General features: G+C 53.0%; 2 protein-coding genes, 1 long non-coding RNA gene and 2 pseudogenes across 5 annotated transcripts; 3 read left to right on the forward strand and 2 right to left on the reverse strand.

Annotated features, from left to right (window-relative positions):
• Positions 1–643: 643 nt before the first annotated feature.
• Positions 644–91,844, reverse strand: KCNIP3 (potassium voltage-gated channel interacting protein 3). 3 transcript variants are annotated; one of them, XM_055242347.2, is made up of 9 exons: positions 91,316–91,844; positions 77,950–78,115; positions 12,133–12,257; positions 11,632–11,701; positions 11,341–11,411; positions 4,934–5,041; positions 4,158–4,262; positions 3,381–3,443; positions 644–2,671 (listed from the first exon to the last, which is right to left on the reverse strand). In XM_055242347.2, exons 1-9 carry the CDS (start codon positions 91,328–91,330, stop codon positions 2,624–2,626), a joined length of 771 nt encoding a protein of 256 aa, XP_055098322.1. In that variant the 5' UTR covers positions 91,331–91,844; the 3' UTR covers positions 644–2,623. The 3 variants fall into 3 exon arrangements, with proteins under 3 accessions (XP_055098322.1, XP_055098323.1, XP_055098324.1); XM_055242348.1 differs by lacking the exon at positions 91,316–91,844 and adding an exon at positions 78,234–78,248; XM_055242349.2 differs by lacking the exons at positions 77,950–78,115; positions 91,316–91,844 and adding an exon at positions 41,394–41,500.
• On the forward strand, positions 17,599–18,295 carry LOC129462405 (fatty acid-binding protein, brain-like; annotated as a pseudogene).
• On the forward strand, positions 81,405–82,806 carry LOC129462406 (uncharacterized). Its single transcript, XR_008650843.2, has 2 exons — positions 81,405–81,590; positions 82,110–82,806. It is a non-coding gene; the product is annotated as an uncharacterized lncRNA (long non-coding RNA).
• Positions 91,845–97,223: 5,379 nt separating the features above from the next.
• PROM2 (prominin 2) lies at positions 97,224–114,351 on the reverse strand. Its single transcript, XM_055241362.2, has 24 exons — positions 113,751–114,351; positions 113,070–113,119; positions 112,448–112,650; positions 112,234–112,354; positions 111,924–111,987; positions 111,529–111,618; positions 111,024–111,226; positions 110,588–110,662; positions 109,808–109,871; positions 109,448–109,607; positions 108,580–108,732; positions 107,219–107,342; positions 106,567–106,658; positions 106,364–106,448; positions 103,505–103,651; positions 102,909–102,980; positions 102,048–102,140; positions 101,797–101,850; positions 101,442–101,522; positions 101,191–101,259; positions 100,358–100,447; positions 100,069–100,175; positions 99,652–99,725; positions 97,224–99,433 (listed from the first exon to the last, which is right to left on the reverse strand). The coding sequence occupies exons 1-23, from the start codon at positions 113,992–113,994 to the stop codon at positions 99,662–99,664; spliced, it is 2,505 nt and encodes an 834-aa protein (XP_055097337.1). The 5' UTR covers positions 113,995–114,351; the 3' UTR covers positions 97,224–99,433; positions 99,652–99,661.
• Positions 104,109–104,285, forward strand: LOC129463375 (uncharacterized; annotated as a pseudogene).
• Positions 114,352–140,481: the final 26,130 nt, after the last annotated feature.

The following is a 140,481-nucleotide window of genomic DNA, read 5'->3' on the forward strand; positions in this document are numbered from 1 at the left end:
CTGAGGAGAGCTGGCAGGCAGTCTGTCTCTGGCTGTCTTTGCCATCTCTGTCTTTGGTGTTCTGCAATTCACCGTAACATGTTTAGGTGAGTTCCCTTTTATCTCACTTGCTTAGGACGTGTTTGGATTTCTTCAATCTGAACTGGTGAGTTGGGGAACCCTCCTCCTCCCTTCCCCAAGGCTCTCATTCTTGTCCCTTCCCCGGCATTGTCCTCACAGGGCTTATACTTTTGAAAATAAACACCAGGAGATGTGTTCAGGCAAATATTGCTTTCTTCTGCCCCGTGACCCTCACTTTCCAGCCAAGGGGACATCCAGAATGACTTCCTGGAACTGGGAAAGAAAAATTATCTGGGGGTGAAATACACATGGTGCCTCAAGAAGTCCTCCTGCCCTGTGGGGTCTGTGTGGAGGCTCCAGGGCTGGCGCTTCCCATGAAGGCCCTGAAGGCCCACTGTGTGCATCTTAGCCTCAGTGAGGTCACACTCCGAGCCTGAGAATTTGAGTGGCATTCTCTGCCCCCACAGCTAGCTGTCAAACATTTCCCAGCACAGCACCGGGCAGGATCCACGGCTAATGGCAGCAGGGGTGGGAAATGCTGAGCTGAAGTTCAGAGCTAGGATAAAGCCAACAGGAATTCCTCTCCTTTGTCAAGTTTATTTTATTAAAATATACAGGACTGAATATTAGTGGATGCTGAGAACAGGAACCACCCTCCCAGGCCGTGGCCAAGGGAGACGCTTCTGCCATGCAGACATGCGGCCAGTCTGTGTCCCAGCGTGGGAGGCAGACCCTTCCTGGCTGGGCTGTTCAGCCAGTCTGGCCCCCAGGCCAAGGCCGGCAGGGGTGTGGTGGTGATGCTCTTCTGAGGCCTTGGCCTTAGAAGCAGAGTGACACCAGCTGGGAGGGCTGGGCAGGGGGTGAGGGGAGGGAGGAGATCCCTGAGCCAGGGAAAGCTGATGCCCTTCTGGAGGCAGAGGCCCCCAGTCAGCCTGGAGCCTGGAGCCGGGTGTCCATGCAGCTCCGTCGGGAGGCCAGGCTGTGCGTGAATGCCGAGGGGCCCCCACGGCCTCCGCCATACCGCCTTTCCTCTGAGGGCCCTGCTCACCCTGGGGCTAGCCTCCTGGGGCACTTGGGGACTCCCCGGGCCAGCCCTGAGTGGAGCTGGGCTGGCTGTGATGGAATGTATTATGTGGGAATGTTCCTGGAGGAGCCATGCGGCCTGACACCGGGTTCCTTCTGGGTGAGGCCCTGAGCAGGCGGGAGCAGCATCTCTCTCCTCCTGGGGGTTTCTGCTGACCACCCAGCCACAGCCCCCTCAGCCCTCACCATTCATCCCCAGATGGAGAGGACAGCCAAGCAGAGTCCCCAGGGTTTGTGCTTTTGAATGTTGGTCAGCTGGGCTGGGCTCTGGGACCCCACTGATCTCAGGCACAGAGCAGACCCCCAAGGCCTCTTCCCCAGGGCCACCGTATTGGGGCTACTGGGCCCAAGCCTCAGCCAGCAGGAGGGCCTGGCCTCTGAGAAGCAGTGTGCTGGGCTCCCACCGGGGCTGCGCCTGAGCTGCTAAGGAATGCTTGTGCTTTTTGTGCGAGGCAGAGGGACGGCGACACTGCTTCAGGAGGGGGCTCAGCCAAGTTGCTGGGCCATGGGAGGAGCACTGCAGGAAGAGGAGCGACACGCCCCTTCCCAGGCCCCTCTGAGCTCTGCCCCGGGCTCCCTGGCTTCCAGTCCCTGAACCACGTGCCTCCTCCCGGGACCTAAGAGGACCTTGGAGGGAACAGTCTGTGCTGGAGGGTGTGTACAGCCCTACCCACCGCATTCCCACTGAACCAGGACTGGGGCAAGGAGAGGCTTATCCCACCCTGTGGAGCTGGGAGTGCCCTCAGATTCTCCACCACAACCCAATCCCCAAGCTTGAAATCCCCTGCCTTCCTGCCATGGAGGGAGAATGGGGCCCAGTGGCCCCTCACCACCCATGCTTGCCCCACAGTGGGTGGCCTGGTACCCAACTCTTTCAGGTCAGTGGAGTGGCAGGGGGTCCTCGGACCCCCAGGGAAGCATTTCCAGAAAGCTGCAGGCTCGGCCTCCATCACCCCCTCTCCCCCCTGTCCCCCAGCTGGTCCCTCTGGGGTCCCGAGGTGAGGGGCTTTCTAGAAGCGTAGGTAGTGGGCAGACAGTGGCTGTGGGGAGGAGACCAGGGGAGCCCGGAGCCGACCCACTGTGTGGCAAGAAAGCAGAATGGAGAACGGGACGAGGTGGGCTCACACCGGAGATTGGACCTTCCCCTGCAGGGGCACTCGAGCCCCTTCTTGGTGACATCCAGCGGCTGGTGGCCTGCAGACCTGCTCTGTCAGCCACTCACCCAGAGGCAGCTTTGCCTCGCTGGCCTGGGAGGGGCTGACTGGGGCTCCTGGACTCCTCAGCCCCTCCCTCACCTCTGTCCCTTCTGCCAGCCCAGATGAATGGCTGTGTGTGTGTGTGTGTGTGTGTGTGTGTGTGTAGCAATCTGTTCACTTTTTGCAAATCTATTTTTTAAAAGTTTCTTGGAGGCTACTCCTGGCAGGATGGAGGTTTCTTGGGGGTGGAGGCGGCCGTGGCCATGCACTCCTTCGGACGTATCCTAGATGACATTCTCAAACAGCTGCATGGAGCTCATGATGTTCTCGTCCTGCGTGGAGAGAGGAAGGGAGGCCGGTCAGGTGCTGGGTGGGCTCCAGATCTGACCCCCTTGAGCAGATTCCCGCCAGGGACTCGGAGCCTGTGGCGACTGCCTGTCTGTCTGTCTTATTGGGTCCAGGGGAGCTGGGGGACAGGGAGGTGATGTAGCTGGTCCGAGGTCCCCGGCTGGTGAGGCACAGCCTGTCTTCAACCCCACTCCTGACTGCAAGCCCATCTGGGATGAGCTGATGAAGGGGATCCTGGCTGGCCTCCAGGGGAGGTGGGGGCTGACCAAGACTGCTCTGGGAGTGGGGCAGTAGAGGCGCTGGAGGCCCAGCATCCTGCCCCCTGAGGTGCTCTCTGGAAGGGCCAGCAGCAACACTGCGGAGGCTCTGGTGCCTCCCCACAGTGACCCTCTCCCTCTGGCTGGCCCCATGTCTGCCCCTAACTTGAGGTTCTCCAGGGGCGGGGCTGAGGGAGGGTGTAGGGGTAGTGGGGGGATGCTGTGGGCTGCAGGGGTGGGTGGGGAGGAGGAGACTCAGACAAGAGGGCAGGTGGAGCTTGGGGCTGTCCAGGAGGTGGCAAGGGGCCAAGGATAGCTGCCACATCCTGGGCTGGCAGGGGTGGGACTGGGGTGAGGGAACGAGCGGACGCTGCCAACCACCCACCTCCGTGCAGAGCCTGCAGAGAACTGTGGCCCGGCCTCCCGTGCCGCCTACCTTCTGACAGGTCTCCAGGAACTCTTCAATGGTCACCACCCCATCCTGGTTCCGGTCCATTTTCTGCAACCCAAGCCATGCCCAAGGTGAGTCTGTGCCCCAGCAGAGACAGCCCTGCCCCTGGCCTGAGGACACAGAAGCCACGGGTGGGTGGATGGGCGGGTGGGCTCCCTCCACTCCGACTTGTCCCCTGTGACTACTCTGGATCCAGGCCACATAATCCACCCTTCATAGCCACCTCCCAACCAACTGCTGAGGCTCCAAGCATCTCCCCACTGCTCCCCTAGGCCACTTCCCTGAGACTTCCTGGGCTTGGGTTTCCCAGAATTTGTTCCCATGCTCATCTGAGGCAGCCAGGGCAGAGGGGGCAACTGAGTCACAGGATGGCCCATGTCTAGTGGCCCCAGCAAGCAGGAGGCAAAGCCTGCAGCCCTGCAGCCCCCATGCATACAGGTGAAGGCCCCCAACCCGCTCCTCTCCCAGAGCATCTTCCTGGAGGAGCCACACAGCTCTCAGGAGGCATGGAGCTCCGGCCCAGGGTCAGCTGCCTCAGGATCCCCAGCCCTGGCCCCCAGATGAGGTCCACGGGGCAGAGCAGTGGTGTAGTTCACTTCTCAGGGGTTCTGACAACCAGCCAGATTGGAGGGGCAAGTTTAACCTCCTCATGGGGAGTGGGGAGGCTCAGAGGGGCAAGCCACTTGCCCGAGGTGGCCCCAAAAGCGAGAGCCCCTTCCTCTGCCGGGCTCCCCTCCCTAGGCAGGGCTGGCGCTCACTCACCTGGAAGAACCTCTCCACGTGCTCCGCCGGTGCATCCTCCCGCAGGATGGGGTAGGTGTGGCGGCCCATCATGTCATAGATGGACTTCATGATGGCCAGCATCTCCTGGAGGGGGAGGCTGGCATGAGCCTGCTGCAAGGCTGGGGTGGCTGTGAGGGCCCAAAGGGAGCAGGCGGCATCCAAGGGTGCAGGGCACCTCCAAGGCAGTGAGTGCGAGGGGCCGGACGAGCTGGAGAGAGGAGCCTGTCCACTTCCAGGGCACCCAGAGCGAGCTTCTGACTCTAGGGGAAGCTCATCTCCCAGAGAAGTGGGAGATGGATTGCTATGTGCTTATCTCCAAAATGTGACGCTGTAGAAGAAAAAGTGCTTGGACCAAACAAAACCTGTCTGTGGGCCCATGTGGGAGGGCTCCCCTCTCCACCCATGCCTTAAGGGACCACACTGCCCCCTTCACTTGATGGGGGCCAAGGCCAAGACCTCTGGCTTCTCCACTTAAGTCTCCCCAAGGCCTTTTGTGTAAGACAGTATGACTGAGAACACTTGCTGAGCTGGACCGAGATGTGTGCTACAGGGTACCTGAGCCCACACTCCATACCTGGGTGTCCAGGACCGAGCCCAGGAGAGGACAGCCCGCTGGCTGCTGTCCCCAGGGCCAGTCTCTGGATGGAGAGCGGGAGAAGACAGGTGGGCAGCAGGAGCAGGGAGAGGAAGAGCGGCGGGGGATGGCGCAGCAGGAGGGGAGGAGGGGACAATCCCTACCCCCAGCCCCCCAGTACCTCTTTGGTGATGTAGCCATCCTTGTTAATGTCGTAGAGATTAAAGGCCCACTTGAGCTTCTCGTGGACTGTGCCCCGCAGTAGGATGGAGAGGCCAACCACAAAGTCCTATGGGGAAAAGAGAGTGTGGGGCGTGACAATCCAATCAATGCCCAGGTTCTAGTTCCAGTTGCTGTGTGGCTTCCACTGAAATTCACGCCTCCAACAGGCACAGAGCCTCCCTAAGAGACTGACGGCATCCATTCAGGTCAGCACAGGGTGAGTGTGTGCCCGTGTGTGAGTGCATGCACGGGTGTGCACCTGTGTGTGTGAACTTGTGTGAGGGTGTGCACCTGTGTGAGGGTGTGCATCTGTATGTGTGAACCTGTGTGTGTGTACCTGTGTGAGTGTGTGAACCTGTGAGTGTGTGTACCTGAGTGTGTGAACCAGTGTGTGTGTACCTGTGTGAGTGTGTGTACCTGTGTGAGTGTGTGAACCTGTGTGAGTGCACGTGCATGTGTCTGCATGTGTGGCAGGAGTGGCATGGTAGCTGATACTGATGCCAGATAAAGATATTCAAATATATATGGTGTCCTAGACCCATTTAATGCAGTGCTGCCGCTGGAGATGCCTGGGGGTGCTCTTTTAATAAAGGAGGTGCTCTATGTTTAGTCTGCCAAGCAAAGGTGCTTGAAAACTTCCAGATTAAAAAGCTAGAGGAATGATGCTCAGCTTTTTGTTTGTTGTTTTTAGAGACAGAGTCTCAGACTGTCACCAGGCTGGAATGCTGTGGCGCCATCACGGCTCACTGCAGTCCCAAACTCCCAGGCTCAAGCGATCCTCCACCTCAGCCTCCTGAGTAGCTGGGACCACTCGGAGTAATCCATGCCTGGCTAGTTTATTTTATACTTATAGAGATGGGGTCTTGCTATGCTGTCCAGGCTGGTCTCCAACTCCTGGCCCCAAGTAATTCTCCTACCTTGGCCTTCAAAAATGCTGGGATTACAAGTATAATCCCAGGGCCACCTTGCCCAACCCTGGTGCTCAACTCTTCAGTCACGTGTGTGGCCATCGCCTTTGGCATGGGACACTTTATTACTAATATGACAGAATATGGCTGTTTAAATGGTTTCCATGTGACAACTTCAACTGTTTTGTTACAGCAGTTGGTAGAAAGCAGGTTTTCCCCCTACCTCTTGGAAGGTTTAAAGGTGAAACCGTCCCTGCACCCTGGGGTCCTCCCAGGCTACTCTGAAAGAAAGGGGTGAGAAAAGGGCTGTACCAGCGAAGTGGGATGGAGGACGGTCAGAGTGCAAGGGACAGGGCCATGCACCAAGGCCCTGAGGCCCCTCAAGTGTTAGATTTTCGGGATTGGAGGAAGTCTGTACCATGAGAGAGAGAGAGAGACAGAGAGAGAGAGAGAGAGAGAGAAAGAGAGAGAGAGACAGAGAGAGAGAGAGACAGAGGAAAGCGATCTGGAAGAAGAAAAATTATCCCAGGAGAAAAAAATTTGACAACTATTAGGTTCAGAGATTAGAAATCTTCCATCACTAAAATAAGAATAGGATGTCACAAAAAAGGGGTAAATGGAAAAAAGAAAGAGCTCTCAGAAATTAAAAATAAGAAAGCAAAATGACAGACTTAAAAAGAAAGGTTGGGAGAGCAAATGGAATCTTCCATGAAGTGGAATGAGAAGGCAAACAGCTGGAATATAGGGGAGAAAAGAGGATAATGAGAGGTGCACTCCAGAGGGGCCAGTGCTGGGACACATGCAGTTTGGGAAGAACGGGAGAAAAACGGAGGAAAGTGGGTAGGAGCAATCAGGAAAGACGATTTCCCAGAATGGAAGCAGAGATTTCCAGCCTTCCACCAAGGCTTGGCACAATGCATGAAAACAGCCTGCAGTTTAGCTGCACGCATAGATCATGGTGAAATTTCAGCAAATTGGGTGCAAACAGAGAATCCTATAAACTTTCAGAGAGGAAAGCAACGCCAAACAGAAAAAGCAAAATCGGGTCCCATCACAGGTCAGTGTCAGCAGGGGCACCTGCTCTGCAGCAGCGCCTGAGGCAGGAGGCCCAGGGAACGATGCCACCCCCAATTTTGAAGGAGAAAAATTGTCTCCTTCACCCCTGGGGGTGCTGGTCCCTATGACGGATTAAGCAAGAGTAAGAACAGAATAAAGACACTCCCAGGTGCTCAAAGGCTCCAAAGTTACAGCTCACGTCCTCTTTTATAGGAATCGGCTGGGCGGTGAGCCCCTGAACACACAGAGAGTAAAGCAAGAGAAAGAAAGATCAGGGATCCAGAATCAGAAGGCCCAGCCCAGCAGAGAGGGGAGGAAGCCCCAGAGGGCATCAGGCCCCAGTGAGGATGGAGCCATGGGAGGCTGGGTTGGGGGGCCTCCTCTGGCAGATGCCGGGCAACAGGTTCAGATGACTGGAGAAGGGCCTGGGCTTGAATGAATAATAAGGCCACAGAACACCAGACAAACCAATCATCAGGACCAGTGTTAACCGTAGGCAAAGGAAAGGAAAAGATCATTGCAATGGACAACAAGCCTCAGCGAGGGGTCCAGTTCACAAATCAGAGTAAACCAAGGCCTTATCCAACCTGAAGCCTAGAGTCTGTTGGAAAGCTGGACTCACTGCAGTCCCCAACTCCTGGGCTCAAGCGATCCTCTCTCCCCAGCCTCCTGGGGGATGGGTGGGGGGCTGGGGGGACGGGAAAGTTGTGTGTCTGAGGGAGTCCCAAATTCTCACTCGTGGCAGGGGGTGGAAAAGTGGAAGCAAGCTGCTGGGGGACATGGAAACAAGCACAGGCGACTGGCTACAGCAGACAAGGTGGTGGTCACCTGCTGGTTTTCCAATGTGCACCCTGCGAATGTGTTGGACTCCAGTCATGTGTGTGTATAACTGAAGACAATGACTCTCTCTATATATCTATCTACATCTATATCTATATCTATATCTAATCTATATCTATATCTATATCTAATCTATATCTAATCTATATCTGTATCTATATCTAATCTATATCTATATCTAATCTATATATCTATATCTATCTATATCTATATCTATATCTATATCTATATCTATATCTATATCTATATATAGAGAGAGATTGAGTCCCACTCTGTCACCCAGGCTGGAGTACAGTGGTGCAATCTCGGCTCACTGCAACCTCTGACTCCTGGGTTCAAGCGATTCTCTTGCCTCAGCCTCCCGAGCAGCTGGGATTACAGGCACCTGCCACCATGCCCAGCTAATTTCTTTTGTATTTTTAGCAGAGACGGGGTTTCGCTATGTTGGCCAGGCTTGTCCCAAACTCCTGACCTCAGGTGATCCGCCCGCCTTGGCCTCTCAAAGTGCTGGGATTGCAGGTGTGAGCCACCGAGCCCGGCCAACGAAAATATTTTAAAGAAGAAACACCCAGGTGTGGTGGCTCACACCTGCAATTCCAGCACTTTGGGAGGCTGAGACAGGAGAATTGCTTGAGGCCAGGATTTCAAGACTAGCTTGGGCAACATAGTGAGACCTTGCGTCTACAACAATTAAAATAAAAAAATTAGCCGGGCATGGTGGCATGCGCCTGCAGTCCCAGCTACTTGGGAGGCTGGGGTGGGAGGAACACTTGAGGCCAGGAGGTCAAGGCTGCAATGAGCTATGGTGGTGCCACTGCACTCCAGCCTGTTTAAAAATAAAACAAAAAAATTAAAAATTAAAAAACAAAGGAGAAACACTGTTATATTTCTACTATGTCCAAGTTTAGGAAATAATAATCACTGAAGCTTGGGCATGGTTTACACAGTAGTGAAGATTCCAAGTTATCCCTGAAGCCTTGGGTCAGACAGGCCTTCCTAGTGGGCAGCAAGGGCGTGGAGCACACCGTTCTCCTGTGGACCCCACCGTTCTCCTGTGGACCCTAGGCAGGCACTGCTGTCCTTCACCTTGTCTTCAGCTGACATAGGCCCCTCAGGTGGTCTGTCCGCTGTGGAGAAGCCCTGATGTTCAGCTGCTAGCAGCAGGCTCTGCGGCTGAACAGGTGTAGGAACCCTGTCACATCCACAGCCTCTGCTCTACGGCTGTCCCCATGGCAGGGGCTAGGCAGGGTGAGGGCTCCGGCGATACAGCACACTTCCAGATGAAGGTGCATGAGAGTGCATAGGAGGGTCGCCTGGCAGAGCCCAGAGCAGGTGCTTAGCGAGGGCTAGGAGTCGCATGTGGTTCCTGGGCTTGCAGGCCTGCCCTCACACGGCCCTGGATGCTGCTTGGCCACTGGCACATGGAGCAGTTTACTGTCGGGGGAGGTTAACAGAGAAGCGGCCGCACCTCCAGATGCCCGCCTGGCTGCCACTTCCAAGCTGGGCCTGACTTGATCCTGGGCACTGAAGAGGCCCCAACAGTCTACGGAATCGTTTTGGAAGCTTTGCACGTCCTGGCAAGCCAGATGAGTTGCACGAGAAAGGCCCTGGTGGCCAGAGCATTCAGCAAATCTGTGTGTGGCGCTGCTCACCTGGGGCTCCCTGCTGCTGGCAAATCCCAGAAGGTCCTTGGGGATGGGAGCAGGAGCCACTCTGAGGTGGGGTGTGGGGATGGCATCGCCCGCTCGGCTCTGTTGAGGTCTGTGTGTTTTCCGATTTGGTCTTTTTGGTTATTCTTTTTGGTGAGCGGAGGGAGGGTATTATCTTTTACCATATCAGTAAACTGTAACTAATATGCATCTTGTCTCTAAGAATATACAGAAAAGGACAGGATCACTGCAGACAGTGTCACGCAGGCTTGCCTTGCATTACAGGCGCACGTAGGAGGCTCTGAGGCCTGGCAGTGAGGACGGCCCAGTGTTCTCCAGACTAGATTTGGTGCCTCCGTCCCTGGCAGGATCCTTTGTGACCACTGGGATCCCAGCCTGTGGGGCTCCCAGGATGGAGCCATGGGGGCTTGCGCCCCCCTCCTTCCCAGAGCAGAACACTTTGAAATCGAGAAGTTCCTCAAGGTAAATGTACCTGCGTAAAGCCAGAGGACTTCGTTTCATGTGCAGAGAAGCTGCAGAAGGCCCGGGAAGAAGCCAGGGATGAGTGATCTTCTGAGAAGGTGCCCAGCAGAGGGGCCACAGCACAGCCACTGACAGACCCAGCCCAGAGGGCTGCCGCCTGCTTCCTTAAAGGGCCACAAGGCTGTCCCTCAGGACAGTGAGGGCGATGGCCACAGGAGGTGAGGGGCGACTGTGACCCTCCTGAGCGCTGCCATGTGCAGGGGCTCTGCTGAGCCTCTCAGTCATCTCATTCCTGAACAAGAAAAACCACTCACACCCCGCCTGTCCCTTACACCGTTTCCTAAAGACACTTTACTGCCTGAAGTCTCAGGTGCCTCTTAAAGGGCACCCCAGGAGGGAGGGGCAGGGAAGGGACCTTGAGTCCTCCTGAGGCTCCTCTGTGCTAACCGGGTGTTTTCTGTGTGCTGTGGGGTTGGTATTTCAAATCTGAAAACAAGATTTGAAAACACAGTCTGCTTCTATGTGCAGAGCCCTCAGAGTGTGGCTCAGAGTGGAGGGGTCCTGTGGTCACAGGGCAGGCAGGGAGTGTCCGTGTGCCTGGCGGGCTTGCAGCATAAAAATAACCCGCGCAGCTTATTGACAAGTTATTATTACCCCATGTGGCCGGGGCCTTCCGGCCCCATGTGCTTCTCTGTGCTTTCCTGTTAGCTGCCCTTAGCCTGGAAGCCAAGCTGTCGGGGTATCGATCAAGCCAGCTCTCAGCAAGGTTTTCCTCCCCAAAGCGGTTTCAGCTTTTCGCCTGCAGCTATTTTTAGAGGCTTGGGCTCCGCAGATGGGGCCTCTCTCCAATGATCCTGTGTGGCGGGGCTGGGGAGGAGCCCAGGCCAGGCCCTCACAGCGAAGCTGTCTGGGTCAGGGACAGGCTTCTCCTTCCGCCAGTGGGTAACACCAGGCTTCACTCTCAGTGCCCAGCTGGGATGAGCCCTGGAGGCTGCTCCGGCTGCGATGTTTTCTAGACATTTCTGGCCTATTTTCTGGGTAACGCATAAATTCTGAAAATGGAGGTCTCGCATCCCACCATCAGCGAACCAGGCCTCTGAGTTAAGCCCTGATCCCTTTGAAAATGCAAATTCCCGCTGGGTCACTACCACCCGTGGGTGCCTCGGGGGCTCCCTTGACTGGGCAGAGCTGGATGCAAACTCTCAAATGGAAGAAAAGGCTGAGAACGTGGTGCCAGCCCAGCAAAGTCAAACACCCCAGAGCTCACTGGCCCAGGGCCAGCCACATCCACTCGTTCCCAGGGTGACTCACAAGATCCTTCCCACCCAGGACCATGGCTCTCTCGACAGCCCTGAGAGTGACGCCAGGGCAAGGATTCACCCCTGCAGCCACAGGGGCAGGACATGTGGGAGGAAGCCGCGAGGACCTACCTCAAAGTGGATGGCCCCGTTCCCGTCGGCATCAAAGGCGTTGAAGAGGAAGTGTGCATAGGTGGTGGCATCTGGGGAGGGCAAGGAAGAGGCTGGGGTGTGTCGGGGCTGCCTGGTGGCTCATCCCCCACCCCAGGCAACCCCAGCTGAGGGTGCTAACTGCGTCCTGGCTTGGAGTCCCTGTTTCCCACAGGATAGGGGCAGCACCAAGCCTCCAGGATGCAAAGGGCAGCAGGAGGGTCCCCTCCCTCCACACTGGGACATAGCAGGGCTGCCCTGCCTCGGACTCACCTCCCTGAGGGAAGAACTGCGCGTAAATGAGTTTGAAGGTGTCTTCGTCCACCAGGCCCGTGGGACACTCCTGCAGCAGGAAGGCACCCCCTCAGCCCTCGGCCACCCTCAGCTCCAAGCCCGACTCCGCATGGTGCCTGGCTGGCCTCTCTCCACCCCCTTGGGGGCTGCCTGCTGCCCGTGGCACTGCTGGGGCCCCCTGGCCTGGGTTGTGAAGAGCCTGGGCAGGGGTGGGGTGAGAGGGAGCAGGGGTGAATAGGAAGGGGGTGACTGCTCCCCCATACCCTCCTTCCTCCTCTGTACCAGCAGCAAAGACACGGAGGGAGGAGCGTGGCAGCCTCAGCAATGCCCATTCCGGAGCCTGCCCCCGCCACACAGCTTTCCCATAACACATAAGCCCCTTAAAGGCCCCTGGGATATTTACTGTGGCATGGAGAAGTTTCCAGGTCTCCCTGGGCCAGGGTCTCCAAGGCCTCTCCCGGGGAAATGGGGAACACTCACATTCTTAAAGCCCCTGTAGAGAGACTGCAGCTCCTTCTTGGTGAACTTGGTCTGGGCCTGCAGCTGGTCCAGCCCCTCCGGCTGGTGGCGCACCGTGGACAGCTCCAGCTCACTGTCGCTGCTATCTGGAGTGGGACACAGACCACAGAGGGTAAGGCCTGTAGCCCTGCTCCTCCATCTTGCTCCGGTGTGGCCAGGGCATGGGCCAAAATAGCGGGTGGAGGAACTCTCCTTGCATGACTACCATGGACAGCCACACAGGCTGTGCACTGCACAAACAGAGGGGGTGTGGCTGAGTGGCCCACGCAAGAGCTGTGCCTCTGCTTTCCTGCCGCCCACAGGGCAGGCCTCCCCATCGCAGCCCCTGCAGTGTGCCCCCCTGTCAGCTGCACGGTGGGACAAGGTGGGAGCTGCTCTTGTCCTAAAGAGGCACTGAACAAGGGGATACAGGAGGGGGAAAGACAGCAAGACAGGCATGAGGGACCCTTGAACTTCAAGATCCAATTCCCAGACTACTTCTTCCACGTGGCCCTCCCTGACTTTCCCCAACCCTTGGCCCTCGAGGCCTAAGGCGATGCTGTTCAGCTACAGTTGGCAGAGGGGCGTTATTCACATCTGGTTAGGAGGCTAAACCTCCAGGGCTGTGGGGACAGGGATCAGACCTGTCCTTTAAAAACAATACACAAACTTGGCTGGGCACGGTGGCTCACGCCTGTAATCCCAGCACTTTGGGAGGCTGAGGTGCGCGGATCACGAGGTCAGGAGATCGAGACCATCCTGGCTAACACAGTGAAACCCCGTCTCTACTAAAAATACAAAAAATTAGCCAGGCGTGGTGGCGGGCGCCTGTAGTCCCAGCTACTTGGGAGGCTGAGGCAGGAGAATGGCATGAACCAGGGAGGTGGAGCTTGCAGTGAGCCGAGATCGCGCCACTGCACTCCAGCCTGGGGGACAGAGCAAGACTGCATCTCAAAAAAAAAACAAAAAGAAAAAAACCACCACAAACTTGTTAACTAACCATGGCTACATTTGGGCGGGAGGTGCGATTTCAGGTGATTTTTACTTTTTTATTTATGATTTTAAAAAACATTTTCCTAATTTCTTTTGGTGTGACATGCATCACTTTTACAATGCAAAATAAAGCTAGGGCTGAAACAGCACTGAGTGCCCACACCTTGCTGAGCAGCATCCTCGCATAATTACAGAGCGCCACCTTCCCACAGACCCAGGACGCCTGGGCCCTGCTGCACCGCTGCCCTGTCTCCCCTGGGCCACACAGAATGGTGGTGATCCATAATCACCCGCATGGCTGGTGCTGGCTGCTGCCTCTCCCACCGCACAGCGAACTCTTCAGGGGCAGCTGTCCTGCACAGCTCATCCTGTGCCCGTGGTGCCTGGCATGGTGCTGGGCACTGGTCCTGTGCTGAGCTTGCTCCATACCCAGGCCTCTCCCGAGAGCATGGCGGGAAAGACAGCCTGCACTGCCCACTCTCACTAACCACAAGAGCACCCTGAAAGCTGCTCAGCAATCGGGCTGTTTCTTTGGTCCACACATGCTCCCAATCTCCAAGATAACTATGTCATACCATCCTTCCCCTTAAGTTTCCAGTATCTCCTCTCCCATCCTTACCCTCAGGTTGCTTCCCACTTCACTGAGAAGATACAAGCCACGGAGGAAAATTTCCCAAGCCCTCACCCCACACCTACCCACCTGCCTGCACCTGGCCCAGACGTCTGCACCCCTGCCTGCTCTGTGCCTGAACTGTGCCCGCTCCCAGTGAAGGCAAACCTGCCACTTGTGCAGTGGGTCCCGGCCCCTCTTGCCTACTCAGGCAAGTGGTGCCAGCAAGTCTCCCACTCTTTCCTCATCACCTTTTCCTCTCTTCTGGATCATTCCCATCACCACGTAGACATACTGTAGAATCTCGAATCCTTAGTCATATTAAGTATAGGCAAACCCTGTAAACCAGCATCCCACGCCAGACAAGCATCCCACATAGACTCCTCCTCTGCCCAGGGGCCTGCACAAGGATGCTCACAGCAACAGCATTTTTGGCGGGAGAGTTGGAGGCAACTCAGGGGTTTATGGCAGGCAGGATGGGTAGGCGAAATATGGAGGCTGCACAGTGGGGAGAACTGTGCCGTGGAGCAGATGTACACACAGCAGCATGGATGGATGGATGGATGGTAAGAATCCTTTGATTAAAAGGCAGACTTTTCAGACTGGAAAAGCAAGATCCAATTATATCCTGTTTACAGGAGGGATACTCCTAATACAAAGATAGATTAAGGCCGGGTGCTGTGGCTCACGCCTGTAACCCCAACACTTTGGGAGGCTGAGGTGGGTGAATCACCTGGGGTCAGGCGTTCAAGACCAGCCTGGCCAACATGGTGAAACCCCATCTCTACTAAAAATACAAAAATGAGCCAGGTGTGGTGGCGGGCACCTGTAATCCCAGCTACTCAGGAGGCTGAGGCAGGAGAATCGCTTCAACCCAGGAGGCGAAGGTTGCAGTGAGCCAAGATCGCGCCATTACACTCCAGCCTGGGTGACAGAGTGAGACTCTAACTGAAAAAAAAAAAAAAAAAAAAAAAAGGAAAAAAAAGATTTAAAATAAAAGAACGGAAAAACATTAAGAAAGCTGGATGTTTTATAATGATGCAAGGATTAATTCATCAAGACGCAGAATAATCTAAAATAGACATCACCTAGTAACAGAGCTTTAAAATACCTAAAACAAAAAATTCAGAACTAAAGAGAGAAACAAATAAGTCACAATCATAATTGGAAGATTTTAGCATCCTTTTCCAGTAAATGGTATAACAAGTGACGACATAAAAGGTTTGAAAAACACCATCAACCAATTTGACCTAATTAATATTTATAGAACACTGTATAATTGTAGATACACATTCTTTTCAAGAGCATATCCTGTGGTTACCAATATATATCAGATGCTGCAACACAGACTCTTACCACAATGGTATTAAGTTAAAATTCAGGACAAGATATTTAGAAAATCTCAAGTATTTGGAAATAAACAATACATTTCTAATTAGCTCATAGGTCAGAGAATAAACTGCAAGGTGATCACATTTTGAGATATTTTGCATTGAATGATTAAAAAAACAGAGCATATCAAAATTTGCTGGATGCAGGTAAAGCTGGGCTGACAGGGAAATTTATTGCTTTCAATTCCTTTGTTAGAAAAGAAGATAGGTGTAAAAGCAATGACATAAGCTTCTAGATCTAAGAGTCAGAATCTAAAAAATGCAGAGCAAATTAAATTCAAAGTAAATAGAAGAAAGAACATAATAAAAACAAGAGTAGAAATCAATGACAGGCTGGGTGCAGTGGCTCACGCCTGTAATCCCAGCACTTTGGGAGGCTGAGGCAGGTGGATCACTTGAGGTCAGGAGTTCAAGACCAGCCTGGCCAACATGGCGAAACCCTGTCTCTACTAAAAATACAAAAAGAAAAAAGTTAGCCAGATGTGGTGGTGCACGCCTGTAATCTCAGCTACTCAGGAGGCTGGGGCATGAGAATCGCTTGAGCCCAGGAGGTTGGAGATTGCAGTGAGCTGAGATTGCACCACTGCACTCCAGCTTGTTGACAGAGCAAAACTTCGTCTCAAAAAAAAAAATCAATGACAAATATAAGCATAGCTGCAAACCTTATAATAAAGTCATTAAGAAACTCAAGTGATAGACTGGAAAAACATATCTCCAGTATATGTACCTGACAAAGGACTCATTTCCAGAGTACATAATAAACTTCTACAAATCAACATAAGACTAATAACTCGATTTTTTAAACAGGCAAAAGACAAGGACATGTCACAAAAAAAGATATACAACTGGCCAATAAGCACAGGAAAAGGTACTTGAAAGGACATATGAGAATTCATGCAGTGATGGGAAAACTGGAGTACTGGCTCAGCCAGAGTGGAGATACCTCCCTAAGCAACTGAGGTGTTGGCTGAAACCCCAGAAAAGCTATGCTTTAGGATTGTGAACCACATCCTTGAGTAAGCGCATGCTCTAGACCCAATGACAAAGTCAAAACAAACCTACTCTGACAAAGCCTAAAATAAAGTCTGTGAAGATCATGTGAGTTGGCCAATAATTTAACTACATGCCACACTAAAATTTGTTAGCATTTATATTAAAACAATATAATCCATTACCTACACTATCCCTTCCACAATGTCCAACATACAATAAAAAATAAAAAGACACAAGAAGAAGCAAGAAAATGTGACCAGAATAAAGAGATGAAGGATAAGCAGAATTATTAGACTTTTATTGTTAGAATTATTAGAAAAGAACTTTAAAACAACTATTATCAACACTTTGAAAGAAATAAAGAAAAGAAAGCATAATAGATGAGAATCTTAGTAGAAAAATTAAAAACTATAATAAAAGAACAAAATGGAACTTCTACGCTTGAACAAAACAATACCTAAAATTAAAAGTTCACTTGATGGACTGAGTGCAGTGGTTCACACCTGTAATCCCAGCACTTTCAGATGCTGAGGCAGGTGGATTGATTGAGCCCAGGAGTTCGAGACCAGCCTGGGCAACATAGCGAGACCCTGTCTCTACAAAAAAACTACCCAGGCATGGTTGTGTGCACCTGTAGTCCCAGCTGCTTGGGAAGCTAAGGTGGGAGGAGCACTTGAGCCTGGGAGATTGACGCTGCAGTGAGCCATGGTCATACCACTGCACTTCAGCCTGGGCAGCAGGGCAAGACCCCATCTCAAAAAAAATAAATTGAAAAAATTAAAAAAAAAAAAAAAGAGAGAAAAGACAAACTACCAATATCAGGAAGGAAACAAGGGAAATAAGTACTAACTCTCCAGACATTAAAAGGATAAAAAGGAGATATTATGAACAAGTCTTCACACACAAATTCAACAACTTTTATAAAATGGACCAATTCCTGCAAAATTACAGACTACCCAAATTCATCCCAGGTGAAAAAGATAACCTGAATAGTCCCAACCAATATTCTTCATGAACACAGGTGTGAAATTTCTCAACAAAATATTAGCAAATTGAATCCTTTGATGAATAAAAATAATAATACACCACACCAAGAGGGGTTTTCCAGGAACATGAGGCTGATTCAATATTTAAAAATAAATCAATGTAATCCACCATATTAATAGTCTAAAAAAGAAAAAAAGCACATAATCATATCAATTGATGCAGAAAAAGCATTTGACAAAATTCAACATCCATTCATTAAAAATAACTGGGAATGAAAGGGAAACTTCCCCACATTATTAAAGAGCATCTACACAAAATCTATAGTTAACATCATTCTTAATGGTAAAAAACAGAATGTTTTCCCCCCAAGAAAAAAGGTCAATATACAAAAATCAATCACATTTCTAAAGATAAGTAATGAACAATTAGAAATCAAAATTTAGGCAAAGGTGTCTCCTGAATTTCAGTGGCAGTAAGATCCAAGAGCCTTGCTCTGGTCTCTCTTCTCTGTTTTGGAGCTAAACAGGGAGAGGGAAGGATGGTGGGGGCTTTTTGTGCTACCTGGAAGCTGAGGGACAGTCAGAACTCTGATGACTACATGAAGGGTCATCAAAGGTGCAGGCTTTGCCACTGGGCAGGTGGAAATGTGACCAAACCAACAGTGTTTATCAGTCAGGAAGGAGACAAAGTGGTGATCAGGACTCAAAGCATATTCAATCACACAGAGAAACCACTGCTGATGACAGACACTGTACACTGTTAGAGTACGTCTGTTGTTAGTCTGGATGGAAACAAACGTGTTCACATACAGAAATGGGATGGCAAAGACACAAATTTTGTAAGAGAAATTAAGGATGGCAAAATGGTTATGACTCCCACTTATTTATTTATTTTTTTATTTCCATAGGTTTTTAGGGAACAGGTGGTGTTTGGTTACATGAGTAAGTCCTTTAGTGGTGATTTGTGAGATTGTGGTTCACCCATCACCCCGGCTGTATATGCTGAACCCAATTTATAGCCTTTTATCCCTCACCCCCTCCCACCCTTTCCCCAGAGTCCCCAAAGTCCATTGTGTCATTCTTATGCTGTTGGATCCTCACTTTTGGTGACATAGTTGCTGTTTGCTACTATGAGAAGGCATAGAAAACTACCTGGCTGGGAACTGGAGAAGATCTTCAGTTTTTCTGTTTACTCAAGTCTTAGGGTTATTCTGCTATTACAGTACAGCTGATCACTAATCAGAAGGTTATCCTTAGCATGGAGGTAGAAAATGGTGACTTAAAAACTTGTTACTCCAAGCAGCTAGCCTAGTTTGTCCTGCAACTTTATCATGTTTTATAATTTGTATTAAAATGTTAAGTCATAGGCCGGGCGTGGTGGCTCATGCCTGTAATCCCAGCACTTTGGGAGGCCAAGGCGGGTGGATCACCTGAGGTCAGGAGTTCGAGATCAGCCTGGCCAACATGGCAAAACCCTGACTCTACTAAAAATACAAAAATTAGCCAGGTGTGGTGGCAGGCGCCCGTAATCCCAGCTACTTGGGAGGCTGAGGTAGGAGAATCGCTTGAACCTGGGAGGCGGAGGTTGCAGTGAGCCGAGATCGTGCCATTGCACCCCAGCCTGGGCAACAAGAGTAAGACTCCATCTCAAAAAAAAAAAAAAAAAGTTAGGTCACTTTTTTATATAAAGAAGTGAATGGATTTTGTAATTTCCTTTGGAATGCAAATTAGAATAAAAATCTTACACACAAATAAAAAAACAAAACTTAAAAAACAATACCATTTACAATTGCTCATCTCACAAATGAAATACTTAGGTATATATCTTGCAAAACATCTATATAATCCATATGCCAAAAACTACAAAATGCTGATGAAAGAAATCACGGAGGATTCAAATGACATAACTATGAAGAAACATAACTATGTTCATGGATTGAAAGACTCAGTGCTATAAAGATGCCAGTTATCTCCAAAATGATCTACAGATTTCATACAATTCCTACCAAAATCCCAGCAAGAGTTTTTTTGTACATACAGACAACATACTCTAAAATTTATCTAGAAAGACAGAGGAACTAGAATAGCTAAAATAATTTTGTGAAAGAATAAAGACTTTTTTTAAATTTTTATGTTATTTTACTATTTTTTTTTAAGACAGAGTTTGGCTCTGCCCCCCAGGCTGGAGTGCAGTGGCATGATCTCAGCTCACTGCAACCTCTGCCTACCGAGTTCAAGTGATTCTCATGCCTCAGTCTCCCAAGTAACTGGGACTACAGGCATGCACCACCACACCTGGCTAGTTTTTGTATTTTTAGTAGAGACAGGATTTCACCATGTGGACCAGGCTGGTCTCGAACTCCTGGCCTCAGGAGTTCCTGAGTGATCCGGCCACCTCAGCCTCCAAAAGTGCTGGGATTACAAAGATATTGTTAAACAAAAAGGTAAGCACAGACTGGGAGAAAATATTATCTTTGCAAACTGCATATCTGACAAAGGATATACAGAATATATAAAGAAGTCTCAAAACTCTGCAGTAAGAAATCAAAGAACTCAAATTAGTAAATGTCAAAAAATCTAATCAAACACTTCACTATAGAGGATACAAGGCTGGTAAATAAGCACAAGAAAGAGGATTAGCATCATTTTCCATTAAGGAAATACAAATTGAAACCTCAATGAAATACTGCTATATACCTATGAGAATTGCTTACATAACAAATACTGACAATGTCGGGCGTTTGCGGTGGGGGAATGCAGAGCGACGGGAAGCACTATATGTTGCTGGCAGGAGAGAGAAGTGGTACTGCCACGTTGGAAATCATCTTAGCACTTTCTTATAAAGAGGCTCTTCCCATAAGACCCAGCAATCCCATTTCTGGTTATTTACCCAAATGAAATGAAAGCTACTATATTCAACTTTAGGCAAATGTTTAGAGCAATTTTATTCAAAATTGCCCCAAACTGTATATAACCCAAATGCCCTCCAATTGGTGAGTGGATAAGCTGTGGTACATCACACAAGGAAAGATACTCAGCAACAATACGGAACAAACTCCTGACACACGCAAAACATGAATGAATCGCACATGCAATGACGTGAAAGAGTCCAGACTCCAGAGGCGATCATGTCTGACAACATTCATGGGATAGTCTGGAAAAGATAAAATGACAGAAAATTACAGGGAAAGAGAACAGATCAGTGGCTGCCTGGGGGCTGACTACCAAAGAGGTGACGTCATTGTTCTATATTGCCAGGTGCCCAGTGTGGTGGTGCGCGCCTGTAGTCCTACCACTCAGGAGGCTGAGGGGGAGGACTGCTTGAGCCCTGGAGTCCAAGGCTGCCGTGAGCTAGGATCACACTACTGCACTCCAGCCTGGGCGACAGAGACCTCACCTTCAAAAAGTAAGTAAATAAAAATAAAAATTAAATTAAGTTGTTCTAAATCTTGATTGTGGTAATGGTTACATGACTATGCATGTATCGAGATTCATAGAACTAGACAGACAAAAAGGTAAATTTTACATTAATTTAAATTAGAAAAAATTAGAATGCCTAGCTATGGGGAGGAGGGAAATGGGGGAGTAAAAGAGGAAAAACAAATGAGAGGCTATAAATGGGTCAAGGCTGATGATACCTCATGAACTACAGAGTAGGATTAACTTAATCCTCTTTCCCGAGGGCCAAGAAACAAAATAAGACAGAAACTCCAAACCTGCTGCTATTTCTTCCATTAAAAACAAGAAAACTCCTTGACCGTATTTACCCCTAAGCCTTTTTCTCACCTCCTGTAACTCCCTGCCTTCACTTCCTCTCCTCCTGTTTTCCCTCGAACTTACTCCACTCCAAGAAAGCTGCTCTTACAAGGATCGTGGATGATCTCCATGTGGTCAGTATTGTAATTTCGATTAAAAAATGACATAAGGGGCCAGGTGCGGTGGCTCATGCTTGTAATCCCAGCATTTTGGGAGGCCGAGGCGGGCGGATGACCTGAGGCCAGGAGTTCAAGACCAGCCTGGCCAACATGGCGAAACCCTGTCTCTACTAAAAATACAAAAATTATCTGGGCACAGTGGTGCACGCCTGTAATCCCAGCTACTTGGGAAGCTGAGGCAGGAGAATTGCTTGAACCCTGGAGGCGGAGGTTGCAGTGAGCTGAGATCGTGTCACCGTAATCCAGCCTGGGCAAGAGAGAGAGACGCCGTCTCAAAAAAAAAAAAAAAAAAAAAAAAAAGACATAAGGGCAAGGTGTTAATCCATTCTTGCATTGCTAGAAAGGAATACCTGAGACTAGGTAAATTTTTTTTTTGAGACAGGGTCTCACTCTCTTGTCCAGGCTGGAGTGCAGTGGTGCAATCACAGCTCACTGCAGCCTTCCAGGCTCAGGTGTTCCTCCCACCTCAGCCTCTCAAGTAGCTGAGACTACAGGCACACACCACTATAACCAGCTAATTTTTTGTATTTATAATAGAGACAGGGTTTTGTCATGTTGCCCAGGCTGGTCTCAAACTCCTGGGCTCAAGTGATCCTCAAGACTGCATTATTTATAAAGAAAAGAGGTTTATTTCACTTGTGGTTCTGCAGGATGTACACAAAGCACAGTGCTGGCATCTGCTTCTGTTGAGGGCCTCAGGAAGCTTCCAATCATGGTGGAGGGTGAAGAGGGAGCAAGCAGGTCACGTGGCAATAGTGGAAGCAAGAGACACAAGGGAGGAGGTGCCAGGCTCTTTAATGTATTATATAAATTGTATAAAAGTCAGATTTCACATGAACTCAGGGAGAGAACTCACTCATTACCATGAGCATGGTGCTAGGCCATTCAGGAGGGATCTGCGCCCGTGATCCAATACTTCCCACTTGTCCCCACCTCCAACACTGGGGATTCATTTCAACATGAGATGTGGGGGGGACAAACATCCAAACCATATCAGAAAATGCAACAGTGAGAGTGAACAATGTATGCCTAATGCCACTTTTGAACACAGATGCAAAACCCTAAACCAAATGTTAGCTAAACGAAGCCAATGGCATTTTTTTAAGTACATCATGATCAAGAAGATTTTATCTGGAAGAACATAAAGAGGAAAAATCACATGAAAATCTTAATGCAGAAAGGGCATTTGATAAGCTTTCATGTCTATTTATAATTAAAATAAACGACAACCAAAAAAAACTCTCAGCAAACCAGGAGTCAAAGGGAAGTTCTTTAACGTGATTTGCTTATATTTGCAAATCACATCTTTACAAAAAAAACGACAGAAAATATTGGATTTAATGGCAAAAGCTTAGACACATTCTCTTTAATATTTGGGACAAGTGTGGCCACAGTCCCCACTAATCAAGGTCCTGCCAATGCTCTTAGGAAATTTAGAAAAGAAATAAATAGTGTATGAATTGGGAAGTAAAGGATAAAATTAACAGTATTTAGATGATATGGTCCCTAGAGGGACTAAAAGAATCAACAGACAGGAGAGTTCAGTAAGGTTGCCAGATACAAGATTAATCAATACAAAAATCAATGGCAGTTCTCTACACCAGTAATAACCATCTAGAAAATATAATTAAAAATACCAAAATAAACGCTCACAATAGCAATAAAACTAAAGAGTATCTCTAAGTAGTAATAAAAACTCAAAGGACCTCTACATGGAAAGATATTCTGAATACATGAGGCATTCCATCTTATGGCCACATATTAATGTCATTTCTCCCCAAAGTAATCTGTAAGTAAATTCAATGCAATTCCAATAAAAAATCCAGTTGGATTTTTTTTGGAAAGCTTGATAAACATACGCTGAAATGTATATGGAGAAATAAACAATTCATAAAAACCTAAAAAGAAAGAATAACAAGGGAGGAGTTTCTCTCAGACACTAGTACATGTTGTATAGTCATTGTAATAAAAATTGTGTGGTTGGTACAAGAACAGACAAACGTACCAATAAACAGACCAGAGAGCTAAAAAAAGAGACTGAGGTGTAGGAGGGATTTCATGAAAGCTATGGGAAAAAAGGTCAGAGTGTTTAGTAGATGGTGTTAGGAAAACTGGATCACCATATAAAGAAAACAAATCTAGATTCCTTCCATATCCCACATGCAAATGTAGGTTCCAGGTGCATTAGAGACCCCAGTGTGAACGGTAAATGATAGAGCTATAATAAAATGTAAAAGAGCCTCCTGTTAACCTAAGATTGTGGACAGATTTCTTAAAACCCCAAAAGCTCAAACCACAAGGAAAAAAAAGGATGAATCTGATTACATCAAAATTAAAGATTTCTGTTCAACAAAGGTCAGAGTGAGACACTCAATGGAATAAAGAAGATAGCGTAGAGTGTTCACAAATGATGAAAGAGGAATTTCTAGAGCAGGTATCAGCAGAAAGGGAAACCAGAAAGATGGATACAAACCCAAAAGATGGCTCAATTTCAGCAATAAACAGGAACATGTAAATTAGCATGAGAACACAGTACCTCCTAGATTGCTAAGAAATAATCATAATGAAAAAATAAGTTTTGGCAAATATGTAGATCAATGGTAATTCTGAAACACTCTAGTGCAGGGGTCCTCAACTCCCTGGGCAGAGGACCAGTACTAGTCAGTGGTCTGTTAGGAATTGGGCTGCACAGCAGGAGGTGGGCGGCAGGTGAGCAAGTGAAGCTTCATCTGTATCTACAGCTGGTCCCCACTGCTCACATTCCTGCCTGAGCTTCACCTCCTGTCAGATGAGCAGCAGCATTAAATTCTCATAGGAGCGCAAACCCTACTGTGAACTGTGCATGCAAGGGGTCTAGGTTGCACACGCCCCTTATGGGAATTTAACTAATGCCTGATGCCCACTAACATCCCCTCCCCCAGCATCATCCGTGGAAAAACTGTCTTCCACAAAACCAGTCCCTGTTGCCTAAAAGGCTGGGGACCACAGCTCTAGTGAATGTGGGAACTGGTACAAACACTGTGGAAATCTATTTGCAATTTTCATAGTAATTATGTATTATATAAACTGTATAAAATTAACACTTTGTATAAAATCAACACTGGGCCTAGGGCCCAGGAATCATCTCCTAGTATACATGCTAAATCCAAGTGCCCAGGAGACATGTACAAGAATAGCCATTGGCGCACTCTTTACAATAATGGCTTGAATCAACCAAACGTCCACTCACAACAGAGCAGACAAATATACTGTGGTCTAGGCCAGGCTAGGTGGCTCACACCTGTAATACCAGCACTTTGGGAGGCCGAAGCAGGAGGATCGCTTGAGCCCAGGAGTTTGAGACCAGCCTGAGCAACATGGCGAAACCCTATCTCTATTAAAAATACAAAAATTAGCTGGGTGTGGTGGTATGTGTCTGTGGTCCCAGCTACTCAGGTGGCTGAGGTGGGAGGATTGCTTGAGCTGTGGAGGCAAAAGGCGGCAGTGAGCCAATGGTCACACGACTGCACTCCAGCCTGGGTGACACAGTGAGACACTGTCTCAAAAAATAAATAAATAAAAATGAAAAAATAAAAGATATATATTATGGTGTATGCACCTGATGAAATATTACACAGCAGTGAAAAAATGAGTGAACTATATTAACACACAGCAAGTTACATATTGCTGAATGAAAAACCAGTCCTAGGAAACCAGTAGAAGTCCATTTTTCATAAAATTCAAAGCCAAGAACAACTGAATCCTATATATGTAGGTAAGATAAGAGATAAAATCATAAGAACAAAAATCAAGGAATGACACACACAGATCTGGCTATGGGAACCTACGCGGGGGTTTACTGGTGTTCAGTATGTTATTCTTTATAAATCACATATCAAATATATGTTTATTAGAGGTTAATTGAATTGGTTACAATTTCATTTTCCCAGAGCAAGAGAAAATGAGAGCGCGCGGGGTGAAGTGGATGCGTGAACAGACACCTCTGGTCTGGATTAAACCCTGGATGCTTGGACCAAAAAAAAGCAGACAGCAATCCCAGGAGAAAGGGTCAGAGAATGTGAAAGGGCAACTGACAGAGGGGGAAGCTGGGAAGGCCAGCAGGCACACACACAGAGGTATTCAAAATCATTAGTATGGAAAATGCACGAGAACAATGAGAAAAAAATGTTACTCATTTAACTTTCCAAACCTGAAAGTTACTTGAAGTTTAGCCTTGGTCAAGGATGTGGGCAGCTTCTCCCCTGAGTTCTGGGCTCACTTGCGTCCTTGCCATCTGCATTGGATGTCGGGGAGGTTTCTAAGCGGACATATCCCAAGTGAGCTCCTGAGCTTCCCCCTAAACCTGCTCCACCCACAGCTTTCCCCCTCAGTTGATGCAACTCTATCTTGCCAGAGCTCCGCAGGGGCACACATTCAACCCATGTGCAAATCCTGCCAGCTCTACTTTCCACATAGGTTCTGCCTCTGATCCCTACTCTCACCTCCCCTCCCTCCACCCAGGCCCAAGGCTTCTACTCTGGACCGGGTTAGTCTATTCTTCAAATAGTGCCAGAGGAAGCTGTTGTAAACATATCTCATACGCCTCTGCTCAACAACCTCCCCCAAGCTCTCAGTATAATATTCAAAGTCCTTAGATGGCTGATAAGTGTCCCCAGTCCCCCAGCTCTGACCTCATCTCCCATGTCTCTCTCTTCACTGCCTCCACCTTAGCCATGTGGGTGCCCCTCAAACCTACCAGGCACGCTCTCCCTGTAGGGCCCCCCTATTGCTGGCCTCTGCTCAAATGTCACTTCCTCCTCAGAGGGACACTTCTATTTCTCTCTATCCTCATCTGTTTCTCTCTTCATTTGGCTATCGCTCCCTGGCATATGCAGATTTCTGTTTACTATTGCTATGGATTGAACTGTGTCCCCTCAAATTCATCATTGAAGTCTTAACCCCCAGTGTGACTGTGACTGCATTTGGAGATAGGGTCCTTAGGAGGTAACCAAGGTTACGTGGGGTCACAGGGTTGGGCCCTTATCCCATAAGATTGGTAGCCTTATATGAAGAGTAAGAGAGGTCAGGTGTGGTTGCTCATGCCTGTAATCCCAGCACTTTGGCAGGCCGAGGTGGATGGATCACCTGAGGTCAGGAGTTCGAGACCAGCCTGACCAACATGGAGAAACCCCATCTCTACTAAAAATACAAAATTAGCCGGGCATGGTGGTGCATGCCTGTAATCCCAGCTACTTGGGAGGCTGAGGCAGGAGAATCACTTGAACCCAGGAGGCGGAGCTTGTAGTGAGCTGAGATCACACCACTGCGCTCCAGCCTGGGCGACAGAGCAAGACTCCATCTCAAAAAAAAAAAAAAAAGAAAAAAAAAAAGAGTAAGAGAGACAGCTATGTCTGCCTCCACGTGCATGCAGCAAAAAGCCACATGAAGACAGAGCAAGAAGGCAGCCGTCAGCACACCAGGAAGAGAGCCCTCACCAGAAACTGACCTGCTGGCACCCTCTTCTCAGACTTTCTTTCCAGAGCTGGGAGAAAATACATTTCTGTTGTTTAAGTCCTTCGTCTGTATTATTTCGTTATGGCAGCTGGAGAAGACTAAGACACCTGGTATACTGTTGGGTCTCTCCCTCTACAGGGTGACCGTAGCAGGGATTCAGGTCTCCTTGCTGCCGTACCCAGCCCTGGAACAGTGCCTGTGCATGGGAGGTGCTCTGGAACGCACGCTGGGTAGGATCCTCCCAGCTATGTTTCCTTGGGTGAGTTAACGGAGTACTGGCGTGGGCTTTAATTTTAATGTCTCTAGGCAGAGCCTGCCTCCTGCAGATTGTCCCAGGCCCCAGCATCCCCTGATGTTTACATCTGTTGGGCACAGAGTGGGCAGGAGAATCAGAGAAAAAGAGATAATATTCCAAGACTCAGGTCCAGTGACAGCAGGTGAACTGGGGCATGGAGTCTAAGGTGAGCTGAGGCACATGTGGGCACGAGAGCCATCGAAGGGCCCAAAGCAGAGAAAGGGTTGTCTGACTTCCACTCCAGAATGGTCACTCTGGCCACAGGGTGTCACAGTGACGTGAAGAGAATAGAGTGAAGGGAACTGGTGGGAGGTGTCAGGAATGAAGAAGCCAGAGTTTCTAGCTGCTGACTTGACCAGGGTGGGGCAGGCAGAGTCCAGAATGACTCTGCATTTCTAACCTGGGAAACAGGGTGACTGCTGGTGTCATCCACCAAGACATGGAAGTTAAAATTACCCGGAAATGGAAGATAAGGCAAGAAGACGGCTGCATGGCTTTTCAACGTAACATTAGAGCACTGTCTATAGGAAACCTGGGCTTTTTACTATTGATCAGGGCTCCAGCTCTGTGTGTTTAGATGTTAACTTGTAGAAGACTGCTCAGGGCAAAATTGTAATGCCAACGAACTCAGCCATTTCCCTTTCTACCTCTCCCCCAGTGTGGCTCTCCTCCTCCTTCTCCAGGGGCTAGTCCTGGGCCACCTCCTCCCCATCAAAGTCTCCATTTGCTGTGGTTTGAATGTTTGTCCCCTCCAAAACTCATGTTGAAATTTAGTCACCACTGTGACAGTATTAAGAGGTGGAACCTGTAAGAAGTGTTTAGGCCATGAGGGCCCCACCCTCACGAATGGACTAACAACATTATCACAGTAGCGGCTTTGCCCCCTCTTTCTCTCTCTCTCTCTCTCTCTCTCTCTCTGTCTGTTCTTCACCATGGAATGATGATTCAGTAAGAAGGCCATCCCCAGATGCCGAGCCCTCAGCCTTGGACTTCCCAGCCTCCAGAACTGTGAGCCAATACATATCTGTTCATTATAAATTACCCTGTTTGTGGTATTCTGCACAAAACAGCCTAAGACAGAAAACTGGTACTGAGAGTGGGTGTTGTTATAACAAATACTTAAAAATGTGAAAGTGGCTTTGGAACTGGGTAGTGAGTAGAGGCTGGAAGAGTCTGGATGAGCAGACTAGAAAAAAGCCTGTCACCATGAACAGAATATTAAGGGCTCAGAAGATGAGAAGAGCTGTAGGAAAAGTCTGAAACTTCCTGGAGATTAAAATGGCTGTCATCAGAATGTTGGCAGAAATATGGATGGTGATGAGGTCTCAGAGGGAATTGAGGAATAAGGTATTGGAAACTGGCGGAAAGCCCATCCTTATAGTGACAAGGAACTTGGCTGAATTGTGTCCACACCCAGTGGCTTTATGTTTATGGAAGGCATAATTTTTTTTTTTTTTTTTGAGATGGAGTCTCACACTGTCAACCAGGCTGGAGTATGGAAGGCAGAATTTAAGAGTGATGAACCGGGATACTCAGCAGAAGAAATTTCTAAGCAAAATATTGAAGGTGCTGTGTGGTTTCTTTTAATATCATATAGTAAAATGAAAGAAGAAAGAAATGATTTAAAGACAGAACTTATCATGAAGGCATTTCAGGATATTCCAGGCTGCCCCTCTCATCACAGGCCCAGAGCTCTAGGAGGGGAGAATGGTTTTAGGGGATGGGCCAAGGGCCCCCTCCAAGGACCTGCTGCCCTGGACTGCCTTTGGGACTCTGCTCCTCACATTCCACCACAGTGCTCCTAGGCTGCCCCAGCTGTGGCTCAAGTGGGCCTGGGTATGGCTCAGGCCACGGCTCCAGAGGGCAAGCAGTAAGCCTTGGCAGCATCCATGTGGTACTAATTCTGCAGGCACAGAGTTCAAGAGCAGTGGAGGCGTGGCTGCCTCTGCCTGGATTTCAAAGGCTGGATCAGCCTGAGGGTCCAGGCAGAGACCTGCTGCAGAGGGAGAGCCACTCCAGAGAGTCCTTGCTAGGACAATGCCCTGTGGAGCCACAGGGGCTGGGCTGCCCTTGAGACTGCAGAGCTACCAACCTGACCGGCTAGCAACATCAACCTGGGAGAGCTGCTGTGGCTGTCGAGCCCACCAAAGCCATGGGGGTGGGGCTGCCCAGGGCCCCAGTGTGTCCAGGAGGTGGGATGTGGAGTCAAGGAACATTATTCCCGAGTCTGAAGATTTAATGTTGCTCTTCATGGTTGGTTTTGGACGTACTTGGGACCAGTTACCCCCTTTTTTCTTGCTGGTTTCTCCCTGAATGGAAATGTCTATCCCACAACTGTCTCACCATTGTATTCTGGAAGCATGTAACTTGTTTAATTTCACAGGCTCACAGCTGGAGAGGAATTTGCCTCAGGATGAATCATACCTTGAGTCTCACCCATATCTGATTTAGATGAGACTCTGGGCTTGTGAGTTGCTGCTAGAATGAGCTAAGACCTTTGGGGGCTATCGGGATGGAATGAATATATTTTGTATGTGAGAAGGACATGAATTTTGCGGGGGTGGGCCGGGCAGAATGCTATGGTTTGAATGTTTGTCCCCTCCAAAACTCATGTTGAAATTTAGTTGCCACTTCAACAGTATTAAGAGATGGGATCTTTTTTAAAAAAAAAAATTTGTTTGGTTTTTGAGAGGGTGGTCTGACTGTGTTGCCCAGGCAGGTCTCCAACTCCTAAGCTCAAGTGATCCTCCTACCTCAGCCTTCCACGTAGCTAGGACTACAGGTGCACACCATCATGCTTGGCAAGAGGTGGGACCTTTAAGAAATGTTTAGTTTACGAGGGCTCTGCCCTCATGAATGAACTAATGCCCTTATTGCAGAAGTGGGTTTGTTACCATGAGAGTAGGTTTGCCCCTCTTACTCTCTCTTGCTCCCTGTGCCCTTCAGCCATGTGATGCTTTCCACCATGTTATGACACAGCAAGAAGGCCCTCGCCAGATGCCAGCCCCTCAATCTTATACTTCCCAGCTTCCAGAACTGTAAACCAATACATTTCTGTACAATACAATTACCCACTCTGTGGTATTCTGTTATAGCAGCAGAAAACAGGCTAATACACCGTTGATAGCCAGAGGGGCTGCAATCAAGTTTGAATTCCTCTATCCAACAAGCATTTTGCCAAAGGAGTAAAAGCATGAGGGCTTTTTGATGTTTAAAAGTTGTACAGCAGCCTGACAGACTACAAGCCAGGCTTTCTTCCCAGTGTGTAAAAGTCTCAGTTCAGGTCCTGTCCTATACCCCATGTAGTCCTCTCTGTGCAAAAGCTCAGCAAAGTGGCTCCAAATCTTTAATTCACTAAGCTGAAATGCATCAGGTACTGGGAAAGAGGCAATTTTGGCCACCCCATGGGTGAAGCCTGTGAAACCTCTCTGAGCTGCACCAGTACCTCTGCAAAGCCCCTCACAGGCCTCCTGCAGCTTGCCACATAGGAGAGAAGCAGAAGCAATGGAAGATACTCTAAAAACCTCTCGAGCCTATGTCCCCTGCCAGCTGTCACCCATCCTGTTCCCCTTTGTGGCAAAACTCCGAAGAGGTGCCATGCTCCCCAGCTCCCATCCCTCCTGAACACACTCCATTCAGATGCTCCCCCCACCAGTACTCCCCAAAGTACTGGTCAAGGTCCCCTTGGTGCACTGCAGCACATTCATGTCCCTGTGTGACACTGTGCCCAGCCTGTGCCTGACACACACAGAAGACAGGGGTGGACACAGCTGGCTCAGACAACAGCCAGCCAGTTCCAGCTCCAGCCACAGCAAGGTGAGGCCAGCAAGGCAGGGCACCAGGCTGGGGTGTGACTGGATCTGATATTTCCAAAAATACACATGTGGTCACCAAGGGGAACACTCATGGCCTTCCTGACATAGACACTGCATTTCAATACTAATTTAATTTAATGATGGGAAGCCCCAGAATTCCTGCAGTCCTGGGTCCACTGAGAGCCTTGGTGTGGCCCTGCACTCATGACTTCACATCATACCCTCCTTAGTGACTGTGCACTGGGCAGGAAGGCTGCCTAATCCCCATAAGGCCTGTGGGGACCAGAGAAGAAAGCAGTCCTAACCACCGCCCCAGGGGTCCGGCCTCTAGAGGACCGGAGCTCAGCTCCTCAGAGGCGCAGTTAGCCCTGGAATTGCTCATTGGTGCCTCTGGCTGACAGTCCATGAGGGCTTGGGGAAGAGGGAGGCAGGGCATCCAGCACACCATGAAATGGGGCTCCCTGCCCCTGCCCCGGGCCGGGGATCTCAGCCTTCACTTAGGCTCTGCTGCTCTCCTAAACCATAGGGTCCCACAGAAGGTCCAGGAACTGTCATGGGGTGAAGGGAGGCCTTTGGGGCAAGAATCCCTTTGAATCTGAGCTGAGCTGTCCCTTTTATCCATCAAGGGGCACTGGACTTGTAAGACTTATTGGAAAGTCTGTGGTGAGACTGCTGTGATGCTACCACCTGTGTCTAGGTATGTGACAGTAGAGCCGCTGACCTGGGGAGGGAGGGGCCTTGCCCAGGTTCCCAGCCTAGAGCAACATCAAGCATCCGGCTCCAGCCCACACTGTCTCCTGCAGAGGCCACCCATGCCAGCGAGCCCAGCCCAGCAGTCCCCAGGCCAGCAGCCTCTGGGCTCTTGACCCTACAGGGCACAGGATGAAGAAAGCCCAACACTACCAAATGTGGGCCACGTGCATCTTCCCTTCCCACTAACTCCTAGGGCACAGGTAGTGATATGTAGCTGTGGGGGAATGTTGCCTGGGTCATTTCGGACAAGAAGTAAGGCGAATGTACACTCCGAAAGTGCCTCCTCCTAGGCATCACGCTACCTGACTTCAAACTGTACTACAAGGCTACAGTAACCAAAACAGCATGGTACTGGGACCAAAACAGATATATAGACCAATGGAACAGAACAGAGGCCTCAGAAATAACACCACACATCTACAACCATCTGGTCTTTGACAAACCTGACAAAAACAAGAAATGGGGAAAGGATTCCCTATTTAATAAATGGTGCTGGGAAAACCGGCTAGCCGTATGTAGAAAGGTGAAACTGGATCTCTTCCTTACACCTTATACAAAAATTAATTCAAGATGGATTAAAGACTTAAATGTTAGACCTAAAACCATAAAAACCCTAGAAGAAAACCTAGGCAATACCATTCAGGACATAGGCATGGGCGAGGACTTCATGACTAAAACACCAAAAGCAATAGCAACAAAAGTCAAAATAGACAAATGGGATCGAAGTAAACTAAAGAGCTTCTGCATGACGAAATAAACTACCATCAGAGTGAACAGGCAACCTACAGAATGGGAGAAATTTTTTGCAATCTACCCATCTGACAAAGGGCTGATATCCAGAATCTACAAAGAACTTAAACAAATTTACAAGAAAAAAAACAAACAACCCCATCAAAAAGTGGGCAAAGGATATGAACAGACACTTCTCAAAAGAAGACATTTATGCAGCCAACAGACACATGAAAAAATGCTCATCATCACTGGCCATCAGAGAAATGCAAATCAATACCACAATGAGATACCATCTCATGCCAGTTAGAATGGCAATCATTAAAAAGTCAGGAAACAACAGATGCTGGAGAGGATGTGGAGAAATAGGAACACCTTTACACTGTTGGTAGGAGTGTAAATTAGTTCAACCATTGTGGAAGACAGTGTGGCGATTCCTCAGGGATCTGGAACTAGAATTACCATTTGACCCAGCAATCCCATTACTGGGTATATACCCAAAGGATTATAAATCATGCTGCTATAAAGACACATGCACACGTATGTTTATTGCTGCACTACTCACAATAGCAAAGACTTGGAACCAACCCAAATGTCCATCAATGATAGACTGGATTAAGAAAATGTGGCACATATACACCACGGAATACTATGCAGCCATAAAAAGGACGAGTTCATGTCCTTTGCAAGGACATGGATGAAGCTGGAAACCATCGTTCTCAGCAAACTATCACAAGGACAGAAAACCAAACACCACATGTTCTCACTCACAGGTGGGAATTGAACAATGAGATCACTTGGATACAGGGTGGGGAACATCACATACCAGGGACTGTTGGAGGCTGGGAGGCTGGGGGAGGGATAGCATTAGGAGAAATACCTAATGTAAATGATGAGTTGATGAGTGCAGCAAACCAACATGACACATGTATACCTATTTATCAAACCCGCACGTTGTGCACATGTACCCTAGAGCTTAAAGTATAATAATAATAATAATTTAAAAAGAAAGAAAGCGCCTCCTCCGTGCTGGACACTGCCTTACAAGCTCTGTGCACACTCACACAGGCAGTCTCCACAACAGCTCAGGGCAGTGGGTCCTCTCACTGTGGACTTGGACCAGGGCAGCTGCCTCCACTTTGGGCTCCTGACACCTGTCCTGTAAGAGGCTGGCACACACACGACCATCTCCGGTGGTCCCTAAGGCCCTGCAGTTGTAGATGCATTCAGGGCAGGTGTGCCGGTGTTCAGAAAGGTCCTGGCTCTGCTGGTCCCCGGCCCTCAGTTTCCTCGTCGATGAAACGAGCCTGCTGATGAGGACAAGATTGGGATATGCATAAAGTGCCCCCAAAGACAGAGCACTCTCTCTCTAGAGGTTGGTTCCTATCACTGTCAACAGCATCCCAGATCTGGAAAGCCTGCTCAAGGAGCTGCACGAGACCTGAGGGACTGGCAGTTTACAAAGGGCAGCAGGCCCAGCCAGGGAACAGGGCACCCAGCACACCCACAGCATCACCACTGGCCCCAGCAAAGGTGGGAGAGGGTGTTGGGGGGAAGGAGAGCAAGAGAATCAGCAGGAAGGATCACAATGGCCCCTTGGGCCTGCTCCAAGCCAAGAGGTAGCTGCAGACCCAACAGGCCCCAAGGTGACCTTTGTAAGACCAGGCCCCTGGTGGTCCCCTCGACCCCGCAGTTAGAGACGCTTTCAGGGCAGGTGCGCAGAGGGAATGTACAGAGTGTTTGGGTTCACCTCCCAGAAGGGAGGAGCAAGGGCAGTGGGCCAGACCCTGCACATCCTGGTTCTAGGCATTCTCCTCTTCCCCATCACACCTCACACCTCTGCTGTCCCCAGGCCCACAACCCAGTCTCGCTGCCTCCGCCCCAGCCAGAGGGACCCTCCCTGCAGAGGGCACCGTCCCAGAGCTACTGTAAAGGTAGGGCCAAGACTCCATGTTACCTGTGCTGCCTGGCATAAAATGCGTGTCCAATAAGTGCATGCTATGGTGGCATATAACTTACATTTACTAAACAGCTGCTGCTTGCCAGGCAGTGTTGGGCATACTGTGAGGCCCTAAGTGTAGAGACACACACCCCTGCTGCTCTGAGAGAGCCCACGGCAGGGCGGGACAGGAACACAGAAAATCTGAGGACAGTGTTATCTAACACAACCTGAGGGGGCAGGGAGAGGGCAGGGTCCGGGAGAGTTCCCAGGGGAGACGGTACCTCTGCTCCCCAGCCCTCACTTATAGGTGAGGAAACCACTCAGACAGAAGTGACTTGTCCACGTGAAGTGGCACTCCCAGCCCTCGGCCAGCACTCCTCCAGCGTCCTCCACTTCTGTGCTACTGATATGGGGTCAGATATCTCTCTGTGCTGGGGCCGTCCTGTGCACTGCAGGATGGTGAGCAGCACCCCTGGCCTGTAACCCCCAGATTCCAGTAGCACCTCCCCAGCTGTGACAGGCAAAAATGTCTCTCGACGTTGCCAAATGTCCCTGCGGGGTAAAACTGCCCTTGGTTGAGAGCCGCATGGAAATCTGAGCCAAGCTAAGAGAAGCAGTGGCCAAAGCCGAGACTCATGCCCGGCTTTGTGACCAGATGTGGTCACAAAGCTCCGGGTCGGGGCTGCATCAGTCTCGCAACAGCACCCAGGCTCGCCCGCCTGCATCCACTTCTGTTTGCCCTCCCGTTCTGAATTTCCGAGATCCAAGTTCCTCTTTCAACTTTTCTGAAGTGTTTTTGGCTCAGCACCCCCTCTGGCTAAAGTGGATACTGGGAGGTATTATTATCCCCATTCTACAGATGAGGAAGGTGAAGCTCAAGGAGGTTAAACGTAGAGAAGTCACCTGGTAAGCAGGTGGCCAAACCAGGCTGGAATGGAGGGAAACCCAGTGTGCTAGACCAGGCAGGGCCTGTGGGTCGGGATGCCCGGCTCCAGCCCAATGCTGGCTGCCTCCCACTCTGGCCTCTGAATCCGATCTGATCCCAGAAGGCCCTTCATGGGGGAGCTGAACTGGACCACAGGGCCGCATCCGGTGAGGGCCTGGTGTCAGCTGCTCTTCCTCTGGGATCAGTTCTGTGTGGAGTGCTGGGGGAGGCCCCCACCCAGGTTCTCTGCATGGAAAGCATCTCTTTCTCTTCCCAGGGCCTTGCCTCCTGTACAGTCTTGGCAACTCACTCACTTTGTGCATAGGGCTCAATCCTCCCACTAGGAGACGAATCCAATCCTGCCCAGCTGGGAGGCCCTTACAGCCCCCACCCCAACAGACACTCTCAGTGTTTGCTCACTAACCCATACAGCTAATGGTGGGACTATAGGCATTGGGACAGAGTGCCAGGTTTAGGGGGCAGATGCTTGGGAACCCCCAAATCACTGAAGCAACAACCTGACAGGCTGCACACCCTCTTCAGCCATGGACCGGAGGCCTCCTGCAGGGCGACCAGGCTGTTATCAACTCCACAAGGAAAGCATCTGGCCTTCCTGTCTCCCTCCTGGACATGTCTGGTCGCCAGTTGTGATGACCAGGGGAGGTCTGGCATTGCCAGTGGGTCAGGGCCCTGGCTGGCCCCCTGGCCAGCCCCTAAGTGGCAACAGGATGTCCCTGAACTGGAAGGCAGGGGAGGCAGGGCTCGGGGGAAAGGCAAGGGAGGGAGGTCAAGGGGAAAAGGTAGGGGAGGGAGGGCAGGGGAAGTTTACAGGCCACTGGCAAATGTGGGGACATGGCACTGTGAGACTCCTTCGAGAGCTAGGGAGGGACAGAGGGCTGGAGAGGGAGGGCTGGGGGGAAGGCTGGTCAGGAAGCATGGAGATTCCAGGATGGGCTGCTAAGTCCGGTGCTGGGTCTTGTCCTCAGGTGACCTGGAGCCTGGATATTCAGGGTCCACAACCAGCTTGTCAGCAGCCTCTGACCCCGGGGCCACTCCCTCCCTCCCCTGGCTATTCCTCCTCCCCTGTCCTCCAGGACACAGCTCTCCAGTGTTCCTGACCCTGCTCTTTCTCCCTGACCTGCTAACAAATGCTGGAGGGCCCCAGGGTTGGGCCCTTGAATCTGGTCCCCTTTCTGTCCTACCCACTTCTTGTTTGTTTTGAGTCTTGCTCTGTTGCCCAGGCTGGAGTGCAGTGGCGTGATCTTGGCAAACTGCAATCTGGGTTCAAGTGATTCTCTTGCCTCAGCCTCCCAAGTAGCTGAAATTACAGGCACCCACCACTATGACCAGCTAATTTTTGTATTTTTAGTACAGACGGGGTTTCACCATGTTGGCCAGGCTGGTCTTGAACTCCTGACCTCAAGTGATCTGCCCACCTTGGCCTCCCAAAGTGCTGGGATTTTAGGCCTGATCCACCGCACCTGGCCTGTCCTACCCACTTCTCTGGTGATTCCCCCAGTCTCACAGTGCTATATCCCTACATTTGCCAGTGGCCTGTAAACTTTCTCAGCCAGACTACTCCCATAAATTCCTGACACGTACATCCCAACACCTCCTTCATGGCTCCACTTGGATCTTTTTTTTTTTTTTTTTTTTTGTAGAGACAGGGTCTTGCTATGTTGATGAGGTTGGTCTGGAACTCCTGGCCTCCCGTGACCCTCCCACATCAGCCTCTCAAAGTGCTGGGATTACAGGCATGAGCCAGGGCAGTCCCTGCAGACCTCTGAGCCACAGAGCTATACGATAGTAAATTTGTTTTGGTTTCAGGCATGACATCTGCGGGAATCTGTCACAGCAGTGATAGAAAATTAATACATCCCAAACTTACCAGGTCCAAATGGAGCTGCTGAGCTTCCCACAAACCTGCACCCCACCCCAGGCTTCCCCATCTCAATAGATGGCCGCTGTACCTTCTAGGTGCTCAGGCCAATCTTCCAGACTCCTCCCTTCCTCTCATGCCCCACTGCAAACCAACAGCTCTCCCCGGGAAATGCATCTGGAACTGGTGACTTCCCCCAACCCCAATGCTGTCTCCCTCCTGAATGGCTGCAAATGCCTCTTGTAGGATCTGCTTCCCCTGGTGCCTTGCACCCCAAGTCTGCTCTCAACACAGCAGCCAGCGGGACCCTGCGGAAATGCAAAGCCACTTCACTCCTCTTCTCAGAAACTTCTGATGGCTCCGGGTTTCTCCCACAGTGAAAGCCAATGTCCTTGTGGAGGTCCATCCCTGGCCAGAGCAGTAGTCTTCAGGCTTGAGTATGTCCCCAGCACCTGGAGCTAGGGAAGAGAGAAGCTGCTGGGCCCAAGCCCAGACTTTCTGAGCCCACAGGTTTGGGGTAGGGGCCTGAAGATGCATTTCTACCAAGCTCCTGGGCTGCTGCTGCTGCTGCTGTTGACCCAGAGCACACGTTGAGAGCCCCTGTCCTCAAAGGCCTTGCACCTGAACTCCCAACTCTGGCTTCAGAGTTCGCTCACCCCTGATGACACTGAACACTGCTCAGGAGAAGTGGCTGCAGTGACTCCCCCATGAAGTCACCCAGAGAAAGGGACTGATGGGGGACCCAGCACAGAGAGTCCCCCAAGAAACTCCTAAAAATCCCAGTGCCTGGGATCCACCCAGAGATTTAGAGTTCAATGCCCCAGGGTGGGCACGGTGGGTATTTTTTAAAGTTCCCAGGTGATTACGATGATAATGTACAGCTCAGTGAAGAGCCCACTGGTCCCCCCCCTCCACTGCCACGGCTCCTCACTCACTCGGCTCCACCCACCTACCCTGATGACACCGAGCACACCCCACCTCCAGCTTCTGTACTCTCTGCAGCAGCCCCCACCCCTGCTGCTCCAGGCCCCCTGCTCGGTGCCCATCCAGGCAGTAGCTCTCACAGGACCTGGCCTCAGGCTCACCAGCAGGGGCTGGAGCAGAGGGGATAGGAGAAGGCTCCAGTTCTCCCTCTTAGTCAGCAGGTTCCCTCATGAATTTAACAAATCCTCCCCGAGCTGCTGCCTGGTGCCAGGCACTGTTATAGGCACAGGGTGCTAACATGACCAGGACAAAGTCCCTGCCCTCAGCTGGGGGAGACAGACCACGAACTAATGACCATGAACTAATGATAAAGAAGCTGAGATACCAGTATCTTAAACGGAGTGACAAGGCTGTGCAGAAAAATCAAGTGTGTAAGGGAGTCTCTGCTCCTACAAGGAATGTGCTAGGAGCCCAGAGCCACAGAGGGACGAGGAGGACCTTTATGTCACCAGCACATCAGGAATGCTGCCCGCCGGGGCCCACCAATACCCTCCACCAGCAAGGCTCCACGGAGAGCCACAGGGGCGAGCCTTCGAACACTTTGGGAACACAGATCCCCTTGAGAACCGTATTTCGGCACTCCAGGAAGAAGCACCAAACACGCAATCCTGCCCATAATTTCAGGAGCTTTATGGACCTTCTGGGCTGGGACCCCACTGTGTTAAACATGGAGTGTCAGGCACCATAGCCCTTCAGATGCAGACCCCACCCCCAGCCCAGCCCCACAGGGTCCAGGTCCCAAAGCCAAGATGAGATCCCCCTGATGGCCTTCGGGGCCGTCCCAGCAGCTCCAAGCTCTCACACCCTTGCCGAGGCGAGGCTCCTGGATGGCAGGCAGCTTCTTCATCTCTGATATCCTGTAGGTCACCAGGGAAGGAGGAATCCTAATTAAGCAGACAGGATGAGGACTGCCTTTCTGCCACCCAGAGTCTGTCACACTGAGGCTAGCCTGGCCTCTGGCCAGGCCCATGCCCTGCTGCCCATTGATTTGCCCTGGTGGTCAGGACAGCCATGCTACCACCCCGGGCTCAGCCCCCTTGTCCATGGATCAAGGGGCGAGCCTCCTGCTCCATTACTGCTCAGGAAAAGTGACTGAGGTGACTCTTCCATGAAGTCATCCAGGGAAAGGGACTGATGGGGGACCCAGGGCAGAGAGGAAGGCTTTTTGACTGCTGCATGTATTTCTAGAAGGCTGCATCCCCAGAACCCAGATCCATTAGTTCCTAACAATCCCCAGGGCACCATAACTCTGGTCTATTACAGATGAGAACCACGGAGGCTCAGAGAGGACAAGAGACCACTCTGACTGCACACGCGCAGGCTTGGAGGGGAGCTAGGGCAACAGTCCCCTTCCGGCCTCCAGCGGCGCTGAGGATAGCTCACATCCAGGCTGGTGGGACAGCCTGGGCTCCTCACAGCTCATCTGACAGTTCCTTAGACACTGCCTGGCCAATGGGAGCTTCCAGGCCCTCGGCTGGCTAACACCATTCCCCACCAACAGAACATCTGGAACTCACGACGCCCTCTCTCTGACGGGGGTGGGGGTGTCTGAGTGAGAGAATGGCTGCAACCATGAATCAGTGCTGTTATTGTGAGTATCACTCACATACTCATTGCTAGTATCCCTGATAAGCACAGCTCACAAAGCCTGCACATTTATTATCCATGCAATCTCCACTGACTGGTTCAAGCCTGCCACAGCCCTAGTGAGCAGGAATTCTTATCAGCCCCACTTTACAGATGGTGAACTGAGGCTTGGACTGTTTAAGGGATTTTTACAGCCAGTTTATGAAGGTGACAGGATCTCAGCACAGGCCTGGCTGACTCTGAGGCTCTGAGCTCCCCGAACTGGATCAAGACCCCAGAACTCCAGGGGTATGAGTGGGCACATACACCAGAAAACGGAGACTCATGGGAGCCTGAATGGGGTTTTTGGCAGGTGGAATAAACCATCTGTCGTCTTGTGCATATTGTCCACCTTGCAAAGAAACCTCCTCAGAAATCACAAAGGCAAATTTCACACTGCCCCCGACTGTGGGTGAACCCGCTGTTAGGAAGGTCTGAAGTACTAAGTGAAGTGAGGCTGGCTGTTGCTCCTGGCCACTGGAGGCCCCGAGGATCAGGGAAGAGCAATGGAGAGGTCACGGCTTCCCTGGGCACCAGCCACCCCCCACGCCCACCCCAGCCTCCAGATGGGGAAAGAAAATGGGACAAGGGGACAGGGGATGGCAATCCCTGCAAGAGGCACGGTCCTCTGAGGCATAGCAGCACAGGACGCTCACCCCTCCACACTCTGCCCCAATCCCAGCACCTGTATTTTCCACGAAGTTCCCTGTCACAGATTCCCCCTGCCAGGGCCAGCATCCGGCTGAGTGAAGGCCCAGCCTGGGACACTTTCTCCCCCATCTCCAATCCAAAGCTCCTGGTGGCACCCCTCTGAACCACCTGGAGCAAGCCCTTTCTCTCTGGGCCTCATACACTCACCAAGAGAGAAGGTGTGGCAGAGCCCAGTGGCTTCTGAGGGGCATGTGGCCGTGGACTTTGGGGAAAGAGCCAGCCTTGGACACCAAAGGTAGAATGGAGGGAAGCCTTGTTTCCTGCCCCTTCCCGCCCTCAGCAGCCCTTCGCAGGAACTCGGGGCACATCCCCATGCCCGAGGGGCTGCTGGGCAGCTCCTAGGCAGGGGCAGCCTCGCTCTCTCTCATTCTCAGGCCTCTGGGTCTCAGTACTGAGAGCTGGAGCCCGGCAAGGTCAGCAGAGTGCTGGGGCAGGCAGGATGCCCATGTCCTCGGAGAGGGCAACAGGGACGAGAACAGGACGAGATAGCCCCTTCCCCACGGCCCAGAGGTGCAGGGCCTTTTTGAACAGGGGAAAAGCTACATCCCTGGCTTCAGGGTCCCCTTCAGAACCAGGTGTACCATGGAAGGGCCCCAGGGGGCCGTCAGTGTCTGATCCAAGTGTGGGTCTGTCTCCTCAGTTAATATTTTATTGAGACAGAAATGTGGCGCCTGCGGGTTTGGTTACTGATCCCATGGGCTTGAACCTTGCTTGGGGAGGGGTAACTGGATGCCAGGTGCGGGGGGAAAGGGGACGCCCCATCACACGGCAGAGGCCTCAAATCTCTCCCCACCGCCGGCTGCCAGGTGCCCTGGGCTGAGGGTCCTTCCTGTCATCTGCACCTTGCGCCACCTCCCGCTACAGGGCGACCCAAGCCGGTGTGCTCACCAAGAGCGCTCGGACTGCAGGCCTAGGACGGCAGGGGCTGTCCGCTCAAGGTGTCACCAGGCGCCTCGCTCACACCCAGCCCAAGCGCTGCGGCATCGTCCCCTCTGGGGCTTCCTGGAGCCCAGGCCCTCCACGTCTCCTTAGTCCCAGGCCCAACCCTCCGGAGCCGGGAGGGGGCGGCGGCCCAGGCCGCTCCTCGCCAGACCAGTGCACCCCGGCGTGCGGGTGCTGGTCCCTCCCTCCAGACCACTGGTCTCCCGCGGAGGCGGCGGAGGGGCGAGTGGCCACGCGTTACCTTCCATGGATATGGGCTCCAGGATGCCGAACTGCTTGAGGACGGCGATGAACAGCAGCACCACCACGGCCATGGCGCACAGCTCCATGCCCTGGATGCCCATGGCGAGCCGGACTGCCTGGGGCCCTGGGGCCCGGGCGCACCCCTCGCCCGCGCGCTGCCTCGGAGGCGCCAGGGCCCGTGCAGCCCGCACGGCCTCTCGGGGGCGGCGACGGCTCACATGCCCCCAGCAGGCGGGGCTGCGGGGTTGGCTGGGCCGGGGCCCCGCGGAGGGCGGCGGCGGGGAGCGGGTCTGGCCGGAGGCTGGACGCGGCGGCTGGACGCGGCGGCCGAGCCCGAGCGCAACTTTCCGAGTCAGCCGGCAAACTTCGAGGCGCGGCGGCGCGAAACGCAGCGCGGACGGCCAGCGCGGGCCAGCGGCGCCTCCATGCCCGGCGCGGGCGCCGCGCCTCTGTCGCCCCCTCTCCAGCCCCGCGGGCGCGGGGTCGCGGGGGCGCGGCGGCGGCGGCGGCGGCGGCGGCGGGGGTCCCGGGCACTCCCGGCCGCCCCAGCCTCCATGCCGCTCCCCGCGCGCTCATTGGCCTAGGCGCGGCGGCCACTCCGGGAGGCGTCCCTGCGGCCCCCCCGCGCCAGCCCGGGAAAGGCGGAGGGAGCCGGCCCCGCCCCGCCCGGCACGGGCCAGCCCGGGACGGAGTCTGGCGCGTCGCCACCGCTGCTCCGCCAGCCCCCGGAGGCCGCGCGGTCGGCGGTTTCTCCCACGCGCAGGATGGGGGCCGAGGGGCTGGAGAGGGGCCGGGAGCCCGAGAGGAGGGGGCGGTGGCTGCGCTCTCCCGGGGAGGCGCTGAGCCGGGCCCGCCCCGCCCCTCTGGCCTGCGCGGAGTCGGCAGCTGGGGATCCGGGAAGCCCTCACTCCCGGGCGCATTTCCCGCAACCCGGGTCCTCCGCCAGAGATTAAACTGGGCCCGGGCTGGCCCCCTTTGAAAATGCAGAAGTTGGTTTCCAAAGTTCTCCCGTTCCGGAAACCCGCGTGCGCTCGGGGCTTTAGGGGAAGTGTGGGCTTTGGCCCTGGCGTCTGCGGAACGGAGCTTGGTCGCTGACTTTGCTGCGTGACCTTGGTGGAGTCACGGACTCGCAGCCGACGCCGCCGCCTGCTCCGCAGAGAGAGGGAGACGCCCGCCTTCGGGCGGCGGGGAAGAGCTAAGCGGATGCGGAGTGCCACGCATGGGCAGGGCAAGGGCATGCTTATTCGTTTGTGGGTGGCTTTCTTCCTGCCGGGGGCTGGTAAAGGAGGGGAAGCCGCTAAAAGAAAGGAGAAAATAGGAGAGGACCAGGCGTGGCCGGGCGGAGCCCGGGGTCCTCGGAGCCGCGAGGCCGGAGACCTGAGCCGGGAGCTTGGCCCTCTACTGCCCTCCAGCGGGCGCGGCGCACTGCGGGCATCCCCGCCGGACGGACTCAGCGCGGGCAGCGCGGCTACGGCCCGCACCTCATCCTTCCCGCTGTGTTAGCCAAGGGAGAAATCCAGCTCCGCTCCACGCCTATCAGCGCGAGTCCTGTTTGGACTCACGGCCTGAGCAATTGCAGCTTCCATCTAGGGAGCCTCTGCCACTCACTCGGCCATTCATTCAGCTGATGTTGAGCATAACACAGTGCTTGGTCCCAGGCACAGAGCTCGCTGCCTGGGTGGGGTGGGAGCCGCAGCGCGTGGCTGCGAGGGCCCCCTGGAGCGCGCCTATGTGTGCCAAGCCTTTGAGCTTACGTGTGATTCTTAAAGGGCTCCCCCAGTGGGCATTCCTCTTCCTCCATTTTACGGGGGAGGAAACCTAGGCTAGAGGGCTAATTGCGTGAGGGGCACAGGGACAGCCAGGCCTGCGGAGTCCGGAGCGGGGACTTTCCCGTGACACCAGCCTGTTTCTGGTGGGAACTGAGCGGGAGAGGGGCTGCGCAGTGCAGCCTCACTGTATCACATGCCTAGTTAAATGTCTGAGCCGTTGGCGATAAAGAACTATAAATGCATAGCTTTTAATTCTAGTTAATTGGGATGTGGTGATTCTCCACTGACCAAAGGCAAAAGTTCTAAGCATAGAGGCTAACAATCCCCAGAGAAAACAGCTCTGTTGGAGCAGAGCTTTTAAGGTTAAAGAGCCTCCTGCAATGTAATTTACACACTTAAGTGCTGAGCAAGATCCAGCCTGTGCCCAGGTAGTGCCGGCTCAGCCTCCATTAGTGACCTGTGAAAGCCTAGTGGTACATAACCCCTCTAAGCCTCAGTTTCCTCATCCATAAAATGGGAACAATAATCCAGCCTCTCCAGGGGCTTGAAAGGATGGAATGAGATGCAGGCTGGCACGTGGCGGGGGCTCCAATGGCCCCTGCAATGCACCCTCAGAGCTGCATGTGCCCAGCTTCACAGGGTGACACGTGTCAGATTAGATAGAGAACTGAGCATGCAAATGAGGCCATCTTGGGGGTCCTGAGGCTGGCCTCCAAGCCTCTTCTCTGCCTCTGTTTCCCTGGGTGCTCCTGAGCATCTTCCCAGTTCCCAGTGAGAGCTCCGATGACTGCCCATAAACCCTGAGCTATAAACAAGACATTGATCCTCTGGCTGTGCCATGTAAAATATTAACAACGCCTAAGTGGATACCAGGCCTGAGAGCAGAGTGTCCACGCGGCATTAGCCGCCTGGGCTACGGGCCTAATGGATGGGGAGCTGACTCCCAGGCTCACTCACCAGCGTGGGCCCACTGAGGCTGGGCTGAGGGTCTTATCACACTCCCCTTCCCTGGGACTTGGAGAAGGAAGCCAGAGGGGGAGCCCTGAGGCCCCGTGTACCCCCTCCCCTGCCACCCATGAAGTGCCTTCCCAGGTGACTGTCTGCCCTGGCGTGCATTTCCTCCATCCCCAGCACACCCCAAGTGCCTCCATGTGGCAGTATGCTGCGTGTGGGTGGCACTTATTGCTTTGAGGGAAGCACAGGCTGAAGGTGAGGGACACGCAAAAAAACCTCTTCAGGGCGGGGAGTTAGGGAAGGACTGCCCCAGAGGCGGGGACAAGTTGAGGGGCAATGTGGAGGGAGCAGTTCACTGGTCCTTGGGGTGATTGGAGAAGGCTGGGGCCCTGAGCCCTCCCCTGAAGTCCTCAGGATGACTAGGAGACAGGGATGTCCTGCATCTTGCTCTAGTTTAGGAAGTTTTCAGAGGAAATTGCTTTGGGGTTGGGGTGGAGGGTCACTCCAAACCTGGACATGCACCCCACACCTGAGGCCACAACCATGGCCGGAATATTGAAGCTGCCACTCCAGTTCTGTCTCCAAGAAGCCAACCCAGATTCTAGCAGCCCTGCCTTGGCTGCCTTTGCCTGTGAACTAGCACACACCCGCCTGGGCCACACTCTTCCTCCCTGCATTTTGGCTCTCTGCCCCGGCATCTTCCGTCTTGTTACCACAGCTGCACTGGCGGTTCCCAGGGCCTGGGACTCTGTCAGTTTGACCGACATTCCCTGGATGTCCCATGCTAACTGTTCCTGACCACCTAGCTGCGCAGGGATTTCATGAGGTCTCCTGACTCATAAGGGCGGGTCTGGGCTGGATGCATGCTGTTTGAGGGACCCATTCCGTGAAAACCGCTCAGCACACTGGTCCAGTCCCAACTCTCCGGAGTGGGGCTGGGGGAGGCCTGCCTTATTCTAGTTTAGTTCTTGTGCTTTCTACTGGGCAAAGCAGGCATTATTCAATTTATTTATTTTTCCCATATTTCATAGAAACCAGACAAGAATGCCCAGGAGTGGAATTTCACACTCTCAAGGCTCCTCAAACTCAGTACCTCCAAAGCTGACCTCTTCATCCTCTCCCAACCTGCCACTCCCTAAGTCTCCCCATCTCAGCTATTCAGCCAAAACCCCGGCTCTTACCTTGGAATATCTGCCTGTCCCCACCCCTGTCCAGCCTGTCACCACACTCTTGCCCTGTGCCTCCTCGTCCATCTTTGCCCCACCGCCACCAGCCCAGCCGCAGCATCGTTCTCCCTCCTGGACTCCCGACATGGGTCCCCAGTGCCTCTCCCCACCTCCACTGTGGTTCTCCTCCTACCTCTTCTCGGTTCAGCAACCAGCATGATCATCTCAAGACAAAAATCAGACCGTGCCCCTTCCCAACTGGAAACCACCAGGGGCCCCGTGGTTCAGCACTGGCCGTGTTTGCCTGTGTGGCTCGTGACCACACCCCAATTTCCTGTCCCAGCCTCAGTGTGGTGACTTTGGAGGTTGGCTCAATCAGTGTCAATTTCTCTTTTCCACTCCATACCACCCCTCTGCTGCCAAAGTGATTGGCTCAGGGATGGCCACCAGACGGGAGCCAGGATAGTGAGAGCCCTCCATGAGACTGGCCCGGGGAAAAGCAGGCGATTATAGTAGCTAAGCGGCCAGGCTGCCACCATGTGGGAACAGCGGGCCTGAGAACGGAGTCACCTCAGGAGAAAACACAGCGAAAAATGAAGACAAAGAGATCAAGTCCAGTTGGCAATGCTGCGTGCCCCACGACACATCTAAGCCTGTGTCTTTCAGACATATGAACCAATCAATCCGCCAACTGTGGCTTAAGCCAAAGTGAGTTGAGTTGCTGTCCCCTGCAGCCAACAGGGTCCTAGCTAATGCATTCTCCACTACTCACGGAACAAAGACCACAGTCCTAAGAAGGCCCCTAATCCAAGCAGCTAAAGCACTTACTATGTACCAGGTGTTTCAACATCATTCATCTCCTCATTCCTCACAGTTCTGTTAAGGTAAGAACTGCAAAGGAGGAAGAAGTTGAAGCATAGAGTGGTTAATGCTTTGCTTAAGGGCACACAGCTGATAAACCAGAGTCAGGATTTGAACCCAAGCAGTCCAGCTCCAAAGCCTATGATTTCAATTCAACCTTGCCCCCCATGGCTGGGCCCCTCCTCTCCCTTGCTCATGTGGCTCTGGTCACACTCGCAGCTACCAGAATGAGCCCAGCACTCTCTCATCTCAGGGTCTTCGCACACTTCTGTGAACTGTGAACACTTTTCCTCCTCTCTGTCTTTGCCCAGTTTATGCCTCATCATCCTTGGGGTCTGCACTCTAATGTCACTTCCGCAGAGTCACCTTCCTAGATCTCCTCCGTCATCAGTATCCACCCCACCCCCGTCCTTTTCCCTCCTTGCAGTTACTGCAATGGGAACGTAGATATTTGCTTATGTGTTTATTTGTTTCTGCTCTCCCACTAGACTGCAAGCTTCCCGAAGGGATGGCTATTGCCTGCCTTGTATAAATATTTATTATAATTGATAGGGTTCACATGACACCTTTTCCCAATTGTTTCAGCACAGGGTGCCCTGGTGTCACTAGCAAGAGCACAGGCCTGGGAGTCCAGGAGAACCAGGGCTGAGTTCCTGGTCCCAACCCTAGCCTGTTCATGGACTTGGCCACAGCACATTGCCTTTTTGAGCCTTCCTTTCCTCCTTGTAAAATGGAGTCACTTGGTGATATTTACCTGCCTGTTGCACAATGGGCTATGGATATGAAAGTGTCTCAAGACGCGCAAGAGAGACCTTGTTTCTGGAGAGCCTGTTTCCTCAGAACCAGGACAACCTACAAAATGACACCAAGGAAGCCCAGCTATCTTGACCTTAGAGTATTGCCCAAGCCCTCTGTATTAGTCCATTCTCACATTGCTATAAAGAAATCCCTGAGACTGGGTAATTTATAAAGAAAAGAGGTATATTCATCTCATGGTTCCACAGGCTGACCAGGAAGCTTGGTGCTGGTATCCTCAATCATGGTGGAAGGTGAAGGCGGAGCAGGCATGCCTCACATGGCAGGAGCAGGAGCAAGAAAGAGAGTGAGCGGGGAGGTGCCACACACTTTTAAACACCCAGGTCTCACAAGAACTCACTCTCTATCGTGAGAACAGCTCCAAGTGGATGGTGCTAAATCATCAATGAGAAACAACGCCATGATCCAGTCACCTCCCATGGGGCCCCACCTCCAACATTAGGGATTACAATTCAACTTGAGATTTGGGTGGAGACACAGACCCAAACCATATCGCCCTTGAATCGGACCCCCAGGGGCCGCACAGAACCCTTTCACGCAGCCTCTGCTCTGGCCCAACTTCACATGAAATCTGGGAGGCTTATGGCTACAGGTAACAGAAAACCCCATTCCTTGGCTTAAATCATAAGGAAATGTACTATGTCACACGTGGGAAGTCCAGCCAGAGGGTGGCTTCCGGGGCAGCCAGTTTAGATGCAGTGGTATCAGCAAGAACCTGGGCTCTTGCATCTAACTACACTACCAGCTTTAGAGCATCTACCTTAACCACAGCCTGTTCCCATCATGATCACAAAACAGATGCCTAATTCCAGATATCACATTCCGACATGATACTGTCCAAGGGGAGAAGAAACCATCTCTTCTGGCATCTCTTACTGTGAGAAAGACTTTCCCATAAACTTCTCATGAAAAATCCCCTCATGTTTCATTGGCTACAATTGTGTCACACGCCATGCCGAAATCAATTGCTGGCAACAGAAAAGAGGCCACCACTGTGGCAGAGACTGCCAGCTTGCCACCAAAACCCATTCTCCTCTCTTCTACAGTAACAAAGTTTTAGCTACACGTGTGACCATCTAGCAGGGACTGCATTCCCCAGGCCTCCTTGTAATTAGCGTGGATGTGCGTTGTTGCCAAAGGAAGCTATGAATGCTGCTTCGGGGACGGAGGTTTTGTTTTTGTTTGTTTGTTTGTTTGTTTGTTTTTGAGATGGAGTTTTACTCTTTTTGCCCAAGCTGGAGTGCAATGGCACCATCTCAGCTCACTGCAATCTCTGCCTCCTGGGTTCAAGTGATTCTCCTGCCGCACCTCCTGAGCAGCTGGGATTACAGGTATGCACCACCACGCCTGGCTAATTTTGTATTTTTAGTAGAAACGGGGTTTCGCCATGTTGGCCAGGCTGGTCTCAAACTCCTGAACTCAGGTGATCCACCTGCCTTGGCATCCCAGAGTGCTGGGATTACAGGCATGAGCCACCGTGCCCGGCCTGGGACGGAGGTCTTAAGATGGTAAGTGACTCTCCTACTTGTTCTCTCTTCTCTTTTCCCACTGGCTGGAACTCACACTTGTTGGTGACCAGCCTCAGCCATGCAGATCTTAGGGGTTAGGGGAGAACACAGCCACAGGGTGGAAAGGGCCTGGGTGCCTGAATGGTTGCATGGAACAGAGCCTCCCACCAATCTAGAACTCTCACCTAGGGGGAAAGGGAGAAAGAAATACACTTTTTTTAATGCCTTAAGGAAAGAGATGAGATCAACTAAGAGCTATCGATTTGGAAATAGAGGTGGAAAGAGAGATGGAGAGACCAGGTATTGAAGGCTTATTCACAGTGTTGGAAAAGCCAATTGCTTTTGGACCAAACAGAAGAGATAAGACTGATGTTACTGGGTTTTGGGGGTCTCATTATTACAGCACCTGGTCTGACCTAATTATTATCATAATTTTCAATCTTTTTCTTTTTTTGACAGGGTCTTACTCTGCCACCCACGCTGGAGTGCATTGGCACAATCTCAGCTCACTGTGACCTCCGCCTCCTGAGTTCAAGTGATTCTCCCACCTCAGCCTCCCAAGTAGCTGGGATTACAGGCATGTGCCACCATGCCTGGCTAATTTATCTGTGTTTTTTTGGTAGAGACAGGGTTTCACCATGTTGGCCAGGCTGGTCTCGATCTCCTGATCTCAAGTGATCTGCCTGCCTCAGCCTCCGAGAGTGCTGAGATTACAGGCTTGAGCCACCATGCCTGGCCTGACCTAATTACCACAAACATGATGATCAGATCAGTCAGGCCTGGCTCCCCTTGTGGCTGAAGGAGGAGGGGAGACACCTGAAACTGGGGCCAAAAGCAGAGCTTTTAGAAGAGGAAGAAGAGAGGGAAAGATTGGGGCAGATAATCAGCAGTGTCTGCACTAACTCCCAGCTCCTTATGGTATTTAGGCACAGGGCCCAGAGCCTCATCCTCCACCTGCTGAGTCAAGATAGCAAGTAAAGAGCATCAACTTCCTCCAAGGCAGGTCTTTACGAAGGCTCCAGGCTGTGTCCCATCGGCCTGTGCAGATGGGTCTCTCTTTGGATGGGGCTTAGACAAGTCAATGCTGCAAGCGCTTATGAAGCCTTTTCTCTGGGGATGGGCCTTCGAGGGGTCATTAGAAAAGTTCCTCAAACTCAAGAATACCTGCTGCCATTTGCTGAACAAGTACTTGTTAGGTGCTTTACACCAATGTCCTGATTTCCTCCTCACATCAACCTCACGGATAAAGGAATTGACATCATTTACCCCTGTGGCAGAGACTTCTGATTGCTGATTTCATGTCACCTCTCTCCTTCTTCCCCTCGAGTAGACTCCTTATCTTGTTGGAATTGCTTCTCTGCCTTTTGGCTAAGATCAAATCTAATTTCGTTGGGGGCGACAGTGTTCTTTGCCACAGAATTACATTTCCCGGGGTCTTTGTGGCTAGATGGCCATGTGATATAGTTTGGGCCAATGGGACATAAATAGAAACCATTGGGTAGGGCTTTTAGGAAACCATCTTTATGGAAGTGGGAAGGACTCAGCTAGCATACTCTTGTTGCCATTTCTCCCTCCTCATTTCTGGGATGGGCTTATGATGACTGTCCCTGGAACCATGAAAGAAGGACACAGGTTCCTGGGCTCTGATGGCTGGAGCCGCCAAGCTAAACCTCTGGATATCTCATTGCTTGAGAAAGCTAAACTCGTCTCATTTAAGTCACCATAATTAGGTGTTCTGTTTCACAAAGCTAACGTCAACCTCAAATGGATTCTAAGGTGGAGAAACTGAGCCTAAGAGATGTGCCCAAGTGTGCACGGCTGGTGAGAGGCAGAGCTGGGGTTTGAACTCAGCCTGAAGGCAGCGCCACAGTGACATGCTGCCCCATGGCCCCTGCCTCCCCACCCACCTCCTGCCCTGGCTGTGCCGATGCCTCGGGGCCTCTGCCTTGCCTGGTGTCTGCCTGCTCCTCGTGGGCCGTCAGTCTTGGGCCTGTGTCTCCTCCCACAGGCCTAATCCCTGACTGAGAAGCATTCACTGTTTGTTTTCCTGCTTCCCCCACCACCTCCAGTTTCCCACACTGTAGCCCCGTGGTTGGGCCTGGACTTTCTTGGCCCCAGTCCTCATCAGCACCCCCAGCCTAGCTGCCCGCCTTTCTACTCTGGCCCTGCTTTTCAGAGAAGTCTAGAAGCAGAAAAACCCGTCACGAGGACAGCGGAGAGCTTGGGTGAAAGATGAGGGTGGCCTGGACTCAGGTAGCGGCAGAAGGACTGGAGAGGTGGGGACATCATCAAGGGGAAGTAATAAAGCCAACAGACCTTGGGCAAGTAACTTAGCCTCAACATCACTCGATTTCTGCAACTATAAAATGGGAATGATAGTAGTGCATATGTCTCAGAGTGAGTGGGAAGGTGACATCAATTAGATGTATGAAGCACTTTAGAATAAAGCCTTGGTCCATTTGAGGTACTCAATAAGGGCTGTAGCATCAGCTGTTATGATAGAGAAAGGATTCATTTTATATCCCAATGACACGCTCAGAGACCTAGCAGGAACATTGATGAGTTTGAATAAATTTGTATTTTTAACCATACAGACATCATTCCCTCCCCCGCCCCCTCAAATCCAGGAAAGGAAGGTTCCACGCATGATAGAGTAGGTGGCATCAGACTAATCTGACCACTGAAAACAACACTAGGACCTGGATAGAGTTTGTAGAGCAACTCTAGGAGGGCACTGGACAGCAACAAACAGAGGGCAACGATCCTCGAGAAAAGAGAATTGCACTGAATGGACCCCACAGTTCACTTCATCTTTATCTTTGAGTATATTCTCCAAAATCCTGTGCATACAAGATCTCCCAGCACTGGTGGTCACGCTGGATAAAGGAAATAGAGCTCAGAGTTCAAGGCTGCTAAGGCAGCTAACATTTGAGGTGATGGGGGTCTGGAAAGGAGGGAGCCACAGAGAAAAAGTAGCCCCCAAAATCTGCATGAAAAGATCCTTTGGGGCCTTGGCTAATTGCTAGGCTCTGCATTAGTAGGGAGAGACTCTGGAGTGCTTGCAGGGAACAGCTGCCGTGATGTTGAGAGCAGAGCAAAGATCCCAGGGGTCAGACAGCACTGAGGAAATACGGAGGTTCAGGCCCACCCACAGACTGGTGAACACCCTGGGCTTTCTGTTGAGACCTCAGAAAAGCCATTTGTTAGGATTAAGATCACGCCTTAAGAGAAGAGCTATACTCTATGAATAAGGAAAAAAGCTGAAACAGACCCGCCCTAACAAAGGCTAAAAGCAAACTTCGACAGGAATGGTATGATTTGCCAGAAATTTAAATGCCCCCCAAAACAAAACTCAATGCTCTTTATAGGCAGGTAAGTAAATCCAGGGCCTATATAACGTATCACTCACAATTTCCAGCATGCAATAAAAAATTGTTAGACATGAGAAGAGGGAGAAAGTGGCTGATTATGAAGTCAATAGAAATAAAATCCAGAGATGACTAAGATGTTTAAGTTAGCAGATAAGGACATGGTTCAAAATAACTATGATAAATATGTTTTTAAAAATAGAAAAAAGAAATGGATAAAATAAGTGAAAAGTGTAGTTTAAAATTTAACAGAGAATTTGGACCTTGTATCATTGAAGGCTTGATCAGAGACGTGGAACCACTATGATTGATATGGAATCTGGGCTTTGTTATAAGAATGAGACCTTGTATAGTTGTGGAAGCCGGGGAAGAAGTCTTATTGAGGGCTGTTGCCTCTGCATATGCCTGAAGTTGCTGTAGGTCAGCAGGACCAGAAAATGGGAAGAGAGACTGGACATGAAGTAAGATACAGTGAGAACAAACTGGAACTCAAAAGGACAAACTAGAATCCACATCTGTCTCTCACTGCCCCTAAACCTGACAACATGGGTGACCTGCAAAAGAAGTTCACACTGTCTGTCACAGAGCTACAGTGTTCAACAAAAAATTACAAGACATGGCAAGAGACAAGGAAGTGCAAATACAGCAGATGATAATAAAGGAGGAACAGAGGAACAAAAAGGCATGTGACAAATAGAAAACAAGTAGCAAAATGGCAGTGTAAATCCAATCATATCAATCATTACCTTAAACGTGAATGGCCTAAAAATGAATGGAAGAAAAAAGCAGAAAAGAATTTAATGAGGATATGTGGGTCAAAGTAAAAAAGTCTAACAAATGTATAACTAGACTCCCAGAAGAAAAGGAGAGAGAGAAAAGCATGGAATTAGAATTAGAAGAAATACTTAGAACTTGAATAAGTTATGCTAATAATTTTAAAAAATTTAAAGAAATGACAATAGAATTTGAAGAAATTTTCCAAAACTGATGAAAGATATCAAATCACGGGTTTAACAAGCTCAATGAACCCCAGGCAGGATAAATACAAAGAAAACCACAGGTAGGTACATCTGCTATGGTATGGAGATTCTGACATGTGCATGGTCAAACTGCTGAAAATTAGAGGTAAAGAGAAAACCTTAAAAGCATCCAGAAGAAAAACAGACACATTGTACTCAGAGAAATAACAATACAAAAATGATGGTAGACTTCACAACAAAAACCACAGAAGCCAGAATACAATGGAAGAACATTTTTCAAATGTTATTGCTCAAAGAACAATAACTGGCCATCCTAGAATTCTATACCCAGCAAAAATGTCTTTTAAAAAATGAAAGGTAAATTAAGGCATTCCAAGTTAAGCAAAAATTGAGAGAATATATCATTAGTAGATACATTCCACAAGAAGTACTGAACAGGTAAAATTTCCCATGTGGGAGCCACATTCTGGGAATAGATCTTTTCCCATCACAGGAGCTGTGGGATCTCTTAGCATCTCAGGCCAGAATCAGGACCAGTGATCTGAAAGGAAAGGAATTTCATGTTCCTTAATTAAGTAGTTCTGGTTCCCATGGTTCTCATGGTCAGGAAAGACTTGGAAGGTAGGAGAAGACCAAGCTACTTGGCCAAGTGGGGACTTGACACATGCCCAAGTGTTACTGTGATAGCAGATCCCTCACTGCATAGCTCCGGGAATATTCTCCCTTGAGCGCTCAGTGACCTGTTTGATTCCCCCTTGGTCAGGGGAACGAATCTCTCTTCATGCCCCCATCCCCTTACAAGGCATATCCAAATCCCCATCTGTTCTGCCAGAAGTCTGCAAGTATCTAGTAACATTGAACAGGCAATGGAAGGGGAACGTCTGAGGCCAGCTTGTCCTGTGAGCCCCTCACCCTGCTTCCTGGTCCCCAGTGATGAAAGGTTCCCATTTCCTCTCTCATGTGGAGAGTTTCTCATCCCATCTTGGGTCTTTTCATGCCCCTATCCAGATGCAGTCAGGGGAGCTGACCAGTCCCAGCATGGCAGGACTGGGTAAGGCCAGCTGTAGCTCTTCTCTTCATATGCTTAGAGTTTGTACAAGGCCCACCATGTGGGCTTGTGAGTTTCTCTGGGTAAATTTCTGGGTTTTGGCTGAACTTGGCTTTCCCACCTCTCTGTGCTGGCAAGAGGAGAGGGTAGTGATGAGTAGGGAGATCCAAGGGTGTGTGACCTTAGCTGCCTGGCTTCGCACCTCCTTGAGCCTCATTTTCCCTCATCCCCAAAGTGGGGAAGCATTCCTTAACCCCTGCCCACCCTGCATATTGTCATGAGAACCAGGTGCACACATGCCCATGCCAGTGTGCTGTAAACAGGGGCCTGCGGGACATGCTAACTAGTGCGGCACTATTCTAATGCCCCCCCCCCACCCAGTCTAGGCTGGCACCCTCTGCACAGAGTGTACACAGGGAGCACCGCCGGCCAACTCAGAGCCTGCATTCCCCTGGCACTCGCCCCACTCGCACGGGTCATCAATCCTCATGTTTTATGATGCTGACGCAAAGTGCTCTCAAGTCACATCCTCGCTGGTGATCTGTGAAGATCTCTGAACATAAGCATTTCTTTGTTTGAACTTGAGCTGAGGGCCCAAGGGTGTCTTGGGGAATTTCCATCTGGGACGCTTGATGCCAGGATCTCAGCTTCTGCGGTGTCTTCTGACAGCTCAGAGAGGTGTGTGTCTTGCAGATGGCCTGTGTCAGCTGAATGCAGATGAATGACTTGGGAATCAAAACCTTGGGGTCTGAGTCAGAAAGCAGCAGGGGAGCAGCCAGGGTGCTGGGCAGGAGTGAGACACCCCCTATCCAAGTCCCACCTTTGCCTCAAGGAAGCTGGGAGGACTCAGCCACCCATCATGCCCTCAGCACTCAGTGAGGGAATTGGGTAATAATAATGGATAGCAGCAGTGTCATTCATTGCTGTTTACCATGTGCCAGGCACTGTCCTAGGCACTCACTGACATAGTATCATTGAATCCTCACCATGCACCTACGAGCTGTCACAACTGCAACTAACAGAGGCTACAGGACTTGCCCATACTGTCTCTAGAAGCATCAGGATTCTACCCTGAGCACGTGCTCTGAGGAGTCTCTGGAAACACCCAAGCATTCCCTTCTTCGAGGCTAGGTTGGCTGAGGGTGGGCCCTGGTGAGGCCACCATAGGGGAGGAGTCAGGGTCCAGGGCAGTCTGTTTCCCGCAGCAGTAGTGGGAGAATGGCTTTTGATTTTTTTCTCAATCCAGAGGGATGTAAGATTTCAGAGTTAGAAGAGGCCTAAGTTCATGCATTTACTCATTTGACAAATACTTCCCAAGTCGACTCTGTGCCTGCCAGATGTGGCATTACATGCTGCAGCTGCGGCCCTGGCCTCAAGGAGCTTACACTCTAGAGGTACAGGCAGACAGTCAAACAGTTATAAGGGCATGGCCAAGCCTGTGGCCGGGGATTTATCCTCAGAGCAAGGGAGCATTCGTTTGGTTTTTGTTTTCTCTATAACAACCACTCTAGCTGCAGCGTGACTGCATGCAGCGTAGGGGAGCTACAGTGATTTTACCCCAACTCCCATTTCACAGATGAGACAAGTGAGGCCCAGCCAGAGGCTGTCACAGAACTCACGCGAGACAGGGCATTTCACATTCACATAACCTTACATTTTATTAAGCATCTTCACATTTGTCTTCTCCCTTTGTCCCTAAGTCTGGAAGACCCCCAAGGATGTAATTGTGATTCCCATTTAACAGATGAGAAAATTGAGGCCCAAAGGGACAAAAGGTCTTCCCAAACGCAGAGACAAAAAGAGGCAGGGAAGGCTTGAGAACCCAGGTCTGAGATTCCAAAGCCAGGGCTCTTCACCACCCCCACATTGTCTTGAAAATATAAAGAGTATAGTAAAGGCTCTGAGAAGTTCTGTAGTGAAAGAATTTGTGTAGCCTCATCTGACTAGTACTCCCCAAATGTGTTTGCCCACAAAATACCTTTCCACATGACACATATCAATATCCCATGGCCCACACTTGAAGATGAAATGAAATAATGCTTACATTTGTTCTCTTTAATATTAAGGAACACCTCCTCCTCTCCATCCCCTCACCTGTTTTCTGGGACTTCTTTTAGATGAAAGATGAGCATGCTGAACTCTCCTCCATGACTTGTAAGTTCTTTTTGATATTTTCAAAATAAGGGATGACGTTCCGACATGTTGGCCAGGCTGATCTTGAACTCCTGACCTCAGGTTATCCGCCCACCTTGGCCTCCCAAAGTGCTGGTATTATAGGCGTGAGCCACCGAGGCTGGCCAGCCTTATATAAACCTTAAAACAGTTGACTCAGAATAAAATCAGATCATCAATATGTTCCCCTGTTGGTACGCATCTGCCCCGGAGCGCCAGGGCCATTTGTGTGTCACATGCGTGTTCTCGCCTGGCTCTGTGCAGTCCGCTTGAGGGCTCAGGAGGACCGGCCTTTTGCCTATGCTCCTGGGCCCCTGGATTCCTCGGCCTGTGCCTCCTCTCTCTGTCTGAATGCTGAGATGCTGTATTAAGGCTAACTTGAGTGAACTTGCTCAGTCAAAGGGACTTGTTAGCCCTTAAACCAAACCACGGGAAGAGAACGGGGTGGGGATGACCAGAAAAGTCCACTCACACCATGTCCTTCACCTCTCACATGCAGATGCCGCATGTCAGCATCCCTTCTTAAGTGGCTTCTTCCATGTGGCTTCATGGTTGGCTATAAGAAGTTGCCCAGGCCTGCATGTCACAGCCTCTGCATCCCAGTCATGGGGCCTCCCACTGTCAAAATATCTGGGAAGGGATCTCCTTGGCCCAGCCTGGGTCAGGCACCTGCCGTGGTCAGCGGGTATTCCTGTTGTGACTGGCCAGCTGGATCTGGTAAGAAGCTGGGAGCCCTCGTGGCTACCGATGGCAGAACAGGATGTGGAGCACTCTTTGAAATGTGGATAGGTGTCTTTCTGAACAGAAGAAACAATAGCAGCCTTCTGCAAATGTCCAAGCCAAGCTCTGGGGATGGGCGCAGGCAGCAGGGCCAAGGAGGCCTTTAGACATCAGCGTGCACACCTAGCTCAGTCATGGGCCGCTTCTGCTCAGTCTTTTGGCTTCAAATCCGTCTATGTGCTGATGACCCCCAAATGTATCCCTCCAGTTCCAACCCTTGCAGATCCCACCTGCCTCCTTGAAGCCTCTGCTAGGATCTCTTTAGATGTCTCAGACTTGAAATGCTACTGCCAAGCTCCCTCCTCCCCTCGCACCAGGCCAGCTTCTGTTTTTCCCACCACAGTGAATAACAGCTTGGTTCTTCCAGCAGCTCAGGACAAAAGCTTTGGCCTAACTCCTCTCATTCGCATGCAACTGACACCCAGGACATCTGCAAATTCTTTCAGTCCCATCTTCAGAGTGCCTCCAAATGCACCGCTGCTCCCTCCCTCCTCCACTGCCACCCTGGACAGCCACAAAGCCCTGCCGCCCCCTCACCTACCCCTCGGGCTCTGCCTCCACCCTTCGACAGCAGGAGGGGCCTCTCCCGCCAGCTCGCCTCACCCCTGAGCTCTGGCCCTTGCTGCCCTTCTGCCTGCCTGGACAGCTTCCCTTTCACTCTCCCTCATCCCTCGGATCTGTATTTGAACGCCATGTGCCCTGCAGGCCCTGCCCTAGGCACCCCTCCCTTCTTCCCAGTCCTAGGTAATTTCTGCAGCCCTATTCCCTTCCAATATATCGTTTATTCATCAATCTTATTTTATAGCCTATAAGCTCTAGGGGGTTTTGTTCTGTCTGGTTCCCTGCCATGTCCCCAGAGCCTGGGACATTGCCTGCCAGACAGGGAGCCCCACGGCTTCACAATGGGGTGTTCTCAGACCAGAGAGCAGAAGAGGGATCAGTGCCAGCCCAGTGACCTGGGATTGGGAGCCACAGCCCCGGAGCCCTGGCTGAAAGGGCCTTCTGCATCGGTGGCCACTGGCTCCAGGCCAGCTGCACTTCTAGTGACTGTGTGCCTGTCCTCTCGGGCCCCTTGTGGTGTTTGTCTGGCTGTAAGAGTTTTACACTGGGCAGCTGCCCTGGGGGGCACGGATGGGTGAGTCTCCCTTAGCACCGATCAGTGACCCGGACGGGGCCTCGAGGGAGAGGGAAGTGAAGTTGGTGGTGGAGCTCTTGGTAGCGCCTGGTCACCCTGCCCCGAGGGCAGGGCTGGGACACAACACAGTCCCCTAGACTCCACCCCATATGGGATGGCTCTCAGAGGCCGCTGGGGAGCAGCCCCATCCAGAAGACCTGGTGCCCGGGAGATGCTATACATATTGATTTGGCTTCACCTCCACCCCCAGCCTTTGGCAGGGGAGGTCTGGGCTGAGGCCTGTCCAGGGACCCATTCAGGATCAGCCTCCCCTGTCACCTCGAGATGCCGCAGATCCCTGCCCCTCCCTGCCCAGTAGCACTTCAGGGCGCCCTGGGGAGCCCCGGCAAGACCTTCCTGCTCCTGCCTCTTCTCGCCCCAGACCTGCAACTCAATTACTCCCAGCTCACTTCTGCTGCGGCAGCCGGCAGTGGCTGCGGTCGGAGGTGAGAGACATCCTGAGCCCCTCCTAGAAGTGGTCAGAGGCAGGGCAGGGAGGCCAGGATCTGCAGCAGAAAGGGGGAGAGGGGCCCCCGGCAGGGGGGACGAGAGGGGGACCAGAGAGGGGGCGAAGGCCCTGAGTTGGCATTTTCAGGTTTGCGTTTGGAGACAAATAGGAGCTGAATTATTAAAGATGCGCAGGGAAGAGCTGTTTTTAAGAAAGCATGAGTAAGCAGGGGCATCTCACAGCAGCGCCTAGGATCGAAGGCGATCAATGGCCGTAATGGCTGTAAATATTTACTCGGCTTAATTGGGAATGTGCACGCCAGCAACGAATCTGACGCAGGGGTCCATGCCCAGCAGACCCCCGTCAGGCCGGCTTCAGCCTGCTTCCAGGTCCCCCCACTCCCAGCAGCCAGGCCAGCACTGTGTGAGACCAGCGGTGATGGAGCCCCAGCGGTGCAGGTGCCCTGAGGGCACAGGGTCTGTAGTCAGATACAGGGGGGCCCTACCAGCTTGATCACACTGGACAGGCTGCTTAACCCCCCTGTAGGATGGGCTAGTGATGCCCACGTCAGGGCATGTGCGCAAGCCCAGTGCAGTGTCCAGGGTGGCCAGTGCCCAGCGAATGCCAGTCCTGTTGGCCTGGGGCCTGGTGGTCCAGAGGTGGAGGGCAGGTATCAAGGGAGACGCCTGGGCCTCTGCTCTTACCCCAGGCCTTTGGCTTAGTTGAAGTACAGGTTCAGCTTACTCTAGAAAGTGGGATGTTCTCCACAGGAGTGCTATGGGATAAGAAGGTTGTAGGGCCACTCTGAGGCTCAGCTCAGCTCTGGGAGCAACAGCACTAACTAGGCGCTTACTGTGCACGGAGTACTCCTGGGCTAATCACCGTGTTCTAGTTAATCCTCGAAGAAACCCAAAGAGGCAATTTCTTCTCTCATCATAGCCCATGTTAAAGATGAGGAAGTGGAGGCCAAGAGAGGCACGATGACTTGCCCAAGGTCTCTGCAGTCCAAGCCCTCCCACCCTTCCTCGGAACCGCTGGGCTACACTGAGACCCATCCATTCTCTGCCTTCCCCTCCTCTGCAGCTCCCCTCTTCCTTCCATGGGTCACTGAGAGGTGTCCCTGGCCCCGGCCAGCAGCCCGCATTCCTGAGGGCATAGCTAAGGCCCAGCAAAGGCCAGAGCTTGGAGGCAGCTAGAACTGAAAGACATCTGACCTGTGTTTCTTCCTCCAAGGTGTGTGCTGGGGCACACTCTTCCCCACCCCAACAGTCTGGTACTGGGGAGCAATGCCTGCTCAGGCCAGGCTCTCTGGCGGTCAGTTAGCAGATCTGACTGTAGACTGAGAATGCTGCCTCAAGAATAGCACCAGAGCCCTTTCCCAGCACACAGGCACGGCAGTCACAGACGACCTGAAGGTGGTGAGCACACTCACACACACAGGAGTGTGCACACACATGCATGTGCCACACACATGGGTACACACACCTACGCAGGCACACAGCGGCGTCCAGCCCGCCCTCCCCAGATTCACCACTTCCTTTGTGAGATCAGTGCTTGGAAACAGCTCAGCTGCCCACTGCCCGCCCCACCGCTCTCCTCCAGGCGCTCAGACAGAGCCCACAGCCTCTCTGAGTGGGCCTCACATTTCCCAAGCATGACACTGCGGCTCAGTGTGTGGAGCAGCAGCAGCACTGCTCTGGGAGTTAGACCTAAACGACCTCAGACAGCTCACATTCTTTCTCCAGTCCTCAGTTTCCTCATTGGTGCCATGAGAGCTCAGCAGGTCTACGATGAAGGCCAGAGGGGCCGGGGGAGGGGGAGAGTGTGCCATCATGTTTGGCCAATTTTCCCAGTCCCCGGGAAGCTGGTGGGGGCCGGGAGTGGTGCAGGCTTGTGTGTGTGAGATCCTCATGGTGAAGTCCCCATGGGGTGAGGCCGAGATAAACTGCACACGGGCCCTTGCCTCTGCTCTCTTCCCCTGAGAGGGTGTGGGGGCCACGGAGCCCCAGGTCTGTCCAGTACAGGCTGGCAGCAGGTCTGCAAATCTCCCCAGCTCATGTCTGCCCCGACAACCCAACCACAGCAGATTCTACGGCAAGTTTAGCATGGAAGTTTGGGGTGAGTGTTTGGGGTGAGATTGGAAGGGGACCTGCAAGGTGGGAGGCAGAGGGGAAGGCTTCCCTGGCTCCTTCTTCCCTCCCAGTTGGGCTGAGTCCTGCTGCGTGTAGCCTCTAGGGTGCCTCATGCTGTGTGTTGGACGGATGGATGTACTAACAGATGGACGGACAAACCATTCCCTCTCTCAGCCTCGAGCTCTTCCCCTGGAAGATGGGGGCGATGGTGACGCCCCCTGCAGGATTAGCATGAGGACTAGCTGAGGGCACAGATGTGGGCACCAGCACCTGCCCAAGACAGAGAAGGTGTCCTGCCACTCCAGGTCCCTCCTTACAGTGGACATCCCCTTGCTCTGGCCCCAGGAGGTGCTCAGAAGCCACATCAACTGTGGCTATAAATGAAAACAACAGCCACTGCTTCCAGGTGCATGTGTGTGTGACAGAGTGTGAGTGTGCATGGTGAGTGTGCATGTGTGGGTGTGTACGTGTGTGCATGTGTGAGTGTAAGTGTATGTGAGAGTGTGTGTATGTGTGCATGTGTGTGAGCGAGTGCACATCCAGGGTTCTTGAAAAGCAGGTAGGGTGGCCTCAGAGCCACTGAGCTGGGATCCCTAAGTGCAAGGGGATGATGAGGTCCTGGGGATGGGAACTGGGGGCAAGTGATGGCACTCACTACAGACAAGGTGGGCATGGTTAGTGTAAGGCACTGTCATCAGGACTTGCAGAGACCTTGGGAGTCGGCCGGTTGACCTAGGGTTCCTAGAATGGAGCTAGGCGGTGACCTACTCAAGCCTTCCTTGTTCCGTAGACGTGGCACAGTCTAGGTCTAGTGAACAGTCAGCCTTCAGTCCTCCAGCAAGAGAGTGACTTGTCCCGAGCAATCTCACTGGGCAGCCGGCATGCGCTGAGCACTGTGGTGATAAGAGGGTGCAAGTCTTCTGAGGAGGCGACCCGTAAACTGAGGCCTGCTGGGAAGAGCAGCCATGAGGTGCGGGTGCTTGGGGGCAGCAAGGGCCCCACGCATGAGTGCCCTGCCCAGGAAGGGCAGGGCGAGGGGAGTTCCAGGCGGAGGCCTACTAGTGCCGAGGGGGTCAGCCATGTGGGCAGAGCCAGGTCCCACAGGGCCCTGTAGGCCGAGGTGCATTTGGAATTTATTCGAGGACCAACGGAAAGCAGGGTTTTGGGAGGAGAGTGGCAGACTCCAATTTATGTTTCTGAAGCTGCCCCTGGGCCAGGTGGCTGGAGGAGGCCTGCCGTCTGGGGAGACCGGGGAACAAGGAACGGAGTCAAGAGCAACCCCCGCCGTGGGCGTTCCCACCGCCATTCACAAGCACAGCCACGGTGCAGCAGGGGGTGTCCTGCAGGGCTCCCCATTTGAGAACAGGGCCGGCAGGCTGGGCCAGGTACACAGGCCCTGTAGGCCATGTTGGGCGCTAAGAATTTGGGAGCTGTTGCCCTCCCAGAGCCCAGCCTCATGCTGTTCTTGGCCCTCCCGAGTGCAGTGTGTGAATGTGTGTGTGCATGTGCGTATGTGTATGTGTGTGTGCATGTGAGAGTGTGTACTGGGGTGAGTGTGTTTATGTGTGCACGTGTGAGTATATGTGTTTACACATGTGTATGTATGTGTATGTGTATATGAGTGTGTGAGTGTATGTGTGAGTGCATGTGTGTATGTGTGTGTATGTGTATGTGTGTGTATGTGTATGAATGTGTATATGAGCGTGTATGTAGGCATGACTGTATATGTGTATATGTGTGTAGAGTGTATGAGTGTGTCTGTGTATAAGTGTGTGTATGAGTGTGTATGTGTGTATATGAGTGTGTATGAGTCGTGAGTGAATGTGTATGAGTGTGTATGAGTGAATGTGTATGTGTATATGAGTGTATGAGTGTGTGTATATGAGTGTTTTAGTATGAGTGTGTGAGCGAATGTGTATGTGTGTATGTGTGTGAGTGTATGAGTGAATGCGTGTGTGTGTCTATGAGTGTGTGAGTGTGTAGGAGTGTATGTGTGCCTATGTGTGTATACGAGTGTGTATGAGTATGTATATGTGTGTGTGTATGTGTGTATGAGTGAATGTGTATGTGTGTATGAGTGTGTGTGTATGTGTGTATGTGTGTGAGTGTATGTGTGCCTGAGTGTATGTGTATGAGTGTGTATGTGTATGAGTGTGTATGTGTATGAGTGTATGTGTGTGTGTATGAGCGTGTATATGTGTATGTGTATGAGTGGGTGTATGAATGTGTGTATGTATGTGTATGTGTATGAGTGTGTATGTGTGTGTGAGTGTATGTGTATGAGTGTATGACTGTGTGTGTATGAGTGTGTGTATGTGTATGAGTGTGTATCTATTTGTGTGTATGCGTGTATGTGTGTGTGTATGTGTGTATGAGTGTGTGAGTGCGTGTGTGCGTGCATGTGCCGTGACCTGCCCTCTGACCTGGACATCTTGCCTCACTCCAGGAAACCTGTCTGTTTTGGGGGTAGGGGACAATGGCTGCCTTGGCCCCCTGAACCTCCTGCCTGGCCAGGACCCTCCTCACATGATACCCAGCTTTCAGCCAGACCCCAAGCTGCTGGGACGTGCCCTGACTGTCCTCTTGTGTTCTTTCTTAGGCTCAGAGGCGGGCACAAGTTTCTGCACGCCCACTCCTGCTGGGCTGAGCTGCGGCCAGCACTCCCTGCCACAGCCTCTCTGCTGCTCAGGTGAGCTCCTGCACTGTCTCCGCCAGGCCCCACTCCAGTCCCAGGATTCCGGTCACTGCCCAGGCCCAGGCCCAAGCCCTTCTCTCTCTGGGAGGGCCAGCTCTCAGCCACCCGAGTGGGGGTCCAGGCCTGTGGACCCCACCAGCGTGGCTGCACCTTGCTCCGAAGGCTGTCAGGGGCCCAGCCAGGACACTTCCCTCCCCACACTGTCCCTGTCCTCTGCCTGTGGCTCAGCCAGCAAGGGACTGGAGCCCCCTTCTACCTCCCAGCCCAGCCTCAGCCAGCCAGGGGTTTGTCACCGTGGTCCTGGGCTTTTTGCATTTCCTCCCAATTGGAAGAGGTCATAAAACTGTCTTTTGTTTTGTTTTGTTTTTGAGACGGAGTCTCGCTCTGTCACCCAGGCTGGAGTGCAGTGGCGCCATCTCGGCTCATTGCAACCTCCGCCTCCGGGGTTCAAGCCATTCTTCTGCCTCAGCCTCCTGAGTAGCTGGGACTACAGGCGCCCGCCACCACGCCCGGCTAACTTTTGTGTTTTTAGTAGAGACGGGGTTTCACCATATTGGCCAGGCTGGTCTCAAACTCCTGAACCTTGTGATTCACCCATCTTGGCCTTCCAAAGTGCTGGGATTACAGGCGTGAGCCACCATGCCCGGCTGACACTGTAATTTTTTTATTTTGCAAAGCAAGGGCATGAAAAAAAAGGTTTTTAAAAAAGCTCACGTTATTTTATTTATTTATTTATTTATTTATTTATTTATTTATTTATTTATTTTGAGACGGAGTCTCACTCTGTCGCCCAAGCTGGAGTGCAGTGGCACAATCTTGCTCACTGCAAGCTCTCCCTCCCGGGCCCACGCCATTCTCCTGCCTCAGCCTCCCGAGTAGCTGTGGCTACAGGCGCCCGCCACCACGCCCAGCTAATTTTTTTGGTATTTTTTAGTGGAGACGGGGTTTCACCCGTCTTTCATCCTGTTAGCCAGGATGGTCTCGATCTCCTGACCTCGTGATCCGCCTGCCTTGGCCTCCCAAAGTGCTGGGATTACAGGCGTGAGCCACCGCGCCCGGCCATCACGTTATTAAGAAAAGCTTGTCAGCATTATTTCAAACAAGAATGAAAACCTGAATCTGTGTCAGGGAATCCGTTTAGTTCACTGACCAAGTCAGCCCATCGCCCATCTCTCCTCATTCCCCGCAGAGGCCCCACCAGCCCACGGAGGGGAGGTGGGGAGCCCCGGTCTACCTGCGTGGGTGGGGATTCCAAGGCAGTGACCGCGGGCTCCATCTGCCTCCCCGTGCCGTCAGGTGCAGGCCCCGAGTTGCGGACACGGCCCCTGCAGTCAGGAGCCCTGCACGTGGCCCTGGCGGCCCTCCCCTCCCCTGCCCGCAGGAGCTGGCCCCTCATCCATACAGGAGGACAGGTCTTCCTAGACAAAACCACCGCCCTCCCGAGGCCTCTGGGGTGACATGAGACGAGGCCACTGCCACCCCAAGGCCTGCGGGGCCCTAGGGACCGGGGCAGGGGCTGCTGGGGAGAGGTTCCCAACCTGTCCTTGGCTTAGCTCAGGGCATCGGGAGCCAGGACACATCCTGGAAGGCAGGTGGCATCCCGGGGATGCCAGATCCTGGTGTCTTTAAGCCCCAAAGTTGTGACGGGGTGGGAACAGAAAACGCGGTGGAGCCAGTGAATTGAAGGAGTGAAAAGGTCCGGGGAGGCGGACGCGTTGGCACCTGCTGCCCCCTGGTGGAAGAGGAGGGAACGCCTGCAGAGAGCGCTCCTGCGCCGGCAGGGAGGGGCCCTTTCCTGGAGGAGTGGCCAGGCCTGCAGGCTCCAGCCTGGGAGATTCTGCCACGGAGCCCAGAGCGCCCACTGCCCTCTCTGCCACCGCAGTTCTGCCTTTTCCTTGAGTAGCCCTAAGCACACAAAGACGTTTCCTCCCATCCCAGAGCATCTGAAAGCTGCTCCTGTCTCCTCTCCCCACCTTCCCAAAAAACTCTCAACCTCCTGCACCCCAGAGGGCAGGGATGTGGGCCCTACTTGCACAGCATACTGGGGAGGGGCCTGGTGCCAGGAAGGTGGCCATGGGGCCAAACGGCCCTGTGCCTGGGCAGGTGGTTCTGCACCTTTCTGGAGGCTGCCCTGCCCACCTCGCCAGTCAGCACGTCCTTCCGCTGACCCTCCCATAGTGTTCCTGTCCACCCGCCTCCTACATGTTCTGTTTGGCCATTAGGAGGCAGGCAATGGGGGAGGCTGGGTGGGTAGAGGCCAGAGCGGGGGCCAGGACCACAGCAGCCCATTCTTCCTGGAGAGTCCCAAATTCCTGGGTAAAGAAGAGCATCGACCTGCTCGCGTGGCTCTTAACGAACTCTGCCTCATTGGCAAGGCCCTGGGGAAGTGTTTGAGAAGTGCTCTGAGCAGAGGGGCACAGGGCCTCGCAGTACTCAGAAGCGCCAGGGAGAGCTGGCAAGGGCTGGGGCTGGGTGGTGTTTTGAAGGCAGGCCCCGTCCCGCAAGTGGGAGCCACAAGCATACCCTAGGCTCCCTGGCCCCTGTGCTGGGATAAGCAGGGTGGGGAGAAATCATAGGATAGACATCTGGTCCTAGACCTTGAAAATCCTTCTCTCTAGCCTTCACTTCACAGACAAGGAAACCGAGGCCTCAACTCAGGGCCTTGAAACCAGTCCCATTATCACCAGCCCTGCCCTTGAGGCCAGGGGCAGCACTGCCTTGGCCCTTTATGGACACTGATAGAATCCTTAAAACCACTCTCCATTGTGCCCATTTGATGGATGAGGAGATTGAGATGCATAGAGACCCAGCAATTTGTCCAGGGTTACAGCAAGGTGGGGAGGGCAGCAGGCTGTCCCACGGGGACAGGGCTTTTCACGTGCCTCTGACAACGACCTCCACAGTGACCTCATTCTTTTTTATTTTTTTCTTTGAGGCAGGATCTCACTCTGCTACCCAGGCTGGAGTGCAGTGGCACAAACACAGCTCATTGCAGCTTTGACCTCCCGGGTTCAAGCAATCTGCCCATGTTCCCTGCAAGTAGCTAAGACCACAGGTGTGTGTCGCCATGTCCGGCTAATTTTTGTATTTTTTGTAGAGATTGGATCTCACTGTGTGCCCAAGCTGGTCTCAAACTCCTGGGCTCAAGCAATCTGCCCACCTCGGCCTCCCAAAGTGCTGGGATTACAGGCATGAGCCACCAGGCCCTGCCAACGTCATTATTCTTATGGGCATTTTGCAGATGAGGAAACCGAGGCTGAGAGGTTAGAAACAATTTGCTTCACACAGAACTATGAGTGGCAGAGATGAGATGCTTAAGAGTAGTGGAAATGTGGCCTGAGGAGCATTGAGTGGCCTTTGTGGTCCCGCCAGGCACTGTCTAGCATGGCGGTCGGGGGATCTGACTCTCGGAGGGGCAGAACTAAGCTGCACAATTAATTAGGGCTGCGATGTCTTCCAGGCCTGTAACACGGTTGCAGATGCCATGGTTTCCTCTTCCCTTTGGCAGAGCAGATAACCCTGCAGGCAGTGGCCTCACTCACCTGGGTCTTTCTCAGTTTCACGTCCCTTCTGTTTAACTGAGCAGTACTGTCTCTGTGTGCCTTTTGTTCCCACCCTCTCTAAAGAGCCCTGTGTTTCTCTTTTAAATCAGCTCTGTCGTTCTGTTAGTTCCCTCATTAGGGAGTTCAACAGAACCTTGACATGCACTCAGCGTCTATTTGCAGAATGGCATTTTTAGTGCGTCAGAATGACGCTTTGTCAATTCAAGCCAGATGTGCCCAATTTTGTGTGTAACCTCTGGTCTCTGCTGCCTCCGTCGGGTGCCCCAGCCCCAGCCCTGACCCCCCTTCTTCCACTGCACCCCAGACTTGTCTCTGGGGCTCCATCCGGGGCGCCTGCCCTGTGATAGGGTGAGTGACCCAGAGCACAGGGCTGGCGCCCTCTTGACATGAACTCCATGCTTATATCTGGTATTAAATGTAAGTTTTCCTGTTGAGTTTGAGAGAAGTCCCAACAGCCAGGAACAGCATGAGAGATACAGGACCAGCTCTGCAGGCCACACTAAGGTGCTGCGAAACTGGCTCTGTGACCCACCCCTTCACCCGCAGAGGATGGCGTAGGGAAGGCTGGGCGGGGGGCTGGGGAGGAAAGACTTCCCTAGGCTTGGGGGGCTGGGGAGGAGAGGGCCTAGGGAAGGCTCAGGGGGCAGGGCCGGGGACAGAGGCCTGGGGTGTGGGGAGGAGAGGCTGGGGGTCAGGGAGGAGAGGGCCTAGGAAAGGCTGGGGGTGCCAGGGAGGAGTGGCTGGGGAGGGGTGGGGAGGAGAGGGCCTAGGGAAGGCTGGGTGGAGTGCTGGGCATTTTCCCTTCTTCTTCCACCCTGGGGAGCTTCAGTCCCCTCCTCCCTCCAATTCAGGGACTTCTGAGAAGCCCGTGGTGATCTGAATGTGTCCCCTGGAGTCTGGGGGATGCAAGGCCAGTTGGGTCTGACCCACCCCTGGAGGAGGTTGGGTGGTGACTGTGGCTACATTGGCCGGTGGCCACCAGGGTGAGGACAGTGAACTGGACACCCACCCAGAGGCCATGATGGAGCCGGAGGGGATGCTCCCGGGCAATCCGTCTTCAAAGTCCCACCCTCCCCACAAGAAAGACCACGGGAGAGGGGCAGGCTCAGCACCTGGGAGACAGGCCAAGGGGCAGCAGGGGCTGCTGAGGGGTGGCGGCCTTGGGCAGGCCTGGGAAGGGCATAGAGACCCAGGACCCGCCCACACCCCACCACACCCTGCCTCCTCCTCCCTGACCCCTCCAGGCTGCCGTAAGTGGCAGGAGGGAGTCCTGAAGCAAGGGAGGGGTGCCGGGCTGGAAAGGATTCCCTGAGTACTTGCTGACACCTGAAAGGTGACCACAGGATCTGCAGAAATTTTAATGCAAATGGCAGGGAAGAGCAGCCACACCGAGTGGACTGAGGGTCAGAGGCCACAGCACCTCAGGCTCCCTCCATGTGGTTCCATACCTTGGCAGCAGGCAGTGGTGTTTTCAGCAGCTCCCACCTCATTCTCAGCTGCGCCTCTGGGTCCACACCCAGCCAGCTCTAGCCTCCTCACCCCTGCTCCCAGAGAGCACCCCCCTGGCTTGCTGAGAATCCCAGAACTGGCATCGCCAGAGCTGGGAGGAGCTCAGAGGTCAACCAGCAAGCCCCAGCCCTCGGTGCCAGGAGAGGCACCTGGGGCCCCGGGCAGAGGCAAACCTGCCGCTCTTGTCCTCCCTCCCGCTCGTGTCCTCCCTCCCTTGTTCTGAGCTAGGGCTCAGTGGCCACCTTGGGAACAGCCCTCCTGACCTCCTAATCCGGTACGAGGCTTATGTCTCACTCTCCCTAAGGAAGGCAAGGAACACGGACTGAGACAGACGGCACAGCGGAGGGAGCGAGAGGGAGCACCATGAGCCCAAGAGCCTGTGAGGCCGGAAAAAGGCATGACAGAGGCGCCCGGAGCTCCAGGCAATACGGACTCTTGCTTATGGCAACACCATGGCAATAAACTGGCCCTCTGGGCCACCCAGCGGAGGAGGCATTGTCACTGTAGCTTCCCCCACCGGGGAAGATGAGGAGCCAGGCCAAAGGTGGGCAAGAGGGATGCTCAGGGTCACTAACCAGGAGGAGCGAGGAGGAGCACCCAGCTTGGAGGGTCATGCCTAGCAGCTCAATGACCGCGGGTACATTCCTCTCCCCCTGGGCCTGGCCCACCAGTGTCTCACCTCACAGAGAAGCGGCCCAGGGTCCACTGTCTTCAAAGTTCTCTCCTTCCCCAAAAAAACTTCCTGAGGAAGGGAAGGCTTGGGAGCCTGAGGCACTGCTAAGGGACAGCACGTGTAGCCACAGCATTCCCCCGTCTTTTGAAAAACTGAAAGGCCCAGGAACCCTGGGCTCTCCGAGTCCCCACTCAGAGCCACCGAACTTGCCACCTGGGGCTAGATTGAGCCCCCGGCTCCACCAGCCTCCGCACAGCAGGGCCCGCCTTCCTCCTGCAGACTCTGTGCTGCTCTACCGTTCTCCAAGCCCCTGTTATTCTACTGGTTTGGGGATGCGTGAGTGTATGCTCCATCTTACGTCTGCACGCTTCTCAAAATGTCATGCATGAATTCGACAGGTATTTTGTGTGCCAGGCTCTGTGCGAGGCACTCAGGACAGGGAAGGGTCAAGATGGAGGGGACGAGCCCCTGGTCCCTGGAGAGGCTGTGGCAGTCCAGCCTGGCCGGCGGCTGCAGGTGACCTCTCAGCATGGGGCAGCATCTTCTGGCAGCGTAGGCAGCTTGCGGCACCAGGTCCTGGGATGTACATGTCACATGTCTACACCAGCTCATCTTTGTTTTAGGGACTTCATTTTATCTCTCTTTGGAAATCACCTGACTTCTTTAGCCTACTTTCCTCCGCGTCCCCACAGCACTTGCTCAGCACTCCAAGCTGCTGATGGTCACTCCTTTCAGGGTCTGAAGCTCCTGATATCAACCCTTCCCCAGTGTCCCTCCCAGCAAATGCCAGGTCCCCCCATGCAGGATGCCACCCCGTGCCTGCTTCGTGGCCCCAGGGCCGAGCCTTGGTCTTGGTCCTGCTCAGCCCCGGGTGCAGGCAGAGGAGGGAGAGCTGAAGCCTGGAGTGGAACTGGCTGGCTGTGGATCACCCACCTCCTAGCTCCCCACAGGCCTGGGCCCACAAGCACAGACTCAGGGAGCCCCCTACATCCCTGCCAAGGCCTCCAGGTTGCTTAGGTTTCACAGGTTTTGGGAGGTGGCTGTCATTAACTGAGCACTTTCTATATAGAGGTCTTAATACACACTTGCCCATTTTTGTGAATCCTTATCACAGACACCACTTCTGCCTTTGATGGAAGAGGAGAGGGTCTCCAGTGAGAGAGGGAGACGTGGAGGGCCTGGGCAGTGGAGTCGGTGTGCACAGGAGGAGGACTGGCCTGAAAGCCGCCCCACTCCCTCCCGGCCCAGGCTGGTCCTGAGTCTGTGTACCCCATGGAGAAGCCAGCGGCTCCCCATCTGCTCTCCCTCCCTGGGCCCACGAGTGGGGGATCCCGGGCTTGGCATTCACTGTCCCCAGGTCACAGTGGGGAGGGGTGGGCTGCAGAGACTGCAGTCCTTCGTTGTCCTGCTCCCAGGGCCACTGCCCATCCCTGTCCCCTGTCACCCCTGCCCCAGATGAGGCAGGCCCAGTCCTCGGCCCGGCCCAAAGCCATTCCTTCTGTAGCCCCATCCCAGCCCCACCAAAGCAGCCCTCACCTCGAGCCAGGTTCCCAGAGATGAAGCGGAAGAAGACGCTGATGATGCCTCCCAGGTGCTTCCCACAGTCATGCTGGCACTCCTGCAACCTCGGGCCAGGGCCGCACCCTGCCATCCTTGGGCCTGGCTCGATCCGCCCGGCTCCTGCCCTCAGCTCTGCCCTGCCTGCCACTGTGCAGGCGGTGCCCCCACAAGCCTGCTCCCTGACCTCATCTGCCAACCTCTCCTCAGCCTGACACTCAACACCTTTCTTTTTCTAGGGCTCCCCACTCCTGGTCTGTCTGTCTGTCTCTGTCTCTCAAAAGCAGCGTCTCTCCTCTTGGTCTCAGCTTGTCCCCAGTGTCTTGGGCTCTCTGGGCCTGTCCTTCTCTCCTCTGCTCTCTGTCCCTGCCTCTGGCTCTCCCAGCCTTTCCAGGGACCGCCTGCCCCTCAGCCCAGAGCCCCAGGGCAGCCAGAGCGCACTCAGTCCCCCTGCCTTTTGTCTGCCTCCTCAAGTAGCCCCTGCCCCTGCCACAGGGCCGGCCCCCTCACCTGGTGCCTGGCCTCAGCCTCCAGGCCCCTGGAGCTCACTGTTCCTAGAGGCAGAAGGGCCCCTGCGGCTTCCTGGGCTGGGAGGCCTGGGGATGGGGTGGGCATCACTCCTGAGCTCCCAGCACCAACTGAGGAGGTGACACTGGTGTGATTATCAGCTGAGGGTGTGATCTCACTGCAGAGGGGCCTCACCCAGGCCTCAGGGCTTCTCTGCAGCCAGGAAGGGAACAGCCTGCTCCCACACAGTCCCCTGCCTAGGAGGCTCGGGGCCAGGGGCCCGGAGTAGAACGGGGGCATAGGTAGGGCCCTAGCCTTAGGCTGTCTCTTGACCTCTGACCTCTACCCACTGGCCTCATCCCTCAGCCCTGCTGTGCCTCTCTGAAATGCAGAAAGGGAAGTGGGAAGGGGTTCTTCTGCTGAGGAGGAGAAGGGAGAGCCAAATTCATGACTGGAGCTGACCAACCCCCTGCCCTCCATATTTTTGAGCACCTAGCAATAAATAAAGGCCATAACAGCCAGGCAGCTTGCTAAGGTCTTTCTGGGTGCCAGTGAGTGCCTTCAGTCATCAGAACAACCCTGCAAGCTACATGTGGCTGAGAATGCCAGTTCTGTGTTCATTCTTCCAGAGTTTCACCAACAGGGTTCAGATGGTGTTGGAGATGGAAATGCGCCCAGCTGAAAACTCCACCATTCCCCTGCCTTCCTTGCAGTGAGGGCAGCTTATCTCTGGCCAGTGGAGTGGAAGCATCCATCTTCCAGAGGCTTCTGTGAGTGCTGCCTTCCTGACATGGGGACCACCACTCTCCCCTTCCACCTGGGTTCTCCTTCCTGTTGCCTGAAATGAGGCTGTGTGGGCTGCAAAGCAACCACCTTGCCACAGCGAGGGGGAGCGGTAGAACCAAAGACATTGACACTGATGTCCCCCAGCTGCCAAACTAGTGCCAGCCACTGCCTCACCCCATATTTCCCATATAGGAGCTGATGCACCTGTCTTGATCAAGCCACTGTTATTTGGGGTTTCTGTTATGTGCAAGTTCAGGCAAGCCAAGGGATCCCTTGCAGAGGGAAAGACAAGCTGCTGCGCTTCGCCCCCCTGCCAATAAAGGAAGGTGCGGTGCCCGGCGGGCCTCCTGTGCACCACAGTTAAATGCGCCGCTCAGAGGCTGTTCCGCAGGTACAGGCCAAGTACAAGCAGTGCTGCCCCTTGGGCCTAATGACCCAGAACATTCAATGACACACGATGAGTCTAAGGCAAGTTGGGATGCTCTGCGGGGCCATGGCAGGCCCCCAGAGGGGAAATCTATGGTCTCTTGGGTTTTGAGCAATGCCAAAAATCTCTCCTGTTGGCATTCAGCTAACTGCCCACCGCTGGGCTGCTGTGGGGGTGGAGCGCCTGATGGTGAGAGAGACAGAGACAGACGGACAGACCAGGTGGCTATGAGCCCCGAACCACCTACCAGCAATCGAGTATCAACCTCTCGCCCAGCCCCACTGGTATCTGCATGTGCACACAGTGCTGTCGTCATGCCCAGGTGCTGTGGATGGGGCCCGAGGCAGGGCGGGTCTGGAGGGCGCAGGGAGGCTGTACCTGCGGGGGCTGCGACTCCCACAGTACGTGCTGCATTGCCGCTTTCCCCACAGCCCACCCGCCCCCCTCCCACGGTCTTGAAGCCGTTTGAGGAGGAAAAACATTCGGAGGTGACTTGTAGACAGAGCTGCAAGAAATGCTGGCCCCAACTCTAGGTAACACAGAGGCCCACCAAGGGGAAGGACGTGGAGAAGGGACATCTTCCTGGTACATGTGTTGCCCACATTGTCTGAAGAAGAGAGGGCCCCGAGGCACAGGTTTACACTGATTCATGGATGGCTGTTAACCATTAGTTCAGGGGTCAAGGAGGTGGAGGGGCAGGATCGGGGGAGTAAGGGCTGGGAGGCCTGGGGAGGAACCACCCAGAGTGTGGCACAGCAAGTGCTTCACAAGCACCCTCTGAGGGGCGCTGGGGCCGAGGAGGCGCTGGATGATCAGGTGGGCCAGTTGTCCCCTCTGTGCACCTCACAGCCTCTGTGCACCTCACAGCCTCTGTTCCTGGCTCCTCTGGCATTTGCTTGAGAACGAAACACCATAGGTTCAGTAAAAGAACTTCTCCCTGGGCCGATCAGGCTGCAGCTGCAGTTCAGTTCCCAGCCAGCCACCAGGTGGCCGGTCAGCCACTCTGCATCCCTGCCATCACTCTGGGGTTCCCATTATCCTCATGGGAGTGATGGTCACTCTGGGTGTGACCTTCCCTCTGGCCTGCCCTGGTGCTGCCAGCACCTCCCTCCATCACAGTGCCCCCACGCCATAGATCCTGAGCAACAGACTCATTTCACCACGGAATAGAGCAGTGTTGTCAAAGACCAGGGCTCACAGGCTCCCGTCCCCTTCCTGTGCCCACCCCCAGAGGCAGCCAGCCTCACAGAACAGTGATGAGACCCACCGAAGACTGGTTCTGGCACCAGTTGCGGGTTCCAGGGCTGCCCTGTCGGGTGCCAGTGACACTGCTGGATGTGCTGCCTCTCCCCCCGCCAGAAGAACAAGCCCGGAGCCCGGGAAAACGCGCAAAGGCCCCTCCCTTATCCAGTGCCTGCTTATCGCACCTCTGCTGCTCCTCACCAATACTCCAGGCTCCTGATTAAAGGCTTTAGATTCCCATGGGAGAATAGGTCCCCAGCAGGAGGCAGCAGGGGGTCTGCTAAACTGGAAGCTGGGACAGCCGCCTGGCCATGCTGGGCCCCTCACACCACTCCGACCAACTGGCATCAAGGGCCATCGGCCAGTGAATGACCCCTATTATCGAGGGGAGCAGGGAGGACTCTGCCTCAAATCCAGTGAATTCTCCAGGGAGCCTAGCAACACTGCCAATTACAGTGATGAAAGTCAGTGCGGGCTTCTAGCAACCCCAATGAGGCAGGACCACCCAGGACTCAGATCCCTCAGGAATGGGGGTTTGGATCACTCTACCAAGGACTCAGCCAAGGCCCTTGTGGTGGATTAAAGATGGCCACAGATGTCATACTACAACCCCATGGAAAGGGGTTAATTTTCAGAAATACTTGAAAATTTGCACTAATCTGACATCTCACTTTGATGTCATGTATCTTGATGCCTCATGATGTCAATTGTATCCTGTATCTTCAAATACATGAAAATTCTGTTTATAGATCTTTACATATTAGAGACGAGTTAACTCACCTTTTGTTCCCATGCCTTTCTGCTACCGCTCTTTCCCAAGAGCATTGGTGGTGGTGACTTTATGATTTTATGTGGGGTTGCCATGGAACCCTGGGGAGGATGAGCATCTCCCTGGGACGCATGGGTGACTGAGGAGGATGTGGGTCTTCTCTCTGGGGGAAGGGCATGTGCATGCGTGTGTGTAAGTATGCATGTGTGAGTGTGTGTGCTCGTGTGCGTGCATGTGTGTGTGCTTGTGTGTGTGTGTATGTGTGTGTGCATGTATGAGGAATGGCTGCACCATGTCACACAGAAGCGTGCAGCAGCTGCTAGAGCGTTTCTGCCAGAGTGGTCCAGGATGCCAGACATCTCCTGAGGCGGTAGGTTGGGCCCTGGCTTCATCCCATTCAGACCTCGTTCTCTGGTCCTCCAGAGTTTCTGTGAACTTCCTGAGGCCTGGAACCCGCCCTGTTTCAGTTGTCTGTAGCTGGGACCCCAGGTTATTTGTGGGTGACATTATTACTCCAGTTGAAGAAACCCAAGTCCCACAGCCCTTGTGGGCACCAAACTTGAGAAACAGGTCTGGCCAGTTGTGGCACTGGCCATGCCTCTGGAGAGGCGACCTGCAGGGAGGGGCTTTAGATGCAGGGGAGGCATGCAGGGCAGGCCAGAGTCCCAGCTTCCGGGTCATGGAAGAGGGTCCAAGGAACTTCTAGGCTGAGGATGGGGCGCCTCTCCTGGGTAGGGTGGGGCCAGGCTGCCTGTGCTCTGTGTCTCCTGGGCTCCCCTCTTAGAGGCCCCGCTGCTGGCCACCTCCTGACTCCAACCTGGGGTCTTCACACCCAGAAGTAGCCACCCAGGGCCCAGCCACAGATGCTCCAGCCCTTGCCCAGTGTCTCCAGGCCCCTGAGTCCTGTCCACTCCTGGCCGACGTTCTACCTCGCCCAAGCCTCCAGGACTCCCAGGCTGGGCCTTGGCTTTCACTCCCAGCTGTTCCTGACATGTGTCTCTGGCCCCACTTCTGTTAAATGGAAAAACCCCAGTACAAGGGCACAGTGTCTGGGCCGCCCCCCTCCCACAGGACCCCAAGGCTCAGGACACCATGCTGGGCCTCGCAGAGCACACAGTGGGGCTGCACTGAATGGGCCCCATTGTTCTTTGCACCCAGAGCCTGCGCCGGCTCCCAAAGAGCGGGGATGTCTCATCTGCACACGGCGCAGCACTTCACACATGCACAAAGCCCTCAGTGTGACCGCACCAGCCCGGCCTCCTTGCGGGACACACACGGGACATGTTTGGACTGAAGAGAGGAGACCCGGGAGCTATGGCCAAGGGAGACAAAGGGCACATCGGGGTTCCAGCTCCTCTGTCCGTGAGGTCCCTGGGCTCCCTCGTCCCTCAGCAACCGCCAAAGACGCTCGTCAGGGTGGGCACCGTGGAGCTCTGGGCCCAAGCCTCCCCCACCCAAACCCCCGCTTCTTGTGCCATCTGCTGAGTCATGTGACCTCTCTGAGCTGCTGTGGACGCTTTGGTAAATCAGGGTGATGAGCTCCACACTGCCTCCCTTGCACGATCAAATAGGCCCTTGGATGTGTCGTTCACATCTGCTCCCAGTGCCGGCACCCATTCAGCGGAACAAACCCATCTCTGGTGCCCTGGCCCTGCCCTGGCCCTATCTCCTGTGTACCTTTGACAAGTTGTTCAGCAAACGTGTCCTGACAGCTGGGTGTGGAAAGGCCCTGCCCTCTAGGAAGCTGCCCTGATGTGGGATGGGGCATGCAGGGGTGGGCCGTGCAGGGGTGGCCCCCCCCGCCCTGACTTGAACACACCATGCCAGCCCCTCTGTCGCCTTTCTCCCCATCCACCCCACTTAGCATAGCTGCTGCTGTCATGGGTGTGCAGAAAGCTTTGGCAAAGGAGGCATACCAGCCCCAGCCCGTCCTGAGCCACCTCTGCTTGCCAGAGAGAGACGGGAGGATGAGGCTGAGCATCTGCAGGTCCTGAGGGATGAAGGAAGGGTTCCACTGCAGCACCCCTTAAATACTTGCTGCCACCAAGAAAACCCTGGAAGACTGAAGTGGAGGAAATCTGAGTCTCGAGCAACCTGCAGCTGTGTCTGTCAGAGTGGACCTGAGCCCCCAGCACATGCGATGGCCACTGTGCTCTCACCCCCACCCTAAGGGAGAACAGACGAATTTTCATTCTGATGCAGAATGAACAGTGCCCTGAAGGTGGTCCTTCCCGATCGAGCTATGTGTATTTGCTTTTAGTGACCTCATCACGTTTCTGCCACCTGCAAAACCTGCCACCCCCGTCCCCGAGAAGCTAGGCGTGCATGTGGACCTCACCCATACATTCACAAGTGCTAGCGCTTCCATGGGAAGGGGTTGGGGACAAGTCTCAGCCAAAGTTACAGCATCACAGATGGGTAGGGGCTCTGTGGGGAAGCAAAGGTGGTGGTGGCAAAAGGGAGGGGGCTGGAATCGTGCTGGGAGCACCCTGGAGTGGCATTTGTGGGTAAAGGACGGGGATCTGGTGCATAGCAGCCAGTCCCTTTGTGCACAGGCATGGGCCTCTGGCTGTGGCTGTCAGCCACTGTGCCTGTTGTTTGCCCAGACTCCTCAGTTGATCCCCTCCACTCATGACCCCCATCAAGCCTAGGAGGCTGGGACCCCGATCGTGCCCATTCTCCTGGCCAGGGGACCAAGGCTCCCTGGAAATCACACAGCTAGAGAAGGTCCAAGACAACAAACAAGATGCAGCTGTCAAGGGCAAGTCTGCACCTTTTCCTTAAAGTCAGAGGCAGACATATGCACCATACTCACATATGTGATCCCACGAGTGTGCATGGTGTGTGTGTGCCTGCATGTGGTGTGTGTGTATGTGAGTATGCAAGTGTGTATGGTATGCCTACCTATGTGTGCATGGTGAGTGTGCAAGCTCGTGTGTGGTAGAGGCACCGGTGTGTGTGCATAGGTGTGAGTGTGAGGTGTCTGCATGTGTGTGTGAGATCGTGGGGGCCGCATGAGGCTGTCATTGCCTGTTCAGCCCTGTCATGCTCGGCAAACACCAAATATCACCCATGGCAAGCCCAGGGCAGTGATTTCTGTCCGTTCTCTCGTTAACACACCAGAATGCAGCCCAAGGCAAAGAGCCAGCACCAATCCTTGGGGTGCACTGAACAGGACCAAGGAGGGGCTGAGGGTGGGGCCTCTTGATCACCAGGCACTGCACACATTATTTCCCATCTTCAAATGTGCCCTGTGGACAGGTTCCAGCCTGCCTTCTCACGGAGGGCTTAGAAAGGATCAATGAGGTGCCCCAGCTTACTCAGGGCATGAGCAGTGGGCAGGGTGGAGCCTGGTTTGTTGGACTCTGCAGCCTGGCTCTGTCTTCCTAGCCAACTAGAAAACCCCAGTGTGGTCCCAGCTCTCCGTACTCGTGCTCTGTGGGTCCCACTGGGAGCTCAGTGGCCTGTGTGAAGCAGGCACTCAATGAATGGGGAAGGGTGTGAATGAATGAAAACACACCTCCAATAGAGACAGGGGCGATGTGGCCCAGGCTGGGGTCCCAGGCTGGCCTTTGAGCCCTCACAAAGGACAGTGCTCAGAACAGATCTCCCCACCCCCACCCTTGACCATAGCCCACACTGACCCCTACCTGAGCCCTGTGGGGCTGTGCTGGACAGGATCCACTTGACCAGGCAGCATCTCATCAAAGCCTGGCGGCTGAGCCTCGGCCTCTGCCACTTGACACCCTCCTTCTTGCTAAGTGGTGTGTGCCCGAGGTCCCCCAGGAGGCTGCCGTCCGACGCCTTTGTCACCTCCTGCAGTAGGAACAGGCAGAGCAGCCTTGAGCCCCTGCTCGGTGGGGGGACCCCTGGATGGTCCCGAGCTGCCCTGATATCCTAGGTGAGGCCAGCCTGAACACAGCAGAGGGCTCACCTTCCAGGGCTGCATGCCTAGTGCCCCTCGTCCTGGCCGTTCTTGCCAGACCTGGGGAGGTTCCCTTCACTCTACACCCTGGCTATGGTGTAAGATGGGACCCCTGGAAGAGGAGAGGACAGGGGTGCAGAGAGGGGATGTCAGCAGTGATCCCAGCCTTGCTCATTGGATTCCCCACCTTGGCACAGGCCGGGTTGTCAGAGCTGGATGGCCCCTTAGAAGTCACGATCCCAATCCCTCATCTGCCTGAAGACCAGAGAGGCGAGTGGATCTGTACAGGGTCACACAGCCAGGTCCCGCTCCCTCACTCCCCCAGCAGGGCCCCTGCTCTGCCTGAGTTTTCATGTTGAGGCAAGCTGAGAATGAATGAAAGGCTGGGTGGTGACCCCAGGAGGGCTGCACTGGTGGAACCCACCACTGAGGCTGGCAGAGATCTGAAGAAACGGCTCCAGCTATGGGCAGGAGAGTCTTGGGAGGAGTGAGCCATCAGTGGTCATTAAGAGGCGGTGGATCAGCCGGGCGTGGTGATTCACGCTTGTAATCCTAGCACTTTAGGAGGCCAAGGCAGGCAGATCACCTGAGGTCAGGAGTTCGAGACCAGCCTGGCCAACATAATGAAACCCTGTCTCTACTAAAAATACAAAAATTAGCCAGACGTGGTGGTGTGTGCCTGTAATCCCAGCTACTCAGGATGTTGAGGCAGGAGAATTGCTTGAGCCCCGGAGACGGAGGTTACAGTGAGCCGAGATCATGCCACTGTACTCCAGCCAGGCCAACAGAGCTAGACTGTCTAAAAAAAAAAAAAAATAGGCAGTGGGCCATGTGCCTGAGTCAGTGTGGATAGGAAAAGAACAGCCTGGGGTCATGGTGGAGGCCCCAGGGCAGCAAGATTTGCTCTCCTACAACGTATTTCAGGCCCCCCAATCCTGACATCCAAACTGCCCACCATGCTCAGTTCCCATGCTGGCAGCTGGCCCATGAGGCCCAGAGGAGGGAGGTGCACGGCAGGCTGCCACTGGCCACACCTCTGTGCACCTGCTGGGTCTAGTTTGCTGCCTTTGTGCTGTCCCCTCCTGCTCAGGGTGGCAGGGGGACAGGTGTGGCCTGGCCAATTGGACCACAGCCCACCAATGGTCCTCATGCCTATTCTGTCTGTGACGCACTGCCTGACCTCCAGCTGTGGCAGTGGCACCACCCCCACATGCATATGCGTTCTGAGCGGTTGGGTTCCTTGGCCAGTAAAGAGGGCCACTCAGGGGGTAGGTTGGCAATGCCCTTCCCAGGTCACAGGGTCTCGTGTGTGCTACCTTTGCAAGGTCCTGAAAAGTATTTGGTTGTTCAAAGTAAATAACAGATGGACGGGGCCATCAAGCAGCTTCTACAGAGGCAGCCTTGCAAGACAGCCCCTGTGCTAGTTGGACTGTCAGGTGCGAGAGCCAGAGACTGACCCAGGCTGATTTGAACTGGGAGAATTGGCAGCAGGCAGCCTGGGCCAGTCACAGCCTGCAGGGAAGCACAGAGAGCCAGTCCTGGAAAGCAGACAAGATCAGAGAGCAGCGCCAGACACCAGCCCTGGCCATGCCCGTCCACACAGAGCCCAGTGACAGGGCTCTGCTGCTGCTGCAAAGGCTGGCCCCTCTCCCGAGGCATGGGCCTGGGACCCCCATTGGTCTCTGCACACTGCAGGCTCCAGCTGGGGGAGGATTCTTCAGGTGCTTCACTGGTGCATGGTCCCCTGAGGCCTATCCACATTCGGGATGGGCAGCCGGCCCACTAGTCAGTGTTTGGTGAAGTGGTCCCCTAGGCAGGGAGATGTCCAGTTCCCTTTCCTGGCTTTTGGGCCTTCCCCAGCTAGGTCCCAACTACCAGTCCTCCAGCTCACAGTCATCATCCACCCTTCCTCCGACACACCCTTGGCAACAACCCCTGCACATCCCTCCCCTTCTCCAAGGCTCACCAAGCAATGAGGGGGCTCAGTGGTGCCCAGAGCTACAGCAAGTAGAGGCACTGACCATGCTGATGGAGCAGAAAGAGGGGGAGAGCTGGGGATGGATGGGTGCCTGAGGTGCTGAGGGAAGCTCCCTACATGCACACACTATGCACACACACGTGTACACATGCTCACATGCATGCATGCACACACACATGCACACATACATATGCACACACATACATGTGTTTGTATGCACACATGCACACACAAGCACAAGTGCATATGCACACACACATACACACTCATATGCACATGTGCACACACATACATATGCACACACATGTCCTGTCAGGCTGGGTCAGAGACGCACCTTCTTCATTATTCATGATCTTATTCAGGAGTCTTTATTTTGGTTAAGGAGGGGAGTAGGGAGAGAGGGGCAACAGGTGCTTCATTACATCACAAATTCTTTGCTGCAGGCTCTGCATGGGGAGTGAGCAGAGGACATCAGAAGAAACTGAGGCGGCCTCGGAGCCCCTGGCAGGAGCTCTTCACTGGGACCCCCAGCCCCGTCTGCAGCCCGTCTCAGAACAGCACTGGCTTGGCTGGCAAGGCTGCTTCTCAGGGCCCAGGGTTAGTCACAGGGGTTCTGTCTTGAAGCCCCAGGCCCAGGTCGTGGGGCAGATCCCATGGGTGTCCTGGGTTCTAGCTCACAGGGCTCTGTCCTCCCGGGAAGGCTGGGTGAGCCCAAAGGGCAGGCTGAGCACCTCCCAAGTGGATGTCTATGCTGAGCTGAAAGTAATCTCGTCACGACAACCCCCTGCAATCGGTAACACGATCCCCATTTTGCAGATGAGGAAACTAATTCCCTGAGAAGTTTTGGGACATTCCAGGGCCACACTATATGTATAGTCTTCTGATTCCAAAGTTCACATGGGCTTGACCAGCTTTGCTGCTGAGGCTGTTTCTGGGTCTGGGTCCCCAGGGCGGTCTCTGGAGCTGGATGTGTTCTGAAGCCCCTCAGGCACATCAGCAGCCTTCCAAAAGTAGCCATTAAGGAGTGCTGTGATGCCCTCCTGGGCTAGGGGGCCCGTGTGTCTTTTCTCCCTGTGGAGAGAGTCTGGGTGGAGTGGTGGGGGGGACGGTTCTGGGCCAGGCTCCTCCATCTGGCTAAGGGGCCAGAATCCCACCTGTGAGCCCCATAAGGCAGGCCCATGATGGCCACCCCCTTTTGTGAGGCAGGCCCCGGACGGCCACCCACCTTTGTGAGGCAGGGGGTGGGTTCTTAGGAGAGAGGGGAGGGGAGGGCCAGGGAGAGGAGGGCAGGGAGACCCCAGCAGCGGAGCCTGGGAGGTGCTGGGACCCATCAGGCTGCGGCCTGGGCCCGTCAGGCTGTCGGAGGCCAGAGGAGGGAGAGTGACTGGGTCATCCTCATGAATATTTGACACTTGTCTGTCTGGAAGAGGGTCTGACTGAGCTGTCAGGGAATGTTAAATAGCAGCCCAGGCACCCTCCTGCTGGCTTGGGAGGCTCACATCATGGAAGGGAGGGCGTCCTGAGAGGCGGCCCCACGGCCCCTCACCACACAGTGCCTTGGTGCCGGGAGAGAAGCTGGGGCAGTGATGAGATGGAACATGAATTAGATGCCCCAACCCTGCCGGGAGCCCCAGTGCCCCCCTGCCAGGCCCTGACAGCCCCACCGTGCCCCTCTAAGTCTGCTCCCACAACACCGCCTTGGCACCTGCTGCTCCTGGCACTGGACGCTTTTGCCCCGGGCGTTCAAGGCCTCACTCAGGGCTCAGGTCCTGGGAGAGCCCCTGCCTGACTACCTAGGCCACCCTCCCCCGTGCACCTCCATCTCAGCACTTCTTCACAGCACCCAGCCCTTGTGAACTGATCCTGTTATTGTGTTTTCTGGTGCATTTTCTGTCTCTCCCCTTTAGCGCATCAACTCTGCGAGAGTGGAACCTGATCCTCATGTGATCTGCTTTTCCTCGTGACACAGCCTGACACCCAAGAGATCCTCACTCCCAAAACTCAACAGTAAAAGAGCAAACCATCAGGTTAGAAAGTGTGAAAGACATGCACAGACATTTCACCAGAGAGGACGCATGGATGGCAAAGGCGGCAGGAAGAGATGTTTGCTGTCATTAGCCATTCCGGCAACACAGAGAAGGACCACTGTGAGACACCACTATGTGCCTGTCCGAACAGCTAGAACCAAAGATAATGACAACTGAATGCTGGTGAGGATGTGGAGAAACAGAATCAACCCTCCATTGTCGGTGGAAAGGGAAAATGCCTTAGGCACTCTGGAGAACAGTTTGGCAGCTTCCTATAAAAACTAGACATGCGCTACCACAGAGCCCAGCCACGGTACTCTTGGGCGTTTATCCTGGAGAAACAAAAAGTTATGTTCAAGTGAAAACCTGTACACAAATGTTCATGGCAGCTTTACTTGGAATGGCCCCAAACTGGAAGCATCCCAATGCCTTTCAATGGGTGAATGATTGAACAAACTGCAGTGCATCCATATCACGGAATTCTGAACGAGTAAAACAAACAAACTGTTGGCACACACCACACCTGCGTGAACCTCCAGAGAATTATGCCAAATGAAAAAGCCAACCTAAAAGGTCACATTCTGTGTGATTCTATTTATATAACATTGTAAAATGACAAACTTTTAGAAATGGAGAACAGATCAGAGGGCCAGGGTTTAAGGATGGGGGGAGGCAGGCAGGAGGGAGAGGGTTGTGGCTTTCGTAGGGCGGCAGGAGGGGCCTTGTGGGGATGGAGCTATTTTGCATCTTGATGGTGCTGTTGGGTGCCTGAACCTACACATGTGATAAAAATTGTAGCAAAAAACGCACACGGAAATGAGTGCATGTGAACTGGGAAATCGGAGTAGGACTGGTGGGTTGCATCATTGCAGACACTCCGGTTGTGCTATTGTGTTGTAGTTTTGCAATATGCTGTCATTGGGGAAACCGGGTAAAGAGTACATGGGCCCTCTGTGTGAGCTCCTACAACTGCATGTGAATCTACAAAGAGCTCAATAATGATTTCCATCGAAAAATACTCTCATGCATCCAAAAAGAGGGTGTTAAAAACGCAAGCATGCACAAGGCTCTGAATAAATATTCACGAATGATCAAAAGTCCCCTGTGCTCTTCACAATTCACCTGGGACTCTCTCCTCCCAGTCCTGCTCGATGCCGGCCTCATTTTAATGGGTGACAGAACTGTCATTGTCTACCAGCTTTAGAGGATGGCCAGGGTTGAGTGGCAGAGACCAGTGAAGCCAGAAGATCTGGGCCCTGGGTTCAGGCAGAGTCCCTGGTGGCATACTTGGCAGTGTGGGCATTTAGGGCTGTGTCCCAGAAATGGCCCTAGGCTGGCCCTGGGGACCTGCAGCCTTCTCAAAGGTCACAAGGTTCCCTGAAGGGTAGAGGCTGCTGGTGGGCCAGGCAGGCCATTCTCTGCCAGTCACCTGGTGGCCGAGATTTGTAGCTCCTGCCCAGCCAGGCAGGCCAGGACCAGGCCTCAACTTCCTTCTAAGTCCTCCTGGCCTGTGGGGAGCCAGGGAGGGATGGAAAAGGATGGTGTGGGTGATGCCCCTGCTGTGTGCTGGTGCTGAGTTAAGTTTTTGGAGGGGTTATCTTATTTAATGGTCACACCAACTTTTTGAGGCTCCTTAGAACCTCAAAATTACTCCTTAGAGCCCCAAATCCTGTAATGGGTTCTAGCTCACCCCCTCTCATGCAGCTTGCCAGGGTCTCTGGGGTATGTGTTCTCCTGTTATTCAACAGGGGTAAACCCAACCTGTTCTGAGTCAGCTGCGTCCTGGGGGCTTTGGCCTGTGGTCTCCAGCAGTAGGGAGCTGCACCTACAAGGTGCAGGAGATGACTTAGACTCGGGGCCAGCGCACTCTCCAGCTCCCCACTGCCATCTTCTTTACAAAGGGAGGGCATGGCCTCAGCTCAGAGCCTCAACAGGCCACAGACCATGGGTGGGAGTTTATCGCTGCTGCCTTATTTCATGGCAATGTGGTGGTTACCTTCTACTTCTGCTCCCGGCTTCCCACTTACAGTACTGATTTAAAGATTCCCTTTTAAATGAATTGACTAAAATTCAATGCATGAGTTAATTGAAAGAAAAATAATAAGAAACAATAGCACAGGTCACAACAGATACAGCAAAATAGTAAAGGCAGGAAGTGTGTGTTTCTCTCTGTGGCTGAGGCTGGGGGCCTGCTCGACTCAGCCAGGTGACCCCTCAAGTCTGAGTGACGGCGGCCTCTTGCCACACAGGCTGCTGATACTGACATGCGGCTGGTCCACACTGAGACGTGCTCTCGTGTAAACACACACTGGGTTCCAAACGTTTACTTACTAGACTATCAAATAGGTCATTAAAAATGCTTTATATCAATTGCAGGTTGAAATGATAATCATTTACACTAGGTTTAATAAAACATATGGTTAAAATAATTTAACTTTTTTTTTCTTTCTTTACTGTGCCTACTGGCACATTTTAAGCGACATCTGTGGCTTGCATCATGTCTCTATTGGACAGGACTGGTCCGGATGGTTCTCAGACCTGCCAGCCGGCTGGCTTGGGGCAGCATCCTCCTGGCAGGGCACAGCCGCCCCAGCTGCTCTCTGCCACTCAAGTCCAGCTGGAGTCGGAGCTGCCTCAGAAGGGTAGCATGGTGGAATGTGCAGGTCAGGTTGGGGGTTCGATGAGGCAGGCAGCCACCTGGGGGAGGCGAGGGGTGCCCAGGCCCAGGAAAGCGGGAGAAGGCTGAGCCAGGCAGAGGTCATGGCTGGGTGCTGGGGATATTATGGAGACAGGTACTTAGGACCTACTCTAGATGTGGCCAGTGAGGGAGGGGCGGCGACTCCGCAGTGCCTGAGAAAACTGTCACTGTGGGGATATAGGAGGCAGGGCTGTCCCCCATGCCTTCCTCTCCCCCTGAACACCGTCCAGTCTCTGCTGCAAACACCACACCTTCACCCCGAGAGTCTCCACACCACAGACAGAGGCTGACCACTTGGAACAAACCTCCAGGACCTGGACCAGACATTTTGCCTCGTGGCTCCCTACGCTGTAGGTGCCCTGAGAGGCCAGGTGGCCCATGGAGCAGCGTCCCACTCCTTGCCCCATGCCCAACATGGCACAGCTTCATCTTGTGGAGGCCCATCTGGCTGAGAAGATGGAGTCAGACTGTCAGGGGTGTGCCAAGGTGAAACCCTTGAGCCGCTAGTTCAGTCTCCATGGTTCTCATCAACTGTGCTCCAGAGAAACTCCCAGAGAGCCGTCCAGAGCAGATGTGTCAGAGGTGACTGGGGGGCACATGACGGCCTGTGACAAGTGGGGGTCCTGGAAAACCTGCGTTAAAGTATCCAGGCTCCGTTCCCCAGACGTGGCGTTCTAGGAGTACATGCATGGGCAAGATGCATCGCTGACTCCTCCCAGATGTCTACAAACTTAACGGATGCAAAACAGAAGTGAGTGGCTTCGTATGTGCCACCAGGACCCCTGGGTGTGTGCTCAGAGGGCACGGCTAGTTGGGGGCAGGGCAGGAGATCGAAGGCAGGTGGATGTGATTTCCAGCAGCCGAGGACAGTGGGAGGGGTCCGTGGCCAACCAGTTACATGAATCCCGCACCCTCGCTTCCCAGCTCGGTGACCCTGACAGAGAACCTGACAGCTCCGAGCCTCAGTTTCCTCATCTGCAAAATGGAGGTGACAATATGCCCTCACAGGGTTAAGGGGAAGGTGAGGTGACAAAGCCCCCAGTGGGGGAGGGTCAGTGTTCCTCGCCCTTCCGATCCCAGGGAGGGTCTGGCTGTCCAAACCCACAGCCTAGCATGCCTGGCATGGAGGCCCAACGTGCCACTCTCAGCTGCCACACACCAGAATCACGTGGGGAGGCTCCCACCATCTGCCTGCGCAGGGGCTGGATTGTTTGATGCAGAGAGGCCTGGGCCACTCTGTTCTTATAAAGCTCCTCAGTAGATCTGAAAATGCAGCTTGGAGAATTCGTTTAGAGTGTCTGTCCCTCCAGATAGAAAATTCTTGGCCTTGCCTGAAAGGCGAAGGGGGTCTCCCGATTCTCACCCCCTTCCTTTCTGGGAGGGCTTCCCTGAGGCCAGGGCCAGCAGGGGACATTCAGGCTGCTCAGATGTGGGGCTCCCCACCCCCGACCCTGTCCACGGCTGCTGCGGTGCAGACTGGCCCACCCAGCACTGCTTGCTGTCACTGGCTCTATTTCCATCACTCGGGACAGATGGCAGGAAGCAGTGGTGGGTGTTGTGTCGTGCAGGCCCCCGGGGTATGGAATGGGGAAGCTTTGGGGAGCCTGGATTCTCCACCCACCCCTGGGCACAGACAGACATAGGCGAGGCAGCTCGCCTTGTCGGGGGAGCCGAGGTTGTCATGAGTCCTTGAAGATGCATGCATGCACATATGCACATATGCACATACACACATGTACACATGCCTGTGAACACACCTATGAGCACGCACACACACACACACGCACACACAGTCCTGGGCCCCAGCCCTCTCACAGAACCGGAGCAGGAGAGCTGGGCTGTCCTCCCCTGCTCTGATGGCTGCCACCTTGACAAGGACAAGCTCCCCATGCTGCCTGGCAGTGAGGGTGTCACGTTAACCCAGGGGGGAACTTGAGTTGCCCATGGACAAATTGCCTCTTGGTGGCCTTCCCAGGCTCTCCTCAACAGCCAGACGGGACGGCATGGGTATTCCCTTCATGTGTGGAGGCCTCACTCTGTGCCAGGGGCCAGGCCAAGCTGGTTGGTATGGGATCACATTATCTGGGGGTTCTGTGATATTCATACTTCCCCCATGAAAATGAGGAGACAGTGGCACAGAGGAGCTAAGTAACCTGTCAGAGGACACACAGCCGGTGCATGACGGGGCCTGGACTGAGCCCAGGTCTGCTGGTGCAGGGTCAGGGCTCACAGCCAACAAGGCACAGCCATGATGCCTCTTGGCCATGCCTGTCTCCTGCCCGGGGTCCTTCAGTCCCACACGGTGAGGATCCGGGCTCTGTGCAAGACCCATAGACATTTGTGTGCACATGTGGGGCACTGCTGGCAGTGGCCCTGACTTGAGTCAGCCAGGCCCGTGCCCTCCCAGCCGCGCACTGCTCATCACAAGGCCTGACAGATGCTGTGAGCATCTCTCAGACCCAGGTGGGAAGACTGAGGTCCTGAGTCAGTGGGGCAGAGGTGGGGCTACAGTTTGGTTCTCTGGGGCACTGTCCAGAGTGCCCATCTTGAGAGAGGATCCCACGACAGAGCTGGGCACAGGGGCATGTGGCACCAGCAGCAGAGGACTGGGATGCAGGGGACTTGCCCGTTGCCTACCCTGGCATCTGCCCACTGTCCACCTGATGAAGGTTGGGGAAGGCCGGGGGCATTGGGCAGGCTGGGAGGTGAGGCCAGAAAAGACCAGCAGCTGCTTTTCCTGGCTGAGCCTGGCCCAGGCCTGGCCAGACTGATGGAGAGGGCATGCTGGGCAGAGAGCTGAGGTGGCAGATAGGAGGGGGAGGCTGGGCCGACTCTAGTGTGGGACACACCACCCCCACGCTGCCCTCCCATCTCAGCTCAGCTGCTCCCTCTCCAACTCTGCAGGTCCCCTTGCTTCTCTCCCTGCCACAGGGCTGCTCTGTGACCTTCTAGGTCATGGGCTGATCTCAGATGACAAATAAACCTGCTCAAGGGCAACACCAGTCAGCTGAGGCAGGGAGCCCTGGGCAGGGAGCAGCATGGGACTCGCCCCATGCTGTGCCTTCCCCCGACTCTCAGGCTCCTGCCTGCCCCAGGTCTGGGCACTAGTTCGGGAAGACGTGCTAACTTCTCTCCCCTCTTCTGTTTCAACTTTGAAACTGAGAGTGCCTTCTTCCCTGCAGAAGCCACATTGGCTGCTCCTGGAAGTCACTGGGATGCCCAGGGGTGGGCTGGGGGGAGCAGGGGGGCTCTAAGCCCCCTCTGCTAAGTCAGCAAAGCAGTTCTCTGCCTCACACAGAAGGTCTTGGTAAGACAAGGTAACCTGAATTTAAAATGTTGAGGTCCTTTCCTTCCTAGCTCTGGATCCACAGTCCAAAAATGGGAGGCAACTAGCTCCAGGTCACGTGGCTAATGCAGGGGATGTGGCCAGGTGGAGTCTGGCTTGTGTGCACTCACTAGAGGGCTCAGAGGGCACCACAGACCACCGGCCCAAGGAACCAGGCCCATGGCTGGCATGGGCCCCTCCTCTGCCATCTGGTTAAAGGCATGCCCTTCTCCTCTTGCGTCTTCTTCCACAACCCCCAAGCCCTAGGGACCTGCTGCGCTCTGGAGTAAGACAGAGCAGGGTTCAAATCTCAGCCACAACTCGTTGTAGCCTGCAGTCTGGGGCAGGCCTCTGTTTCCCCATCTGTGAAGTGGGGATGATACCAACAGCTGCCTTGTGGGCTGCGTGAGGGTCCAGGGAGATAATGCGGGAGACAATGGCCTAGATGGGCATTGGCACCCTCAGGCTCCTGGCCCTCAGCCCTGCCCTTCTCCTGGGCTCTACCTGGAGGGCAGAGGCAGAGCCCCTTTCTTCCCAGCGCAGCCTGGGGTCTTTTGAAATGTGGGAGCAAATTAGGGCCCATCTCGCACAGTGCCCTGCAACAAGGCTGGAAGCCAGGCAGAAGGGGTTCCCCGTGCACGGGCTGGGCTGTGAAGATGCCACAGCCCCAGCACTGCGAAAGCAGTGCCTGTCGCAGAAACTGCAGGTCTTTTGCTCCTTTCTCCTAAGAGCTCATGGGATCAAGCTCATGGAGTCCTGGAGCTGTTCCCCTTTTCTGAGCTTCAGTGTCTAGAATGGGGATGGCAGTGCCGCCCTGCCTCCCCGCAGGAGTGAGGTGAGAATTCGTGAATGGCTGGGGAGTGTGGGGAGAAGGCTGGGGAGTCGGGCAGTCATGGGGCGTTACTGGGGGACAGCCACTGACCATGACCCTGAGGAGTCAGAACACCTCCCAGCCTGAGCTCTGACTACAGTCCCTGCTGCCACAAGAGAGAAAGGTTATTTTTCACAATCTCCCATTGATCTTGATGAGAAACCTAGTGGTGGCTTCTCCTAGGACCACTGTCTCTGCTGGGCCCAGCACCAGAAGGTGTGGGTCCCAATCCCCTCCCTGGCCAGGCCAGCCACAGGAAGGCCACTAGCAGACATAAGGACAGTGAGACCCACTGGGGCCCAGGAGCTGGTTGTGGGAGGGTGGAGGGCAGTGTGGGATCACAATGGCCAAGGGAGGAACCAGGGAACCAGATGTAAGTGGAGGACTCAGGCCACCCACTCTGCCAGTCTGGCAGGGGCAGGAGTGGCCAAGCTCCCAGAGTGACCTTTGGCAGTTAAGGCCAGCAGAGGAAAGGCAAAAGAAGGGAGGACTGTCCTCTGCTGGTGGTCAGAGGGGGCTGTGTGCACATCTGTGTGCAGCCTGACTCTGGAAATTCCCATCTCTGTGGTCTTGCAGGGTTGCTCAATGCATCTCTGCCTATGGGCATGGTTGCACTGTGCACCCCAATGCCGTAGTGTGTGAGCCTGGGACAAGGTGCTACATTTCTCCACTCTGCCCTGCCTGCATGGTGGTTGCTGGGAAGACTTGAGGTGACAGAAGACAAGGCACCTTTTCCATGTGTAGTGTTGCCATGCTCAAAGGGCTTCATGCCATCACCTCAGCTGATCCTCTTGGCACCCTGGAAGATGGAGCAGATAGCACAAGGGAGGCCTGGGGTTTGGGGGCAGTGTGGTCCAAGCCAGCCACCCGCCCATGCTTGGATGCTTGTCCTCACAGGTGAAAGAGGCAGGAAGCCATCTCTTCAGGGCAGAGACCCTGAGGTGTCAACCCCATATCCCTTCTTTCCTACACTCAAGACCCTGATTGTCTCTGGGTCCTTTTGCCCTTCTTTCTTTCTCCTTCTTGCTCATATGTCAGTATGAGCCCGTGTGTGCTGGCTGGAGCTCCAGCAGCCATGTTGCACCTTAAGGTAACCTCAGGAGTGATACGGAGCAGGCCTGAAATGCTGCTGACCAGGCGGCCTCCAAGCCAGCCCTCCGCTGCCCCTCTGGACTTCTGCATGAGAGAGAAACCCCGCTAACCTTGTTCCATCCACTGTTATTTGGGGTGTTCTGTTATGAGCAGCCAGACCTAGTCCTGAACTATCCTGAATGTGTGAGCAGCTCACAGGGCATCAGGCCAGACCTTTTGAGAGTCAGCTAGAGGCTGGAGGGCCAGCTGATTTCTCCTTCCTTCATTCCTCCTTTAATTCTTCACCCTTCTCTGCTCCCCACCACTGTTTCTCGAACTGTGTGCCAGGAATTTTCCTTGTGTTCTCTCTCTGACCTCCCCACAGCCCTACTGAGAGGGAATGTGTGGGAAGTGCTCTTGTTAGGGTTCCTAGCCCTTTCAGAGGAAGTCGGCACTCATTCGTTACTTGATTGCTTGATTGGAAGATGCGTCCATTGACCAACCTCCAAGCACAAGTGACTCCCTCCCAGGCTCACCCTTCCCCCAACCCTGAAGGCTGTGGGGCCCGGGCTCAGTGTCAGCCACGCTGGCACCTGGCCCAGGGACCTAACTGAGCAGGATGAGTCGTGGGCTGACCCCAAGCTCCTCCTCTGTCCAGCTTCTCTTCCGCAAACACTTAAAACCTCTCCCATCCAAAGGGAGCCCCAGGAGTTCAGCCTCCCAGCCAGGACACCCCAACACCAGCCAGGACACCCCAACACCAGCCAGGACACTCCAACACCAGCCAGGGCACCCCAACACCAGCCAGGACACTCCAACACCAGCCAGGACACTCCAACACCAGCCAGGACACCCCAACGCCAGCCAGGACACCCCAACGCCAGCCAGGACACTCCAACATCAGCCAGGACACCGCAACACCAGCCAGGACACTCCAACACCAGCCAGGACACCCCAACACCAGCCAGGAAACCCCAACTCTCACTTTCCCCAAAGGAAAGTGGAACAAGAGGGTACAGGGGTCAAAGAAAAAGGCTTCCTGGTCCAGGGCAAACCCCAGAAGCCTCCATTCCTCCCCACCAACCCCCTCCAGAGCAAGACCCCATTCCCCCAGCACCTACCTTAGCCGGCTGCATCCTGGGCGCTGAAGGAAACTGTTGCCAGCCTCCCCACTTCACAGCCGAGGCAGACAAGACTGCCCAGGCCGGCTGGCAGCTGCCTCATGTTTGCTTGGACCCAGACGTAATTGTCAACGGCGGCTTCTTGCCCTCCCCCTGCCCACCCCTTCCTCTCTGCCGGCTTCTATCGCTCCACCCCTCTGCCTCCTCCCTCCCTCCCTTTCTCTCTCTCTCTCTCTTTCTCTTCTCTTTCTCTGTCTCTCTCCATGGACCCTAATCCTGGCCTCTCAGAGCTTGTCGAAACCTCTGTCTGGCTCTCCTGGCCTCTCCCCTACCCTGTCACCAGAGTCTCTCTGTGCCTCTCCTGCCATCTGCCTCTTTCTCTGCTCCTCGCCCTTTTTGGTCACCAAGGAAGAATGGGGGTAGAGGGTGCAGGGAGCTGGGGCTGGGGAGAGGGGAGTTCAGGGCAGGAGTTTCTGCCCCAGGAGCAGCAGTTGAACCCAGAGTGCCCAGGAGGGACTGTGGAAGTGGAAAAGGAAGGGATTATTCCTGGAGGCATTTTCCAGAACAAGCCAGGACGCCCCCACTGCCCCAGTCCTGCCTGCCACTCTTCACAGACACAGGACGGTGCCACCCTTATGATGATTTCAGCCCAAGGGGCTCCCAAGCACTGCACCCAGCATCTGAAGCGTCCTCTCTCAGGGTCCTGGCCTGAGGTGCTGGTCTGCAAGGTGCTGGTCTGGGGCTCACAACCCAGAAACAGTGACAGCCACCAGGGCCACATCAGCAGGGTGACACTCAGGGGTCCTTCCACCTCTTTCATCTGTCCCTCATTAACTACCTCCCATTCACCCATCCTAGGGCCTTGAAGCGTGGGTATCTTCCCAAAGCATGAGCTGCTCATGCTCTCCAGCTGTACTGGGTCCCCTCCCAGCTCCCAAGTCAGGAGGCATCCAGGGCGGCTGAGGACCTGACGGGATCTCCTGGGGTGTAAGGGTGAAGGACCAGGCCGAGGGCTCCCAGGCATCCCTGAGAGAGGGGGCTCTGTTCTGTCCTTCAGGCGGGCAGCTCCTGGGCGTTTGCTTGGCCCCCAAGCAAACCACTCAGGAGCCAGGTGCCTGAAACCTTTGCCGAGTTTCCCTTTTTGGAGCCCAGAGGAGCCAGCCTGTGCCAGTAGTTCCCATGGAGACGAAGCCCTAGGATGCCTCCCTCCTTTGCAGCCTGCACAATTCTGCTTGCATGCCCTTTTCCTTTTTTTTTTTTTTTTTTTTTTGAGCCAACCAATTACCTCCAACTTTCAGATCCTCAGGGGAAGAAAATAGCCTGGAGCTGTCGACCCACCGAGGCAAGGAGGACTGTCTCCAGAGGGGAGGTGGCAGCCCAGGTGTCTGGCCCTGTGCGGCTTCAGAACAGGCTGGACTTCACACTGGGGCAGGGGCTCAGCAGAGCCCGGAGGACTCCCCAGCTGCCCCCGCCCCACCCACACTGCACCCTAGGAAATGGGGGAGGGAGGCAAGGCCCTTCATGGCCGCCAGCTCAGGGCCGGCATCCTGGGAGCTCATCCGCTTTTTTTTTTTTTTTTTTTTTTATTCAGGGTCTCACTCTGTCACCCAGGCTGGAGTACAGTGGTATGATCACGGTTCACTGCAGCCTTGACCTCCCAGGCTCAACCAATCCTCCTATTTCAGCCTCCCAAGCAGCTGGGACTACAAGGCTAATTTTTGTATTTTTTCGTAGAGATGGGGTCTCACTATGTTGCCCAGACTGGTCTCAAAGTCTTGGGCTCAAGTGATCCACCTGCCTCTGCCTCCCAAAGTGCTGGAGTTCCAGGCGTGAGCCACTGTGCCCAGCCCCATCCTCCTTTCACTGCCTGGGACAGTCCTGCCCTCCTGACTCTGAGCAAGCCTCGCCTCCGCAAGCAGGGATGCATTGAGCATTTTGAGTCCTCATAGGACTTTTCTCCTTGGGAGAAAAATGTCATTATCTCACTCTACAGATGATAATGGTGAGACCCAGAAAAGCTAAAAGACTTGCCCAAGTCACAGGCTAGGGAGTGGTAAAGCCAGGTCCCAAAGTCTGTTGCCTTCTTCCTAGAATGAGCACCACGGGTGCTGAGATCCTGCGGGCGGCTCTATGCCCACAGCTTACACAGCAGCTTGGAAACTTGGTGACCGCACTGCCATGATGGGCTGGTCTCCTGATGGCCTGGCCGGAGGAGTCAGGAGCAGAGGAGCCCACTCGTCACAGCAGCATCCCCAAGAGTTGCTCGCCCCTGCTTGGCACACTCGCTGACATCCCACACTCAGATGCGCTGTCCTCAGAGTTCACCAGCCATGACACCGCAGGCCTGGGACAACTGCCCTGCTCTGCTGGGCCCACCAGCTGCTCGGGCCTTGCGAACCTCCCACTGCAGCTAGCACCTAGGTGAACACCCCTCATACAGATGTGGGGCGTGTGTGACCCTGCCACCACACCCCCCTTCCTCAGTGGCCTGTCCAGGGCCCCAAGTGCTTCCAGCTGGGTCTCTCCCCTCGGCCTGTAGGGAACACAGGAATGAGAAGGGGAGGAGAAAGGGGGCTGGGACTCCCACGTGGGCCTCAGAGGCGGACCTGTTGTGGGCACACGGGCATCTGCAGACTTCCCAGAGACGGCCTTGGCAATTCCCAGTGTTCTCTGTGGTGTATCAGACCCACAGAAGGTTAAGGAGGCTGTGGGAGGACCTGGTCTTGTCTGCTAGGAACGCTTCAGCCCTGTGTTTCCCACTGTGGTTTCCTCACATAGGGGCTGTGGGGAGAAACCGAGGCTGGGGGGAGTTTGGAAGTGGGAAAGGAAGGGATGATTTCAAGCCCGGATGAAGGTCGGGTTTCCTCTCATCACAGTGTTTCAGGAGGCAGTCGTGGGCTGTTTCAGCTGACCGGGGAGGACCCTCATTCTTGTCTTCCCCGGGCGAGCGGCTCGTGGTGCTCCTGCCCATGCGCCTTGGGGGCCTCTCTGCCTTCCTCCATTGTTGCTCATGATCCCGCATTCCAGGCCCAAATTCAAGTCCCTCCTCCCCAGGCCTCCAAACCCAGCTCTGTGGAGCCCCAGCCGAGGGCTCTTTTCCTTAGGCCCTGTTTTTTGTTGGGTCCTGGCTGAGGGGTACAGGGAGAGAGAGAGAGAGAGAGAGAAGCCTGGCCAGCTGGGTGCACCTTGGTAAGAAAATACAAATGGTCCTCATCACTTTACATCACAAAATACAGGCTCAGCCTCCATCCAAGCCCATGTCATCGTCAACTCTCCTGCTCCCCACCCAGCTGAGGCCTGGGGGTGGCGGCTTGGGGAAGGCAGTGGACATGGCAGCCTCCAGCTGAGCTGCGCTCTAGGTTTGCAGAGGTTGAGAGCTGTCCCTCTTTCTCTGTGGGTTCCTCCAAGGGTCCTCAGAGCCTGGCTCCATGGTCCCCCGACTAGAGTGTTTCACATGGGCCTCAGGGGACCCACAAACCCCCAATACCTAGTGGCAGCTCTGCCTCCTCTTGGCTGAGGTCGGTTCACTCTCTGGGCAGCCTCCTTCGACTAGTACCTAGGAGACTCCATGCTGTCTCTCACAGGAGGCCCTCACCTGGGCCGCCAGCCTTCTCCTTAGCTTCGCCTTCAATGCAGCCAGCCTGACTGCCCTCTAGACTTTGCAGTGGATAAGGCATTAGTCCAAGGGATTTATCAAACTGCAGGGGACATCGTGAAGCTCTCTGGCAGCTTTCTTTAAAGCCCCTTTCCTTGCAGCTTGAAGTGAAGAGAGGGCAGCCGAGCGCACCCCTTGGACTCACCTCGCCTCCCTGAAACCTCCCTCCTCTAACCTCAGCGCCTGACTCCTTGGCTCCCACTCCAGCTCTCAGTGTGGGTAGGGGCTCAGCCACCTCTTCCCTAAATTCTGTTTCACTCGTGGGCAGAAGCCAAGGGCTCAGATGGGGCCCCACCCTCTGCACACCCCCTCCATCCCTCCTCACCCAAGCTGCAGTTCTCGGTCAGCATTTGTAAGACGGATGAGTGTGGACCACCCCAGGATGGGCATGCCTAGCATGTGCTAGGAAGGGCTGGGACCACGGAGAAGGAGCTTTATTCTGGCAGCATGTGCTGTGTGCACCAGGTTGGCCACTAGCCTCCTGGTTCAGCTCCTGGCACTCAGGCTAGAAGCGATGGATGGCTCTGGCTCAGGGAGAGGAGGGAAGGGGGAGGCTGTCCACATCCGCCCAGAGCAGGGCCTCAGGCTGATTCCAGAAGACTCAGATGTGGCCTGAGTGACACTGTTCTCGGCTGATTCATTTGGATGAGCGCTACCCTTTCCACTCCGCCCACATCCAGTCTGTGTGCCTGAGCTTTCTCAACTGTCAGGCAGGTAAATAACAAGGCCTGCCTCCCAGTTAATTCATGGAAAGTGCTTCCTGACTTATGCTAAGAACTCAGTAAATAAATGTTAACTCACATTGTTAGTCCCTTCAGGTAGTTGGGCAGGCTCTTGCCCCTGCCACTTGGCTCTCCCTTTGTACACCTCAAGCCAGCTGGAGCTGCCCTGAGCAGCCACCTGGGACCTCAGACACCTTGGCCCATCTGGCATTTCTTTGGCAGAATCTACCGTGAGGGCTTCTGCTGGGTGGCCAGGTTGAAGGGTCTGGAAGAACTCCTAGCACCCCCAATCTGTCATCCCTGCCACAGGGACAGCAAGGACACTTGGTTCAAGTCACCTTGGAGATAGGGCCTCACTCCCACATGCCCACAGGGAATGGGAACTGGCATTGCCTCCAGGAAGAAACCTCCAGGGCCACCAGGACCAGGGGACCTGCTTCCAAAGCCTGGCTGGGCTTCAACTTCTGAGACCCTGAACCAGCCATGTAACTTCCTGGAGCTTCCTCTGCCCAACCAGATGATAATTTGCTCCCTCAGAGACAGTCATGGGCCAGAAGAGATAGACTGTGACCTCGAAGGGGCTTTGTTTCACATATAAAGTAGCATTAGCATTTTAGGATTCCAGCATTTTAAAAGCCAGAGAAATAGGTAATTTATTTTTCTCTGTGGCTATTTCTGTCTCTGCCAACTGCCGAGTGCCACCCCATCCTCAGGTAACCAGTATTTTACCGTGGTGCTCTCTAAACGAAACTCCTTTCAAAAGACAATGTTCAATTAGCTGGGCCACAGTTTCCGGACACTAAATTCAAAGAGTGGCAGCCTTTTCTCAATTTATAATGGGAACATCAAAGTCAATTTTTTAGGACTACTTCTAATAACTGTGGACTGGGTAATTTGGACCAAATTCCCAGTTCAGGACAACTTAAAAAGTGGCTCAAAATTTGTGTGTGGGGGGGGTGGGGGTGGGGGAGGGCATTTTGAACAGCTTTTAAAGTTATATATATATATTTATTTAATAAATATATGTACATATATGTATTTAATAAATATATGTACATATGTATATATATTTAAGTCTAATTGAGAGTATTGGGAAGGAAACAAAGCAGTGAAGAATTACAAGGCCAAGATCTGGGAAAAGAAGGCAACTCAGAGACATATGCATGGCATCTGGGACTATGTTTTCTGTAGGGGGTATGCTAATTCTAGAAGACACTGCAAAGCCCACCAACAGGAAGGCTACCTGGCAAATGTTGTATGCTTTGGTTTGGAGCCCCGGCGGACTTTACCCTATGAATATGAATGAACCAGAAGTAGATCAGCCCTTAAAGTGACTCAAATCATCTCATTCCCTATAAGTAGATGAAAGAGATCTGGCTCATTGCATCCCCAGCCATCTGCCAGATGTAAACATAATCCTCACAGAGGAAGATAACTCCATCCTAGACCTGAAATTACTTGTACTCAAAACATTGCCAAGTATGGGAGGAGACAGGACAAAACTAACAAAAAACAAGAGAAACAACAGGCACTAGAAACAGACTCATAGAGGCTCCATATAAGGGACTAACAGAACTTTAAAATAACTATGCTTAATATGTTCAAATATATAAAAGATAAAATAGGTAATTTTGAAAGAGAACTGGAAAATATTTAAAAAATTGTTTCTATTCCATTTGTAATGCCATCAATTTTATTTTTTAAATGCAAGGGTGCTACTTCCCCCAGGTAGGTCAACAGACGTGTAACAAGCAAAAACAAAAACAAAAACAAAACCTCTAGGAAAAGCAAAAAAGAGGCAGTCATGCTACATTCAAAGATGCTCATCTGACAGTGATAACAATACATTGTGTATGCACCATTCTAATTTCTAGTAGAAAACTTGTTGCTGGTTTATAAGATGCAGTTAAACATAGACACTTCCAGCCTGGGCAACATAGCAAAACCCCGTCTCTACAAAAAATACAAAAATTAGCCTATGCGTAGTGGCACACACCTGTAGTCCCAGCTATTTGGGAGGCCGAGGCATGAGAATCGCTTGAGCCCAGGAGGTGGAGGTTGCAGCGAGCCAAGATTGCACCACTACACTCCAGCCTGGGTGACAGAGCGAGATCCTGTCTCAAAACAAACAAACAAACAAAAACAAACAACACAGACACTCCCCGAAACCCAGCAGACCACAATCTTAAAGGAATTTCTGCCTTTGAATAGAGGCCTGCCTCCCTCTTCCCTCGTACGTGCCCAGACGCTAGCTCTACCCCCGGCCCAGAGCAGTCATGGCAAACAACAACAACAACAAAAATAATAGGCAGCTTCTGTCTACTGAGCATTTGTTTTGTGCCAGGCCACTGCTAAGGGCTTTCCACAAATTATCACATTTGATTTTCACAACCCTTTGAGGAGGCTGTGACTATTCTTCCCGTCTTATAAATGGAGAAGCTGAGCAAACAAGCATCACAGCCAGGCTGTGAGTTCAGGTCTGCCTGCTCCTGACAGCAGGCTCCCAGGCTGGGACCCACTCCCTACCTGCAGATTGCTGGAATAATCCCTGGATGCCTGCAGCCAGAGGTGACCTTAGAACTCTCCTCTCCATAAACACTCATTAAACACCAACTATGTACAGGGCCCCAGACTAGGAAACCTGGTTTTAAGGACCCAGAACCAAGTCTCAAGGAAGTGAGAACACTTTAATGGATCTGAGGTCTGTCCATCTCTTCTCTCTCCTCTTCCTCATTTCTGGAACGCAGCATCCAGCACTCAGGGCTGACACAGGGATGGGCTGGGGATGACCCTAGGCCACATGTGCAGGATAGAAGGGGCAATGCAAAATTCTGTTCTGGCCACCAGATCACTCCTAAGAAAGCTGGGTGGGGGCTGTGGAAGATGCTTCCTTCTGAAGAGATAAGGGTGATCCCCCAGTGTAGCCCAGGTCCCTTCCTTGGGAGCCAGCACTCAGAGAGGAGCTAAGTGCTAGTACCCCCATTTCTAACCTGGGTGCAGGCAGGGAGGCTCAGCCTTCAGACAGGCCTCCCTCACCCCATTGGACACCAATAAATCCTGGATGAGATCTGCAGAGGGCCCAAGGCCCTGGGGCAGTGAAGGGCTCAGGGGCCACGAGGCAGGGCCTGCAGCCAGCCCAGACCTAGGCCATGGTGGCTCCTGCCTGATAAGTGGCGTTACCTGAGTGGTTTGGTTGGGCAGGGTAGTGCCTGGGGCCAGCAAGGTAGCAGTGGAGATATGGTGAAGAGGGGACTAAGGGAGGAAGCAAAGGGCCAGGAAGGGCATAAGAGAGAAGTGGGGGCCAGTGGGGAGGCCAGATGAGGACGGTGTGGGGGGTGAGGGGCTCAGAGAGGGGCAGGGGGAGGCTTGGCAGGGGGAGGACACACAGGAAGGGGAGTGGGGTTGGATGAGGCCTCTGTCCTGCCCCAGGGTCCAGGCTCCAGCAGATGGAGAATAGGCTCTTCCTGTGAGGATGCCACCAGCATGGGGGTAAGGGGTGACACCTGGGGGGACCTGCTGGCTCTGCAGCTGCACAGAAGTCCCATGTGATTCTGAGAGTGAATCATGGGGGGCGTGAGCAGAAAGGGGTGGAAAGGAGCAGGCAAGGTGGGGCCAGGTAAGCCGGAATTGGGGACAGTCCAGGCCTGGATGCCAGCCTGGGCTCTGGGGCAAGAGCTACCGAAGTCCTGTGGCCCAGGCTGAATCAAAGGGGAGGACAGGCAGTCTTGGGGTCACCTCACCCTGTCAGGGATTAAGAAGGAAACGGGTGAAGGGGAGGGAGGGGAGAAACAGGGCTGTCAGCCCCACTGCTGGATGGGCCACACCCAATAACCAGACTCAACCATGTCCCCAAGCCTTCCTGCCCTCCTAGGCCCTGGAAACCCCAGACCCCAGCCCCTCCCCACCCCACTCCCTTAATCCCTGGCAGGGAGCAATTAAGCGAGTTGGGGAAAACTCACCCACAGGGCCCTACAGCTTCAGGGAGGTAACCCGGGGGATGTGGAAGAGCTGAGTCTCCTCAGAGCTGGTGGAGCTGCAGTGTCAAAGACAGAGAGTGAGCATACCCTTCCCCCTAGACCCTCAGCCCCGACACAGGGACAAACCCAGAGCACTGAGGATTTCTCCTCAGAAGCCCTGTGGGGGATGGGAAGGGTCCTACGAAGCTTCGCCCGAATGGATGCAGCAAGAAGGGTAAGGGGCAGACGTACAGGAGAACTTCCTGGCTTTGGAGCTCCTCAGAGTATGGCTCTTCGGGGCTCAGTCATGAGCCTCCTCTGCCTGGGAGGTCTCAGGAGGGGCTGTGACAGGGGACCCTTGTGGCTGAAAGGACACCTCCCTTGCCCCTGATGCTGCCTGCAGCCCTGGCAGCCCCTCACCTGAGGCGTTTCCGGATAGGACGGAAGTATTTGGAGGTCTTGACAGCAAAGATGATGCTGGGGATCAGGAAGAAGGTGCACCATGCCAGGCAGAACCAGAAGGCATTCTGCAACAAGGCGTGAGGTCCGCTCACCAACCCACGTGGCACCCAGCCTCACCCAGCTGCCTTGTCATCAGAGCTGGGGCAGAGGCCATGCCTGGCTTCACACCCTGCTCACCCGGCCCTCCCTGGAGAGCAGGAAGGCCAGGGGACTTGGTGGGCAAGCCCTGATGAGCTGGGGCACTCACCCAGGGGTCAGCCATCATGTCACACAGGATCACACGGCTGTTGTCCAGGGCTCCGGAAAGGGGCTGGCAGGTGGCGATGCGCTGAGTCACCTGTGGCACCAACATGAGTCAGGTGATGCAGAGACACTCGGACCCACAGGCGCACACCCATATTCATCAGGGAGAGTAGTTGACAGGGACACAGAAAGGCCTGGGGACACCACTGGGGCCACCGCACACTTGTACACACTTGCAGAGAGGCAGGTACAGACAGATGGGGACATACTCCACAGGCTCCTCGCTGGGCCCCTCCCCTTTCCATCTGTTCACCAGCCTGGATTAAGTTCTACTATGACCCAGCACTGTGCATCAAGCCACAGTGCTTGAAGGCACACGTGTGTGTGCATGCATATACACACACTCACACACACATAGACACACAGACACACTCAGGGTAAAGCCAGACCCCTATTGCCCTAGTGTGGGTGTCCAGACAGCTTGCAGAGGCTGTGTTCAGCAAGGGTCTGCAATGGGAGGTGGGCTTTGAGGATTGGCCTTGGACAAGCTGGGGATGGGGACGGCCCAGGGAAGGACCTGCAGGCCAGGTGTGATGAAACATTTTGGAGAACGCCAACCCTGCTCACACTCAGCTCAGGGAAGCACTGCAGCAGAGGTGGGGTGGGCAGAGCTCAGCCAGCAAGCAAGGGTGCAGATGCCAGGTTTGGGAGTTTGGGTTTGATCCTGAAGGCCTGGGTCACCCCCAAGGGGCTCCGGATGTGGGGGCGGGGCAGAGCAGGGTGAACAGCTGGTCGGACGGAGCAGGGAATCAGTCATTGCTCTGAGGCCCCACTCACCTCCTCTCTCACCCAGGCCGCGTACTGGGAGAAGTAGCCCATCTCCCGGGCCAGGAAACACTCACTCACCTGCAGGAAGGAAAGGAGGTCTGGGCTGTAGGGGTCCCAGAAGCAGCAGTGCCCTCCACCCACGCCACCCCCCATGCCTGGCAACTTGAGGACAGGCCCAGCTTTCCTGGGAGCCACAGTGAGAAGCTGGGACTGGAGAAGCCTGAGGTGGAAGCCCCTTCCCTGTCCCACCCACCACTCACATTCCTCAGGATCCTGGTGGCCCAGGCAGGCAGCTCTCCTTTCAGGTAAGTGACATTGGCTAGGACATCTGAGGTCTCCAGCTGGAGGGGATGAGAGCCTCAACTCAGTGTCCCGCATTCACGCATCCATTCATTAATTCAACACACACCACAGCACACTCAGCAGGAGAAGGTTCAACCCCGACAGACAAGCCAAGGGTGGTGATCCCCCAGGCTCTGCTGCCACCCCCATCTTCCTCCCAACCCCATCTGCAACCTGGGCAGAGCTCTGAGGTGCAGAGTGAGATGGGCTCCTACTTCCTCCCCCATCTGCAGCCCCCCTGCTCCACCATACGTCCCCACCACCAGCAGCCACCTGGAGATTCGGGGCAGAGGACTCCAGGGCCCTGATGCTGAGGTTGAGCTTTGCCTGTAGAGAAGAGATCAGGGCTGGTTAGGGGAGGGGAAGGGAAGGGGAGGGAGGAGAGGGGAGGAAAGTGGAGGGGAGGGGAGGGGAGGGGAGAGGAGGGGAGGGAAGGGACTCTCAGAACTTCCCTCCCCTTTCACTGTCCCCTCTCCAGGTCTCTCCTCCCCCAGGCCCCAGGCTCCCTGGGCCTCCAAACTGACCACAAGGCTCTGCTGGGGGACGACCTTCTCCCGGTGAAGGTTTCTGAGTCCGTGGGCCTCCTCCTGCAGCCGCTGCCCCAGCACAGAATTGCCCTGAAAGGATACAAGAATCAGAATGGCCCCACCCAGGACCCATCTACCCCTCACCCAGCCTTTCAGTCCGACATACCAAGGGGAAGTGGGAGTGCTGGGCTCAGTGGCAGAAAACCGAGCCCTTCTTAAGCTCCAGAGCCTGATCTTGCTTTGGGGGGCCTAGATCCAAGTTCTAGGTTCACTCTAGGTTGCTGGGTGCCCCTAAGTCAGTCACAGAACACGCCTGAGCTGCAGGGGCACCTGCTGAAATTGAGGATGCTCCTGGCTCTGCCCACCCTGTGGGGTTGTTGCGGGGCCTATGGGATGTTTCAAAGAGAACTTTTAAACCCTAAATAGTTATAAATACAAAATGCTATTTTTTCCCTCAAGGGCAACTGCCATGACATCTCATTCATCCCAATGTCCTCACAGCACCTGTCCCAGTAAATCCCACAAGTGGCACACACAGAAACACCTGCCCAACTGCGTGAGGCCAGAGAAGTGATTTCATCTGCTCTGAGATGGAGGACAGTCCGCCCAACAGATGAAGAACCTCTGGCTCAGAGACGCTGCATGTCTTGCCCAAGGCCACACAGCCAATGAGTGGCAGAGCTTGAGTCAGAACTGATGCTGCAAAACCCTCCAGCCCAGCCAGGGGTCAGGAGCCTCAGGCCTCACTGGTGGGGGTCCTCAGTTCCCTGCCTTTGCCCTCACGTCCTCCCACCCCTTCCCGCCTCCCAAGCCCCCTGTGGCTCCTGCTGCCCCGTTGGGGCCCTGTTTCCCTCTCACTTGGGCCTGGGCAAGTCCTTGCAGCTCCTGGGCCAGCTGCTCCATGCTGGTCTTCACCACGGGCCTCTGGATCTGCAGGCGGACAGGAGAGGCCAGGAGGGATGAACCCAGCTCCCCTGGGGCCCACCACCACCTGATCCCAGCCTCCAAATCCCCAGTCTTATCAAATATAACCTACACCAGCTAAGTGTATTGTGACACATCAGTCACAGTGAGTTTTCCCTGGAACTGTGAAATATTTCAGACATTTTCCCAGTGAGATAGAAACAACAAGAACAAATAAGGCACCCTCTGGTGTAACTAAGGAAGAGGCAACTTCCCACTGCGTCCTCGGCAGCAGTGAGTTCAGAACCATGAACAGCGACACATGCTGTTGGGTCGGGGGAGAGGGTGTCCATTCCCGTGTGACTGGGGTGGTGGCAGGAGGACAGGCCCAGGGGCACATTATCTGGGGACACCTCCACAGGAAGAGGCCCCAGGAAATGCGGAAGAGCCCAGAGCTGGGACAAGGCGAGATGCACACCCAGCTCCTCTGTGGGCCCCTTCGTTCCATCACCACCTGCTGAGGAAGCGCTGCTGAGGTGCCCACCACTGACCTGAATGAAGAAGTCGGGGTAGTGGATGCGCTGAAGCCCACTGCTCTGCAGGGCCTCCAGGTCCCGGCGGGCGTCTGAGCTCAGCAGGTCCAGGCTCTGTGTGTCTACTTTCAGGCTCTGCAACTCCTGCTGTAGCTTGTTGGTGTACTGGGAGAGCGGGCGCAGGGCGGGAGTCATGCCCAGTTGCTGAGCCAGGACCCCAGAGATGCTCCCCTAAGCGAGGAGGTCACCAGGCGATATGGTTTGGATATTTGTCCCCTCCAAATTTCATGTTGCAATGTGATCCCCGGTGTTGGGGGTGAAGGCGGGCCTGGTGGGAGGTACTAGATCACGGGGGTGGATCCCTCACGTATGGCTTAGTGCCATTGCCATGTGATGAGTGAGTTTTGCTCAGTTAGTTCATGTGAGACCTGGTTGTTTGAAAGAGCGTGGCACCTCCGCGTTGGCTCTCTCGTTCCCTCTCTCCCTATGTGATGCGCTGGCTCTCCTTGGCCTTCGGCCATGAGTGGAAGCTTCCTGAGGCCTCCCCAGAAACGGGTGCGGGTGCCATGCTTCCTGTACAGCCTGCACTTAAACCTCTTTTCTTTATAAATTATGCAGCCTCATCGCTTCTCGGCCTTTTGGCTAAGATCAAGTGTAGTGTCTGTTCTTATCAGTTTAATAAATTATGCAGCCTCAGGTATTGCACTTTTTTTTTTTGGTTGGGGGAGGGGACAGGGTCTTGCTCTGTCCCAGGCTGGAGGGCAATAGCACAATCACAGCTCACTGAAGCCTAGATCTCTCGGGCTCCAGTGATTCTACCACCTCAGCCTCTCGAGTAGCTGGGACTACAGGTGCAAGACACCACACCTGGCTTTTAAAAAAAATTGTAGAGAGGGGGTCTCCCCATGTTGCCCAGGCTGGTCTTGAACTCGTAGGCTCAAGTAATCCTTCCATCTCAGCTTCCCAAAGTACTGGGATTACAGGCATGAGCCACCATGCCAAGCCTCAGGTATTCCTTTATAGCAACGCAAGAACAGACTCACATGGCAGGCCCTCAGGGCCCCCTGTCCTGGACACCCCAAGCCCCAGACAGGCTCCCAGTAGGCCCCTGCCCCAAATGCCAAGACCTGGCCTTCCTCCAGTGCCCATCTGGCTTCTGGGCCGAGACACAGACCTTCCCTGGCCACCTGAAATAAAATAGCTCTCTCAGCCCCTCTTTATCCCGTCAGCTGTGTCGAGGCCTTCAAAGCACTTGTTGCTCTGAAATGATCTTATTTGTGGGTTAATTGTTCAATGCTGTCAGCTCCACAAGAGTGGGGCTTTGCCTGCCTATTCCCCCCTAAACCCCCAGCATCTAACTCAGAGGGTCACACATGGTGGGCAGGGGACAAGTTTGTTAGCTGTGTGAATGAATGAAAGAATGAATGAATGAATGAATGGACACAACTGCATTTTCAGGAAAGAGCCTCAGCATTTTCCTACTATCACTGGAAGAGATTTAGAGGTCATAAAATTCAGCCCAGTGTTTAACAGATAAGAAACTGAGGTCAGAGTAGAGCATCCACTTGCCGAGGTTACACAGGTGGTTAGAGACTGCAGCCCAGCTTGGCTCTCCTCCCCCCATCCCTCCAGGCTGCCTTCTCTTGGAGGAGAAAAGGCCTGGCCCTCTTGGGTAGGGGCCTTCAGGCCATGTCTCAGGCATCAGTGGCAGCAGCTTCAGGAGAAGTGGGAAGGTGGCTGGTGCCCTCCCCATGCTCTGGAAAGCCCTGTGTCTTACTCATGTCTGCCTACCCATCAGTATCTCCTTTGAGGACGAGGATTCTTACAGCCACATTTGGTACACTGTCAGGTGGCCTCAGAGGACTGCCTAGTGCATCTAAATCCAAAGCCCTATCTATCCAGACTCCTGTGAGCTGGACCCGCCCCTGCCAAGGACAGTGTCTCGGCCTAGCACTGAGATATTGCCTGCTTGGGGGGCCTCCTGTCTGGTTAAAGAGGCGGAAGGAGGAGTGAGCTGCATAACTGTCCCAGGTTGTGCAGCTCAAGGCACAGAGTTGGGACTGGGCCATCTGGCTGTGCTGTCTGTGGGGTGAGGCTGGTTGGTGGATCCAGAGGTTAGAAGGGTTTCCCAGAACGATGCAAAATCAGGAGTTAGCATGCTCTGTGTTTGGGAGGGAGAGAGGAACCGGGGCCAGGGGATGTGGGTTTCTCCAGCATATGCTTAGGAGCATGGAAGTCGAGGAATGAATGTCTTCCAGCTTCTGTACACCACGAGGAGAGCCCCATTTTCAAAGTCTATCCCTCTTGTGAAACAGCCCTTCCTTGCCTTCATTCTAGAACTGTCTCTTTCCAGCATTGAAGAGTGTCTCCAGTTCTACACACCAAGTTCCAGTAACTCCAGAGGTTACAGGAAGAGGCTCATTTGTCAGGCTGGGGATGGAATCCTGCCACCACCACCTCCCACCTGCGTGAGCTTGGCAGGCCCGCCACCAACATTAGCCAGACTCACCACCGTCCTTGTCACTGCCACGTCCTTCCCCAGCCTCCCCCTCCCAGGTGGAGTTTCCCAGCCAATGCCTGTCCTCAGTCAGGACACATGTGTCCCCTTGTCCTCCTGCTCACTGTCACCAGCCTTTCCTGCTGCCACCTTGGCTGTGCTTGGGGCTGGACATAGCCTTCAGTGCACACGGACCCACCTACACACCCAGAACCTTCCCCAGAGCTAATAACTGGGCTTCTGCCCTCCGGCACCTTAATCACTCACACAGACTTCACGGGTCTCCTAGGTTCAAAGAGACGGTGCCTCCACAGAGGCAAAAAGACCAGAGGAGGGGGATCTGAGGAGGGCTCCTCACAGTTTCCGAAACGTTCTCTCACCTGGCTGATATCCAGGTGCTCCTCCAGGTCGTAGGAGTCGTTGAGCTGCAGGACTGTCCAGAGCGCTGCCCCTTCCTTGCACTGCCTGAGGAGGAGTGAGGGGTGCAGACGATGAGCCTTGGGGGTGGTGGGGGGCTGATGTCCCCTGAGGGACACCGGCCCTCCTCCTTCCTTCCCCAGGTCCACCCAGGCTGTCCACTCACTGATAGGCTTGGTGGATGCTGATGTTCTTCCTCAGGCCAAGAAGGTGCGACAGGTTCATGGACGGGGGCAGGTTCCCTGGGGTGTCTGCAAACTGGAGATGGGGCAGTGAGAAATGGGCACACAGCGGGGTCGGGGCAAGGCCACCCTGGTCCCCTAGGGCCTGGCCCTGTGCCGCTGTGGCACAGCACAGACCAGGGGTAGGAAACATCCCCTCACCCCAGCTCACACCTGGCCTCTAACTCTGGTGGACCCTGGGCCCCAAATCCTTAAAGGGGCTCTTCCCACAAATCCCTAGGAGGGGTGCCTAGCCCGATCTTCTGCAGAGAACCCGGTCCAGCATCACAGCTCACCAGGCACCAGGGTCCCAGCTCCCAGATAGTGTTAGGAGATGAGAGGGCATGCGTCAGGGTGCCATCTCTCAGGATCACTGCCCTGGGGCCTGGGCAGCATCTCAGGGACTCATGGGTGCTCTCTCCCTCCACCATCCATTGGTGGGTTTCTGTCTCTTTCCTTGGCCATGTCTGTCTCACTCCTCCCCTCCCTCTCTCCCTCTTACCCCCCTCACCCCCACTTTCCCCCAACCCTCCTGCTCTGCTGATACCGCCTCCCACCTCCCTCCCCAGAAGGGCCTGTGAGCAGAGACAGGCCTACCTCAAAGAGCTCGCCGTTCTCCCAGCTCCGGCACACCAGCGTCTGCACATTGCCGCCCACCAGGAAGGTGGTGAACACCAGGAGGATAAGGGGAGCAGCAAAGAGGAAGCTGAGGCCCACACCTCTGGGGAAAGCGAGAGGCAGGACTGAGGGACAGCAGGGACTGGCTGCCCTAACCATACCCTCTGTCCTACCCTCACCCCAGGGCCAGCCTGCTCAGCCAATTGGCCCCAGGACAGAGCCTTTCGAGGAGAGGAGCTTGGAGGACTTGGCCTCCTGGAGAGGAGGGAAAACCCAGAATTCCTGACTGTCCCGGCCTCACCTTCACCCCATCCCCACCCTGTGCCTGGTTCCCCGGCTGCCCCTGGCAGCCTAGAGGAGAGAACAGCTGTTTTGTTCAAAGAGCCAGGACTAGTCGGGCTAACACCTATAATCCCAGCACTTTGGGAGGTTGAGGTGGGAGGACAGGTTGAGGTGGGAGGATAGCTTGAGTCCAGGAGTATGAGGCCAGCCTGGGCAATAGAGTGAGACCCTGTCTCTACGAAATTTTAAAAATTAGCTGGGCGTGGTGGCGCACGCCTGTGGTCCCAACTATTCGGGAGGCTGAGGCGTGAGAATCGCTTGAGCCTGGGAGGTTGAGGCTATAGGGAGCCATGATGGTGTCACTGCACTCCATCCTGGGTGACAGAGCAAGACTCTGTCACAACAACAACAAACAAAACAAAAAGCAAAAGAACCCAAAGAGCCAAGACTGCTCACTTCTGTGCCTAGGGCCCATGGAGGTGACCTATTCCAGGACCCAGCACTCAAAAAGGTCACCTGGCATGGCCAGGCATGACCTGCCGAAAGGGCAGAATCACAGCCGGTCTGAGGAGTAAAGATCTTAGACCAGGGGCTGGAAGGGCTTATGAGGTAGGCACAGCCCCATGTCAGGCTGTGAGGCTTGGAAAGTAAAACATGGGGTGGATTTCAGCCCCCACTTACCCCTTTAGCCAGGTACTCTTGTTCAGTGAACAGCCTGTACAACTATATGTGGCAGCCTTGGCCTTAGAGACCGTCTAGTCTGGGGTTGGCAAACAGATTTCACCTCTGGTGCTGCTGCCTATTGGTGGTGGGGGCCGCCTGGAAGCTGGGGTAGGGACTCTAGGCTGTGTCTGACTCAGGGGAAGGAGTGCCCATTAGGTGCTACCATTGCCCCTGCTGTAGGAGCGAAGAGCTCCTTGCTGGCCATTCCTGCTCTGGTTCAACCCCTTTATTCAGATGATGACACTGGCAGCCACACCGGGAGCTATGATCAGGAGCGAGAGTAATCAGCCAGCCCTATAAGGGGGGACCCTTCCCCTCTCCCAGCCCTTTCTTACGCCATGAGGAAGCGGGCTCCAGCCTCGCCCTTGGCTTCTAGGTGGCTGGGGTCCTCCCTGGCAGACAGGCCCCAGATGCCCAGATTGAGGCCCAGCAGGTTGCAGAGCACCACGAGCAGGACCACGGAGCACAGCACGCAGCCCACGATCCACCTGCCACAGAGAGGACACAGGTGTCACTAAGAAGGGAGGCGGCTGGCACCAACATGGACAGGTGCGGGACATGGCGGCTGGGTGTGGCCTCTAACCCCAAGGCTGGGGCTTCAGAAATGCAGATACAGGCTCTTCCTGAGGTCCTACTGCTCTTGTGTGGTCTCCAGGCTCAGGTTCTGAGGGTACACAGCCTGGTAGGGACTTGGAGGCCTGTGGAGTCAGGGGTCTTGGCTTAAAAATATGCAGAAGTGGCCAGGCGCAGTGGCTAACGCCTGTAATCCCAGCACTTTGGGAGGCCAAGTCTGGCTGACCACGAGGTCAAGAGATAGACACAATCCTGGCCAACACGGTGAAACCCTGTCTCTACCAAAAATGCAAAAATTAGCTGGGCGTGGTGGTGCACGCCTGTAGTCCCAGCTACTTGGGAGGCTGAGGCAGGAGAATCGCTTGAACCAGGGAGGCGGAGGTTGCAGTGACCCAAGATAGCCCCAGTGCACTCCAGCCTGGTGACAGAGCAAGACATCGTCTCAAAAAAAAAAAAAAAAAAAAAAAAAAAAAAACGAAAGAACAAAAACAAACAAACAAAAACAGAGGCTCAGTATAGTCAGGGCCTGATAGGAGCTGGGAATGGGGCTCAGGGTGTCAGGGTGGCATAGAGGCTGGGCTGCCCACCCCACCCCACCCCACCCCATCCCACCCCGTGGGTGCCCAGCACCTGTAGGTCTCGTATCTCTGCACCTCCTGCAGGTAGGGGCGGCTGCTCTCCTCCACCTCCTGCAGTGCCTGGGCCCAGCGGGAAGCTGCCTCCAAGCTCGGGAACCCTTCAGCCAGTGTCCTCACCCCTTCCGGCTGCTGGGCCACTGCCTTCTTTAGCTCTGCCCAAAGTAGCAGGGACTTGTGGGATGCGGAGGGCACCCTGGGGCCCAGGAACAAGACAAGTGGGCAGGAAGAACATCTGGGAACCACCGAGGGAGGACAGTCCCCCGCTACCCCAGTCCTCTCTCAACAAGCCTCCCTGGTAGGGGTGGGGTGGGAAGCCATGCCTGGCAGCTGCCTCTGACCCATGCGGCCTAACCTTGCACCACGCTGGACGTCTGCATGGCAGCCAGGGCTGGAAGGGCGTTGAAGGTGCTGTTCTCCTGCAGGAACCAAGTAGAGCTAGGCCTCCCCATCTCTGCCCAGTGTCCCCTCTTGGGAGACCCCAAAGTCACCAGGCCTAGAGGGAGGGCCCCCCTCAGTGCTCCCAGCTTCCCTCTTTTCTCTTGGTCGCTGCCCTCCTCTCCCATCCCCTGGCCCAGTCTGACTCAACTTCCCAAAACGTTGCTCCTCCCGGACCTCTTCTTCCTACCCCCATCCCTCTCCCACCATTGCAGTGAACTCTCAGCCACCCTCCACACAACTGCCAGGTCTAGCTCCTGAAGGTCTAGCTCTAGTCCACCCTTCCAGCCTCAGCTCTGACTTCCTTCCTTCTGGAACCTTCCACTCCAGCCACCCAGCAGGGCTGACTCATCATTTCCCCAGCTCCAGGTCCTGGGTCCTGGGCACTACCTCACAACACCGCGTCCTCCCCCTTGGCCTATCTCCACCCGGGGGAGCCGCCTGCCCTCTGGGCTCAGACTGAGCACTGCTCCCTTGCCACCCCCAGATGCCTGCTGCCTGGAAGGTCCCAGCTCTCTCATCTGAGCACAGATTGTGTGCACACCAAGGATGGTTGTTGGGAGTCCCCTGCCCAGGGTGCTGTGTGGTGGGTGGGGCCCCAAATATTAGGTTCAACTGGGTTTCTGCCCAAAAGGGGGAAACGGAGGCCCTCACTTGGCAGGTGAGGGAGAAATCAGGCAGACCAGGTGGCTCTCACCTCCTGGACCATGCTGGAGAAGTTGGCCTTGGGGACACCCTTCAGCTGGTGCAGGACATGGTCCACAGAGGGCACCTGAAATGGGGGGAGGTGGGTTATGACAAAGTTCATGGAGAGGCCTGAAGGAGATCCCTGAGGGTGGATGCAGGGGGCAGGTGCCTCTGAACCCCAGTGTCCTCAAGTGTAAAATGAGGACTGTTATGGCTCTTACTGCCCCTGGCGGCAGCAAGAACTCAAGGAGCTCACACACGAAGCTCACGCACAGGGCGTGGCCTGGGGAGCACCCCACCCGCTGCCGGGATGACCGGCGTTAACCCTGGGTGGGTGGAGCAAGTGAGGAACATCGGGGCAAGGGGACTGGGAATTTGCCAGATCCCAGGAGCAGCAGGCAGCTAGCCCTCCGTGGCTTTAAGAGGACTCTGTCCTGGGTCTGCACCTGGCTGAAGTCAGCACCCAGCTCCAGGGTGCGGGCCCGGCTCAGGGCCCCTGCACAATCTCCCCGGCACCCGGCCTCCTGCAGCAGCTCAAGGAGGCGGTCCCGGTGTTCCCGGATGGCCGGCTCGAGGTCCTGCTGCCCGGCCTGCAGCTCTACCACTGTAGCATTCAAGGTTTGCAGGTGGAGCACGGAGACCTGCAGGGCTGAGAGACCCACACATGGCCTGAGCAGGGTCCACCATATGCATCCCCAGACGCCTTGCAGGAGGCAGAACTCCCCTCCCCCAGCCAAAGGGACCTGCAAATCATTGACCTCCTGCCTACAATGGAAACTGCCCCAGGGCACGTTAAGCCAGGGGATGGGGGCTGGATCCTGGGGTACAGCGATGGGGAAGTCATAGGTGGGGCAGAGGTGGCTCAGGAAATCCAGGGCTAGGTGCAGGCGGGATTGCCCCAGGAGGACACCCGCTGGGCTCCCCACTATCCAGGGTGCGGCTCCAGCTCACCCTGGCCCAAACTGCCCACGGCCGCCAGCAAGGGGTATATGGAGCTCCTGAGCTGAGTGTGGATCGCGCTCCCAATGCTCACACCGACACCTACAGAGCACAGGGCAGTCTGCAGGGTGGGGCCCCAAGAGTGGAGGGGCCCTCCCCATTCCCATCCTGCCTCCCCAGGCCCCACCGGGCTCTGCAGGAGCCGGGGGGTGGAGGGGAGTGAAGGAGGGGGGACACGGCTTCTTCCTCCAGCAGCTGAGTGGTGGCCACTCTTGCTCTCCAGCCAGCCTGATCCCCACCTATGCCAGCCTGTTCCCGGGGGGGTCCAGAACGAGGGAGAGGCCCCACCGAGGCACCCGAGCAGGAGCCCTGGAGCCGGCCCACCTGCCAGCCCCCGAGACCCTCACCATCCAGCTCCTCTGAGACTTGCTCCTGGGGCAGGGAGAATTGCTGTGCCACGGCCTGCAGCTCCTAGGCAAACACAAGGCCCTGAAGCTGCCCTTCCTGGTCACCCACAGTCCTTACCCCCATCTCTCCCTGGCCCCTTCCCTGCCCCTGTGGCATGCACCCTGAGGGTGGTCGACTCTCAGGCAAGGGCGGGAGAGGAGGTGGCTTTCAGATGCACTGGTTATGGGCCAGCAAGGGCCCACTCGGCTCTGTCTTGTCCGGGCCCAGTGCTCACAGGGGCACATGAGGGTAAGCGGTAACAGTGCTCACTTGGGGGACATCAGAGACCAAGCCCCGGAGGCTGAGCAGGGTCTCAGGCATGGCCTCAATGCTGGGGCCCATCTGTTCATGCGTGCGCTGGTTGGTGACAAAGGCACAGACCACGCCAATCCTGTGGGAACGGAGGGAGGAGGAAGGTGCTTGCTGGGTAAGAGGGAGACTGGGGCCACAGCCTGCCCCGCCCGGGCCCTGGGCAGCGCCTTACAGCAGCAAGAGGGTGGTCAGCAGCAGGAAGACCATGAGGGCCGCGCGCTCACAGGCCAGCGCCTTGTGCTCTGTCTTCACTCGTCCCCCGCAGCGCCGGTGCCAGCGGCAACAGCAGAAGCAAAGCCCGGCAGTGGGCACCAGCAGCAGGTAGAGGCCCGCGATCACGGCGCACGCCACGTAGCCCGCCTCGTACCGCACCACCTGGGCAGGCGGCAGGGCATGAGGGGCGACCTGACCCCCACTGCCCAGCCCTGGCTTCTGCCTGAGTCCAGAGGGAAACCAGAAGGGGCGGGAGTGCCGTCGGGGGCATGGCCTGCATCTCACAGAACCCGTCCCAGAGGTGACCGCATTCTTACTGCTCATCACCATGTTACACAGGAGAAAGCTGAAGTTCAGGAAGTTCCAGCTCCCTGCAAACCTCACTGCCAGTAAATGGCAGAGCTGTGGTTTGCACCCAGGTATGCGGACTGCAGCACCCACAGAGGAGGGGAGAGGATGCCCGAGCCCCCACCTGGTGGACACCAAGCGAGGTGGGCTAAGTGGAGCCAAGGCTTTTCCGCTCCCACCCTGCTGCTCACCCCAGAACTCCCTCCCCCAGCATCTTTCCCCAGCTTGCTCACCTCATTCACCTTCACGGAGGCCAGCTCATTCAGTAGGGCCTTTACCAACTCTACCGGAAAGAGCCAAGCTGAGGATTTGGGGGCAGCCACTGCCCTGCCCCTCTGTCCATCCTCTCCCCACTGCTGGGGCAAAGTGGCTGTGAGGCAAGGCTCCTGCCACCACCATGGCACCCTTGCAGAAGGCTGCATCACCGCAGCCCTGTGCCATCCTGCCCTGACCTCAGCACTGCTACAGGAGGGTGAGCAGAGAGGAGGCTACAGACTTCTCCTCCTGGACCCTACAGGTCAGTCCTGAGCCTGGGCAAAGGCAGAGAAGGGGCCTGGCCTGGCAGTTCTTCCCCTCAAGCAGCAAGGGACAGGACTGGGAGGGTCCTTCAGCCACTCCTGGGCCACCCAACCCAAGCACCGCTAGACTAAGAGGATGTCTGAGTCAGGTCTAATGTATTTCCAATGTAACCTCCTCACTTTATAGACGGAGCACCTGAGGCTCAGAGAGGAAACGAGGCCTACCCACAGTCACACAGCAGGTTCTCCAGCCCTCCCCAGATCCTCCGCCTTCTACCCCAGGAAGATGGCAAGTCTCTACTGGTAGGTTGGGCACATCCCATGGTAGAGGGGGACAGAGGAAGCCGGGCTGGGGACCCAAATGCTGAGGCCCTCATGGGGGAGGGGCACACTCACCTGAAGGGAAAGGATTGAGCTGCACCATGGAGAGGAAGTGGCGCACAGTGCCATAGAGAGAGTCCAGGAGTCCTGGCGCAAGAACTCGAGGGGCCAGCCACCGGGCCCTGGCTGCTGGGGTGAATGTCAGGTGCTCTGCCGGGCCAAGGGACTTGCAGTCTGTGGCCCCCGCTGCCAGCCGACTCAGGGCCAGCCCCAGGCCCAGGCCCAGCAGGGGAGCCAGCAGAGGCAGTGCGTGCCTCATGGGGTCAGGAAGGTAAGGGGCTCAGGCTCAGGAGGGAACAGGCAAGCCCAGGGCAGGCCATGCATCCTTCTCCAGCCTCTGTCCCTCTCTCTACAGCTCTCAAAACCTGCCCGACAGGTTTGGGTTCCTGAGCTACCTGGCCTCCCGCCTCCCTGCCTGCCTTGGAGCATAGGAAGGGCAGGGGTGGAGGCACAGGGTAGGGGGCAGGGCCAGGCTGGGACCGCCCTTGGTGGCCTCTGGTGGAAGTCTGGGCTCCCCACCACCCAGATCCTTGCAGGCAACGGCTGCCTCCAGCTGGGTCCAAAAGGCACCTCAGCAGCTTGGGATCACCTAGAGTGGCCCCATTTCAAATATTGTGTTCCATGCCCAGCCCCAGCAGCCCAGTCTGGGAGCTGAGAAAACAGCTGCTTGGTGAAGCTCCGGCCAAAATGGTCATAAGACCAGACACACAGGGCCAGGACCCAGGCTTGCTCTCCCTGCTTCATCTGGAACCTGCTCTGTCCCTGCAGGTCATGCCTGGTGCCCACTGCCAGGCCAATCCGGAACAGAGGCCCACCCTGACAGGCACAGGCCTTTGGGAGGGCAAATCCCAGAGGTGTGCCCTTTGGCCTGGCCATATCTCATCCAGTCAGCAGTTGAAAGAACTGATAGCATATGACCAGAAATGTGTCTGCACAGGTCTCTGTTTTGTAAACAGCTGTATGCCCAATGCCCAGAAAGTCGCCTGTAGCTGAGCAGGTCATAGGGAAATTCACTGAAGGGCTGGAGGATATCAGAAACAGTCCTGAAAGCCACCACTGGGGAACCGGCAAAATGAGCCTCTTACATCACACACTGGGCAGTTGCTAAAGAACATGCTGTGGAAATGTCTCTTGTGACTGAAAAATACTCATATGCACTCATAAGTGCAAATAGCAGATTACAGACTAGCACACGCAGTGAAGGTGTAAAACGGTGATCATTTCCGCCAATAGCAGATTACAGACCAGCACACGCAGTGAAGGTGTAAAATGGCGATCATTTCCTCAAATAGAAGATTACAGACCAGATGGGAGGCTGAGGTGGGCGGATCACAAGGTCAGGGGATTGAGACCATCCTGGCTAACACAGTGAAACTCCGTCTCTACTAAAAATACAAAAAAAAAAAAGTTAGCCGGGCATGGTGGCAGGTGCCTGTAGTCCCAGCTACTGGGGAGGCTGAGGCAGGAGAATGGCGTGAACCCAGGAGGCGGAGCTTGCAGTGAGCCGAGATCCCGTCACTGCACTCCAGCCTGGGCGACAGAGCGAGACTCCATCGCAAAAAAAAAAGATCACAGACCAGTACACGCAGTGAAGGTGTAAAACAGCAATCATTTTGCAGTGGAGTTGCCGGCAATTTATCGTTCCCTTTTGCTCACGTGTACTTCCTCATTTCTGTACACTAAACGTGTGTTACTCGTATTTAAATAAGTAGTCAAAGTTTGTGAGATTCCATGGCAGCTCCCTGCCCCTGACTGGGAGCCTGGGAGAGAAGGGCTGGCTCCATGGCTCCCAGGACCCCCAAGCTCAGCCCAGGGCAGTAGTTCAGGATGGTCTGCAGGGTGGGTGAGAGGCTCAGGGATGTCCTGCTGTCCCTGGTATGGTTATCAGGCAATTAGGGCCTTATGTGTGAATCAGGGCTGGGCCCACAGTAGAGCTCCTCCCCATTGCTGCCTCTGCGGCTTTCTCAGAGCCAGGGGATGAGAGAACACAATGGTAGAAGGCATGAGAGAACACAATAGTCCAGGTACAGTGGGGTGAGACAGGAAGTGGGGCCTCATCAAAGGGTGATTCAGAGATGAGGATCAGGGATACAGTGAAGAATAGTCTAGGGGTGCCATGGCACCCTAGGTCTGGTGGGAGCTGGCCATGGACCCCAGGGAGGGTCCAGGGCCAGCTCCTCCTGTAGGGGTCCAACCCCAGGGTGTGCAGAGAGGCCCCTGGCCACACTGCCTATGACCGTGTTGTGAAGCTCAGCGGAGGCTGTGCCTAGGCCCGCCCACAGCCCTTCCTCCCGACTCACCTGAGCCCAGCATCTGTGTCGGGGGATCCTGGTTCCACAGAGGCTGCATTGAGGAAGGGCTGGTCTCTCCAGGGCCTCACTGTTTCTCCCTTCTCCTTCTCCCTCCAATTTAGGCTGTTGGAAAGAATGCTTTCCCCTGGGATGGCTTTCTAACCACCCCATCAGCAGCAAGATGGACACAGCCCTCACCCAAGCACCTGCCGCTTAGGCGATTTTGTATCTTCTGACTCGGGTGCACTAGTGGTGGGGGAATTCAGGTCCCAGCTTCCTGGTTAGTACTAAAAGCCCTTGGGGACTTGGGAAATAAGCAGCTTTGGCCCCAAGTGCTCCACTCCCACCCCCTCTCTTTTCTCAATTATTGTCATAATTAAGCCAATCATTGGCTACTGCTATTGTTTTTATTTGTGTGTATGATAAAAACACTATGGTTTGAAGATAAGATTTCCCCTAGGAAAAACAAAAACATACCAAGCCTCTTCCTCAGCCCAGGGCGGGATGAAGATGCTGAATCTGCCTGTTGAACAGATGGAGAAATAGATGCATGGAAGAAAGGACTATTCTAAGCCAGGAGTGGACACGACAGCTCCCCTTCCCCAGCAGGATCCCAATAAACAATTTATCATCAGACCCGCCGGTCAGCCCCTGCCTCCTCCCACCCCAGCCCTGTGTGGGAGAGCAGGTGGTGTTCAGGATCCAGCCCTGGAGCTGGGCAGAGGAGGCGAGGAAGCCACTGCTCTAATTGAATTCCCTAGAAAAGCCCAGCAAGCAGGCAGGTGGGGGCTGCTTACAAGCATGAGTGCCCCTGGGGCAGCCACTAAGGGCCTTGGGGGGCGGGGCAGGCCGCCCAGCTGGAGGGCTTCTGGAAGTGGGAATGGGAGGCCAAGGGGGGTCCTGGCCCCCTCCTTTTCCTCACATCTTTCTGGGCACACCTGCACTTTCTCTGCTCCTGTTGACCCCTGGCACCCTCTGACCTCCGTGGAGAATTCTTTGGTTGACCAGGAGAAGCTGCTCCTGGTTGCCCTGGAAACACCTCCTGGGGCCACGTGCTCACCCTGACTCACGCATCTCCAGAAGATCGATGTTCCCCAAACCCCACAGCCCCAAGGTGGGGAAAAGGTGGGGAGAGGCGGAGACCTCAGCAAGGGGAGGAACTCTGCCCTCCAGAAAGCCCCTGGGCCCCTCCGGCTGCCTCACACAGCCATGCTGGGAATAGACCAGCAAAATGCTCAGACACCCTCAAGGAAACGGCAGGCAAGAAGACAGGCTCCTCTTCTTTCTTGCCTCTGCTATCCATGCCACACACTGAGAATGAGTTTTATTTATTTATTATTATTATTATTTTTACTTTAAAATAATGTTTATTTATTTCTAATGCATAACCTTTGTAGTAAATTATATATAATATAATGAGAAAATAAAAACCACTGATAATCTTATCACAATGATAACATTTTGATGTATTTTTTGGTATTTTTCTTTTGATATACATTTTTTTTTTTTATTATACTTTAGGGTTTTAGGGTACATGTGCACAATGTGCAGGTTTGTTACATATGTATCCATGTGCCATGTTGATTTCCTGCACCCATTAATTCGTCATTTAGCATTAGGTGTATCTCCTAATGCTGTCCCTCCCCCCTCCCCCCACCCCACAACAGTCCCCAGAGCATGATGTTCCCCTTCCTGTGTCCATGAGTTCTCATTGTTCAATTCCCACCTATGAGTGAGAACATGCGGTGTTTGGTTTTTTGTCCTTGCGATAGTTTACTGAGAATGATGTTTTCCAGTTTCATCCATGTCCCTACAAAGGACACGAACTCATCATTTTTTATGGCTGCATAGTATTCCATGGTGTATATGTGCCACATTTTCTTAATCCAGTCTATCGTTGTTGGACATTTGGGTTGGTTCCAACTCTTTGCTATTGTGAATAGTGCCGCAATAAACATACGTGTGCATGTGTCTTTATAGCAGCATGATTTATAGTCCTTTGGGTATATACCCAGTAATGGGATGGCTGGGTCAAATGGTATTTCTAGTTCTAGATCCCTGAGGAATCGCCACACTGACTTCCACAATGGTTGAACTAGTTTACAGTCCCACCAACAGTGTAAAAGTGTTCCTATTTCTCCACATCCTCTCCAGCACCTGTTGTTTCCTGATTTTTTAATGATGGCCATTCTAACTGGTGTGAGATGGTATCTCACTGTGGTTTTGATTTGCATTTCTCTGATGGCCAGTGATGAGGAGCATTTCTTCATGTGTTTTTTGGCTGCATAAATGTCTTCTTTTGAGAAGTGTCTGTTCATGTCCTCTGCCCACTTTTTGATGGGGTTGTTTGTTTTTTTCTTGTAAATTTGTTTGAGTTCATTGTAGATTCTGGATATTAGCCCTTTGTCAGATGAGTAGGTTGCAAAAATTTTCTCCCATTGTGTAGGTTGCCTGTTCACTCTGACGATAGTTTCTTTTGCTGTGCAGAAGCTCTTTAGTTTAATGAGATCCCATTTGTCGATTTTGGCTTTTGTTGCCATTGCTTTTGGTGTTTTAGACATGAAGTCCTTGCCCACGCCTATGTCCTGAATGGTATTGCCTAGGTTTTCTTGTAGGATTTTAATGGTTTTAGGTCTAACATATAAGTCTTTAATCCATCTGGAATTAATTTTTGTATAAGGTGTAAGGAAGGGATCCAGTTGCAGCTTTCTACATATGGCTAGCCAGTTTTCCCAGCACCATTTATTAAATAGGGAATCCTTTCCCCATTTCTTGTTTTTGTCAGGTTTGTCAAAGATCAGATAGTTGTAGCTATGCGGCATCATTTCTGAGGGCTCTGTTCTGTTCCATTGATCTATGTCTCTGTTGTGGTACCAGTACCATGCTGTTTTGGTTACTGTAGCCTTGTAGTATAGTTTAAAGTCAGGTAGTGTGATGCCTCCAGCTTTGTTCTTTTGGCTTAGGATTGACTTGGCGATGCGGGCTCTTTTTTGGTTCCATATGAACTTTAAAGTAGTTTTTTCCAATTCTGTGAAGAAAGTCATTGGTAGCTTGATGGGGATGGCATTGAATCTATAAATTACCTTGGGCAGTATGGCCATTTTCACGATATTGATTCTTCCAACCCATGAGCATGGAATGTTCTTCCATTTGTTTGTATCCTCTTTTATTTCATTGAGCAGTGGTTTGTAGTTCTCCTTGAAGAGGTCCTTCACATCCCTTGTAAGTTGGATTCCTAGGTATTTTATTCTCTTTGAAGCAATTGTGAATGGGAGTTCACTCATGATTTGGCTCTCTGTTTGTCTGTTATTGGTGTACAAGAATGCTTGTGATTTTTGTACATTAATTTTGTATCCTGAGACTTTGCTGAAGTTGCTAATCAGCTTAAGGAGATTTTGGGCTGAGACAATGGGGTTTTCTAGATATACAATCATGTCATCTGCAAACAGGGACAATTTGACTTCCTCTTTTCCTAATTGAATACCCTTTATTTCCTTCTCCTGCCTGATTGCTCTGGCCAGAACTTCCAGCAGTATGTTGAATAGGAGCGGTGAGAGAGGGCATCCCTGTCTTATGCCAGTTTTCAGAGGGAATGCTTCCAGTTTTTGCCCATTCAGTATGATATTGGCTGTGGGTTTGTTGTAGATAGCTCTTATTATTTTGAGATACGTCCCATCAATACCTAATTTATTGAGAGTTTTTAGCATGAAGGGTTGTTGAATTTTGTCAAAGGCCTTTTCTGCATCTATTGAGATAATCATGTGGTTTTTGTCTTTGGTTCTGTTTATATGCTGGATTACATTTATTGATTTGCGTATGTTGAACCAGCCTTGCATCCCAGGGATGAAGCCCACTTGATCATGGTGGATAAGCTTTTTGATGTGCTGCTGGATTCGGTTTGCCAGTATTTTATTGAGGATTTTTGCATCAATGTTCATCAAGGATATTGGTCTGAAATTCTCTTTTTTGGTTAAGTCTCTGCCAGGTTTTGGTATCAGGACGATGCTGGCTTCGTAAAATGTGTTAGGGAGGATTCCCTCTTTTTCTATCGATTGGAATAGTTTCAGAAGGAATGGTACCAGTTCCTCCTTGTACCTCTGGTAGAATTCAGCTGTGAATCCATCAGGTCCTGGACTCTTTTTGGTTGGTAAGCTATTGATTATTGCCACAATTTCAGAACCTGTTATTGGTCTATTCAGAGATTCAACTTCTTCCTGGTTTAGTCTTGGGAGGGTGTATTTGTCGAGGAATTTATCCATTTCTTCTAGATTTTCTAGTTTATTTGCATAGAGGTGTTTGTAGTATTCTCTGATGGTAGATTGTATTTCTGTGGGATCGGTGGTGATATCCCCTTTTTCGTTTTTTATTGCATCTATTTGATTCTTCTCTCTTTTCTTCTTTATTAGTCTTGCTAGCGGTCCATCAATTTTGTTGATCTTTTCAAAAAACCAGCTCCTGGATTCATTAATTTTTTGAAGGGTTTTTTGTGTCTCTATTTCCTTCAGTTCTGCTCTGATTTTAGTTATTTCTAGCCTTCTGCTAGCTTTTGAATGTGTTTGCTCTTGCTTTTCTAGTTCTTTTAATTGTGATGTTAGGGTGTCAATTTTGGATCTTTCCTGCTTTCTCTTGTGGGCATTTAGTGCTATAAATTTCCCTCTACACACTGCTTTGAACATGTCCCAGAGATTCTGGTATGTTGTGTCTTTGCTCTCGTTGGTTTCAAAGAACATCTTTATTTCTGCCTTCATTTCATTATGTACCCAATAGTCATTCAGGAGCAGGTTGTTCAGTTTCCATGTAGTTGAGCGGTTTTGACTGAGTTTCTTAATCCTGAGTTCTAGTTTGATTGCACTGTGGTCTGAGAGACAGTTTGTTATAATCTCTGTTCTTTTACATTTGCTGAGGAGAGCTTTACTTCCAACTATGTGGTCAATTTTGGAATAGGTGTGGTGTGGTGCTGAAAAAAATGTATATTCTGTTGATTTGGGGTGGAGAGTTCTGTAGATGTCTATTAGGTCCACTTTATGTAGAGCTGAGTTCAATTCCTGGATATCCTTGTTAACTTTCTGTCTCGTTGATCTGTCTAATGCTGACAGTGGGGTGTTAAAATCTCCCATTATTATTGTGTGGGAGTTTAAGTCCCTTTGTAGGTCACTGAGGACTTGCTTTATGAATCTGGGTGCTCCTGTGTTGGGTGCATATATATTTAGGATAGTTAGCTCTTCTTGTTGAATTGATCCCTTTACCATTATATAATGGCCTTCTTTGTCTCTTTTGATCTTTGTTGGTTTAAAGTCTATTTTATCAGAGACTAGGATTGCAACCCCTGCCTTTTTTTGTTTTCCAGTTGCTTGATAGATCTTCCTCCATCCCTTTATTTTGAGTCTATGTGTGTCTCTGCACGTGAGATGGGTTTCCTGAATACAGCACACTGATGGGTCCTGACTCCTTATCCAGTTTGCCAGTCTGTGTCTTTTAACTGGAGTATTTAGCCCATTTATCATTTAAGGTTAATATTGTTATGTGTGAATTTGATCCTGTCATTATGATGTTAGCTGGTTATTTTGCTCGTTAGTTGATGCAGTTTCTTCCTAGCCTCAATGGTCTTTACAATTTGGCATATTTTTGCAGGGGCTGGTACCAGTTGTTCCTTTCCATGTTTAGTGCTTCCTTCAGGAGCTCTTTTAGGGTAGGCCTGGTGGTGGCAAAATCTCTCCGCATTTGCTTGTCTGTAAAGGATTTTATTTCTCCTTCACTTATGAAGCTTAGTTTGGCTGGATATGAAATTCTGGGTTGAAAATTCTTTTCTTTAAGAATGTTGAATATCGGCCCCCACTCTCTTCTGGCTTGTAGAGTTTCTGCTGAGAGATCAGCTGTTAGTCTGATGGGCTTCCCTTTGTGGGTAACCCGACCTTTCTCTCTGACTGCCCTTAACATTTTTTCCTTCATTTCAACTTTGGTGAATCTGACAATTATGTGTCTTGGAGTTGCCCTTCTCGAGGAGTATCTTTGTGGCGTTCTCTGTATTTCCTGAATCTGAATGCTGGCCTGCCTTGCTAGATTGGGGAAGTTCTCCTGGATAATATCTTGCAGAGTGTTTTCCAACTTGGTTCCATTCTCCCCATCATTTTCAGGTACACCAATCAGACGTAGGTTTGGTCTTTTCACATAGTCCCAAATTTCTTGGAGGCTTTGTTCATTTCTTTTTATTCTTTTTTCTCTAAACTTCCCTTCTCTCTTCATTTCATTCATTTCATCTTCTATCAGCGATACCCTTTCTTCCAGTTGATCGCATCTGCTACTGAGGCTTCTGCATTCTTCGCGTAGTTCTCGAAACTTGGCTTTCAGCTCCATCATCTCCTTTAAGCCCTTCTCTCCATTGGTTATTCTAGTTATCCATTCTTCTAATTTTTTTTCAAAGTTTTTAACTTCTTTGCTATTGTTTTGAATTTCCTCTCGTAGCACAGAGTAGTTTGATCGTCTGAAGCCTTCTTCTCTCAACTCATCAAAGTCATCCTCCATCCAGCTTTGTTCCGTTGCTGGTGAGGAACTGCGTTCCTTTGGAGGAGGAGAGGTGCTCTGTTTTTTAGAGTTTCCAGTTTTTTTGGTCTGTTTTTTCCCCATCTTTGTGGTTTTGTCTACTTTTTGTCTTCGATGATGGTGATGTACAGATGGGTTTTTGGTGTGGATGTCCTTTCTGTTTGTTAATTTTCCTTCTACCAGACAAGACCCTCAGCTGCAGGTCTGTTGGAGTTTACTAGAGGTCCACTCCAGACCCTGTTTGACTGGGTGTCAGCACCGGTGGCTGCAGAACAGCGGATTTTCGTGAGACCACAAATTCAGCTGTCTGATAGTTCCTCTGAAAGTTTTGTCTCAGTACCTGGTTGAATGAGGTGTCAGTCTGTCCCTACTGGGGGGGTGCCTCCCAGTTAGGCTGCTCAGGGGTGAGGGACCCACTTTAGGAGGCAGTCTGTCCATTCTCACATCTCCAGCTGCATGCTGGGAGAACCACTACTCTCTTCAAAGCTGTCAGTCAGACAGGGACATTTAAGGCTGTGGAGGTTCTCGCTGAGTTTTTGGTTGTCTGTGCCCTGCCCCCAGAGGTGGAGCCTACAGAGGCAGGCAGGCCTCCTTGAGCTGTGGTGGGCTCCACCCAGTTCGAGCTTCCTGGCTGCTTTGTTTACCTAAGCAAGCCTGGGCAATGGCGGGCGCCCCTCCCCCAGCCTCGTTGCCGCCTTGCAGCGTGATCTCAGACTGCTGTGCTAGCAATCAGCAAGACTCTGTGGGCATAGGACCCTCCGAGCCAGGTGCGGGACACAATCTCCTAGTGTGCCGTTTTCCAGGCCCGTTGGAAAAGCGCAGTATTAGGACGGGACTGACCCGATATTCCAGGTGCCGTCTGTTTCCCCTTTCTTTGACTAGGAAAGGGAACTCCCTGACCCCTTGCACTTCCCGAGTGAGGCAATGCCTCGCCCTGCTTCGGCTTGCGCACAGTGCGCTTCACCGACTGTCCTGAACCCACTGTTAGGCACTCCCTAGTGAGATGAAACCGGTACCTCAAGCAGAAATGCAGAAATCACCCGTCTTCTGTGTCGCTGGGGCTGGGAGCTGGAGACCGGAGCTGTTCCTATTCGGCCATCTTGGCTCCCGAGAATGAGTTTTAAACCAACTCAAGGGGACAAAGACCCACTTACCAGACCATCAAGGCTACGGCACGGCCACTGTCTTAGTCAACATTTTGTATGGCAACAATGAAAAACCCACTTAGGTCAGCTGAAGGATTTGAAACATGAGGATTTATTATAGAGATACAAGGGCACTTTTGGAGTCCAAGGGCCCTCAGGAGGGCTCAGATCCTGGAAAATGAAATCCATCAAGTGCCCCCATGTCTGTCTCAGACCCTCTCTCTGGGACGGGGCCTCTCCCCAGTGCACGTTGGCCTCCTCTGCAGAGCAGACTCTCCTCATCCAACATGGCAGAGAGGGCTGCCCTGCCAATCTGAGTCTATGTGTTCTCCCAGGTGGTCTACTATGAGTCCCACCAGCACCACAGGCCACACTATCCATCCTAGCAGGACGAAACTGATGGTCCCAACCGGAGGCAGGGTCTCCCAGTCCACCAGGGCCCTGTGGCTGCAACAGCCTTACATGGAGCAAGCATAGTGGCTGGGCCCAAGCTTGTGGCACATGATGGCCATGGGGGAACAGGCCTCTGGGATGCCTTTCTGGGAATATTTTGGAGCATTTTGACCACCACGCTCCCAGAATGTGGGTCCCTGCCTGACCTCTTGTCCCTCGTTCTGGCATGCAGCCACACATCCAGCCTTCCAGCACCCCTCCTGAGTATTGCTTCAGAAAGGACCATCAGGAATGCAGATGGACCCCGGGCTCCCCTGCTTCAAACCTCCTAGTGGCTTCTACACTGGACTCCTTAATCTGTCTCCAGGGCCCTCCAACATTGGAGCCCTTCTCAGTTCCCCTGGCTAGTTCCTCCAGTCCTCTTCTCACCCTACCACACTCCCCTCCATCCTGGCCCTGCTCATGATTCCCCTTCTTTATCCCCAGCCTCCACGTTCACCCAATTTCTGCTCATCCTTTAAGCTTGGTTCAGTGGTCACCTTCTCTAGGACCCTTAGGCTGAGTGAGGGGTCCTTTCAAGGCATCCCTTAATATGAAACCTGCCCCCATATTACCCGTTTACCTGTCTGTCTCCCCCACATAGACAGGATTGAGTTTTACTCACCATCACATCCTCTTCAGCCCTGAACACAGAACTCAGCATATTCTCAGCATATTCTCCAGTCTCAAAAACTTTGGAAAAGCACATCTGAATACATTTAAAGATAACATTTGTTCCCCATAAGGGCCATGAACATAAACCAAAACCCCTGGCCGGGTGCAGTGGCTCACACCTATAGTCCCAGCCCTTTGGGAGGCCAAGCCGGGCAGATCACTTGAGACCAGGAGTTCCAGCCCAGCCTGGCCAACATAGTGAAACCCCATCTCTACTAAAAATACAAACATTAGCTGGGTTGGTGGCAGGCACCTGTAATCCCAGCACTATGGGGGCCAGGGTGGGTGGATCGCTTGAGCCCAGGAGTTCAAGACCAGCTTGGCCAACATGGTGAAACCTTGTCTCTACCAAAAATACAAAAAAAAAAAAAAATTAGCCAGTCTCATAACCTGGTCTTTAAATAAATAAACAGATTTTTTAAAAAGAAGAAGAATGAATGGGTGAATCCCCAAACTAAAACTCTGTGCTGCTGTGATGAGTGAGCCTGGCGAGGAAGGGCGAGGTGGGTAGGGTGGGAAAGGGAAGAGGCTCTTCAGTGAGCCCTGGGACCTTCTTCATGAGCCTCTCCAAGCAGTAAGGATGGGATGCAACCCAAACAGAGGCTGCCCAAGTGTGGAAGTGTGTGAGGGTTTCAGCAAAGTGTCAAGAGTCCCCATGATGGCGACGGCAGGCCAGTAAGCCTTCACCACGGCTACCTGGCAGGGACTAGAAGGCCACGGAACATCAGGGCCTCAGGGATCTTTGTTAGAAGTGGTCAGAGTTAGAAGGGCAGGGGCCCTGCAGGCAGGGGTGGCTGTGCTCTGGTTCCCTGTGGTAGGGTGAGCTTCTAGAAAAAGCAGGCCACAATCAAACAGATCCTCCAGAAACACCTACTGTAGGAAGGCTTCTGGTCAACTAAAAACTTCAGTCCTTGCAGCCCAGGCCCACGGGATAGGCTGTGCCTTCTCTCAATGGCCGGTGAGTCCCCTCAATGAGTACTCTCTGCTCCCTCTCCATGGTCCATGGCCAGGTGAGTGCTCTTCCGCTGTCTCCATGGTTGGGTGAGTCCCCTCTGCCCCCTCTCCATGGCCTCTGTGTCAAATGCGAGAGCAGCATCTTCCAGCCTGACCCAGATCTCCTCATTGCCCAGAGCCTCCTCGGCTGCCCCCTCTCTCCAAGATCAGCAGGGTGCTTGTCTCAAGGTTAGGTTCAGGCCACATCTGACACTGGCATCAGCTGCCCCTCTCCCTGGGGTCCTGGAGCCCTGACCCCTGGGGAGGAGACAGAGATAGAAGTCTGGTGTGCAGAACCTCGAGGCTGCTGAGGCCACAGGTGGTCTGGTAGCATCACGGAGCCCCCCCAGAACTGGACTTAGAAAGACAGTGGACACACGTTGGTCAAAAGCCGCTGGGCCTAACCTGACACCTTCTCCCCTTCAGTCTCTTCCCCCACATTCAGTGGAAGGAGAGGTCATTGGTGTTCCCCCTTTAGAGGGGCCATGTGTCTGTTTCTGCCTCTTGGGGGCTCACAACAGCACTGCCCATCAAACTCTCCCGAGCACTGTGGGGCCCCCGGAGTCTCCTGATGTGACCTGCTCAGGTCCTCAGGAACTCTGCACTAACAAGCTGAAACAGACAGACTTTCTATTGCACCCTTTGTCCTTGAGATAGTTCTGGGAGTCCAGGGTGGAAGAGCAGAGGCTTCTCATCAGTGGGGCCCGAGAAGAGGTAGGGCTAGGCCTAAAGATGAGCCTGCCCAACCACAGCCCGGAACCTGGGATGGGGGTGCCATGCTGGGGTGAAACATGAGACCCAAAGCCTGAAGGAAGTTTCTGGTGGCCCATTACCTACTCTGATCACAGCCTGTCCTGCTCAGCAGCTGGAAACCAGTCTCATCAGCGGGGCCTACTGCACAGAACCAGGGGGAAAGTGTGTGGTCCCGATGGCAGGAGGAGGCCTGGAAGGGATCTGGAGAGACTGGAACGGGGCTCACACCCACTGCCCGAAAGGGAGGCAGGAGGATGAAATGGCCAACTCAAGGATTCCCAGACTCACAACTGTTTGTGGAAACAGAAAGACCATAAAGGATTAGCTGACCACAAGTTATCGTAAGTTAATAATGTGGCGAGATGCCCAGGATGCTTTTGTAAGGCTAGATGGCCCTGGAGGTCAAAGGTCTGGCAGCTGGGGCCTGTGCCATGGTCCTGCACTACCCAGCCCTGCTCTGCAGCTTGGACTCCCTCTCAGGACAGTGACAGCGAGATGAGGCAGGGCCAGGAGCACTGAGCCAGGACAAGAGCCGCCCCCAAGGGTCAGGAGGCAGAATGGGAAGGTCAGGGGAAAGCGGCGTTGGCTTCCCATCTTCCACACTGAGAGGAGCCAGAGATCTGACCCTACCCTGCCTCCTCCCCCACTTCTTACCTACATTCTCTGCCTTACAGACCCGGCCACCTACGCCTGGTTCAAGGCATGGAAGAACGAGAGCAGGCACTTTGGCGCAGCCCTGCAGGGTCCCACTCCCAGCAGCATTCCCTTTCCTACGCAGCTGGTGCACTCTGTAGACCAAAAGTGCATGCTCTCCGCAGACCATAGGAGAGGACATAGGACACCTGACACCCAAGAGCCCCAGGTGCTCCCACACCCACAGCGCAGACCCCTCAGAAGTAGAGCCACGTGGCATCTCCCAGGAAGCAAGAAGGACCTAGACCATTGCTTTCTGAGGCTCTTTGAAAGGAAAGGCCTTTCCTCTCTGGGTGGGCTGCAAAGGAAGCTCATCTCTCACCCCCATGTCTCTGCCTGGCTGCCTGTCAGAATCACCTGCGGATCTCTGGCTCATGCCCCAGAGCTCCCAAATTCTAATCTCTAGAAGTGGAGTTCAATGTTTGTGAGTTTTGTGAGCTTGCCAGGATGTTCTGATGGGCCAGGAGGCCCGAGAGGCACTGCCAGGGCAGCCCCAGGCCCCCCTCACAGGACACAGCTCTTATCCTATAGGGCAGGGGCACCCCCACCTCATAGGCTCCTGACCTTTCTATGTAGGCTGGTGAGGGGGCATCAGGATCCCTTTCCTGTCTGTGGCCATCTCTCCTCCCACCTTCCACATCCACTGCAGCCTGTACCCTAAGAATAAGTAGCCTTTGCGCCAGGCCCCAGGGACCAACACACACAGGTAAGGAATAGGCATGAGAAAGGAGGGTGGGAGATGGTGGGTGCCCTCCACGCTCTCACAAGGGGTGGGGCGGGAAGCAGCTGGGTGGCCGGGAGGAGCCCAGGCTGCAGATGGGCCCCAGAACATATCTCAGGAAGGCTTCAGCTAGTTGGGGGGCAGCTGGAATTTAGGGTGTAACACCCACTGTCGGCATGTGTAGAGATGCAGACACTCCCTGCCAAGGTCTGGGCAGCCTGTGGGGTGCTCTGGGGGACCACTGAGGGCCAGCAAGGCTACGTGGAGCTCTTAGGGATGGACTACCAAGCTGGCAGGAAAACAGATGAAGTCAGTGACCAAAGCAGTTCCGCTGCAGTGAATGCCTGCCTCACTCTAGCTGATCATTCCAAATGCAGAGGACAGCAGAGAAAGGACCTCAAAATCAAGACGGCAGTGGAGCAGTGACATCCAAGTGCAGAGGACAGTGGGGCAGGGCCCCCCAAATGCACAGGAGAGTGGATTATCAATGCATTAGAAAGACAGGGAGTGTTGGAGCCATTCCTTCCAGAAGCACAGGACTCACTTGGGAAGTGGAAGGATCGCTTGAGGTCAGGAGTTCGAGGTTACAGTGAGCTATGATTGAACGCGTCACTGCACTGCAGCCTCAGTGACAGAGTAAGATCCTGTCTCAAAAAAATAAAGAAGCATATGATGTGGAACAGCAGCTCCAAATGCAGACGACTTTGGATCGGTGACATCCACATAAACTCAGAGGACAAGAGCTCCAATGTCTCCAAATGTAGAGGGCTGTGGGTGGAGCCTCTGACACAGGGTATGTTAGGCTGTTTTTGCATTACCATAAAGGCATACCTGAGACTGAGCAATTTATAAAGAAAAGAGGCTGGGCATGGTGGCTTACGCCTGTAATCTCAGCACTTTGGGAGGACAATCATTTAAGGTCAGGAGTTTGAGACAAGCCTGGCCAACATGGTGAAACCCTGTCTACTAAAAATACAAAAATTAGCCGGGCATGGTGTTTCACGCCTGTAGTCCCAGCTACTCAGGGGGCTAAGGCAGAAGAATCATTTGAGCCCAGGAGGTTGAGGTTGCAATGAGCCGAGATCATACCACTGCACTACAGCCTGGGTGACAGAGCGAGACTTTGCCTCAAAAACAAAAAGAAAGAAAAGAAATGAGATGTAACTGGTCCACGGTTCTGTGGGCTGTACACAAAGCAGGGTGCCAGCATTTGCTCAACTTCTGGGGAGGACTCAGAGAGCTTTCACTCCTGGCGGGGGGTGAAGGGGGAGCAGGCAGGTCACATGGCGAGAGTGGGAGCAAGAGAGAGAAGGGGGAGGTGCCAGACACCTTTAAACAACCAGATCTCTCGTGAACTCACAGCGAAAACTCACTCATTACCAAGGGGATGGCGCTAAGCCATCCATGAAGGATATGTCCCCATGATCCAGTCCTCCCACCAGACCCCACCTCCAACATTGGGGATTACACTTCAATATGAGATTTGGAGGGGACATAGATCCAAACCAAACCACAGGGTAAATGGGGCGGTGTCCCCAAAGGCAGATCACAGTGAAATGCCTCCAAATGTAGAAGAGAGTGGAGCCGTGCCTTCCACATGCAGGGGACAAGGGGCAGGCCCATGGAAATGCACAGTGGAGTGGGGCAGTTCCACCGAAGGCAGAGGACAGGGCAGCTGTGCCTTCCAAATGCAATGGGCAGGGAAGCAGTGACTCCAGATGAAAGTGAGAGAGCAGCAGAGGCAGCCAAGTGCAAGGGGCATGGGAGCCCTGCCTCCCAATACAAGTGTGGGTTGTGAGCCTTCCACATACAGAGCAAAGAGGGAATGCTGTCTCTTTAAATACATAAGACTGCCAAGCAGTCCCAGGTCAGTGCAGACGACAGGGGAGCACTGACTCCAAAGGGAAGCAGTAGTTGTGGCGCAGTGCCTCAGCCTGCAAAGGGCAGGGAGGCAGTGGCTCCACAGCAGAAGACAGGGTTTGTGCCTGCAGATAAAGATGATGGTAGAGAAGAGAGCAGCAGAAGAGTGTCCCCCAAACACACAAGCAGAGCAGTGCCTTCCACATCCACAGAAGGATGGAACAAGGGCTTCTCACTGCAGAAAACACTGGAATGTTTCCTTCCAAATGCAGAGAACGTCGGAGCCGTGCCTCGAGCTGGAGTACAGTAAGCAGTAACATCCAAATGCCGAGTACAGCAGAACAGTGCCCCCAAATGCAGAGACGGCAGAGCAGTGCCTTCCTAATATGTCAGACAGTGCATCAGCGACTTCCCAATGCAGAAGACAGTGCAGCAGCGCTTCCAAATGCAGAACAGTGTGGATCAAGGGCCTCCAAATGCAAAGGCCATGTGATCTTCCCTCAGACTTTTATAACCAGCCAAATTACCATTTCAGTGGCATAAAGTGGCAATATTAGACCTAAAGGACCTAAAACATTAATATATCCTGCATTCTTTTTGTAGAACTTCCTAGAGGATGTATTCCTCAAAAATGGTGGCACAAGCCAAGAATAAGAAAGATACAGGAATCAGGAAACAGTGAATCAATGCCAAAAGAGAGGCAGAGACACTTCAGGATGACAACCAGCTGTTTACATAACTTGGAGACCACCCAGACCAGATTAGAGTGGGAGAGGAGCGGTGTGGGTGTGTGTGGGGGTGGAAGGGAAGGAGGGATACCTGGGGATAGGGATTCTAGAATAAAGGAAAACTCTGTAGAAGGTGCCTGATGCAGTATTGGAAATAAAGATATGTGTCTAGTAAATTATGCAAGTTACCAAACAGGGAAATTTTATAACATGGACTAAGAAAAGAGATGCAATCATAGCACACCTGCAAGAGTTAGGCCAACGCTGGAGGTGGAATTCATTCATATTATAGCAATTGTGGCCAGGCGCGGTGGCTCACACCTGTAACACACCATAGAACTTTGGGAGGCCAAGGTGGGCAGATCACCTGAGGTCAGGTGTTGGGGACCAACCTGGCCAACGTGGGGAAATCCCATCTCTAGTAAAAATACAAAAATTAGCTGGGTGTGGTGGTGCGCGCCTGTAATCCCAGCTACTCAGGAGGTTGAGGCACGATAATCGCTTGAACCCAGGAGGCGGAGGTTGCGGTGAGCCAAGATGGCACCACTGCACTCCAGCCTGGGTGACAGATAGAGACTTTCTCAAAAAAAAAAAAAAAAAACCAAAGAAGCAAAAAATAAAAACAAACATATTAAAGCAATTGTAGTGTGATGAAAAAGGATGAAGGAGCTACATTTGATTCTCTCATAATAGAAAGTTAATATGCAATGTCTGTGTTCACAAATCTAGATACAGCAACATTTTTTAGAGATATGGAGGTAATATCAGAAAAAATAATTAAGAGAAGAAAGTGTGATTACAGGCAGCAAGGGCAGGGCAGGGTTTTGCTGATTTTTCAGTATAGATCTTTTTGTACTGTTTTACTTTTTACCAAATGCATTTGTTATTTTGCCAAAAATTTAATATTTTACATGAAAGTGATCAGGTTTCTGTATTCATTTTCTATTATTTCTGAAAGAAATCCCCACAAGCTTAGTAGCTTCACGCCATGCAAATGTATGATCTAATTGTTCTGTAGGTAGGAAGTTGGGTAGCTCGGCTGGTTCCTCTGCTCTGAGTCTCACAAGACTAAAATCACGGTGTGGGTTGATGGCTTGGGCTCTGATCTGGAGGCTCTGTGGTAGAATCTAGGTTTTGGAAGTATCCAGGTCCTTGTAGCTGTAGGACTGAGGCCCCTGTTTTCTTGCTGGCTGTTAGCCATGGGTGCATCCAATCCTCCTCACCTTTGGAATCTCTCTGACTCCTGAATCTGCCATATTCTCTCATCTTTTCTGCCTCATCTCTTTGACTGACTCATCCACTTCCTAATCTGTATTTAATGACTCACACTGGAACCAATTACATATTTCAGGATGATCCCCTATCTTAAAGTCTGCTGGTTAGTAACTGTAATTACATCTGCAAAGTCCTGTCACAGCCGTACCTTGGATGACATTTGATTGAATAGCCAAGGGACAGGAGTCCTCCAGGGACATCTTTAGAATTCTGCCTATAATAGCTTTCTTGATTATAAATCTCCTTATTGTCTTTAATTTGCTACTATAACTTCTGAGTCTCCCAGAAGGGGGATTTCTGTGCCAAGTATCTCTTGGATTAGGTTCAGTTGAATACGTCAGAAAACTCCAAATAACAGTGGGGAAACCTAAGCCAAAATATATTTCCTCTCACATAAAATGAGACTGGAGTTTGAAAATCTAGGGCTGTCCCAGCAGCACCATAAATGTCAACAACCCCTGCTCCTTCTCTCTTTCTGCTCTATCATCCTAAGGCAGTCTCTAACCTTGTGGTTACTTCAAGGAACAAAATGGCTGCAGAAGGTCTAGTCATCACATCCACATCCCAGGCTCAGAGATGGCTGAGAGGAGCTGTATCCCTCCTGGTCTCCACTTCCTTTAAACAGCCTTCCCAGAGGTCATCCCAGATCTTGAACTCACATCTTATCAGCCAGAACTTGGTCATAAGGCCACACATAGCTACAGGTAGGGTGGGAAACATGAACTTTCGGCTGGGCACTCTGCTGCCTAGAATAAAGCCAGAGCTCTGTGGCTCAGGCAGAAGGGAGTGTAGACACTGTGTGGATGCAGCCTTCAATGCCATCCTCTGTGTCTCGAGGTTATTTGACTGTAGATGCATTTTGTTCTGAGTGTACCAAGCAAATTCTCCCTGTCAGAGCACAGCTCAGAAAGTGTGGCTGTTCTCCCTCACTTGCATTCTGGCTGCCTAATACATTTAAGTTTTACTCTCCTAGCCCCCAGTTAGTAAAAGTATTTTAGAAGCAAATGACATAGTACTGAAGAAAATAAAAATACATATCCATAAGTTGTGTTGTATTAAAATAGGATCCTGCGCTTGTCAAGCGTAAACAAAATAATTCATGTCTTCTCTTTTCCCTTTCATTCTTGTTTTACTCTGCTGGTACTTAAATATGTTAGAGCATGCACTGACTGGTACCACACCTCCATGTAGCTCTGAAGGAGAAGGGGAGCCCCCAGCGCCTGCATGGGGCCCATTCCTACCAGCCTTGGCCCTGGAACTTGATGCATGACCAGACGCAAATGAGGAACTCCAGGGACTTCTGCCTGGAGGTCCCCAGGCCCTCCCCTTTCATATCCAACCAGATGGCTCAGCCCATCCCACAGCATCCCTCCCACCTCCTTGCAAGGCAACTTCCTCTATCGAAGACCTCAGCAGAGTAGAGGATTCTCTAGTGTCCGTTTGCTCACTTTGCTGCTGGTCACAACCTGGAATCTGGGAGCCAGTCCCTGTCCTTTGTCCCTGAATCTCCACTAAAAGAATTGTCGAGGCCAGTCATGGTGGCTCACGCCTGTAATCCCAGCACTTTGGGAGGCTGAGGCGGGCAAATCACCTGAGGTCAGGAGATCAAGACCAACCTGGTCAACATGGTGAAACCCCGTCTCTACTAAAACTATAAAAATTAGTTGGGCATGGTGGCGTGCACCTGTAATCCCAGCTACTCAAGAGGCTGAGGCAGGAGAATCGCTTGAACCCAGGGGGTGAAGGTTGCAGTGGGCTGAGATCACACCATTGCACTGCAGCCTGGGCAAAAAGAGCAAAACTGTCTCAAAAAAAAAAAAAAAAAATTGTGTAAGGGTCTTTGACAAATGGTTGGGGGTAAGGAAGGTAAGTGCCACAGAGGAAGGAATGTCACTCATCACGTTCCTTCTGATGCCCTCACAGGTGTCCGCGGTGGGGAATCTCTCTGGACTCTGCCTGCCTGCAGGGCCTCCCTTTTCTGGGTTGTTGTGAGTCTCCTCCTGTCTCACATCCTGGCACTGAAAACTCAAACTTGTAGCCTGATGATAACATCATATGGGGTTCTGTCTGGGGCTGGAATGTGAGCCCTCTCCATGTACACAACCCTTTGCAGGTCACACTGTTGGAGGGATGCCTAGAGGACACTGCACACTCGGAGAGAACAACCTGGGCTGCAGGCCACCCTCACCTTCTCATTTGGGATTCATGAACCACTAAGGACCCCAGTCTTCCATGTGCCAAAGCGGGGTTTGGCCTTGCTGACCTCTGAGATTGACCTCTGGTTTCACCAATCAGCTGCTGGTGATCCCACCTCCCATGATGCAGGAAGCAGGCGCTTCCTGAGCAGCATCCTTGCAGATGAGGCAGGGCCCGAGACAGCAGAGGCAGAGGCAGAGGCAGCAGTTTGCCTGGGCCCAGGGAGACAGAAATCGGCCCTTTACTCTTGCAATCAGTCTTCTCGTCCCCAGAGGGAGAGAGGATGAGAACCCAGGAAACTGGCTTCATTGTCAAGGTTTCCGTGGAGACTGGCAATGTCCTAGGGGGACCTGTGGTGTAAATTACAACCTGGTGAAGTAGACTACTCTAGGATGTCCAGGAATGCACTTTGGTGAGGAAGGTAGTGCCCCCAAATGAAGATCAGGCCTTTGATAAGAAGAGGAGACAAAGTAGGAATTGTGAGTGTCAGCAGAATGGAGCCCAAGAAGAAGAGCTGAGGGGGATGGCTGGCATTCAGGCTGTAGGCTAGATCAGGGAGCAGGCAGGTAACACGGAGGCCAGACACACTGTTTCAAAGTCAGTGTGAAGCAAGGAGGTGGCAAACCCAGGAAGGGACAGAAGGTCAGCAAAAAAGGGTGGGTGTATGTTTGGCGCCCAGCAGGAACTAGATGAGCTGGTGAGTACAGACGCAGAAACAAAGCACGGCAGGTGAGTACATGTTGCAACAGGCAGCAGGCTGCTGGGAGAAGCACCAGAAGCATAAAGCAGAAACTCAGACATGGGCCAGCTGGAAGAAGGAGCCTTGGCTCTGTGATATGTTGGGAGCCATGCAGCAGCTGGACCTGGGTGTGAATCTTGGAGACAGAAGCTTCCCAGGGCACCTCCAGGATCCAGGTTTCACCTAACCAAAGCTCTGACAAGAAGCCCCAGGGTTAAGTGCGGCTCCTCCCGGGTGGTGTCAGGCTCCCCAGGAGCACTCCTGTGGGAAGAATAGCCTTTGCTTCAGGTGGGGTGGGGAACAGGTGGAATCCCCTCCTAGGACTCTCTCTCCAGGAAAATCACTGTGATTCAGCAGTGCTGCTCCTCTACAGAGAAGCCCAGCACCTCTGCACTTAAAAGTTAGCCAAAGGCAGCAGACTGCCTGTCCTGGAGCCCAGGGCTCAGGTTTAGCCTACATTACCATGAAGAATAGCTCACAAGTGAAGCCATTGGATCATAATACTCGCCTCCCACTGGTGCCCCCACAATCAAGCTCTGTCCCAATGTTTGTTGGCACCACAGCCAAGACAATGCTCCATGTTCACTTTCCTCTCCCAGATGCTGGGGAATATTGCATATTCCAGCCTCCGTTTTAGTTGGCTCACGGCCATGTGGCTAATTCTGATGAGCAGGCTGTAAGTAAAAGTAAAGTGGGTTATTTCTTGGCTGAAGCACAGCAAAGTAGGTGTGAGGTCACCTGGCTTCCTTCTCTGTGGGAAGACCCTGAAACTACGTGCTGAGATGGTGATGTGACAACATGATGGTGCCTCCATCTGCCTGGATCTCTGGGTCTTGTCAGAGCCGCCAAACTCAAGCCCCCAACCTCCCCCAAATACACACATACACACTCCAATCCCAGTGAAGAGTGGCAGAACATTCAACCCCAAAATAGGCCACTTTGACATAAGGATTACCTCAAGCTAAAGGCAACTTGAAAACAGCAGATGCAATAAGGGCACTCTGATCTTCCTTCTCTCCCAGAAAACAGGAGACAAAAACTCCCACGTGAAAGGTGCCCTCCTTTCTCCAGAAGAAAGGAACATTCTTCAATGGGGAGTTGTCGCCAACAGAATTCCCTGCAAACAGACCTTGTTAAAGTAATTCTCTTCCTTACACCTCGCCACATATCCAGTTATTCTCTGCAGTCGCTTCTCGTTGTCTAACCTGATACACGTGCAGGCAGGTCTTGCCATTTCTTTCAGCCTTTGATCCCTTATGAGAATTCCCATGTTATGTAAAACTTACATAAATGTGTTTGCTTTTCTCCTGTTAATCTGTCTTATGTCAATCTCATTCTCAGGCCCAGCAGAAATCCTAACAGGTGGAGGATAAGGTTTGCCTTCCCTACAGTTTCTGGTGATGAGGATGGGACCCTAAAAGGTTAAGATGCCCCATTTGCTCTAGAACCTATGGACGGGGCCCTGGGAGAGGCAGGAATTCTTATGGAGTCAAGCACTGTGTCTGTTGTGCCTAGTCAAGGGATCCAGGTGTTGGATACTGTGAATTCCTCTTCAAAGTTTCCACTTGTTCAACTCCCTCGTTCTTTGTCCTCCATTTTCAAAGCCTAAACTTCTTTGCCTCCTTGCCCCTAGTTATGGTAAACAACCTTCCAGCCATTGCCAATCTGTACCACACATCTGTTCCCAATCTGTAACCCATGTCCATTCCCAATTTATAACAACCCATATCTGTTCCTTATTTGGCACCCTTAGTTTCAAAACTGCTCTTCCCACTGCTGTAGCCCCCAACCCTTGCTCCATTTGAAGTAGCCAATCAGTATCAGCTTAGATCGTGCCGTCCAACTCCAGCCAGTGGGGACTGGACAACAGTAGCAGGGACTGACTGCATTAGGGATAAAAACCCCTTCCCTCCTTTGTTTGGTGTGCTCTCGCAGTGACAAGAGTGAGCAGCACCCTTCTGCAGAAGTAAATTTGCCTCGAGTGGAGCCAAGATGGCTGAATAGGAACAGCTCCAGTCTACAGCTCCCAGCGTGAGCGACACAGAAGACGGGTGATTTCTGCATTTCCAACTGAGGTATCAGGTTCATCTCACTGGGGATTGTCAGATAGTGGGTGCAGGAGAGTGGGTGCAGTGCACCAAGCATGAGCCAAAGCAGGGCAAGGCATCGTCTCACCCAGGAAGTGCAAGGGGTCAGGGAATTCCCTTTCCTAGCCAAGGAAAGGGGTGACAGACGGCACCTGGAAAATCAGGTCACTCCCACCCTAATACTGTGCTTTTCCAACGGTCTTAGCAAATGGCACACCAGGAGATTATATCCCCCGCCTGGCTCAGAGGGTCCTACGCCCACGGAGCCTCGCTCATTGCTAGCACAGCAGTCTGAGATCAAACTGCAAGGTGGTAGTGAGGCTGGGGGAGGGGTGCCCGCTATTGCCAAGGCTTGAGTAGGTAAACAAAGCAGCAGGGAAGCTCGAACTGGGTGGAGCCCACCGCAGCTCAAGGAGGCCTGCCTGCCTCTGTAGACTCCATCTCTGGGGGTAGGGCATAGCCAAACAAAAGACAGCAGAAACCTCTGCAGACTTAAATGTCCCTGTCTGACAGCTTTGAAGAGAGTAGTGGTTCTCCCAGCACGCAGCTTGAGATCTGAGAACAGACAGACTGCCTCCTCAAGTGGGTCCCTGACCCCCGAGTAGCCTAACTGGGAGGCACCCCCCAGTAGGGGCAGACTGACACCTCACATGGCCAGGTACTCCTCTGAGACAAAACTTCCAGAGGAATGATCAGGCAGCAACATTTGCTGTTCACCAATATCCGCTGTTCTGCAGCCTCTGCTGCTGATACCCAGGCACACAGGGTCTGGAGTAGACCTCCAGCAAACTCCAACAGACCTGCAGCTGAGGGTCCTGACTGTTAGAAGGAAAACTAACAAACAGAAAGGACATCCACAGCAAAACCCCATCTGTACGTCACCATCATCAAAGACCAAAGGTAGATAAAACCACAAATATGGGGAAAAAACAGCAGAAAAACTGAAAATTCTAAAAATCAGAGCGCCTTTCCTCCTCCAAAGGAATGCAGCTCCTCACCAGCAATGGAACAAAGCTGGACGGAGAATGACTTTGATGAATTGAGAGAAGAAGGCTTCAGACGATCAAACTACTCCGAGCTAAAGGAGGAAGTTCAAACCCATGGCAAAGAAGTTTAAAACCTTGAAAAAAGATTAGACGAATGGCTAACTAGAATAACCAATGCAGAGAAGTCCTTAAAGGACCTGATAGGGATGGAGCTGAAAACCACGGCACAAGAACTACATGATGAATGCACAAGCCTCAGTAGCCAATTCGATCAACTGGAAGAAAGGGTATCAGTGATGGAAGATCAAATGAATGAAATGAAGCGAGAAGAGAAGTTTAGAGAAAAAAGAATAAAAAGAAACGAACAAAGCCTCCAAGAAATATGGAACTATGTGAAAAGACCAAATCTATGTCTGATTGGTGTATCTGAAAGTGACAGGGAGAATGGAACCAAGTTGGAAAACACTCTGCAGGATATTATCCAGGAGAACTTCCCCGATCTAGCAAGGCAGGCCAACATTCAAATTCAGGAAATACAGAGAACACCACAAAGATACTCCTCAAGAAGAGCAACTCCAAGACACATAATTGTCAGATTCACTAAAGTTGAAATGAAGGAAAAAATGTTAAGGGCAGCCAGAGAGAAAGGTGAGGTTACCCACAAAGGGAAGCCCATCAGACTAAGAACTGATCTCTCAGCAGAAACTCTACAAGCCAGAAGACAGTGGGGGCCAATGTTCAACATTCTTAAAGAAAAGAATTTTCAACCCAGAATTTCATATCCAGCCAAACTAAGCTTCATAAGTGAAGGAGAAATAAAATCCTTTACAGACAAGCAAATGCGGAGAGATTTTGCCACCACCAGGCCTACCCTAAAAGAGCTCCTGAAGGAAGCACTAAACATGGAAAGGAACAACTGGTACCAGCCCCTGCAAAAATATGCCAAATTGTAAAGACCATTGAGGCTAGGAAGAAACTGCATCAACTAACGAGCAAAATAACCAGCTAACATCATAATGACAGGATCAAATTCACACATAACAATATTAACCTTAAATGATAAATGGGCTAAATACTCCAATTAAAAGACACAGACTGGCAAATTGGATAAAGAGTCAAGACCCATCAGTGTGCTGTATTCAGGAAACCCATCTCATGTGCAGAGACACACATAGGCTCAAAATAAAGGGATGGAGGAAGATCTACCAAGCAAATGGAAAACAAAAAAGGCAAAGGTTGCAATCCTAGTCTCTAATAAAACAGATTTTAAACCAACAAAGATCAAAAGAGACAAAGAAGGCCACTACATAATGGTAAAGGGATCAATTCAACAAGAACAGCTAACTATCCTAAATATATAGGCACCCAATACAGGAGCACCTGGATTCATAAAGCAAGTCCTTAGAGACCTACAAAGAGACTTAGACTCTCACACAGTAATAATGGGAGACTTTAACACTTCACTGTCAACATTAGACAGATCAACAAGACAGAAAGTTAACAAGGATATCCAGGAATTGAACTTAGCTCTGCACCAAGTGGACCTAATAGACATCTACAGAACTCTCCAACCCAAATCAACAGAATATACATTCTTTTCAGCACCACACCACACCTATTCCAAAACTGACCACACAGTTGGAAGTGAAGCACTCCTCAGCAAATGCAAAAGAACAGAAATTATAACAAGCTCTCTCAGACCACAGTGCAATCAAACTAGAACTCAAGATTAAGAAACTCACTCAAAATCACTCAACTACATGGAAACTGAACAACCTGCTCCTGAATGACTACTGGGTACATAACGAAATGAAGGCAGAAATAAAGATGTTTTTTGAAACCAACGAGAACAAAGATACAACATACCAGAATCTCTGGGACACATTCAAAGCAGTGTGTAGAGGGAAATTTATAGCACTAAATGCCCACAAGAGAAAGCAGGAAAGATCTAAAATTGACACCCTAACATCACAATTAAAAGAACTAGAGATGCAAGAGGAAACACATTCAAAAGCTAGCAGAAGGCAAGAAATAACTAAGATCAGAGCAGAACTGAAGGACACAGAGACACAAAAAAACCTTCAAAAAAATCAATGAATCCAGCAGCTCGTTTTTTGAAAAGATCAACAAAATTGATAGACCACTAGCAAGATTAATAAAGAAGAAAAGAGAGAAGAATCAAATAGATGCAATAAAAAATGATAAAGGGGATATCACCACCGATCCCACAGAAATACAAACCACCATCAGAGAACACTATAAACACCTCTACGCAAATAAACTAGAAAATCTAGAAGAAATGGTTACATTCCTTGACACATACACCCTCCCAAGTCTAAACCAGGAAGAAGTTGAATCTCTGAATAGACCAACAACAGACTCTGAAATTGAGGCAATAATTAATAGCTTACCAACCAAAAAAAGTCCAGGACCAGATGGATTCACAGCCGAATTCTACCAGAGGTACAAGGAGGAGCTGGTACCGTTCCTTCTGAAACTATTCCAATCAATAGAAAAAGACGGAATCCTCCCTAACTCATTTTATGAGGCCAGCATCATCCTGATACTAAAGCCTGGCAGAGACACAACAAAAAAAGAGAATTTTAGACCAATATCCTTGATGAACATTGAT

The sequence above is a fragment of the Symphalangus syndactylus genome, chromosome 14, assembly GCF_028878055.3.
Source record: "Symphalangus syndactylus isolate Jambi chromosome 14, NHGRI_mSymSyn1-v2.1_pri, whole genome shotgun sequence".
In the NCBI taxonomy this organism is placed as follows: Eukaryota; Metazoa; Chordata; class Mammalia; order Primates; family Hylobatidae; genus Symphalangus; species Symphalangus syndactylus.

What these genes read in the sequence shown, in the direction of transcription:
- KCNIP3 (XM_055242347.2), bottom strand. An exon ending in CACAGCCCCACAGGGCTCAG is followed by an intron (nt 12,258 to 77,949) that starts GTAGGGGTCAGT and finishes GTCCCACTCCAG; the next exon opens with ATAGCAGCGACAGTGAGCTG. An exon ending in ACGTGGAGAGGTTCTTCCAG is followed by an intron (nt 3,444 to 4,157) that starts GTGAGTGAGCGC and finishes CTTGGGTTGCAG; the next exon opens with AAAATGGACCGGAACCAGGA.
- PROM2 (XM_055241362.2), bottom strand. Translation starts at nt 113,994, where the DNA reads ATGAGGCACGCACTGCCTCTGCTGGCTCCCCTGCTGGGCCTGGGCCTG. An exon ending in GACGTCCAGCGTGGTGCAAG is followed by an intron (nt 109,608 to 109,807) that starts GTTAGGCCGCAT and finishes TACTTTGGGCAG; the next exon opens with AGCTAAAGAAGGCAGTGGCC. An exon ending in TCCCCCAGCAGAGCCTTGTG is followed by an intron (nt 101,851 to 102,047) that starts GTCAGTTTGGAG and finishes TCTTCTCTACAG; the next exon opens with GCAAAGCTCAACCTCAGCAT.